Source organism: Lemur catta, chromosome 15, assembly GCF_020740605.2.
Source record: "Lemur catta isolate mLemCat1 chromosome 15, mLemCat1.pri, whole genome shotgun sequence".
Classification (NCBI taxonomy): Eukaryota; Metazoa; Chordata; class Mammalia; order Primates; family Lemuridae; genus Lemur; species Lemur catta.
The window spans coordinates 14,075,739-14,217,701 of record NC_059142.1 but is presented as its reverse complement, the minus strand read 5'-3'; the positions used below and the strand labels follow the sequence as shown (position 1 = coordinate 14,217,701).

General features: G+C 44.0%; 6 protein-coding genes across 12 annotated transcripts; 4 read left to right on the top strand and 2 right to left on the bottom strand.

Annotated features, from left to right (window-relative positions):
• The first annotated feature begins 11,265 nt into the window (after positions 1-11,265).
• Positions 11,266-38,857, top strand: SLC13A5 (solute carrier family 13 member 5). 2 transcript variants are annotated; one of them, XM_045526023.1, is made up of 13 exons: positions 11,266-11,337; positions 11,894-12,053; positions 18,176-18,304; positions 18,563-18,699; positions 21,206-21,393; positions 22,155-22,323; positions 23,877-23,999; positions 28,298-28,510; positions 29,465-29,565; positions 30,471-30,589; positions 32,813-32,974; positions 36,069-36,206; positions 37,231-38,857. In XM_045526023.1, the coding sequence occupies exons 2-13, from the start codon at positions 11,952-11,954 to the stop codon at positions 37,360-37,362; spliced, it is 1,713 nt and encodes a 570-aa protein (XP_045381979.1). In that variant the 5' UTR covers positions 11,266-11,337; positions 11,894-11,951; the 3' UTR covers positions 37,363-38,857. The 2 variants fall into 2 exon arrangements, with proteins under 2 accessions (XP_045381979.1, XP_045381980.1); XM_045526024.1 differs by lacking the exons at positions 11,266-11,337; positions 11,894-12,053 and adding an exon at positions 14,176-16,519.
• Positions 38,858-61,782: 22,925 nt separating this feature from the next.
• Positions 61,783-62,321, bottom strand: C15H17orf100 (chromosome 15 C17orf100 homolog). Its single transcript, XM_045526022.1, has one exon. It carries the CDS (start codon positions 62,158-62,160, stop codon positions 61,783-61,785), a length of 378 nt encoding a protein of 125 aa, XP_045381978.1. The 5' UTR covers positions 62,161-62,321.
• Positions 62,322-62,518: 197 nt separating this feature from the next.
• On the top strand, positions 62,519-69,729 carry MED31 (mediator complex subunit 31). The gene is made up of 4 exons (XM_045526020.1): positions 62,519-62,629; positions 63,724-63,801; positions 64,087-64,183; positions 69,372-69,729. Exons 1-4 carry the CDS (start codon positions 62,602-62,604, stop codon positions 69,562-69,564), a joined length of 396 nt encoding a protein of 131 aa, XP_045381976.1. The 5' UTR covers positions 62,519-62,601; the 3' UTR covers positions 69,565-69,729.
• Positions 69,730-70,799: 1,070 nt separating this feature from the next.
• Positions 70,800-72,961, bottom strand: TXNDC17 (thioredoxin domain containing 17). The gene is made up of 4 exons (XM_045526021.1): positions 72,737-72,961; positions 72,133-72,214; positions 71,647-71,722; positions 70,800-71,022 (listed from the first exon to the last, which is right to left on the bottom strand). Exons 1-4 carry the CDS (start codon positions 72,879-72,881, stop codon positions 70,954-70,956), a joined length of 372 nt encoding a protein of 123 aa, XP_045381977.1. The 5' UTR covers positions 72,882-72,961; the 3' UTR covers positions 70,800-70,953.
• A 70-nt stretch (positions 72,962-73,031) lies between these two features.
• KIAA0753 (KIAA0753 ortholog) lies at positions 73,032-135,035 on the top strand. 6 transcript variants are annotated; one of them, XM_045526013.1, is made up of 19 exons: positions 73,032-73,321; positions 78,606-78,765; positions 87,285-87,912; positions 90,460-90,566; positions 91,647-91,709; positions 92,129-92,344; positions 94,656-94,866; positions 105,369-105,601; positions 106,705-106,871; positions 108,387-108,503; positions 109,557-109,646; positions 109,884-109,973; positions 115,231-115,306; positions 116,273-116,356; positions 119,032-119,217; positions 120,317-120,398; positions 124,055-124,175; positions 124,692-124,916; positions 133,489-135,035. In XM_045526013.1, exons 2-19 carry the CDS (start codon positions 78,670-78,672, stop codon positions 133,604-133,606), a joined length of 2,910 nt encoding a protein of 969 aa, XP_045381969.1. In that variant the 5' UTR covers positions 73,032-73,321; positions 78,606-78,669; the 3' UTR covers positions 133,607-135,035. The 6 variants fall into 6 exon arrangements, with proteins under 6 accessions (XP_045381969.1, XP_045381972.1, XP_045381970.1 ...); XM_045526016.1 differs by lacking the exon at positions 73,032-73,321 and adding an exon at positions 77,769-77,908; XM_045526014.1 differs by lacking the exon at positions 73,032-73,321 and adding an exon at positions 77,925-78,387.
• Positions 73,549-77,631, top strand: LOC123620611 (collagen alpha-2(I) chain). The gene has a single exon (XM_045526012.1). It carries the CDS (start codon positions 73,650-73,652, stop codon positions 77,052-77,054), a length of 3,405 nt encoding a protein of 1,134 aa, XP_045381968.1. The 5' UTR covers positions 73,549-73,649; the 3' UTR covers positions 77,055-77,631.
• Positions 135,036-141,963: the final 6,928 nt, after the last annotated feature.

The window sequence follows — 141,963 nt, the reverse complement described above, 5'->3', positions numbered from 1 at the left end:
AAAATAAACTGTTATAATCTGCCGGTGATGTAATTATGGCTTAGATAATCCCAAAAATCCATAAAGAAATATCAATGAGATTTTTTACAGAAGTTTTTAATGGTACAGAGGTATGCTATGAAAGAATAAATACCCCAAAATTGCAAAGAAATATATGGAAAGGAATAGTGATGGGGAATTTGTCTTACCATGTGTAAGAATGAACAATAAAGGCAACACTGTAATCAAATCAGAATAGTATTGGTTTAGAAATACAAAAATAGGTTACAGGGACCAACTAGAGAGTGTAGAAATAAATCCCCCCAAAGAAGGATTTAACATATGATAAAGCCTAATTGGAAAATGGGCAAGTGATCTGAATACACGTTCCTCCAGAGAAGGTATAGAAATAGCCAATTAGCACACGAAGAGATGCTCCACATCATTAGCTCTCAGGCAAACGTGAACCCAAACCACAGTGAGATACTACTTCACACTCCCTAGGATGGTTGGAATCAAAACGACAGATAAGTGTGGGTGAGAATGTGGAGAACCTTTGTGTACAGCTGGTGGGGATACAAAATGGAGCCGCTACTTTGGAAGACAATCTGGCAGTTCCTCCAAAGGTTAAACATAGATGTACCATATGATCCAGCAATTTCACACGTAGGTATATACCCAAGAAAAATGAAGACGTATGTCCACACTAAAACTAGTGCTGTGAACATTCACAGAAGTGTTATTCATAATAGCCAAAAAGGCCAGGCGTGGTAGCTCTTGCCTGTACCTAGCACTCTGGAAGTCTGAGGCGGGAGGATTGCTCAAGGTCAGGAGTTCGAGACCAGCCTGAGCAAGAGTGAGACCCCATCTCTACTAAAAATAGAAAGAAATTAGCTGGACAACTTAAAATTCTATAGAAAAAGTTAGCTGGGCATGGTGGCACATGCCTGTAGTCCCAGATACTTGGGAGGCTGAGGCAGGAGGATTGCTTGAGCCCAGGAATTTGAGGTTGCTGTGAGCTAGGCTGACGCCATGGCACTCTAGCCTGGGCAACAGAGCAAGACTCTGTCTCAAAAAAAAAAAAATAATAATAATAATAGCCAAAAAGTGCAAACAACCCTAATGTCCATTAGTTGATGAATGGATACATAAAACATGGGTTCTCTACATAATGGAATATCTGACAACAAAAAGAATGTAAGTACTGATAGATTCTACAACACAGGTGAACTTTGAAAACAGTCATGAAATACCACATATTGTATGGTGCCATTGATATGAAATGTCCAGAATAGGCAAATCCACAGAGACAGAAGGTAGGTTAGTGGTTGCCTAGGGTTTGTGGGGTGGAGGAGATCAGGCAGTGACTGCTAACAGGTACAGGCTTTCTTTTGCGAGGTGATAAAAATGATAAAAATGTGCTAAAATTGATTGTGGTGGTGGATACACAATTCTGTGAATATACTAAAAACCACTGATTGTACACTTTAAATGAGTGAATTGTATGAGATGTGAATTATATCTCAAAAAGGCTGATATATAGAAATATATAACATTTATGTATAAATATAAACTCAATGAAGCTAATATATATACTCAATAAAGCTTATACATAATTATTATACATAATCTATAATTGTATGATAAAATAATAATCATATATAAACATTCATATATTTTAAACATTTATATTATAATTTTATATTTGCATATTTTATATTTTATATATTATTTTATAATTTTTATTTTATGTAGAATATAATTATATAAGCGATATGTAAATAAAACGGAGGTGGTTAGGCTTGGAAAATTGAGATTTAACCTCTATCCTGCCCTCTTCCTGGTGTGGTTCCCCTTGCAGCAGGGGTTTCAGATGTGAGTCTCATGTGGACTGGACAATCAGATGCGTTGCAAGAGATTTGTAAGAAAGGCGCGGGCTCATTGCCTCACATCTGTAATCCCAGCACTTTGGGAGGCCGAGGTGGGAGGATCACTTGAGCCCAGGAGTGTGAGCTTGCAGTGAGCTATGATGACACCTCTGCACTCCAGCTGGGGCAAGAAAGCGAGACCTTGTCTCAAAAAGATAAGAAAGGTGATTCTGCCTAACCCTACATGGCGTTCCTCCAGAGCATTTGTATTCCTATTTCTTACTTATTTTTATTTTTATTTTTTATTTTTTACTTCCCATTGCCTCTTCCCTCCCCACTCCCTCCTTACATATAAAAATGTGCATGCCTCTCGCATTATAAAAGCAAATAAACAGAAAATCTCCTTTGACCTTCTAGCTTTTTCAAGTATACCTCAGTTTTTATTTGTCTCTTCACAATCAAACTTCTGAAAGGGGCAATCTAACCTGCTGCTGTTTCTACACATCGCCTCCCATTCTCCCGGCACCCTGCAGCAGTCTGGCTCCTTCCTCCACCACGCCCCTGAACTCCACTCCCTCTGAGTAACCCTATTGCTGAGTCCTCACGCACTTGACAGTCAGAACTGCAGACCCCTCCCTCCATGCTCAAGCCCTTCCAGTCCTTGGTTTCCACTCATTTCTTCTGCCTTTGTTTTCTTCCTTCTTCCATCCATGCACCTTTCTCTCCTTGCCATCAGCATCCTTTCTTCCTTCCACCTGCTAAAGGTTGCTGTTTCCCAGGGCTCTGCCAGAGAGCCCCTTCTCTTGTCAGGGTCTATCTTCTCTCAGGGAGTCACTTTCAGGTGACTTCTGACTCTCCATTTCCAGCAGGGCCACTCTCCTGAACTCTAGGTTAAATTAACTATTGCCTTCTGGACAGCAGGTGGACTCCAATGCAACTAGTCAATAACGAAATGTCACCAGCTGGCTCCCCCATTCCTCCTACCCCCGGCCCCCTTCTATATCCCTGTCTTAGTAAATGACACACCAGCCACTCAAGCCAGAAACTTGGAAGTCACACTGGCTTGTCCTTCTTCCTCCCACCTTCATTTATTCAACAAGCGTTTGTTGAGCATCTACTAAGTATGAGACACAATTCCAGCTGATGGGTGTGGTTTGGCACTGAACAAAACGATCTCTGCTTTAATAGAGCTTATATTCTAGTAGGGGAGAGAAGACTCTAACAAAAATGCAGTTCTGCTTTATCAGGTGGTGGTAAGAGTCATAAAAATAAAGCATGGAAAATGGTTGTGAATTATGCTTGGGGATGCCATTTGTGTTGGGTGGGCAGAAAAGTTTTTGTCATAAGGTGGAATTATTCCGAGATCTGAAAGAAGTGAGGGAGCTGACCATGTGGATATCTGTGGGAAAAGTATCGAGGCATGAAGGAACAGTGTTTGCAAAGGCCCTGTGGTGGAAGCAGGCACAGTGTGCTCCAGGAGGAGCGAGGAGGAGCAGCTGGAGTAGGGTGGGTAAGGCGGAGCATGGTAGCAGCAGAGGACAGAGGCAATGGGAGGCCAAATCATGTGATTCTGTGACCCCCAACTTTATGGTGAATGAGGTGGAAAGTCAGTGAAGGGTCTTGAGCAGAGAAGTGACACGATCCAACTTATATGTTTAAAGGTTATCTCTGGGGACTGTGTGGAGGATACACTGAAGACAGAGGTAAGTGGACCCAGGGAAACCAGTTAGAAATCCAAGGACGGGCTGGATCTGGTTGGTTCCCATGGAGGTGATGAGAATAATTGGATTATGGATCTATTTAGCAGTTAGAGCCCAGAGGATTGCTGATGCGTTGGATGTATGAGTGTGAAAGAAAGTCAAGAGTAACTCCAAGTATTTTGGCCTGAGCAACTGGAAAAATGAACTTGCTATGTGCTAAGCTGGGAAAGACTGCAGAAGAGTTGTTTGTGTTGGGAAGGGAATTCTGGAGTTATTCCGGAGTGTGAGGTGTCTGTCCATTAGAAATTCAAGTAGAGCTATCAAGTAGGCTATTGGAGATGCAAATCTGGAGTTCAGGAGAGAGGCTGGGACTGGCCTGGAGACATAACTCTGGGAGCTGTCTGTATGTGATGGTATTTAAAGCCATGAGACTGGATAAAATTGGGGAGGCACTGAGTGAGCCCTGGGACACTGCCGTGTTTGGAGTTTGGGAAGAACTAGCAAAGGAAACTAAGAAGCCACCAGGAAGGTGGGAGGAAAACCAGGGAGCGTGGTGTCTGGGAGGCACGTGGAGAAAGTGTTGTGAGAAAGAGGATGCTCGGTAGTGCCAGACGCTGCCAAGGGCAGGGGAGATGAGGGTTGAGAGTTGGCCATTCAATCAGTGATTTGGTGACCTTAACAGATAGTCTGGATGGTGTCACAAAATCCTAATTGGATGGGTTCCAAGGAGAATGAGAGGAAAGAGTATAGACAACTCTTCCCAGGAATTTTGGTACTAAGGCCATGAGAAAAACAGGGCTTTCTTTGACTGGCATGGGATGGGAGTGTAAGGGAGAGAGGGTTTTGTTAAGATAGATGTTAACTGTGTATTTAGGCACTGTGGAGAATCTTCTAGTAAAGAGGGGAAATTAATCCTCTTTACTAACTAAAAGAAAAGAGAGTTTTTCTTTTAAATAGATCACACCAATCCCATCCTTCCGTTCCCAATACAGATGTCTTATTTGGGATTCTGGCTACTTTCTTTATTAAAAAAATTATCTAAAAAATCTAAAAAAATTATCTATCTGAAAAATGTATCTAAATTCAGAAGGTGATAACTTCATATGACATCTCTAACAATGATATGCAAAATGGGCCATAAAATGTATACATTTTACTAATAGAAAGACATCACCCCCTCCCCACAAATATTTTCATTTTTTTCTCTTGATGAGGAAAAAGGGACTTAAGAATTACATGCCATTCAGCAAGGTGGGAACTGCATAATTCAGAGCAAAGGGGAAAACGTGAAACCTCACTTGGCTCAATGGAATCCGTGGTTTCAGATTTGCTGGTCAAGGTTACTAATAGTATTTAGTGACACAAAACTTTGGACCCAGCATCAATTTGGAAAAGAGATCAAAGTTTAACATTTCAATTGTGATGTCATTTATATACACAGTGATAAAAAGAAACTTTGCCTAACTTCAAAAAACACGGTATACCCTTTTCATCCCTGGGCTGCGCTGTCTCTTACTTAACCAACCGTTCCCCACCGGAAAAAAAATTAGATGGCTTTGGAGGGCGCTAAATTTGCAGTAAGTGGGACATTCGCTCTTCTTATTTTGTCTGAGATATTTTTCCTTCATCTTATACCTTGATTAATGCTTTATACCTGGTTAATGGTTTTCTAGGGTTAAATGTTTATGGGACCCTTTAAAAATGTCAGAAACATTTATTGTGCAATATTTAAAATATGTTTTAAAGGGATAAAGTATAATGTGTAAAGATCTCTGTATCACACCCAATTAAAAATAATAAAACATTTCAAATGCAGTTGAAGCACCCCTCTCTAATCCCATGCCTCTCTCCACTAGGCTAAAATTAAATTTGGTGTTTATTTATTCCCATATTCTTTACACTTTCACAACTTCTGTTTGTAACCCTAAGCAAAATAGAGTACTCTATTGCATGTTTTAAATTTCAAAAATATTATCATGCTGTATTATTTTGTAACTTGCTTATTCACCAAATATTAAAAGCTTTTGCCAAATATTTATAAGCTTCATCCATATTTATGTGCATACCTCTAACTCCTTCATTTTTACTGCTAGAAAAAATTTAGCATAAAAATACTCCACTGTATTTATTCATTCTCCTGTTATTGGATGTTTCAATTTTTTTGCTCTTGCCAATACTATTATTACTGTAAACTTTCTTTCATATGCCTCCTTGTAATAAGTGCAAGAAAAGATTTTTTTTTCTAGGACAGTTATTTTTGGACTTCCTTGATCATATTCCCCCTAAGATTATTTTGGAAAAATTATGTCCCCCTTTCTACATTTTAAAATTGGAACCTAAAATTTTTATTATAAGTTTCAATATTAATTTGAAACATATGAAATTGCCATAGTCAAAGGTTGAAAATAGTTGAATATTGACAATTTTATGTGATTCAAACTAATAGTTGCAAAGAGTGTCAAGTCTGATTATTGTAAATAATATAAGTTAAATTAAAAAATGACACTTTGCTTTTCAAAATGTATCAAATGGAATCTAAATACCATAGTAATTTGACACTTGTAATTATCCACTTTAAGAATATACAGACTCTTCCCTAACCAAAATTTTATGTAGTTATTTTTTCTCATTTATCTTGTATTTATTTCCATTCTACTTAGCTTATAAAACCTCTCTGAACGTATTTTTTTAATTTAAAGTCTTCTATTTTTTCCCAATCATATTTTCTGCAATAAAACTATATGTATAAATTGAAATATTAATGTTTTAAAGTTTCTTAGGACAGTAAGGCTCTAAATGTCAACATTTTCTCCTGCTTTAATTTATCATAACAATTATTATTAGTATGCATTTGACCAAGGCAACATAAATGTAACATAGATTTTTATAAATAATTATTGCACATAAAAAGTAAAATATGATTGGAAAGGCAACTCAGTAAGATTAACAGAGCTTTTGTGCTTTCATTTAGTCATGGATGAATGTTATTTATTACTAGGAGGAAGCAGGATCAGCATTGATTCTATCCCAATTTTCTGCTACAGATGTAAAATCTGAGAAACTTTATGTAAATGAATTGATGGGAATAGAAGATTTTTTTAAAGCATCTCTCAATTCTACGAATGTTTTCCAAGTTATATACCAAAAATCACATGATGCTCTATCATAGAATATTGTTCTTAATGTTGTATCACTTGCCAGCTTAATTAAGTTCTCATTCAATTTTGTTAACAGCAAAGAATTGGTAATCACCTGAGTCAGACAAGTATTTGTTGCTCAGTCTTTAGAATCATTTTGTTGCTTAACTTTTGGGAAGTACACTGTCAGTCTGTTTAGGCTGCTATAAAAAAATACCATAAGCTGGGTATTTTGTAAACAAAAGAGATTTTTTTTCTCACAGTTCTAGAGGCTGGGAAGTCCAAGATCAAGGCAGGTTCAGTGTCTGGTCAGGACCTACATTCTAGTTCATAAATGGCACCATCTAGCTATGTCCTCACATGGCAGAAGAGGCAAACTAGCTCTTTGGGGTCTCTTTTATAAGGGCACAAATCCCATTCATAGGGGTCCCACCCTCATGACCTAATCATGTCTTAAAGACCTCACCTTCTAATATCATCACCTTGGGAATTGGGATCTTAATGTATACATTCTGGGGGAAACACAAACGTTCAGACCATTGTACATACCAAAAAAGACCTTATTAAGATTTTCAAATGGTAATAAAATATCTCTTTCACTGAGAGGTGTCTGAAAGATTTGGGGAAATTAAAATATTGTTAATTTCAATATGTCTTGGCCAATAGACTAGAAAATGATTTTCTGTTTTTTACTTTAAATATACTTTTTTCAAAACCTTGGAGCTACAAATTGAGCTCCTCTATAAAACCTAATGGGCAAAGTTAGTCTTTTTCTTTCAAATTAATCATCCAAATCAGACTTACTTTCTGTAAAAAAAAAAAAAAAAAGACTCTGATTTCATTTTCCAATTTGAATAGATATGTTCATTTTCATCCCTGCGACAACCATTTCTGAGCTCATAACTCATGGAACTGAACTCACGTAGCTCGTACAAGTTGATATCATTTGCAAACATATCACTTTGAAAAGATGCAAGTGTCTTGCCCTGGACTTAATATTTTATCGTGGGTGGTGGATTGTATTATTTGTTCACAATTATTAATTCCCCCACCTTTGCCATCCCTCCCGGTAGACAGAGTACATTTCCCCACCCCACTGACTTTGGACTTGGCTGTGGGACTTGCTTTGGCTAGTAGAAGGTGAGCGAGGTGAAGCATGCTGTACCTGAGCAGAAGCTTTTAGAGGTACTGCAAGTTCCCAGCAGTGCTCTTGGCTCCTGCTCTCTGCCATGAGAACAGCATGTCCCCAAGAGCATCTGCTTTCTCAGTTTGGGTGAAGCAGACCTACAGTCAAGAATAAGAAGAATATGGAGCTGCCCACTGTCTGCCCACCATCTATCCACAGCCTGGAACAGAGCTGCCAAGCCGTAGACTCCCAACTGACTTCCAGCACTCACATAAATATTTGCTGTTGGAAGTCTAATCTAGGGAACGCTGACCAATACTCTCTTAATGGCAACATTCAGCACCTGCATTTTTAGCAACCAAAGCTTGTTTACAAATAATATGCCTTTCCCAAGTTAAAGTGTGGAAATGACTGATAAGACTGTCCTTGTGACCAGTCATTGGAGTAACCCTATCCATTGATATACTTATGCACCATGGCCAAATGCAAATAAACTCAAATGAAAATATCCAAAGTCCAAGAAAATCTAGACGCCAGATGCATTCCTCTTTACATGTCACAATCTCATCAGTAACACCATTTTCTTAGCTACAAATATCAGCCATAAAATATGAGCTGGGAAGAATTGTATTCATCAGTCTAAAGTATACTTTTTATTTACTACAATTTAAAAATGCTTTTTATTTTAAACTGTTTGACTCACAAGGAATTACAAAAAATAGTGCAGAGAGTTTCCATATACCATTCTCCAGATTCCTCCAATAACTGCAGATTGAAACTGGGGTCAAATTGATGAAACACACCATATTTTAGAACTTCCATACCAAAAAGTAGACTCCTACTACCTCAGTTTTTAAGATTAAAATTTGTTAAATGATTCAGGTGGGGCTAAAATTTGCATCACATAATTATGTACTATTAAAACTAAATATTCCAGGCCAGGCACAGTGGCTCATGTCTGTAACCCCTGCACTCTAGGGGGTTGAGGTGGGAGGATCACTTGAAGCCAGGAGTTCGAGACCAGCCTGGGCAACATAGTGAGACCCTGTTTCCAAAAAAAATAAAAAAATTAGCTGGGCATGGTGAAGTGCACCTGTAGTCCTATGTACTCTGGAGGCTGAGGCAGGAGAATCCCTTGAGCCCAAGAGTTCCAGGCTGCAGTGAGCTATGTTTCTGTCACTGCACTTCAGCCTGGGCGACAGAAGGAGACCCTGTTTCAAAAAAACAAGAACACAAACACACACAAAACTGATTAATTTATTAGAAATCATGATCAAACTTCTCCTATAGGTATTTAGTATACTTAGTGAAAGAAAAATGTCTATATTGCTAAAAGCTAATTGATTCAGCGAGTGAGAGCAGGCATTGGACAGTGCATGCAATCTCTCTTCTAAGTGTAGGTCTATGTCTAGGCTTTATTCCGCTGTTCTGTTTTTCTGTCCTAATGCCAATAGTTAATGATTACATCAAGTATTATAACTTTGTCATTCTTGAAGTCTGATAGTAATTCCCCCCACCTTTTTAAAGAAGTTTCTTAACTAGTCTTGGCTTGCTTGTTATTCTGCCTGGATTTTAGGTTTGTCAAATAAAATTCCTGTTGGGATTTTAACTGGAATTGAATTTATGGATTAAGAGAAATAGATATTTTTATAATGTCTCCTCTCCCTATCCATGAACTTGGTATAATTTCTCCATATGTTTAGCTTTTTGCTGTTTTTGTGGCACTTTAGTCCCCAGTACTCCTGAACTATCTTGGGATTTTTCTTAACACTCTTTAATACTTTCTTTTTCATTCAGGGATAATTTTGACTGGCTTCCACTGCTGTCTGGAAAATTATTACTTAGCCTTTATAGTCTTGGCTCAAATGCTACCTCCTCTGTGAAGCCTTACCCAATTACTGTAGTCAGACTTGGTGGATGCTTCTCCTAAGCCCTCTGCTACCCAGAGTAATTTGTATGTAATCGCAAGAGCAAATATTTACTGATAGCTGGCTATATATCAAAGCACTGTGTTAAGCACTCTCTGAGCATATGAACTCATATAATCTTCAAAACAGCTGTTGGATATCAAAGTTGGTACTATTTCTCTATTTATGAGAGAATAAGTTCAGAGAGGGCAACTTGCCTGAGGCACACAGCCAGGATGAGACAGGGCAGGCTAGAAACCCAGGCAGTCTAGCGCCAGTGTCCATGCTGTCCTGGGCCCGCTCTGCAGCAGTGTAGTATTAACTGAAATCATTTACTTGCTCTCATCCGTGCATCCCACAGAAAAACTTTTGAGAGCACGTCCTGGATCAGGCACATGCTGGCTGGACATACGGTGACCAACAAAACAGATATGAAATACAAATCACGCATAATAATTAAAGTATTGTACAGTGTATGCAAAATAGCTAAAAGAGAGTATTTCAAATGTTCTCACCACAAAGAAATGATAAATGTGAATAAAGGTGTTGAATATGCTCTTTAGCCTAATTTGATCACACTGCAATGTATACATAAATCAAAAAAATCACATTGTACCCATGTGATTATTGTGCGTATCAAAAAATCACATATAGACAATTATTGTCAATTAAAAAATGAAATAACATTTTATACCAACCTGAAGGCATTTAAGAAAAGGAGTAACATTTTAAACTAAATAACATCAATAAATATATAGGTACCGATTGTGCTAAGCGCTCTGGGGGAAAGAGGGAGGGGTGAACCCAGGATAACGTAAATGAGAATTACAGAAGGGGGAGGACATACGGGAGGCGACTGCAGGGGGAGTTTAGGAGAATGTGTGTCCTTGGGTGCAAGTCATAGGAAGAGTCATGAACTTGATTCAGGGCGTGCTGAGTCTTAGGGCCTGAGACATCCATTCTGCGAAAGGTTGGGAATATGGAAATCTGAGGCTCTGGCATCACAGCGGTTGAAGACAGAGAGTGGCAATCGCTAAGAGGCAGGCTGTGGTTAAACCACAAGCATGGATAAGGCTCCCCAAAGGAAGCTGCAGAATGAGAAGACGACAGGCAGAGAGAAGGGTCGAAAGAAGAACGTAATAGAGGTGGTGGTGTCTTTGCACCCTCGTGTCTCCAAAACAGGGCTTAGCGGAGCACACTTGCTCCTTACGTGTTTGTGGGCTGGCTAGGTGAATGCACGGTGGAGGGCCGAATAAATGATCAACTCTCTCAGCGAGGCTTTGGTTTCTGTCTGTCTCTCTCTCTAGACCCCCGTCTCCCTCTGCAAAATGGCACTAGCGACCTGGGTGGGATGGGCAGCGGCCGCGGGGCTCGGGCGGCCCCTGCACGCAGCCCACGCTCCGGCAGGCGGGGCGTCCGCGGGCTGCGCGGTGTCCGCTGGAGGGCGAAAGCTGTCCGGGCTGCGGCTCGCGGTGGCCTTGCCTCCCCAGCTGGGTGGGAGAGGGCGCGCTGGGGAAGGGGGTCCTGTGCCTAGAGCAGGGCGAACGCGGCCAGGCAGCCAGGAGGGACTGGGGGAAGCAGGACCCTGCGGTGCAGAGGGCGCTGGGGGACCCCTCCGGGGTAGGTGTGTTGGGCGGGAGTAATGCAGTGAAAGGCGGGGGGGGGGGGGGAGAGAGAGAGAGAGAGGGAGAGGGAGAGGGAGACAGAGAGAGAGAGAGAGAGAGAGAGAGAGAGAGAGAGAGAGAGAGAGAGAGAGAGAGAGACTCGGGAGATAGATCTGGTAGACCCAGGGGCCGGTGGAGACTTTCATCCGCCACCCCTAAAGCCCAGGAAAGAGCAGGTGCGGACGTGGGAGGGGACCGCACGCCAAAGCGGGCAGAATGAATGACCGAAAACAGCGCGCTCGGCAGCCCGGGGTGCGCCTCTGTCCAACGCAGCGCAGGAACAGCTTGGAGAGTCGCGCGGTGCCAGGACGCAGGCTGCGCCCAGAGGGCCGGTCCGAAGCCCTGGGTCCGAAGACGCCTCCCGCCGCCACCGGGTGGCAGAGTTGGGGGCAGGCGCGCCCCACCGACCCCGAGGGGTGGCCCCGCCCCGGGGCTGCTGGGAGGCCCCACCGTTGGGGGCGGAGTTGTCGCCGCCCCCCCTCCAATCCCGGTGACTGCGGCCCCTTCTTAAGCCCGCAGAGCCTCCAGCTGCCCCTCACTGGACTCTCCTGCTAGTTTCCCTCCCCCACGATGGCCTCGGCGCTGAGTTATGTCTCCAAGTTCAAGTCCTTCGTGATCTTGTTCGTCACCCCGCTCCTGCTGCTGCCTCTCATCATTCTGATGCCCGCCAAGGTCAGTTGCATCTCCAGGCAGCCCCGCGGACCGCGGGCGCCGGTTGCCTTCCAACAGGCACGAACTTGGGTGCACTGAGCTGGAACGCACGGATTCCCTGGCGGGCACAGCTCCCGGGGGCGCGCGCACTCGGGAGCTCAATGTGCCAGATGGGAGGTGCCCTGCAAAGAATCCGAGGGGCATGGCGACCCCGAGGCGCACCAACCTTGGGGTTCAGAGATCCCGGGGCACAACAGCCGTCCGGCCAAGCACGGAAACCTAGTAGTGAGCACACAGACCCCAGCCATAGGCTCAGCCCTGGCTCAGAATTTCCCGAGTGAATAACCATGTTTCGCCCCCAAATGCCACCCGCCGGGATGCTTGCCTTTCCCTCCCTCCGTCCCCCCGTTCCCTTTACCAGTTGAGACCAAGCTGTAGGTGGCTTTTGACATCAGTCAGGGACCTATGTGGAAAGATCATGACCCAAGCGGATCCTGCGTGCTCTCTTTGCCACTCTCTAGCCCTTCTTTGGGCATCAGTTTCCCTAATTATGATCCATATTTCTTTCCAGCTCTGAAACACGGAAGCCCCATCTGAGCCAAAATTCTGCTCCAGGCTGAAAGGCAGGTTGGGGTTGGGCAGCTTTGCCTGCTGCCTGCGGTGGCCATGGCAGGAGGCGGGACACATTCCCAGAGCTCACGCCTTGGGTGGCACAGCTTGGGGTTGCAGCAAAGCTTCGTCCCATGCCCTGGCCTCCTAATGCTCCTGGGAGGGAGAGAGAGAATGAATGGCCTTGGCCGCAGGCTGGGGGCAGGGCCAGGCACCCTGGCCCAGGCTCCACTGGGCTGTGCACAGCCAGTTTGGCAGAGGCCCGAGCTCTTTGAAGCCTTTTGTGGCTGCTGGCTGCTCCTTCCTCATTCCCTCTTTCGGCCCTTTCACTCTCAGCCCAGACAGGAAACCTCAGGGTCTCGCCTCTCCTCCCCAGGCAGGTTTGGGAAACAGAGGAGCTCTTCAGGGGATGCTCTGGGGGCAGTCCTGGGGGAAGGAGGGTGCACTGGGGTGACAGGAAGACAACCTGCAAGAGAACTGGACTTCCACCATGCATTCATCCTTGTGACTTTAGCCCAGTCCCTGCACTCTCTGGGCCTTGGTGTTCTCATCTGTACAATGGGGCAAGGTTGTTTGGTTCTGACACTTTAAGACTTTGGGTATGAAAAGGGAGTGTATTGGTTCCTAGGATGGGGGAGGGGAGACTGGGAGGAGCCCGTGGGGTGGGCTGAGCACAGGCCCTGGATGGGACAAGGACAGCAGATCCAAGTGTGGTGGCTCTTCAGTTGCCACAACTGTAAGCAGCCGTATTTCCTCTGTAGAAAGAGATCTGGGGCTTCATTGCCCGTGGGAGGGAGGCAGGCAGGAGAGCTGTGATTTTAGTTCTGCTGGCAGCGAGTGATGTTCCCTGGAATAATTATAGTAGCTTGGCTGACCTTCCTGCTTCAGGAGAGACCCTCCTCCCACCCTGACACACACGCTGGGACCCCAACTCAGGGTGTGTGTGTGTGTGTGTGTGTGAGAGAGAGAGAGAGAGAGAGAGAGAGAGAGAGAGAGAGAGAGAGAGAGAGTGAGCTGCCCTGGGAGTGAGGATCCAGAGGGAAGAGGTGACCCCAGGGAGAGCCTTTGGTGACTGGGAGCCCAGACCCCATGTTCTTGTTTTTTCCCTTTGTGCCTCTGTTTTGGTCATCGCTGAGGAGCTCCCTGCCCCCACCCTTCACGGCCACCCCACTGTGCAAGAAAAACCAGAGGTACACAGCAGGGGCAGAGTGGCTGGGAGGCCAGTAGGACTTTGGCAGCCTGAGTGGCACTGTCCCCCCAGGTGGTGACATCCAGGGCACTCGGCCCTCTGCCCGTGCCCCAGCCCCTCTCCTCACCTCTGTCTTCTTTTTTCCCCCTCTCCACCTTGGTTCCTTCCTGGCCTCATCTCTGCTCCACTTTCTCTACCCTTTCTCTGGGTCCTTTTTTTAAAAAAAATCATTACAATGAATGATAAATTTATTGTATTCCTTATTTTATTTAAAGTATTAAAAAATCTTTTTTAAACAAATTTGTAAATTTTTTTTCTTTTGGCACCTTCAGGAGTTTTGGAACAAATTTGTAAAATTTAAAGCAAAAATGATAATGCCCTCAACTCTATTAACATTAATATTTTGATAGACATCTTTTCAGAAACCGATCAATTAATCTCTTGTCTCACTCTGTAAATGCTCTCTCTCTCTCTCTCTCTCACCCCCCCCCACAGAGTATGTTTTGTCTACAGTTTTTCATTAAGCAACATGTTGGAGACACCCTTCCTTGTTAATAATTATATAAATAATGAGCCATGGTTTTATTTGGTTGTGAATTTATTTGCATGTGTGTTCCGTTGTGCACATATATTTATTGAGCCCATTATGCCCTGTGCTGGGCACTGATGATTGAAATCCCATTGTTTGCATGGATCTCAGCTTTCGTCACTTCTCCAGCTGCTTTCTCAGCTATAGGGAAGTGCTCTGAAGTATGCACCAGAAACCGGGCCCCTGCCTGCAGGTAGAGCCCGTCTCATTCCTCCCAGTTACCAGCCCCTCCCCAGACTTTTCTACTTTCCTTCTTCCTGCTCTGCCCTCTCCACTGACACCAGGAGAGATTTCCATCTAGGGAGGGCCACGTGCGTTGATGGGTGTTATTCAGGGACGAGCACCTCCTGGGCTTCCTAATGGTGGTACGGAGGTGAGGGGCAGTTAGCCTTGTGCTGTCGCCTCTTTTCTAGTGGTTGTGTTTGGCCCCTCCAGGAACACGCAGTGAAAACTGGTTAGCGTGCCACCTACTGCTTCTAAGTTTAGAGGATAAAAAGTTACGGAGGACTTTGTGTGCCATAGGTTAAGAACGGGCACTCTCGAACCCTCCATTCACAGAGGAGGACATGAAACCAGAGGGAGAGGGGCCAGGATTGGGAGTAGGAGGAGTAATTTATTAATGACATTGTTTGCAGTTGCTATCACATGATGACAATAAGAAGCAAACTGATTTTTAGCTAGTATTATTGTTTTAAAATTCTCTACCATACGCCTCTTATTGCCGGCCATTAGAGGGGATCCCCTCCCAGTGCCTGTCCCGTGGTACACCCTTGACACCAAAGCTTAGAGAAGTTAGTGACCGCTGAGGGGTGGGATGACGGCAGACAGTGGACCCTGATCAAGCCTGCCTGGTGTCTAAGCCCGGGCTTCCCACCACACTGCTGTTCTGCCTTTAGTTCAGTGGCTCTTAACCAGCATGGATCCTTTCTCCCCCCACCCCCACCACACAGCAGGGGACCTTTGGAAAATCTGGAGACTTTTTTGTTGTTGTCACATCTGGAGAGAGTCCTACTGGCATCTCATGGGTGGAGCCAGGGATGCTGCTAAACCACCTAGAGGCACAGCATGGCCCCCCAACAAAGAGTCATTTAACAGACAGTGTCGATGTGCTTAGCTTGAGAAAACTGCTTGAGACAGCAGGGAGGTGCCCCGGGTTGCTCACGGGATGCTGAAGAAAGATTTATTTCTTGTGGCCCATAACACAACCCAGACAAGGAATTTCTAAGTCTTTCTGCAACGTTTTGTGTATACGGTACGTTCTCTTTTGGGCGATGATGAACAGTTGAGAGCGTAGAGGTACGTATTTCTTCAGCAGCCTTGTCAAAGCTCCACTCAGATGAATACTGTTGATTCCTTTAATAAGCATTTGCCGAAATCTCCTAAGTGTTAGGCCTGTTCTGAAAGCTGAGGACGGAGTGAATCTACAAATACAGCAGCTCCTTGAATAACTCGTTTCATTCGATATTGTTTCATTATAATGTTGATGAGAACAATCAATTCTCAGCCAACGTCTGTGTGGAGTTTGCCTGTTTTCCCACGTGTGCGTCCCATGATGGGGTGGCAGTGTGGCCAGGGCAGGTTCCCACCTGGTGCCCTAAACTTCCAAGATAGGCTCTGGCCACTTGAGACCCTGAACTGGAATAAGTAGGTAAATAATTATCTTGCTTGTTTTTATTCATCTTTCTTCAATGTATGTATCACTCACATTCATTTTCATGTGTAATATTGGAAGTGTTTTAGTCTTGTTTGGAAGTTTGGTGACGTGTTTGTGACCAGAAATATGCCGTAGGAACTTAACTCTTGTTTATGTCAATTAGCCTGTGGCTAAATTGGTTTTGTGATACATCATTTCATGCATAAGTTACAGTTTCCAAGGACCTGTCTATAGTGTTGAGTGAGAACTTACTGTACTATTTGTGCCCTCGTGGTGGTGGTGGGGAGACAGGAAACAGTGACAATCCCATGTGCTAATAATTGCTGGGGGGAACCGCTGGGGTTCTCAGAGGAAGGACACAAACCAGAGCATGGAGGGGCCAGGGGAGGCATCCAAGAAGGAACTCTGAGCTGAACTTTGAGTGCTCACCCCAGGCCCAGGAGCAGGTAAGAGAAGGAGGCTGTGAGAGGCTCAGCATCTGCCTGGGTTACTGCAAGTGCTTTGGGGTGGCTGGCACTTGGGCATCAATGGGTGAGGAGGTGTGGCTGGAGGTGTCCATGGGCCTGATCCATCACAGAGGGTCTTGTGAGTCCTGCTACGGCATTTGGGTTTTGTACCGAAGGCAATGGGAAGCTTTTAAACAAGGGGGTGATGTGATTGGATTTGCCAAAGAGAGGAGGACGGTGTGAGTTGTAATAGGAAGATCGAATGAGAGAGAGTTGCCGAGATCCAGGCAGGAGATGTGGCCTGAACAGGGGTGGTGGCCATGGGGATGTAGGAGGGACGGGGGAAGAGGATGGAAGCCATAGGTCTTCTTGGAGACCGATTTAATTGGAGGGGACTGGAATGAGGGAGAGGGCAGAGTCTGAGTCATCAATAAGGATTATAAGAACAACATTGATGAAACATAAAACCACCTAGGGTGGTGGGTATTTTAATCCACATATTGAGAGGTGACAGGGCTGAGGGCCAAAGAGGTTAAATCACTTACCCAAAGTCCCATGGGGAGTAAGGGGCTCAGACAGGGAGTGAAGGACCCAGTCCCGTCTCACCCCAAAGCCAAGATCCCTCTGGCTAAGTGGCTAAAGGCTGGGAATCAACTATTCACACAAATTTAAATACAAATAGTACAGCTTGGGACCTTAGTAATTAGAGAAATGCCAGTGAAAACACTAGGCACTATCTTCTCAATTGTAATTTAAAAAACCAACCAACCAGCCTTGAAAACACTAATGCTGCCAGGTGTTCTGGATGAGCTGGTGGACACGTTCATTCCTGGAAGCAGAAAAAGTTGCAGCAGCCCTTTGAGAAAGGAATTAGGAAGAGGTAGCAGGCGTTCCAGGAAGGGCTTCAGGGAGCCTCTCCTAAGGATCCATTTAAAAATAGTCGAGCCCAATAAAGTAGGGTGGGCAAAGCACCCTCGTGAGGATAGAGAAGAAACCACGTTTATTCTTCCGCAGGAAGGCAAAGGAAAAGTGAAATGATCCCTCAAACTTACGAAATATTTGCAGTTTTAAAAATTATCAATATGAAGTTTACGTAGTCCTGTGAAAAAGTGACAATCCTAGAATGCAGAGAGAAAGAAGTAGGGTTGAAAGGGAACCTGGAGAAAATTGCACCTAATACACAGAATGGAGAAGAATCGCACGTACTTTGTACAATGATTTTAATTCTTAGAGTATGTCATTAAAAATTGTATTTTCTTCTTTTCTTCCTTCTCTTCCTCCGCTTTCTTCTTCCTCCTCCTCCCCCTCCTCCTCTTCCTTTTCCTTCCTTTACCTTTTCTTCCTATTCTTTTGAAAGGCGACTAGTCCAAGGTTTGGAAAGATGAAGGAACTTGCCTGGAACCACACAGGAGGGAGGTGTGTGTGTGTGTGTGTGTGTGTGTGTCTTTGGTGACAGATCCTTCACCCTCCTCACTGTCCCAACCCTGGAGCGCTGTACTGACCGGGGTGAGGGAACAGGATGAATCTGAGGGGCTTCCCTCTGATGACACCGCTGTCCTCCAACAACCCCTGCCACCTGCCAGCAGCTGTTCAGAGCGTCCTGGCGGTGGGGAGAGTGGGGCAGCCACATGCCGAGGCCTCAGGCCATCTCTTCAGTTTGTCAGGTGTGCCTACGTCATCATCCTCATGGCCATTTACTGGTGCACAGAAGTCATCCCTCTGGCTGTCACCTCCCTCATGCCTGTCTTGCTTTTCCCACTCTTCCAGATCCTGGACTCCAAAGAGGTGAGCAGCCCCAGGGGATCCTGGGGCCTTCCCGGTTCTTCCCATTCCAATTGCCTCATTCTCCAAGCCCCTCTGAGCTGCCCAGGCCTGGGGCAACCAGATGAGCCCCATTTGTGGAGTCTCCCTGGCATGGAGACAGAGCCACCCCAAGCCCCCCGACTCCCAAGCTGTCCCTGAAGTCAGCATCTGGCCTGCTTGCTTGTCTCTGGGGACTTGGGTGGCCCTGTGCCCTGACAGAGTTTCCATGCCACCCTCCAGGTGTGCGTCCAGTACATGAAGGACACCAACATGCTGTTCCTGGGTGGCCTCATGGTGGCTGTGGCTGTGGAGCACTGGAACCTGCACAAGAGGATCGCCCTGCGGACGCTCCTCTGGGTGGGGGCCAAGCCTGCACAGTAATGACATCTCTCTCTTTCTCGCCATGTGGCTCTGCGGGGGCCCAGGGCTGGGGAGGGAAGGGTGGCACAGACCAGGCTGGCCCCTGGGTGGGGCATATTACATGGTACAGTCTTAGCTGGGGAGACCAGATGCGTGAGGGTGATGGCAGCATGTGAGGAACAGCAGTAGTTAAGGGCTCTCTGAACCCAGAGGGGACAGATCAGCAAGAGTCCTTGCAGGTTTGGAAAGCTTCCTGGGGGAGGCAGCTGCAGGACTCCTCAGGGAGCAAGTTGGATGGAGGCTGGATGAAGCCATGCCTGAAGGGGATTTGTGGGAAAAGAAGGCCAGAGGTAGCACGACTCTCCAGCTCAGAGGAAGCAAGGAAGTTCGCTCTCTAATACTGGGACTCTACGCCCCCTGCAAAGCAGCTTCTCACTCATCTTCCCACACATCACTCAGTACTCAGCTTCTCACCCCTTCTCCAAGATCTCCCCACCGGTCGGCACACTGGCCATTTCCGGCCAACCCATGCAGTTGATGTAATCATAATCACGGTCATAATGGGGACATTGAGTGTCTACGACCCCAGTCATGATCCTGGGGGCTTATTTATCACCTCATTTAATCCAAACCAAACTCCGAGAGCTGGGTGTCATTCTTACCACCCATATTCTGTAGGCAAATTTGAGGCAGGGGGGTGAAGTGATTTGCTGATGGTCACGTGGGGATTGGACATCCAGCTTCTCTGATAAGGCCTGTGTCCCCTCTAAACAGGAACTCGGGGTACATCTTTCATTTGAGACAATGTGCTCCCTAAAGGAGTGTCCCCAGCCCAGCCCTTGGCAGGCAGCAGCAGGTCATTTCACAGTAAATTCCTCCCAAGTTGTCTGGGGTCAGGGACTGTGGCCACCCTCCCAGTGACTATACCTGGGGCTCCCTGGGTGCCTCTGGCTCCCCTGTGCAGAGGACGCTGTGGCTCTGTGATCTCTGTTACCCTTCATGGCATTGATCCCCTCTAGTGACTGGCTTATAAGGTCAAATCAAAAGCCATTCCATTTTCTGGAACACGAACTCCTGCCTCAAGGAATCCTCCCACCTCAGCCTCCCAAAGTGCTAGGATTACAGGAGGAAGCCACCATGCTGGCCACACCATTGTATTTTCCAGAAATGTGAGATCTCAGGAACGTGGACCTCGAAGCCCTCAGAATTCCTGTTCCCAGCCCCTCTGAGCGGCCAACTTTTCTCCAACAGCCGGTGGGAGGCCCCCACAGTGGGCATCATTCTGGCATGTGCTGAAGAGCTTTGTTCATCAATCCAAGGACTGAGCACGTGCTTCTCTGCCCCTTCCCGTCGCCTGGCTCCTCCTGTGAGCTTGGCTTCCAGCTGTCCGTGGCACTGCCTATCCTGGGGCAACCTGTATGTGAGGTGCCTTAAAGCATCATGTAGAAGCCATGGCCATTCTAAGACAACCCACATCCACGCAAACTCTCAGCCTCCTCCTAACCTGGGTTCTGGCCTTTGTTTCTGTGGGTCCATGAGGTCAACTTGTATGGACACCAGCCTGAGCCCTGGTGCAGTGCAGCCACCGGGTCCCTTCTTCAGGGAGGCAAATTAGCATCCCCGAGGAGGAGCCTGACTGCGAAAGGCCACACCCACCCTGAGCCCCCATGCTCCTTCTGTCCCTGGCCTTGTACAGCTGGGGTGTGTGGAGCCAAGGACAAGAGTCAGGCCTAAGGAGAGGGCAGATACGGAAACAGGTGCCTTGAGTCCAGCACAGTGATGAGTGTAGGAGGCAGGATGGAGAAGGGTGTGGCTGGCCCCACCTGGCCCCAGAGCAGGGACGTGTCTGAGCAGGCTGTGAAGGACCAGGAGGAGTTTTCCAGCCACATGGCAGAGGAGGGAGCAGGGCTTAGAAGCAAAGGGAGTGTGTTTTCTGAATACTCTTTGTTGGATGGGTGCACCGCCAAGTGGAGGGTGCGAAGTGTGTGAGTGGGGAGAAATGGCGGTGGGGGGAGATACTGTTGGTGAGCCAGGGAGAAGGTTACATGTTCCCAAGCTCCCTCCCCAGCTGGCCGTACCCCTGCAGGCTGACTGGGCTTAGCCCCTCTGAACTTTTCAGGGGCATCTTCCAGCTGGAAGTGGAAGCTGAAGTATCTGCACGTAGGGTCACTCCAGCACACCCCAGGTCATGCATACAAGGGTAAACTGTATATTGAGTTGGCACCATCTGGATGCCCTTGCTTCCCCTGCCAGACGGGGAGCTCCTTAGAACCATGACTGGGTCCAAGGCTTCTTGGTGGCCCCAGCAGCCAGCAGAGTAGACTTCAGCAATGTGTGTGGGAGAGAGGTAGGAGGGAAAGAGGAAGGAGAGAAAGAAGGGAAGGAGGGAGGGCTGGAAGGCACCCAAACTCTAATCCCCTGTTAGAATACCCAGTCTCGAATTGGCCTCTGCGTCTCCCTGCTGCTCCCCGGGGGTGCAGGGCTGCGGGGGACTCTCTGGCTTCCCTCCCTGCCCGTCTGCAGGCTGATGCTGGGCTTCATGGGCGTCACGGCCTTCCTGTCCATGTGGATCAGCAACACGGCCACCACAGCCATGATGGTGCCCATCGTGGAGGCCATGCTGCAGCAGATGGAAGCCACCAGCACAGCCACCGAGGCCGGCCTGGGGGCACTGGAGCTGGTGGAAAAGGGCAAGGCCAGCGAGTTGCCAGGTGAGTCCCCGGCCCGGGAGCTGCCGGGGCCACGACGGCAGACTTCCCCTCTGTTGCCACCTCCCCCTCCCTCCCTGCTTCCTGGAGCCCTCCTTTAAACATGCATAGGGGAAAAAATTAGATAATACTGTTTTTGTAAGTTTTAGGAATGGGATAAAAGTTAGATCCTTTAGTAGAGCTCAGAACGAAGTCCCACCCTTGGTTCTCGCTAGACTCACAAATCAATGTGTTCCTTGATTATTCATGTGGGCTTCTTTTGAGCACCTGCTGGTGAGGTCCTGGGGCTGTAGAGAGGAACCAGGCACTCCCCTACTGCGGCCTCTCACGGAGCCCAGTGGGGCAGCAGAAATAGGCCCCTCACACAAACCATCTGACTTGGGGGTGCCATAGGCCCGACTGAAGGAACTTGGAAAAGGAAAAGACCTTGCCAGGAGGGGAGGGCATTTGAGTTGGATGTGGACGCCCCCCAGATGGAGGGAGCAGCCTGAGCAACAGGAGGGAGGCAGGAGAGGGGCGTTTGTCTTCAGTTGCATTGACAAAGCCTTGAGGAGCCCTGGGGAAGCCATGGGAAGTGACTGGGAAGGCAGAGGGGGCAGACTTTGGGCTGGAGGAGGAGGAGAGAAGGTGCATGAGAAGGGATCCGGCGGCCGGGCTGGGATGTCCCAGTCCTCAGGTTAGCAGCAGGTTAGGGGCTGGGGCTGGGCTGGGCGGGCAGCCCCCCATGACTGGCTCAGCTAATAACAGCACTGTGCTCACTGCAGGGAACCAGGTGATTTTTGAAGGTCCCGTCTTGGGGCGGCAGGAAGACCGCGACAGGAAGAACATATGCAAGGCCATGACCCTGTGTGTGTGCTATGCCGCCAGCATAGGGGGTACAGCCACCCTGACCGGGACGGGACCCAACGTGGTGCTCCTGGGCCAGATGAGCGAGTGAGTCACTGGCCACACCTTCTGGGGACAACAAAGTCGGCCCCAGGGCTAGAGGGACCTACCCCACCCCCACCCTCCCTCCTCAGCTGGGCCCTGGAGCTGGGGACAGCCAGGCCTGGTCTGGAGCCTGGCAGGGGTGGGAAGAGATGTCCCCGTCCAGCCTCTGTGTCCCTGCACCCCTGCACCCACTCAGAAGCTCTCAGAGGGGGTGGGAAGCTGACACCAGGGGAGCTAACATCAGCTTCCTGCCCTGGTGTGAGTCCCACCTTTCAGCCCTGGGCTCAGGGATTTAGCTCAGAGAAGGAATGTGGGTTGAACTCTGAGCTAAAATCATGGGGGATGACAGTGCAGTCCCAGATGCCGGGTCCTTGGTAAAACTTATAGAAAATAGACACCTCTAAGAGACGCCCTCCCTTTGGCTCACTGACTTTGATTGTTAATGGTGATGGTCCCATGATATCGGGGTCTGCAGATGCGTCGCTCATTGCCTTGCCGTTTTGTTCACGACAGCCCCACTAATTGCCCTTGGGGTGACGGCTCCCCTTGCGAGGCCCAGGCGAACCACGGGGGAGGTTTGGAACTTTCCAGCCTTGGCCACAAAGGGACAGAGGCCATGAAGAGCCCATTTCTGTGCCTGGGTAGAGCTGGGATTCCAGAAGCGGGAGAAGCCTGGGCCATGCCTCTGGGGTACTACGGTCTGCTGAGGGCGGCAGAGGCCTGGAGAGCTCCTGGCGGGTCTGGTACATAAATGCATTAATTGAGGTGTATACAAATTGCAGTGGCAGGAATAAAAAAAAAGGCGGTACCCATGCTGTGCTGACAAGAGCCCCGGACAGGGGTGGGGAGTGCAGCTGGCACAGGAGCTGGGAGGAGAAAGGACAGGCCTGGGGCCCGGCCGGGCAGACACTTGAGGTTCACAACCAGACTGTTTTGATCCTGGAAGTGTTTTCTATAATGATATCCTTACGGTTCTCCCTTATCTTTCTTTGGGAAGAGCAGCCTGTCTGGGCTGAGTGGGGAAACCTCTGTGTCTGCTTTGACACCATGGAGCTGAAGGGGGCAGCCCCTGGGGCTGGCAGAGGCCCAGGGATGGGCGGCGAGCCAGAGGCGGAAGTGACCTTTCTCCAGCCCCCAGCCTGGGAAGCTTTGGAGATTTGCTTTGCTAAGGGGGCCCTTCCCTTGCAGAAACCCACAGGGTGAGGGTTCTGAGGCACCGTGGACCTCCTGAAGGTGTCGGCCACATTACCTGCATGTGTGTGTACCAAAGTGCATTTTCCTGGGGGGATGGGCCGTGCCGTCCATGAGATTCTTAGCAGAAAGGTTGGCTGGTCATTCCTCAGCCTTGTCTTGTGCTGCGGCCATGTTCTGTCCCCCTCCTTGATTGGGGGGGTAATGCCTGGCAGGGGACATGGGTGGCTGGACCTGGGAGGACATGGCCGCCACACGGCCCACCTCTCAGGGCCCAGCTGCTGCTCCGCCCCCACACGCAGGGCCGCCCGCCCTGCACAGCTCCGTGTGTGAGCTGCGGTGTGGACCGGAGTCTCTTCTTCCAGGTTGTTTCCTCACAGTAAAGACCTCGTGAACTTCGCCTCTTGGTTCGGGTTTGCCTTCCCCAACATGCTGATCATGCTGCTGCTCGCCTGGCTGTGGCTCCAGTGCGTTTATATGAGATTCAAGTAAGTCGGAGCTGCTCCCGGAACAGAGTCTAATTATGCCATGCGCCTGCAGAAGAACCCTCAGACTCAGTAGGCGAGTCTACACGGTTCTTTGTGTGTGGCCCGACCATTTCTCCAGCCCTGCTTCCCGCTAGTCTGCCCGCCTGCTCCGACCACCCCAGGTGCCTGCTGTGCCTCTGCCATGCTGTTCCCTCCTGCAGGAACGCCATGTCCTACCTTCCCGCCTTCCCACCTCCTCAGCCTTCAAGGCCAGTTCAAGTGCGGCCTCCCCAACTTTCCCCCACCCCGTTCCCCTGGACACGTCACAGCCCTGTCCCGTGGCACCTGCATTCATGTTCCAGTGACACTCCTTGACCGTGAGCGCCTCCAGGGCCTCTCTGACCCCGGCACTTGGCATAGCTCCCAGCCCAGGGAGGGAGAGCCAGGTGGGTTAAAGCAGTTAAAGAGAACCTTGTCCCCGTGTGCCAAATCCACACTGCTGGACAAACTTCCTCTTGTCCACACGGGTCCATTAGGCCAGGTCACAGCAAACCAGATGACGTTCAAATCAATCTAAACCCAGACCATTACCAAACGCCCGTGCTGTTCCCAGCAGCGTGCGGGTCCTGGAAAGTTTACCTTCCTGTTCCCAGCACAGTGACGAGGACATCAAGAGTCACCCTGAACAGCAGCCAGACTTTGGTCAGAAACCATGACGTGGGGCTGACAAAGACCTTCAAAAAGTTGTTCTTTTAAAAGACACAGATTTCTCTGTGGTGCAAAGGTGACACGTCACACTGAGACAGAACGTGCTTAGCTCTGAGCTAAGCGGGTATGTGCTGCCTCCACTCACAGGGAGCCCGAGCCAAGTAAAAACAGGGGAGTCTGTGACCAGAGGGAAGAGACTGCAGAGCTGAGATGCAAAAGTGCCCACGGAAACCTGTGATTTAATGGGGAAAATGGAGCATTTTTCTAAGTTTTCTTCTGAAGGAGGAATTGTTTTGAAAACTGCTGTTAAAAAATTGCTATACACATTGAAAATGGCCATAATAATGATAATAATAGTAGTAGGCATCCCCTACACTCCACCCCCGCCCATGTGCAGGCCCCTTGTGGAGGGGAAGCTGCTCCCCTGGCTGTCTGCACAGCATGGCTTTGAGAGCAGCCCTCTCTGCCCTGCTGCTTGAATCTGTGCCAGGGCCAAAGTCCTGCTTGTTCGCTCCCGTCCATCCAGAAGGCCAATCAGGAGCTGGCCCTGAGCCTGCTGTAGGTGGGCATCTGTGTCTCCCCACGGGGCAATGGAAATGACAGTGACCAACATTTGTTGAGTGCCTGTTATGTGTCAGACACTATTTTCAGCACTCTACGTATATGAACTTCATTCGTCTTCACAACAACCTGTGAGGTAGGTACTAGTAGTATTATTTCCAATTTACAGATAAAGTCATTGAGGCACAGAGAGGTTAAATGGCCTACACAGGGTTGGGTAACTTGGACGTAGTGGGGCTGAGATTTGCACCCAGGCAGTTTGGCTTCCACTACCTTACATCCCCTCTTGAGGAGGCCAAGGGTTGCTGCCTGGGCAGCCTCCCAATTAGGCATGACCAGGTGTCAGGAGCACCAGCGGGGGCCTGGGGGCCACCCTAGAACCTTAAGGCCTCCTGAGCAAGAGGAGGGAGCTGGCTCAGCACCGAGACCACACGGGCACCATCAGCCTCCCGTCTGGCTGGAGATGGATGCCAGGCCCCTGCGAACTCGCAGCCGAGAACCTGTAGCTGCGGTTGGCCCAGCCTGGCACGGCCTCCACCAGCTCTCCTTGACCAGCAGGGGACCTGGACAGTGTCTGCTGCGTTGGGACTCCGGAGCCTGCTCGTGGTGGGGGTGCATGGCTATGGTACAGTCCCACCCCTTCCCGATAGGGTGGCTCACAGGAGCCTCGTTTGGGTTCCAGATCTGGAAGGCAGAGGACAGCTTTTATGTTCCGTTTGAAAGTTGGGAACAATGCTCTGTCCCAGGCCACATCCAGCCACATACCAGGACCTGGAGACTCTGCCCGCATCCATGGCCTCTTGGAGCGCCTCACCTGAGCCCGGGGAGCTACCTGTCTCAGCTGCAGAAGGCACCTCTACTATCACGTCTTACTGAATTGAGTTCCTCATCTAGATGATTGTGGAGAACAATGCCAAGGTGTTGGCCTCAAGCCTAATCTACAAAAACTGTATCTTACTGAGTTTATGGGCAGACTCCTGCACTTTATCTAGCCAAGGGGGCCACAGACCCCCCCACCAAGGACTACCAATAACTAAGCAGGACATTATTACCGGCTTATACCTGACTGTCCCAACCAGGCTAACCCCCTGCAATAGGGATAAGGGGTCTTCTGGACCCCTGCCATGGCAGAGGAACTTGGGAACTCAAGGATCCTGCCCCTCTTTGGCTCTACAGTATCTTCAGTCCAAGTGCACTGGGGTGTATCATAGTGAAGGTCGTTCTGCTACAGAAGGACACTGTGGTCCCCACCCCAACCCCAGGGCTCTCACAGGCCAACTGGATCCATATGCCCCCATCTCATGCCAGCCTGGAAGTCACCAGATGAAATTAACCTGGAGATGGGAGGGAAACTGCTTAGTGGCCAGAGGGTCTTGAAGGCTTGGTGGCACCACTGTCAGGGACCAGTCTCAGATGACTGCAAATTCCATGCAGCTCCACTACAGTCTGCAGCCACGGTGGTGTCTGGACGTGTCACCAGCACCAAATGCCGGTTTTGGCTCCTTATAACCCCTGCTGGGCAGCTGGGAATCCCACCGTCTCCTCTTATCCTGGAAACCTGAAGCCCCTGGCCCAGCCCCGGTGTCTCTAGGACGACAGTGGCAGCAGATTGGTGCTTGCTAGAGCACAGACTTTACCAATCCAAGGCCATGAAAGCAAAAAGGCCTCCTCCCACAGCAGCAGGGTGGTCCCCACAATCGATGAGCTAGAGCTATGGTCTCCAACCCCTGGCCCGTGGACCAATACTGGTCTGTGGCCCGTTAGAAACTGGGCTGCACAGCAGGAGGTGAGTGTGAGTGAGCGAAGCTTCGTCTGTATTTACAGCAGCTCCCCACCGCTCGCCATCCTCAGTCTGTGGACAAATAGTCTTCCATGAAACCTGGTGCCAAAAAGGTTGGGGACCACTGCTCTAGAGGGTGACCCTTGGGACATACAGCCTTGCCCTTGTCCAGCAGGGAGATCCTGGTGGATGTGCAGACCTGAGATCCCATCACTGTACCTCCTTTCCCACCCCTGAACACCCCAAGAGGCTGTGTCCTGGCATCCTTGTGTCCCTGTGCTCCAGGCCATGCCACCATCACTGGCATGGCTCTCACACTCTTAAAAGCAGTTCAGGTCCAGCATTGGCTCCAGGAATAAGCGCTTATTCCATCAACCCCTGCCTTCCTTTGGCCCCAGGACGTACTCTCATAAGGGAGGCTCTTCAGGGCAATGCTCATGGCCTGGCCCACCCTTCAGACTAACAGTGGCTGGAACAGGAAGGCACAAATGGAATCCTCAGAGAATATCTTGGGGCCCATATCCCGCACACCAGCGACCCGGTTACCCCTCCCCACAGCCAAGCTACCCTCTACACTCTCCTCCTTCCTAATCCCCTCATGCCAGCACCACCCTACAGGAGGCCCTGCAGGCAGCCTGGGCAATGGGCATTGTCTCTAGGGGGCCCATCCAAGAGCAGAGACTGAGCTGGTTTCCCTCCTGGCTCAGTCACGCCTGCTGCTAACCCCAGGGTCTCCTGGATCCCTAATCCTATACCTCCAGCTCCCGGGAACACAAGGATTCATCCTGCTTCTGACTGGCCCAGTCTGCTGGGACCTGTCCTTGCTCCCTGTGTTCTCCTGAGCCTCCTCCGTGTTGGGGGCTGGCATCCCGGCACCATCCAAGGCAGCTCCAGATCGAGGGGGGAGGAGGAAGACTTGGGGAGCATGAGACGGAGCCCTGGTCCCACTCCAGTGGGCTCCAGACCTTCTTATGGCCTTCCCCCAGGTGACCCTGGAGCAGCTGGTCTCCAGGTGACTGGGCACCTGCCAAGACTGTCCAGCCTCTCAACAGAGACTATGTCCCTCCCACTATGTCCTGGGAGGCAGGGTAGGCAGATGAAGGAAGAGGAAGAGGAAAGAGGAAGGGACTTGCTGCAGGCCCTGCAGCAGGTGAGAGGCAGCACCATGTGTCTTTCTGGCACATTCTGCCATGCAACATTCAGGCTCTGTCCGACCAGCACCTGAGCCAACCAACCTGCCCTGCTGTTCTCTCGCCTTTGCATTCTCTAGTTTTAAAAAATCCTGGGGCTGCAAGTCGGAGCAGGGCAATGAGAAGGCTGCCTACGAGGTGCTCCAAGAGGAGTACAGGAAGCTGGGGCCCTTCTCCTTCGCGGAGATCAACGTCCTGATCTGCTTCCTCCTGCTGGTCATCCTGTGGTTCTCCCGAGACCCTGGCTTCATGCCCGGCTGGCTGTCTGTCGCCTGGGTGGAGGGCGAGACAAAGTAAGTCTTTTGTTCTGGAGAATTCTCTGGCTTAGTGCACTGTGCCTAAATGCTGCTGTTCTCGGCTACGGGCAGCTAGAGGAATATCTGGGGCTGGGCACCATGCTTGGCCGAAGCCCTTCTCCTTGGCTCTGGAGTTGGGTTTCAGAGAGCACTATGTTGGCTTCATGACGCATTTTTGTTTTTCTGACAAGTCTTCATGGTAAGACTGCAGGTGTGTTTTCGTGGCACCCTCTACTCTCCCAACAGGTTGAGCAGAAATTATCTGGCCAGGCAGGATGGCCAGAGCTGTGATAAAGATTTGCCAGGAGCAGGGCTCCTAGAGCTCTGGTCCCCCACTCTCCACTCTGCCATCTTTCCTTTCTTATCTTTCTTCAAATCCAGTCAAGTCCCTCCCAAGATACACATCTGGGGGTCCAGAAGTTTCTTAGACAGAAATTTGGCAAAAAGGGGTATATGTAGTTTCCCTCCTGGCTAGAATGTTGTCAGAATGGAAGTAAGGTTGAGAAACAGGTATTTTCTAGAAACAGCAGAAGATGTGGGTGGGGAGATGCTGCCTGTGATGGGCGATTCCATTTTGAGCGTCAGCTTGGGTCAGCACCAAAGTCCTTGTGGTCACCCTAGTGAACCCAGAATCCTAGAGAATCTGCCGGAGAGGCGGTCATGAAGTTCACCTGTGGAGCAGTGCATGCCGGGAGGATAGGCTGCTCAGGGTCACCCAAAGTTGCTGGCCAAGAGTATGGGCATCTTGGTTTCCAGGTGGGACTCTGTCTATCACACCACTCTTGACCTTGGCTTTGGGGGCTCCAGTTTTCATACCCAGTTGAGTTTGTTTCTTCATGTAGGAGGATGAAGTTCAGACACGAAACTGCTAGAGATAGCACAGGTTTGTTGAACGACTGTCTCTGCAGCATTGGAGCTAGACTAAAGTCCTGTGTGTTCTTCCCCACCCAGGTACGTCTCTGATGCCACTGTGGCCATCTTTGTGGCCACTTTGCTATTCATTGTGCCTTCCCAGAAGCCCAAGTTCAACTTCTGCAGCCAGACTGAGGAAGGTAAGTCTTCTTCTAGTCATCAGGTTTGGGGTCTGGAAGCAAAGGATCTTCGTGGGATTCTCCAGGCCCAGGAGGGAGAAAATTCCCACCTGTGAAAGAGAACTGGCCACGTTACAACATCCTGGAAGACAATGGTTTTCAAGCCAATGGTGGTATTATTTAGCACAAAATCTCTTCTCTTTTGCTTTTTAAACTTTGAAATCTTATTTATATTACAACAGGAGCAGAAAATATTTCAAATTCCCCATAATGCCATCAGTTTTTTTAATTTTCTCTCTCTCCCTGTCTTTGTTAATATGCATATATATTATATGGTTATAATCAAAACACACACAGTTTGGATCCTATTTCTTCGTTGTTTTGGTTTGTTTTTGCTTCAGATTATACTATAAACATGTCCTACTATTGCTACGGTCTTCAAATATCTTTTCTCCAATAATGGCATTATATTGCACTGAGGAGTTATAACCAGGTTCCTGATATGGAACATTTTGGCTGTTTTGCATTTTTCATGATGATCAATTAATGTTTTCTTGTACACAGCTTTTCTTTTGAGGGTATTTCTTCTCAGGGTAAATTTCTAGGAGTGATATTGCTGGGGTAAATGAATATAAATGTCTTAAAGACTCCTAAAATGAATGGCCAAATAGCTTTTCAAAAAGGTTGTGCCAATTTATAATGCTATCAGCAGTGTGTGTAATAGTTTTACCATATCCTCACCAGCAATGTATATGAAAATTATTGTCAATTTTAGCTAATTTACGGATATGAGATGGTACCTCAATGTCCTTATTGGCTTTGTGCCTTCTTGGTTCTATCTCTATTGTTTTCTAATGCTGTTCTGGTGTGTGTGTGTGTGTGTGTGTGTGTGTGTGTGTGTGTGTGTGTTTATTTTTTCTTCTCAGAAAGGAAAACTCCATTTTATCCCCCTGCACTGCTGAATTGGAAGGTGACCCAGGAGAAAGTGCCCTGGGGCATTGTGCTGCTACTAGGGGGTGGATTTGCTGTGGCTAAAGGATGTGAGGTAACCTCTCCAGCCATAGGCTGCCTGGGGCCCCCTTCTTCCACCAAGAGGGTGGCCAAAGAGCTCCCATCCTGCACCCCTGGCCTTGTGTGTTTCTATGTCTGTCTCCTCCATATAACTGCATATTTCTTGAGGACAGCGACTCTGTCTTGTCATCTGGGAACACTGCACCACAGACAGGTCCTGGAAGAGAGAAAGTACTCTGAGTGAATAAGTGACCCTGGTTAGCCAAGAGAGGCAGAGTACACTGCTAGGCCCCCTTTGGGCTTTGGTGATAATGATCTCTGCTTTGATTTATTCTAGGAAAATCTTTCTCTCAATGTATTGTCAATATTTTTGCTACTACCTTTGGTCTTCTACTTCCTGAACTCTTTGTTGACATGGTAGCTATTTCGAAATCTTTCTCTAGCTAAATATGTAGCAGCATAGGAGGAGAGGAACATTTTGGAAAATAGCCAAAAATATGACATTCCCTACCTCCGTCCTTCCCTCCTGGGGAAGAAATGAGCCAGAAGGAGGGATGAGCCAGCTTGGTGCTGCTGTCCTCCAACTATCCATCCTCCCACCCACCCAGGAAGGTAATAGACAGACTTATTGCTGTTTCCTCAATACCTAGGACAGAGCCTGGTGCATAGTGGGTGCAAAAAAAAAATTTTTTTTTTTGAGACAAAGTCTCACTCTGTTACCCAGGCTAGAGCGCAGTGGCGTCAGCCTAGCTCACAGCAACCTCAAACTCCTGGGCTCAAGTGATCTTCCTGCCTCAGCTTCTTGGGTAGCTAAGACTATAGGCATGAGCCACCATGCCCAGCTAATTTTTCTATTTGTTTTAGAGTTTTTCTATTTTTTCATAGAGTTCGAGACCAGCTATTGCTCAGGCTGGTCTTCAACTCCTGGTCTCAAGCGATCCTCCTGTCTTGGCCTCCCAGAATGCTAGGATTACAGGCATAAGCCACTGTGCCCAGCACAAAATACTTTTTGAATGAGCAAATCCATCCATCTTGTCACCTTTCCATCCATCCATCCATCCATCCATCCATCCATCCATTCTTCTCTCCGTCCATCCATCTGTCCATCCATCCACCCATCCATCCAACATTCCTATTACGTCCCTAGTGTTAGGCCAGGCACAGAGATACAGAGGAGATTGGGACATGGTCCCTGTTCTTGAGGACTTCACAGACTAGGGAGGGGCCCATATCTGGAAAGACATTTCAGGAAATGACCCAGAAGCAAGGGAAAAGGCAGGAGGCATCTAGCTTAGGAGCAGGAGAAGATGAGGCTGGTGAGGCTAGCAGAAGCCACTTCTCCAAGGGCCATGAATTCATGATGGGGGTGTGGACTTCATTGTGAAGGCAGTGGAGAGCCACTGAAGTGCTGAGGCTGGGGAGTGACATGGCAGGTCTGCACATGAGAAAAATTGCTCTGCTGTTTGGACAGGCAGGGGTTGGAGGAGAACCAGTTCAGGCTCTGTGGTCTGCACCTAACTCAGTCTCAGAACCATGGACTCCAGGGACCACTCTCTCCTTGACATTCCCTCCTCCTTTGGCCCCCAAGACACAACTTTCTCCTGCTTTCTTTCTAACTTTGACTGTTCCTACTCAGCTTCTGTTGCCAACTTTTCCTTGGTTCTCCCTTAAATAGGAGTGTTCTTCAAGACTCTGTCCTTGGCCTCTTCTCCATTACTCTTCATTCTCTCCCTGGGCAATCTCCTCTCAGCTCAAAGCCCCAAATCTAAATCCCCAATTTCTGGCCCAAATCTTCTGAGCTTCAAACCCCATGAGGCCTGAGAGGAGAAGAATGTGAGATGTTTTGGGTGACTTGGTGGCCGATGGGGTATAAGAAATGAGGGGGACAGACTCCACAGGATGACTCCAGCCTTTTGGTTTGCCCAAAGTGGGGAGCCTAGAGGGAGAAAAAGATTCTGGGCTAGAGAGGATGAATTCGAGTTGAGGCACGTTGAGTCTGTTGTGCTCATGGGACATCTGGGTGGAAATATCTAGAAGGCACATGGGTGTTTAAATCCAGATAGCAAAACAGCTGGGCTGGAAAAACAGATGAGGAGACAGCAGAGCGAGGATGGAGATTAAGGTCATGGGGATGGATGAGGTCACCTACGGAGCCAGTGCAGAGAGAGAGAGAGTGGAGGAGGGGCCAAGCACCTCCAGCCCTGGAGGAGCCCTGAGCCAGGAGCCCTGAGGTGACTGCCCTCCTGGTGCTTCCCAGGCCTCGGGGCTGTCTGAGTGGATGGGGAAGCAGATGGAGCCCTTGCATGCCGTGTCCCCGGCAGCCATCACCATCATCTTGTCCTTGCTCGTTGCTGTGTTCACTGAGTGCACAAGCAACGTGGCCACCACCACCCTGTTCCTGCCCATCTTTGCCTCCATGGTAAGTAACCCTGATGGCAGGGTGGGGGTGGGGGCTTGGGCCTCATTTCATAGGAAACTGTCAACACATGACCATGTTCTGGGTCCCCAGAGAGGCAGTGAAATCGGGGCCAGAGCCCTACCAGGCTTTGTGACCTGGGTCTGGCCCTGCCGTGAATCTGTGTCACTGGCCACCCCACTCCGGGGGCCCTTGCTGCCTTGCCAGTTCCTCTTTGTGTCCCCCACACTGACCAAAGCACCAGATGTGGACCAGGTGCTCCAAACTTATTTCATAAATCTGACTGGATTATTTTTTAAGCCCAAGGGACAGGACTTGCGCCAAGGAAGAGTGGCCAATGCCGCAGTCTTTTGGTTCACAGCACAGGGGTGCAGGACTGCAGAGCAGGGGGAGCACCAGGACCGGGACCCACCAGGGAGAGGCCTTGGGGGAGGTGGGGCTTGGGAATGGGTGGGCGAGGAGAGTGCTCTCTGGCAACACGGAGCAGCCCGGGGAAAGGCAATGGAGTGCATGGCTGAGGACTCTGGGATCCTTGCTGGATGAGCCCGAGGCAAGGGATCAGTGGTGGCTGAGGCCCAAGAGGTGGCTGGTGGCAGAGGGGCTGCTGAGTGCCATGCTAACGTGTCCTGTTCTATGGGCAAGCATGTTTCTGAGTTGGGACTGAGAAGAAAGCAGAGCTTATAGGAAAATCGGTGGGGATGTTTCTTGCATTTCCTTGTGTCATTCATCGCAAAGCAGTGCCAGCCTCGGGGTGCTGTGGCATGAGCCTTGGGCTTGCAGTGAGAAGACCTGAGTTCAAGCTGTGAGATCCCAGAACATGTCACTGAAGTTCCTTCCTCCTAGAGTTGCGCTGAGGGTCAAGTAAAATGGGAGCTATGAAAAGCCTCCGTAGACTGCAAAATGAGCATAGGCGAGGCCGTAGTTATTCTGGAGTCGGGAGACAGACTTACAAAGGGCCTGAACTCGGACTGAAGTTGGTAAATTTCCATTCGGCTGCCTGGGTGTCCACGTGTATAAAAAGCAAACCTAAGTGGTTTTTCCCTTCCATTCTATGCAAAGATGAAAGTGTTAAAAATAGCAGGGTGGCCTGTCTCCTCCTCCCCTAAGCAGGCCGCCCAGACAGATGCTGAGGAAGAGGAGCACCCTCTGATGCTGGGCATGGTGGCAGTGCCTCCCCTTCCCCAGCAGAGGCCCTGGCTTTGCCATCTCCAGCCCTAACACGGAGCACAAGGGTCCCAACCAGACAAATGCAGGCCTTACCCTGTGGGGGTGGCCAGGTCCATTGAAAACAAGTTTTTCTAGAACCAGAAGCCCCAAGGTCCTCATACTCCAGCCTCAGCACCCACCTATGAGAAAGGGAGAGGTTGTGGTCACCAGCTGAGTTGCAGAGGAACGTGGGGTGCACAAATCATAGGGTACCCAAAGCCAGGAGCAGCCTGGGCCCCTCCTGGGACCTCTCAGTTACTCCCAGAGGGAATGGAACTTGGTGCAGCCTTTTCAGGGGGCTGTTTACCAATAGGAACCGGAAACTTAAACCTGCTCATACTGTTTGACTCAGCAATTTCATGTCTGGGAATATATCTTAGAAAATAATCAGAGATGCCTAGAGCATATATTATGGTGATATAAGACAGAATCATTTAGTATAAAAATATATCCATAATAATAGGGGGTTGGTGAAATAAATGATCATATATCCAGACAATGTAATACTATCAGACATTAAAAATCACAGTTTTAAAAAGTAATAAAGTAGGAAGATGCTCATGGTATAATTTTTTTAAGTTGAAAATATAGTACATGTATATGCCTTAAATGTCTCTAATGATGCAAAGAAGTGTACAGACCCCAATCCTCTAGCCTCCCCAGAGATGATTTCTGTTATTAATTTCTTAGATGTCTTTCTGGATATGTCACACACACACATACACAGACACATACATGTATTCTTTTTAAAGAAATGGTATCATTCTATGGTCCTGTTATATATCTTAATTTAAAAAAATGTCCGGGAGCTCACGCCTGTAATCCTAACACTCTGGGAGGCTGAGGTGGGCGGATCATTTGAGCTCAGAGGTTGAGACCAACCTGAGCAAGAGCGAGACCCCATCTCTACTAAAAAAAAAAAAAAAAAAAACAAAGAAACTAGCTGGACAACTAAAAATATATATGTAAAAAATTAGCCGGGCATGGTGGCGCATGCCTGTAGGCCCAGCTACTCAGGAGGCTAAGGCAGGAGGATTGCTTGAGCTCAGGAGTTTGAGGTTGCTGTGAGCTAGGCTGACGCCATGGCACTCTAGCATGGGCAACAGAGTGAGACTCTGTCTCAAAAAAAAAAAAAAACAAATAAAAAAATATTTAACCATAGGTCTTCGAGATCTTTCCATATTAGCACATAAAACCTACCCAGTTCTTCACAGCTGCATGCTATCCCGTTGTCTGTGTATACCGCACTGTACTTAACCATCCTGCTATCAATGACCATTGAGTCTGCTTCCTGTGTTTTGCTGTTACATTGTTGCAATGAACATGTTTTCATATGTGTCTGCCGTTATGTGCATGTAGATCTGCATGATAAATGATTAATTTTGATAGATTTTGCAAATAATATCATCCATTCATTCATTCAATAAATATTTAATGAGTGCCAACTCTCTGCTAGGTGCCATTAGGTCTGGCTGAATTTTAAAATGTAGAATAAAAAAGGTGGACACCAAATTCCATATGCAAAATGATCTCAGATGTATATAAAACCACATACGTCAGTAGATGCACAGGTAAGTGAGAGGATGTGCCTCCTGCCCTCTCGGCTATCAAACTGAGTGCAGTCTAAGTGCTCAGCACAGTCTCTGGCACATAGCGGGTGCTCAAGAAATGCATGTTGAATGAATTGAAGGGGTTCAGAAAGGCCTCCTAGGGGAAGTGGCCTCTGAGCTCAGCCTTCAGTGTTCAGTAGAGCAATCAGGCAGAGAGATGTGGCAAGACAAAGGCACAGAGGTTCACACCCACACGGTGCACTCAGAATGCTTTTCAGAACTGTGCCCTGGGAGCTTTTGTGTTCTGTGCCGTGATGCTGCAGTGCTGTGTTTTTCCCCAGTCCCGATCCATTGGCCTCAACCCGCTGTACGTCATGCTGCCCTGTACCCTGAGTGCATCCTTTGCCTTCATGTTGCCCGTGGCCACCCCACCGAATGCCATCGTGTTCACCTACGGACACCTCAAGGTTGCTGACATGGTAACACAGCTGTTTTCATTTACTCCTCTCAGACTCTAATGCTGTTGTCTGTCATAAGGGATGATGCCCCGTTTGTGAACGTAGTTGCACAATGATGTCGTAGGATTTGGAATGCCACGGAACATGCAGACCTATACATGTTATTTACATTTACAATGCAGCTTTTCTCCTCTTTTGAAATGACCTCAAACTTCATAGACTGTGCTGTTCTCCCACCTGGAGAAGGCTGTGCAGGCACAAGGGGAGCCCTGGCTAAGCCCTGAGAAGGGGTGGGGGCGGGGGGCTCACACGGCCGAGGACGGACTTGACAAACTAGCAAGAACCCACGAGAGCAGTCAGGCGGGGAAGGCTGAGACGCGGCGGAAAAGCTACTGACAGTCACAGAGATTTGTAGAGGCGTCAGAAGAGGTAGAAGCAAGGAGGGGTGGAGAGACCACTGCTTGGGAGTAGATAATGGCTTGGAAACAAATGCAGCCGAAGGAAGGACTCTTCGTGCCTGGCTTGGCTTTGTTACCTCTGGTGGGAGAAGGAGGGCAGATTTCCAGCTCTGGGATGGGGAAGGGGCAAGTGTGTGAGCCCCAGAGGCAGAAATGAAGGTCACTCACTACCTTGGACCAGTCAGGTGCTGGTTATCTCCGAGCCTCCGCTGGGCATCTTCGGGACTCCATGGAGCACTTTCTCAAAGAGGGTGGATGCCAGAAGCCATGGATCGCTCTGCCACTACTTCCCTGAGTGCCTCACGTCACCTCTGTGAGGTCATTTTTCCAAATGCTAAGATGGGCACAGGGAACCCATCTATCCTGCCTCCCTCCCGGGTGCTTTGCGCACTGATGGTGCCTGGTGGACAGGAAGCTGCTTTGTCTGGGGTGGGAGGAGCTCAGAGTGTGGCCTGGGACATTGAGGCCCAGCAAACTGGCCCTTTGTCCTCCTCTCTGAGAAGACGAGTTCCCGGCATCCCCTGCACCCTTGTCCTGACAGCCCAGCAGAGCTGAGGGTGCTGACGCGGACCCTATTTTTCTTCCAGGTGAAAACAGGATTCGTGATGAACATAATTGGAGTTTTCTGTGTGTTTCTGGCCGTCAACACCTGGGGACGGATCCTATTTGACTTGGATCATTTCCCTGACTGGGCTAACGTGACACACACTGAGACTTAGGAAGAGCCACAAGACCACGCACACAGCCCCGCCCCCCTGAGGACTACCGAACCTTCCGGCACACCTTGCACAGAGTTTTGGGGAATCACACCCCAAAGTGACTCGATGAGGCCCACACCCCACCAAGACCCAGCCAGTGGGCCACCTCTTTTCTTCCTGCAGGCCCGGACACAGAGATGGAGATGGGCGGCCGGAGGGCAGGCTCAGAACTGAAGGGAGCCCTGCAAGAGACTGCTGGTCCCCATCTTTTCCGGGGCACTGCCATCTTCTCTGGGACGGCGGGCAGCAGCGGGGCTGGGACACAGCTCCTGTACTCACTCAGCCTCGAGCAGCCGCCATGCTGGCCTCACACTGGGCTCTGGTTTTCATTTGCTTAGTCCTGGGTAGTTTAAATGGGAATCAGAGCCCCAGGTTGGAAGCTGAGAAAACAAGCTACCACTGCCTGTGCCTCTTTGGGCTCCCCTTGGGCCGCTTAAGATCATCTCTGTCACTCTGAAGGGGACACCCCAGCCAGGGGCAGGATGCTGGCCTTGGGCAGCTCCCACCGCTGCAGTGAGAGTGGGAATCGGAGCCTCCTGGGGACTCTCAGAACTCCTTGTGCGACCACCACGAAAGGATGAGGGGTTTGAGTTGCTAACTTCAAGATGACACGTGGCTTCCCTCCCACAGCGCACCGCTGGCAAGCCTGCTCCCCTCCTCGCCTGCTCCATTCTGACTGACAGTTCGGACCCCTGTCCCAGCTCTCCAGTGAGCTTCCTTCAACTCCTAGCTTCCCCGTGCCTGGGCCAGCATCTGCTGAGATGCCCTGGCTGGGGCCCTCCGGCCTCCCCCTTCTCTCAGGGCAGGTTGGTGTGGCTCTTCCCTGCCTCCCTACACGGCTGGGGTCACACTCCAAGTATGGGCGGTGATGGCACTTTGGGGGCCACAGTGGGGTTTCTAGGTCCTCCTTTACCTCTCGGCCCAGGGTGGACAGCTGCTGAGGTCTGATAGCTGAGTCACTTCAGAGTTTGTTTGTCACATCAGAGCTTGAGCTTCTCTGGGGGAACCCCCCCTTTGTGACTGGCCTTTATAGCCAGGCCTGGTGGTGACAGAGCATCGCTGAGAATGAGCAGTGCCCGGTGCTCCCTGAGCAGACAGGCCCTGTCTGTGAGTGATCCGCCTGAAGTTACTGCGGCAGAGACCCCAGAGTGGGGCAATGACTCTGGAGTGGCCGTGGGAACCCTCAGAACTCTCTGTGGGAGAGACGTGAGAAACAACCACCCTCTTGCCCCCAACCCCATTTGCCTTCCTTCTGGTGCTGCTCTGGAAGAGAGGCAGTAGCAGACGGATGAGGCCCTTGGGTGGCATTTTTCAGGGCAGGAGGAAGTATGGGAACCTAAGGAAACCCCATCGAGGACCAAGTGTCCATCTGGTTCCTTGGGTGGAATAATTCCTGACCACACTGTGGAGATCATGCCCCCATTAAATGCTCCGTCTCCCATGGAAAGTTCCACTGTGCTGTCTCACCTCTGGTTTTCTCCCGTGTGTGTTGGGGTGCAGGGGAGGTAAATGAATGAACAATTGCTTACTACCCACCGCCTCGGTGCCAGGCCTTCCTGGACCTGGTGAACCCGCTAGTTATCTCATTCAGTCTTCGCAGCAACCCTGTAAGATAGGCAGGTGTTACTGTCCTTGTTTGTCTTTCAAGAAAACTGAGGCTCAGAGAGGCCAAGTGAAGTGTCCTAACTCATACAAGTGAGTGGCAGTTACGGCTCCAACCCAGATATTCTGACTTCTGCCCACTGTGCCTTCGTCTAGACATTAAGGGCCTAGGGAAAGGTGAACGGCCAAGAGCAAGTCCACAGTGAGGTCCCGCCTGTTTAGGGAAGGTCACCAAACATGAGTCCCTTTCTGTTGCCTCCTGAGATGGGCTCAGTGCAGGGTTGAGTCAGATGGGTGGTCCTTGCCCTAAGAAGTGAAGAGCTTGGTTGGGGAGGGCAGTAAGGGAAAGGAAAAACTGACAGCTTCCTTCTTGCACCTCCCTCCACCACTGCCCTCCACGCTGCTGCTGTTGACTGCTCTGCCCCACCAGACTGAGGGCTTTCACTGCCTGCTGGGTCTACTGCCAGCACCATGGCTGATCCAGAGCAGGCCACAGTAAGTGTGGTTGATAAATTAATGGTTGATCGGTGTGGTCCATTGGGTGCATGCTTGGTGGTAGTGAGCAAGGTCAGTGAAGGTCATCCCAGGCGGGCACTAAAGGATGAGTAGGATGGCCAGGGGTGATGGGGGGGGGCTTTGGTGGGGTGGGTGGAGGACTCTACCCTCTGGTTGAGGGCTGACCAAAAACTGGGTGGAGAGCTTCAGGACAGCAGGACTCCCAGCTGCGGAGGCTGACCGTAGGCTGCTTCTAAACAACTTCTCTTAGAGTCGGCTGGGGTTGCACCAACATTTATGGGCTGTGCCAATTAGGAATGCTTTTGACTGCAAATAAGAGAAAACTCAGCAAACAGTGGCTTAAACCATGAGGCCATCTGATGTTTATTTAACAGAATGTCTGGAGGCAGGTGGTCGCTGGCATTGGTTCAGCGGCTCATTTTGGCCACCAAGGACTTGGGCTCCGTAGTCCACTCGGTCATCTTCAGGGTATCACACCTTTACCCCCATGCGTCACGCTTAGGCTCATACACAGTCACATTCCTTCAAGGCAGGAAGAAAGGGGTTTGTGGGTAGGGCCATGATGGTGCCTAACTGCATCTCTCGCTTTGGTTAGGAAAATAAAAGCTTCCTCAGAGGCCCCATACAGACTTCCCTTTACGTCTTACTGGCCAGAACTGAGTCGCATGCTCACCCTTAGACCCATCACCGGCAAAGGGGAACTGGAATACCATGAGACCAATTAACGTTCATCTCTTAGGGTTGGGAAACTGGCCTAGGTTTCCTGAAATCAGGAGATTTCCACCCAGTACAAAATATGGGCTCTGGGGTGAGAAATGGCAGGAGAGCTGTTGAGTGGATGGTACGTGTCTGGCATGATCACTCCAGGAGTGCAATTTTAATTCTTTTTCCAGGGATTTATGACTCCACAAGGATTCTTTGCATTCCAGAGGTCAAGCCCCCAGACTCCTTATCCTCTGGTTCCTGAATTAGGAGCTCCTGAGGGCAGGCCACAGGTCTCCTTCTCCCCGGCAGAGAGCTTCCTCGGAGAAGAACCTGGGCCTCCCCATCTGGCAGAGCCAGTGAATGGGGCATCTACCTGGGACAGGGGAGGTCTTCTCTCCTCCTCACCATCTCTTGCCTACTAATAAAAATAATGGGTAGTGAGATTTTTCCTCTGGACTGCAAGCAGGATATCAACTCACCAGCACAGAGTCCAATCCTTGACATGAGTAAGGATGTTCTTGGGTAAGACCCTTGATGGTGTATTCTTGTTTGTGGAAATAGAGACCAAATGCTGGGTTGCCAGGTTGGAAACTATACCTGGCAGTCTTGTTCTTAGCTCACAATCCCGTTGTCAGTTTCTCTCTCCCCTAGTCCTGCAGCCTCTTAAAAGCCTTGTGTTCTAACCCACCAGGGAAGGTTTTTGTTTGTTTGTTTTTTAAATCTCTTCACATTAAAAAAAAAAGTTTCAAGATAAATCTTCCATGTCATAGGGTGGGCTTTTATGTCATACAACTAGATGTTTTTGTTCTTTCAGGTGGAAATCTTTGTAATCAGATGTTCAGTTTATTTTACATGGTGTCCTGCACCAGGACGTAGCTATACTCCCTCCCTTGCCCCACGAACATCTTCCAGGTGCTTCTCTGACCTGCTTGTCCAAATGCCCACCTCCACCTGCAGGGCCACAGGCCTCCCACAGCTGCCAGTTGTGTCCCTGCTTCCAGGTATCAAGGGCAGAGAAATATTAAAATTCAATCTCAGAACACCTTGTCATCCAATCAAGAAATTTTAACTAGTTTTTAATAGTAAAAAATTAATATGAACACAGTAAAAGAAATTCCAACAGCACAAAAAAATACCGAAACATGTCCCTCCCGCCTCAGACTTTTGAGTCTACAGACCCCTCCCAGAAAGCATCCATTGTCAATAGTTTTTACATATCCTTCCAGAAATATTATATAGACACCATATTATGTTGCCTCTCGCCCGCCCCCCCCCCCACTGCCACACACACCTTGCTTAATAATTTATTTGGAGATCATTCTATTTCAGGATGTATTAAGTTTAGCCAGGTTTTTTTTTTCCCACCCAATAATTAATTTTGTTTTTAAGTTGAGCTAAAATTAAATTTAGCTAATTGCACAGATCTTAAGTGTATAATTCAATGATCTTGACAAATGTATACGCCATGTAATCAACACCCCAATTCCATCACCCCCCCCCCCACCAAAAACTTCTCTCCACTCCTTCCAGTAATCCAAACTTCCTGTAGGCAACTGCATTGATTTCTGTCACCATGGACTGGTTTTGTCTGTTGAACTTCACATAAATGGAATTGTATAGTACTTACTCTTGTGCCTGATTTTAACAAACTATTTTTGAAATTCTTCCCTGTTGTTGTGTACATCTGCTCATTCCTTTTATTGTTGTTACTAAGCAGTATTCATTGCATGAATATACCACAATGCCTATTCTCCTGTTGGTGGACATTTGGGCTGTTCCAATTTGGGGCTCTAATGAATAAAGCTGTTATAAACATCTCTGTACAAGTCTTGTTTGTGGGCATGTGTTTTTGTTTCTCTTGGGTGTATGCCTGAGGGTGAGCCTCAGTCTTTTTTAAAGCTGCATAGTATTCCATTGTAAGTCTGTACCGCAGAACAAACAAGTTCCCTAGTGATGGGCGTTTGGGTGTTTCCAGTGTATTTGCTAATGCTGTAATAAACATGTCTGTACCTGCATCTCTGTGTGTCTATGGGAGAAGAATACTTTCCTAGAATGTCACGCTCCGTCAACGGACATGTATTTAAATCTGGGACAGAGTCTGCCAAATTGCTTTCGGAGAGGCCGTGCCAATACACATTTTCAAGAACCATGCATGACTTGCTCTCACAGACCCTAAGCAACTCTGTGTATGATCACACTTCTTAATCTTTGCTGACCTGATAGTCAAAAAATGCTATCTCATGACTTTCAATTGCATTTCTTTAAATTGTAATATGGAACAGTTTTTCTCCTGTTTATAATCCACTTGTATATCTTTTTCTGTGAACTCCCTGTCTTTTGTACATTTTTACAAGATTTTTTTAAAAAGGCTTTTTCTTATTCATTTGTAAGAGCTCTTTATATATTAAGAAATTAGTCACTTGTCATATGAATTTTTATAATATATATTAAGACCTGCTGAGGCTAGCTACTTTTAGTCTTCTTTTTCATTTTTTCCCTGTAGCTATTCTAACATATTTTTCCATAAGAATTTCTGAATTAGCTTTTTCAGTTCCAAAAAAATCTGGTTGGCATTTACCTCCCCAGCTATCTTTCCTATTACTCTTCCCCTTGCTCACTCCAGGGGTTCCTGACCCCAGCACTGCTGACATTCGGATGGAACAATTCTTTGTTGTAAGGGGCTGCTCTGTGCACTGTAGGGATGGAGGAGCAACCTGGCTTCTACTTACCAGATGGCAATAGCAACCTCTACCCCCTCTTGTCATGGCAATGAAGAATGCCTGCAGACATGGCCAGATGTCCCCTGGAGGGCAAAGTGCCCAAGGCTGAGAATTGCTGACTTCTTCTGATCCGGTGCACTGGCCTCCCTGCTGTGCAGAGCATGCAAGGTCCCCCCCTGCTCCCTTGCTGCCTTCACCTTTGCTCAGATGTTACTTCCAGCCTATTCAAAATAGGCTCCCCCATCTGCCCCCCACTCTCCATACTCTCCTGGGCCTTTCTCTATTGCACTTTTCATCATCTGACACACTAGGTAATTTACTTCTTTATTTTGTCTGTCTCTCTCCCCTGTCTGTAATAAGCCCCACGAGGGCAGGGATTTTTGTTTGTTTTGTTCATTCCTATATCTCCCTCCCCCCCTACCCCGTGCCTTGAACACACCTGGCACACCATAGGTGCACAATAAATGCTGGATGAATGAATGCATCAGAATGGATTTATAGATTAAGCCAGGTGAGAAATAATATCTTTACAATATTGAATCGTCCCACAGAAGAACATAGTGATTCTTCTTATATTAAAGTTTTCTTTCATATCCTCCTGTAAAATTTTAAAGTTTTTTATAAATAAGAAATTTTACTTTTTTTTTTTTTTTGTAGTTCCAAGTGCCCAGCCTGCTTTTTATTTTTCCTGTTAGTGGACTTGGGAAACTAAACAGCCCATGGCATGGGGGTGGGGATGGGATGCCAGGCCAGGCCCCAGTGACTTCCCAGCGTGACTGAGGCCTGCGGTGGTGTCTTGAGGTCCCTCCCCATTTCTCTTCCCTGGTGTCCCACCCCGAGTTCTTCACGCGCAGCCTCTTGGGAGAACCTCTACCTTAGCTGACAGTGCTGCCTGAGGGTCCGTCTCTGTCCGTCTCTGTCCTTCTCCCCAAGGGGGCTCCAGCCAAGGGACGCAGAAGAGACATTGCTCAGGATGATCCCGAGGGTCAGCCTCTGGGAAGGGCTCCTCAGTACCTCTGGGTTCTTGCCCCTAAGGAGAGGGATGATGCTGGGGAAGAGATGACCTGGCCGTTCCTGGCCAGCTCCCTAGCCTAACGGAGGGGCCGTGCCAGGTGACCCCTCACACCCGTGTTTTCCCCAGACGGACCAGTGGAGTAGGATGTGGGAGGAGAGCCCTTTCCTTGGTAGTCTCTGAGAGGACAGAGGAGAAAGGGCTCTCCTTCCCTTCCTTTGTTTCCCAACTCTTCCAGATGGGCCACTCCTGTCCAAGCCTGAAGCCCCGGAGTGGTCAGGGGCCTGGAGGCAGGGCCAGGCTCCGGGCTCTCCCCTGTGGCTGTGGTTCCTGCTGTAAGGTGGCACAATAGCCCTCCCAAGGTTTGAGAGCCCCCTCATGTCAGCCATGGCTGCGGCTCCGGGGCTCCTTTTCTGCAGTGCCTGTGAGGATGCCCGCAAGGACCACGAGTCCCAGGCCCACCCCAGGGCAGCCCTGACTGTGCCCAAGGCACCCTCTGGGTGGCTCTAAAGCTGTGACCTGGTGCCAGCCAGGGCAGGATTAAGACCTTTAGAAGCACTAACCACCAAAAAGATCACGGGGCCCCCTTCCCCTTAGATAAGTCAACATAAAGCAGGATGATGCTTGTGAAGCGAGGCCAGCATCACTGGCTGCTGGGGTGTAAAGTGCTACTGAGTGTCCCGCCTGCTCCGCCCCCAGCCAGGGCCCCGTACTCTCTCTGGGACCCCCTCCATGGGGCCCCAGCATCCCTGCTCAGAGCCCAGAGCCCTGAGGCCCGGTGGGCAGGGCAGGTCTGAGGCTCTGTGGCCTGGCCCTGCAGCCTGCAGGGAGCTGGGAGCAGGCTGCTGCCCGCTGCTGGGCTGCGGCAGTGTCCCGTGGTTCACCACTTCACATTTATAGCACAGCGCTTCTCAGTTTACTGTCCCTGCGGTGGGAGGCCTGGCTCTTTGGAAACCGCAGCTGTGGTTTGTTGGGTGCCTGCCTGGGTGCTGAGCTGGGAGGGAGGCTCAGAAGTTTCCCAGGATGGTGAGGCCCAGCCCCCACTTTTGGGCTTGCCTTGGTCTCTTCCTAGAATTTGACTGAGGCTGGAGGAAGCTGCCAGCGTATTGAGGGTCCCCTGGCACCCCTTGCCCCTGTGTGGTGTTCCTATGAGAGTAGGAGCCTTGCCAGAGAGTGGGGCACTCCTCAGGCCACAGTGGGGATGGATGGAGGAGGTGAGGGTGAGTTGTGAGACAAGAGAAGGTCAGGACCCAGGTGACAAAGGCCTCTGGGCCCTTGTGGTGCCACGGCCAGGGCTGTTTTCAGAGCCACCAGCTCTTCCCCTGCTGCCAGGACCCAAGGTGGGCCCATCTGGCTGCTCACAGACCCAGGGCTGTGTTACCTGGAGCTTGAGCTTTGACGTTTGCACAAGAAGCGTCGAGACAATTTCTAAACCACTGAAGCTGCTGCTCTCAAATCCGAATCTCTTCCCCTGCTGGGTTTCACAAACAGCCCCACTGGGGGAGGGGCTGGCCCAGTGCCTTCCCTGCCTCCCAGTGTGGCTTAGTTGGTCATCTCAGCAGGTGACACTCCCTTTGGCCTTTGAGGAGTCTGAGGCCGGGAGGGGTTTGGGAAGGATGGTGAGGTGTCTAAATGCTGGCAGGGAAGAACCAGGGCCAGGATGGTGACCACGATGCAAAACCCCAGCTCTCCTCCCTGCACCATGGGTCCCCGTGCAACATCGGAGCTAGGGAGCAGGGCCCTGCTGGCATGGCAGAGACCTGGGGGAAGCAGGGCTTCTGTGCACCAGCCATGAATCTGCCCTGCCTGGGTCAGGTAAGGGACAAAGCCAGTCACAGGCTGACTCCCTGCCTGCCCCTCTCCCCACCCTCCCATAGGGCCCTGGCTCTGGCCTGCTCCTCACTAACTCCAGGGTCAGGGAGGGAGGGAGGCAGTCTGGGGCCAGGCAGGAGACAGGCCCCTGGGGCGTCTGGAGCCCACACCCTGCAATCGAGGGAAACCCCAGAGAGCAAACAGGGGAGGCAGGCGAAGTGGGGCAGGTAGGGCCATGATTACCGGGTGGGATATAGAAGGCACTGGTGGGAGGGCAGGGCCCACCTTGGGGAGGGGAGGTGGGAGGGCTGCTACCTAAAAACAGAGCTGATTTTCATATAAATAGAACACCTATTCGGTGTGTTTCTTTTTTTAAAGTTAGGATTTATTTCAGCATTCCCTTCCTCGGCAAACATCCCTGGCATGCCAGCCTGTGGTGGTTCAGCCCAGTGACAGGGGCAGCTAGCTGGTTGGTTCAGGTCATGGAACCCTTAATCCGGGTCTGAAGTGTGTGTGTGTGTGTGTGCGTGTGTTTGCAACTGCAAAGAGCAATTCAGGTCTATGTTTACTGACCCATGCAAGATGCCTAGTCTGTGCTGAGAGATGGGGTCACAGAGAGGAATCAGGCTTTGTATCTGCCCTCGAGAATATAACCGAGTGCACAGGATTAAATCGGCCTGTGTGAATCAGGAAAGGCTTCATTGGGCCTATTTATTTATTCTAAGCACAGTTTTGAAGACAGTTTTTCAGACTTTCCTTTTTTCTTGCAACAGTTACTGAGCACCTACTAAGTATTATGTCTAAGACTAGTAACAAAGAGACAGGACACAGGGCTGGCCCTTGAGAAGTCAAGCAGGAGACAGTCACGCGAATGGTGACAGTACAATGTCTTAAGGGTTCAATTAGAAGCGTGTGTCAGGTGCATCAGGGGCTGGAGGAAGGAACCATCTATGTGGGGACCTGAGAGCAAGGACCGTGCAGGGAGCTGGCTTGTCCCCTGGCTTGGCTGGGGTAAGCAGGGCGTGAGCACCAGGAGAAGAGTCCTTCCAGGAGACAGGTACTGGGATTGGGCCTCCTGAGGCCCAAGAGCTCAGCAAGTTGCCCAAAGGTGTGGGACGACCAAGGAGCGGCGGAGGGGCAGCCAGCAGCAGCACTGGTGGCTTCAGGCCAGTGGCCTACGGATGAGCTGTGTGGTCTGGGGGTGTTTGGACAACTCAGTTCCAGCTCTCACCCTTTGCATATGAGCTGGGTGGCCCTGAGCCACACAAGTCACCACTCTGAGCTCCATTTTCTCACATCGCAATTGAGAACTGCGATAACACATATCACGGCTCCTTGGAAGGCTGACTGAGGAGCAAATGAGGCAGTGCGTGCTGTCTGTCGATGAATGGGAGCTGTTCTCCTCCCCCACAGGCCACGGGAGGCAGCTCTGGGCCAGGGAGGGCCGTGCGGAGAAAGGGCGGCTGGGCCTCCTGACTCCCACGGTGTTCCGGGCCCACGAGCAGACAGCCAGTCCCACCCCTGCTCCGTCTGGTATGTCGTCACGGGGCTGAGGGTGGCGTTCTCTGCTGGACCCAGGACTAGGAATGGGGCAGCCCGCTGGGAGGGAAACCTTAATCGGCCCAGGCCTGGTCAGTCGCAGGGGCTGTCTGTGTGAGCCTGGCTCCTCCATGCTCCTTCAATTCCGCTTTCTTTCTCTTCTTTTCATGAACATAGGTCCCTTTGGGCAATACCAGCTTGTCTGTGACAACTGTGCCAAATAGAGCTTGGCCCATCTGACACTGGGACCCGGTCAGGGCACAGGGGGCGAGCAGCATTCAGGAATCTTCCAGACGCACAGGCTCTGAGACAGGTCTGCCCAGGGCCTGCTCCCAGGGTGGTGCTCACCTCAGCTTCCATGCCCCGGCTCAGACCCGGGGCCGGGGCTCACGTGGGGCGAAGCGGTAGCACCCAAACTGCTCGCAGCCACCAGCGGTCTTCTCCGAAGCCCGGTGCTGACTCAGCCTGCGTGTAGACTGCCCCGGGAGGGGCTGCAACAAGACGGGCCTTGAGAAAGGCCTGTTACCTGCCAGTGCTCGGCATCCAAAATAGAACCTCGAAGAGCAGCAAAGCCTTTAATTCAATGTGTCCCAACAGCGGGTCGGTGTGGGGATAACTATGATCTGACTGGTCTCGAGATATAATTACGGAGTCAGAATAAAAAATTACAGGCATTGTGTGGGCTTGTTTTAAATATAACGTAATCCATACCGTCCTCTCTCTTATTTGCTAGATTTGAGGTGGAGTCTTTGGCCGTTGGCACAGGTTTTGCCTGACGTGTAGCAGATAAAAATGGCCCTTGCCCAGTGACGAGGGCATGGTGGGAGGCCTCCCCAGACCCCTGATGTTCCCTACTGCTCACTTCCCACAACCACAACCACACGCAAGTACGTGTTCATGCAAGTCATCTTAGTTGGTCACAGTACCTAAATGTCACGGCTCTTCAGCTGGCCCCCCTGTCTCCAGTCTCCTGTAAGCCAGTCCACCAGAAACATCTTTGTAAAATCTGCCCTTGATGCTTAAGAACCATTAAGAGCACCTCTCTGTCTATAGGGTAAATCCAAACTCAAGTTCCTTCATGACTTGGCTTCAAACTACCTTTTAGCATTGTATCTGGGAACAGCAGCTACAGAGTGGAGGAGAAGTGCAAGGGCCCTGGGGTCCAACTGCACAGGATCACACTCAGGCTCCACCTCCTGTGAGCTGAGATGAGTCTGGGCAGGTTACGTAATCTGTGTGTTTCAGTTCCTCCACTTGTAGAGAGAATGACAGCACCTTCCACTATTGACGTGGGGTTGCTGTGAAGACAGAATGAGATAACACATTCCTAGAGTGAACCCAGGTATGTCCGTTTTCCTCTCGAAGCCTCAGTACCTATCATTAAAAGGATACAATAGATTTACTGACATTCAAATTAGTAAAGGTTTCTTTAAAAGATATTTTTTGGTGTAGCTGATAGAATGTGGTGAAGTGGGCATGTGTTAGTTCAAACTTTCTCAAAAGCAAAATGAAAATACATATGCAAAGTCTTAAAACATGCCTATATCCTATGAGTAGGAATCTAAGCTAAGGGAAAAACCAAATTGTGGACAAAGATTTATGTGTACAGATGTTTACTTTAGTGTCTTTATACTCTTGAAAAACTGAAAACATAAATGCTCATCATTAAAGTACCGGTAATTAAGATGTAGACACTCAAAAGAACGTAATGCAATTATTAAAAGTGTTTTTAAAGAATATTTCATTATGTTGAAAATGCTTATGATCTAAAGTAAATAAAGCAGACACAAAATCATATATAATGTATGCTCTCATGAAAATAAAAATACATACAAGCATAGAAAAAAGTTGAAATGGAAATGTAACAGCAATTATCTTTGATGAACTAATAAGAGAATTGTTATTTTCTTTTTTATAGTTTTCTGTGTTTTCCAAATATCCTAGAAATGGGCATGCATTACTTGTAGAATAATAATTTTTTAAAAGCTGAATGTTAAAATGGTAAATAAAATGAGAGGGTAGAACCTGAAGTCCAAGTTCCTTCCTGACTTTTATCCATCTATGATTCTAGCTCTGGGACCACCCGCAGGGTTGGAGCGGAGACTGTGGATATCTAAACTCTCAAGACCCACCTGGCTTAATGACAAGCAGCGACAGGGCAGGTCCAGTTCATGGAGTCAGCAGTTCGCCAACCACGGGGGTTCACCAAGTGCACCTGCACAGACTTCCCTTGAGGTCATCTGCCTTTCTAAAGTCTTTCTGGAATCTTCCCGTGTGCTGAAGTATCTTCAGCACCATTGGAAGTGGGGTGGTGTGAAAGCCCTGCTCTGGCCCTGCTATGCCAAGGGGCATTGGTGCCCCCTGTCCACCTGGGGTCAAGTAGGCTTTCTGCCTGAGAAGTGAGCTCTTTCTGCCACTTTAGGTAAGAGGCTTATTGGAGCAGGCAGGCAGGCTGAGCCGCTGTCACCTCTGTGGGCCCCAGTACTGGCCACACATCTGGACTTTGAGGACATCACTCGCTGGCTCTTTCAGACCACACATACAGGACATGCCACTCTCTCTGTCCAGCAGTCCTAAGGGTGGGGTATCTGGAACACTTCACTGGAGGGAGGCACTGAGCGACAGCCTGGTCACTCAAAGCTATTTCTGGGATATCAGAATTACTGGATCTGACCTAGCAGGTCAGCCCAGGTGAGACCACCTGATGCTATGAAAGGGGCCTTGATGAGGCCCTGCGGGAACGAAAGGGACCATCTGAGTTCAGGGAGGTAGCTCCCCCCTTGGAGGCTAGACCCTAGAGCCTTGCGGCCAGAACCCTACACCCAGAGTCTAGCCTGCAGCTTGTCAGGGCTTGGCTAAAACCTCCATGAAGCAGCTACATGCCTGGCCAGTTAGAAACCAGAGAAAGAAGATTCAGAAGCTAAAAGGCTGAGCCACATGGGCTTAGAGAGACAGGAAGAGAGACAAGCTCGGCAGTCGGGGAGAGGCAGGCAGAGGTATGGAGACGAAGACTGGGAAACAGACAGCGCCTGGGAGGCCGCTGCAGGAGGGCTGTGTACATCAGCACCTACAAACAGGCTCATTCTCACAATAATAAGGGAAATGCAAATTAGAGTAACCCTGATGTGCCATTCATTTTACACCTACTAAATTAGCAAACATTAACAAAATTACAATGTCTCATGCTGTTGAGGCAGTGGTAAAACCAGCTTAAATACACTGCCAGTGGCAGTGTAAATGAGCACGACCTTTTAAGGAAGAAATTGGGTAATACAGCTCCAGAGCTTGGAAAATGTTCATGCCATTTTATTTGGTAATTCCACTCCTGGGATTGTGTTGCAAGGAAGGAACTTGACAGAACAATAAGAGGTTTGTACCTAAAGATGATGAGTGCAGTGCTATCTGTTATGTCAACCTGCAGTAGGACAGCCACTACGAATATTTTTAAAAATAAGGAATATGAAGACTACAGAGTGTAACATTTACGGATCCTTATAAAATGGGAAAATAAGCAGAAAATAAAACCATCTGTAGATTAAAATTAATAATTACGTAAACAGCTGCCTGGAAGCTCAGGGAGGCCCCGCCATTGCTGGCGAATGGTAAACAGTCCTTGATTCCTGCCTGGTCATACAGACGCTCCTGTCTTCCCACCGAGGGGCCTGCCCTGCCGCTGCCTGTCTGGAACCGCCCCAGTCGTGAAGCCTAATCCACAGACCTCAGACTGGTGGGGAGACAGTCTCAGCAGAGCCTGCCCACCTGCCCAGCTGACGCGGGTGGCCCGGGTCTGGTCTGTGTGATGATCGCTGAGTCACACCTACTGAGGTGTGACTCCAACGTCATACCTCGACAAGCTAAACCAGAAAAAGAAAAGAAATGGAGTTGGGTCTTCATTTAAGAAAAGGGATAATGTGATTTTGCAAGTTCTGAAGCGTCTTGCTATTTGCAAGCACAGCAATCTGTTTAAGCCAGCTGAGTCCGGGCTCCCAGCTGGAGCATCACCGGGTGAAGGCAATTTAGAACAGATTAAAGGCAAAGGAAGGTGGGGTCCTGGGGTCACCTCCCCGGCCATCCCAACAGTAGTCATGATCTAATTCTCAGCGGGAACCATCCAGTTCTTTTCTTTTCTTTTCTTTTTTAATTTCAGCATATTATGGGGGTACAAATGTTTATGTTACATATATTGCCTTTGCCCTACCCGAGTCAGAGCTTCAAGCGTGTCCATCCCCCAGACAGTGGGCACTGCACCCATTACGTGTGAATATACCCATCCCCTCCTCCCCCCTCCCACCTGCCTGACATCCGATGAATGTTACCACTATATGTGCACATAGTGTTGATCAGTTAATTCCAATTTGATGCTGAGTACATGTGGTGCTTGTTTTTCCATTTTTGCGATACTTCACTTAATAGAATGGGCTCCAGCTCTAGGCAGGATAATACAAGAGGTGCTAGATCACCATTGTTTTTTGTGGCTGAGTAGAACTCCATGGTATACAAATACCACATTTTATTAATCCATTCATGTATTGATGGGTGCTTGGAAGCATCCAGTTCTGCATCTTCTCCCAGCCCCGACTGCCCATCACAGAAGCCGGCACGGAGTGGGAACTCAATAAATTGAGGGCAAATGGAAAAGTGAAGGGGACTAGACCATGTAGTATATGAACGAGCATGTGTCACCAGACAATTCCGTCTTTGTTCAAAGCCTGCCTAGCTTTCCAAATGTGCCCCTAATTGCTACAGCCCGGGTGCCTGCCCTGCTAACTTCCAGAAGATGCCCTGCCTTACAGACCTGGGCTGAGAACATTCAGTGACCATGCCCACGTCCAGACAGGCCTAGCCTTGTGCCTTTGTTCCAGATAGCCGCTGCACACAAAGACGCTTTATGACAGTCCTGCCCTTGATGTGCTTTCAATCTCATGGGAGAGACAGGAGTAAACAGAGAGTAATGCAAGGAGCAACCACACAGGAGCTGTAAAAAGAAGTAGCAGCTGTGGGGAGTGAGGACACTGAGGTATTGTGCTCAGAGTGGGGTGGACTGGGCCAGGCTCCTTGGGGTAGGTGGAAATGGAGCAGAACCTTGAGGACAGGCAAGAGTTTATCTGACAGAAAGAACATCAGAGGTCCGGGGGCAATGTGAGTCCAGCTTAGCCTCCCTCAGCTTCTTGTCCGTGAACCTGCCGATAGCCTTGGCTCAGGGCAGACAGTCCTGCCCAGATTGAAGCAGAGAGTGCAGTGGCAGTCTCAGTCTGCCTCCAAACTGCTGATAGCCTGAAATTCATCTTGATCATTCATTCATTCATTCATTCACTAGTTCCACAGACACTCATTGTGCACCAGCTCTGTGCCAGGTACTATTCTAGGTTTGGAGATAGAGTGGTAAACAAGTCAACATTCTTGCACATCAGTGGGGAACATAGACAATAAACAATTAAGCAATGAGCAAGTAATATAAATTCACTTTATAAGTGCTCTGTAGAAATATGAATAGGAGATAAATGTGATGGAGGTGGGGAAACTGGAGGGATTATTTAATCAGGGAAAACCTCAGTTGGGGAAGCTATGTTTGATTTGACACCTAATTACGTGAAGAGGCAAACCATTAAAAAATCTGGGGAAGGGCATTTTTGGCAGAGTACATAGCAAGTGCAAAGGCTCTGAGGCAGGAATAAATTTGGCATGTTTGAGGATTAGCATAAAAGTCAGAAAGGTGGGAAAGGAGTGAGGGAGGAAGGTGGTAGTAGGCGAGATCAAAGAGGAATCAGGGAGCCAGGCTTAGTCATGGCACTGACTCCCGGGGTCCAGGAAGTTACAGCATCTCCTGCGTCATGGCTAGGCTCCTGCCTTGAGTTCAAGGTCTCAGTTGGGACTGGATCCAGGCCCGGCACACAAATGTTCTTCTTGGTTGGGCTCTGGTTACATGTCACACCCTCATTCACAAGTGCCTGCTACGTCAGACAAGGACAATGGGCAAGACACACCTGGTATGCTGCCCTCACAGGACACTGGACCCTGTGGGGTTTTGGGTGCCTGTGCTCTTTTCTTCCTGTTCTTCCAGAAAGTGCTGTTGGAGTTCTGGCATGACCTGAAACCAGGTCCCATTAAGTGCGCTCCCCAGGAACGAGCACTAGAAACATGCGGCTAGAGCACAGAGTACCTAGAGGGATCTGGTGGCAGATGACGCGAGGGAAGTGAAGGCCGGGCTAGGTATAGTGTAGGAGGCAGGGAAGCACCCAAAGTGCTTGAGGAAGGGAGAAAAGAGTGAAATGTGTTTTTAAAATGTAGGTTTAGAAGTATTTTGGAGATGGATCAGAAGAGAGGAAAAGAGATCAGGCAGGGAGATGATGAGACATTGAACTAGGGCAAAGGCTCTGGGCTGGTTTCAAGAGAGAGCAGATGGATCCACTGGACTGATTTGTATGGGGGTGGGTGTAATTGTGACAGAGAAGTCAAAGGTGACCGGGTAGATGGTGATACCGAGGGAAGCCAGGCAGAGGTGTGTGGGAATATGACCCCAGTTACAGTGGGGAGTCCAGCACAAGAGGCAGATTGGCCTTTTGGACCCTCTGAATGGAAGATGAATCTAACTCATCCAGGACAAGACGTCCAGGCCGTGAAGGTTTGTGCTCAGGAGAGAGGTCTGGGCAGGAGTGACACCCACAGCCAGGCAGCGGTTGATGCTGTGAGTGCTGGAGCAGAGTGTGCAAAATGAGAAAATAAGGCTGAGGAAAGAATTCTGGGGACCACCGACATTTGCAGGGCCTGGGGTCGGGGAAGGGACATAGTGAGGAAGACTGGGTCAGAAAGCTCACAGTAATGGAAAACAATGGAAGAGAGCGTTTTGAGGAGGAGGGAATTGTTGTCAGCGTCAAATGGTACAGAAAGGTCAGAGAGGACGGGCATCAGGAAGAGGCCATTGGATCTGACACTGGGAATAGCAGGAAGAGACTTTAGGAAGGACGGATTGGTGAGCTTAGACTACAGGGCAGGAGAAAACTACCAGGATGGGGACACTTAAGCAGCAAGTGCAAGCAGCTCAGTGAAAACATCTGGGAGAGAATAAAATAAGAGGACCTGCAGCTTAGGGTGGAGTGGGGTGGGCAAGAGGCAGAAGCAAGGGAGTCCAGTTTGGGCCGAGGGGAGAGGAAACACTTTTGTGGACCTAGGAGAGGGAGCGGGAGGAGAGGGAGATGTGACCCATGAATCGCCCACTGCTTCCTTCTTCTCCCCACTCCTCAAACCTCAGGCTACCTGGGACCTTCCGGGCCTCTCGTCCAGCACCAACCTAGATTCCTCTGTGGTCGCCCTTCCTGAGTGGCTGCCCAGCCTTTGTCTGCTCTTGCCGCAGGAGACTGAGCGTTCACCACTGCAGGACTGCCTCAATAGTGAGCAAGGTTCTCCTTGGGGACAAGACAGAGACGGGGCCTAGTGTTGGGGTTGCAGTGGGGCTGGCTGAGGGGTATTGCTTTCTTTGTTTGTCTGGAGATTTAAGAGTTTATAATAAATATATTTTAAAAATTCTTTTTTTTTTTTTTTATGAGCCCGAATGCCTCTCCTTGTAGCTTTTCACCTTTTGATTCTAGTTCTGCTCTCAAGGCTGCTCTGACAAAGCCGTTCAGATGGCAGAATGAAGCAGTGTCTACCTGCACATACTGTCTTAGGCTTGAGCAACCCCTGCTCTTCTGACGGCCTCTAGGGATCCTCCTAACCACACTGCACCCTCACTATCCTTAGAAGTAGATATAATAGGTAGAGGACTAGGCATTTATTCCTCTTATACCAACAGAGGCTAGTGGGGCCAGTATGCATGGGTTTGGATCCTGGCTCTGCTTCTTCCTAGCCAAGAGTGCTGGATAAGTCACTTTACCTTCTCACTCCCCAGTGTCCCGGCCTACCTCATCTAGATGTGAGGAAGGAGTGAGTTAGTATATAGAGAGTGCTTCCGACAGTGCCTGCAGGAGAGTGAGTGCTCAGTGTGCATTCACTGCTCTTAGATATCAAATCTTCTCTTGGAAGGGAAGGTTGAAACATCCCTTTGGAACTGGGGGAGGATAGGAGAGTCCTCCCTCAATCGACATGGGCACGTCATACGAAGACAGTTGGATTTTCTAAGATGAACATGTGTAAGGCCCAATCCTGAATAACAGGACCTTGGTTAGAGAAAGACTAGACATCTGAAACATTCCCAGGAGGTTTAGGAAAATCCAGACAAGAATCCAGCCTGCAAATGGAGACTAGAAAGTGGCTGCAGTGATACCATGTGGAGGGAGAGGCAAATGACTGCGTCTCTCACACGTTTCAGGCCATGCTTTCTGTTCTTCCGAGCTCAGCCTTTCCTGCCGTGTGGGGATTGTGTGACCTCTGCTGTCCACTGTCTGCTATGGCACAAATTTACAGATGGTCACAGACTCAGAACAGGCACTAGTGGGGAGAGACCTTAGAGATGTACTTTTCTCCAACTTTTTGGACTGTGACTCTCAGTAAGAAATCTATCTTATAATGTGATTCCATACACAAGAGTTTTCACAAAACAATTTTGACCTTTACTATGTGTGGGCACTCTGATATTTTCTGTATTTTTATATTTTATTTAATTAATAAGAATAATGCTGGTTGTAATCGACTGAGTTGATGTCACACGCCCAGGTTTTCAGGAATTTGAAAACATTAATTTAGTGCATTAAATTAGTACCCTAGTTTCTCAAACTTCCGTCAGTGTGTACCATACCTCTTTTGAACCTTTAGTCACATCCAAGGAAAATTGTTTACGGAATGAGATTATCACTTCTTTAAATCAAGTCACTTAAAGCATCTTTAAACGTTTTTAGATGCTTACTAAAGCCTCAGTAAAATATTGGCCAAATGGAAGTTTGAGGGTTAGTCATATTTTTTTTCCCAATGAACACCTAAATATTTAATTATAAAAATTTAAAAAATGTTTCTTTAGCACCTAAAATCACTTTGCACACCAGCACTGATCTGCATGTCTCATTTTGGGAAATACAGATTCAGAGATTTGTCCAAATACCTCATTTTACAGAGGCCCAGCCAGGTGAATTCATTTATCCGAGGCTACCCAGTAATCACAGTGGCCCTAATTTCTTAGTCAATGGGAAGCAATGTGTTATCTTAGCCCAATGCTGGCTGTCTACCAGACTTATGACTTTTGGAGAGAAGGCCCCACCCTATAATCTCACCAGAGCCCGGATATCAGTGTATAGACACCATGAAGAGCCATTTTAAGGCCTTTGTAAATCCTAAACATTCCTACTTTTGGAAGTACTGATCTATATCATAGGATGCGTATTAAAATTTATCCACATTTGGATCATTAAATTTCATTTTCTTTTTGTATTTTGAAGCCAATGAATTTTTTAGGCCTCAACCATTTTTGGAGGCCCTTGGAAAGTTCACAGGCCCTAGGACTATATAGCCTGTTGTGAATAATGGGTGAAGTGGTCTTGGATCTGGTAAGGGAATCTCATCAATCAATACACACTAAGTAACAATTTAATTACTTACCCCGTCTCTCCTGGTCTTTTAAAACGGGAATGTGGACAGACCACTGACACTAAATACGAGAGTTTCCACTGGTGAAATCTTTGCTATTCTGGTAGACCGGTGGGGGCAGTGCCATTGCAGGTGGGCCGAATGCTGTGTGACTGGCAGGATGTTTTCCCTCTGAGTTTCAGTTTCCTCATAGTAAAACAAAGGGATCAGACTAACTTGATGATTTTCAAATATTTTATTTTAGCCTTGGGTCCCTTTTGCAAATGAAATATTATGAGGCAACAAGCAGACCTGGGATGGATAGACTTTTTTGAGTCTTAACAGCTGTGCAGGTAAGTTTGTGAAGACATCCAGGAGAGCCTCCCCTAGGTGCATGCAAAGATAGAGAGGTTTCCTACAGTCAGGAAGGGGTAGGTTTAGGGGCCTACCTGAGGCCTTGATTAGATTTTAGTTCTAAAGAATAGCAGCATAGTGTTTTCCAAACCTCTTTGACAGTGATGCACAGTAAAAAATAAAGTTTATTTCAAGACATAGTATACATATCACAAGTTTTCACAAAATACACCTTTATACTATTAACTAAAAGACTGTCCCATACATAGGCTGGGTCAGGGATGTTGCCAGGAATATAAGCCACAAACCTCTTCTTGGAAATCAATTATATTTGATATATAGGATTTTAATGATAAAAGGGTAAGAGAGATAAAAGGATAAAATCCTGATAAAAGGATTTTAACGAGATTAAGCCCTCTTCTAAGAAGCCAGTTACCTATGTACTCAGCTAATGTTGACCTTGGGAGGGATCCAATGGCCTTTAACTGTCTTTCAATAAATCTATTAATCCTTAACCAAAACTTTTTTTCTTGTATGTAGTCTAACAATGATTATCTAGGTGTTCCCTTTTTCTGTAAAATGTCCTTACCAATGGGTACTTGCTGAATAGTCCTAGTAGAAGCCCAGTCTCTTGCAATGTTGTAATAAAAACTTTGACACTAGGTCATAACTAAATTGTCCAAACCTACCTCTTTTCTCCCTTCCCCATTCCTTCCTTCGTTCCTTTCTTTCTTCCTTCCTTTTAAATAGTGTGGTACACTCTGATATTTTTTGTTCTATTCTATTTAATTTTTAAAATGTTGATTGTGACCCACTACATTTATTTCATCAGTCTTTAACAGTTTCAACTGGAAGCTTAAAATTATTGAGATAGCAATCCTCGTGGGTCAGTTTATTGAGACAGAAACACGCTGCTGCCATTATGAAATGAAATCAGAGAAGGAAACCAGGTAAGATAAAGGGACAGGATGAAAGGTGAGAAACTGTCTTTTGAAACTTAAAAAAAAAATTAAAAATTAAAACAGGGAGGTTATGCTACAAACTTTGAGAATATACTTGCAATGCAAATAAATAACTTGTAGTCAAAATATGAAAGGACTCATAAAAATAAGAAAAAAGAAAAATTAGCAAAGGGTATAAAGAGGCAATTCACAGAAAAGGAAACCTACAAGGGCAATAAGCACATGGAAAGATGCTCTTCCTCTGTGGTCCCCAAGCCCCAGGCTGTAGACTGGTACTGGCCTGTGGCCTGTTAGGACCTGGGCTGCACAGCAGGGGTGAGCAGCAAGTGAGCAAAGCTTCATCTCTATTTACAGCCGCTCCCCATCCCTTGCATCACCTCCTGAGCTCCGCCTCCTGTCAGATCAGTCACTGTCTCCCATCACCCCTAGATGGGACCATCCAGTTGCAGGAAAACAAGCTCAGGGCTTCCACCAATTCTGCATTATGGTGAGTTGTATAATTATTTCATTATATATTACAATGTAATAATAATAGAAATAAAGTGCACAATAAATATAATGTGCTTGAATCATCCTGAAACCATCCCCTACTCCCGGTCTGTAGAAAAATTGTCTTCCATGAAACCGGCCCCTGGTGCAAAAAAGGTTGAGGACCGCAGCTCTACCTCATTAGCAGACAGGAAAAGACAGGGCTCAGAATTACTGAATCTTCAGAAACTTGGAGCAGGGGCCACGAAGAGCTGAAATTCAGACTTCTGAGAAGGGTGCTGGCTGGCTGGTACTGGTGTTCCAAAGTGGGGTGCAATAAAAATTTGTTCTTCAAACATTGGAATGTTACAAAGTAGATTCAGCTGGCACTAAGGGATGGCACTGCTGCTGCCAGGGTGAAATGTTGCTGGTATGAGCTCAACATGGAGCCAGGTGAAAGTAGAAATACGGTTTTTGGAGACTTAGCCTTAGCCACAAAACTGAGTATAGAAGTGGGGGTTGGAGCCAAGGGACAAAACCTAACTGCTACAGTCACTCTTGTTGGCTAATCAACATTTATATTTGAACTTCCATCCCACAAAAAGGGTTTTTTCTATCTAACACAATACAACTATTCTTCATAGAAATAAAGATGCTACTACCCTCTCCTCAAAAAAGAAATGCAAAAAGTTCCAGCAGTCATTGTATCCATCTCTGGGAAACAGTGATACTATCCCTCTCTGGGGTATAATAATTACTCTGTAAATGTAGTCACAGTCCCACAGCAGATATTCTGTTGCCTAAAGACCAAATTATAAAGTTAATCTTCAACAAAATTTATATAAAATAATAATGAGGGAGGCTTCTAGCCAGAGTGAAGTCACAGAAACTGGATTTACCCTCTTGCCTGAAATAACTGAAGAAACAGTATGGGTAACACACACACATAACATGCAGCAGGTGCACTAACAATTATGACAAGCAGGCTTTCACAAACAGCATCACTTTAAAGCTGTGGAATCGGATGTGTAAAACAGTGTGTATGACAAACATCTTGTCAGTCTTTTCCTTCATGTCTCTTGCCTTTTTCGGATACTTTCTTGCTCTGTGTGTCTCTCTTTGGAATTAAGCTTTGAAACATGGATGAATGAAATTGGGAGGAAAAAACCTAGGTAAAACCCCACTTAGGAAACAAGGATAACAAAAAGAAAGAAGCTACTAGGGTCCTGTATCATTTCTAGATAATCAGTCATCAAGAAACCAGGTATTTGGCTTTTTCAGAGTAATGTTCAAACCAATCCATCAGATACCATTAAGAAGAGGGATAGAAGCAGTTAATGAATGGAGAAAAGTCTGGAAATATACAAACCAAGTTGCTGAGAGTCATTTCCACAGGATGGGAATGGAAAAAATTAATAATAAATTATTAAATTTTTCCTTACATATTTTTGAATTATTTAATTTGTTACATTAAGCACATACCACTTTTGTAATAAAAACATTTATAAGGAACATTGTTAAAGAGAAGCAACTACTTTGTTCATTTAGAAAACACTGATTGAGAGTGTTTGTATATAATGCATGCAGTCTGTCATGTTAAAAAGATTTAGTAGGATTGACAAACACTGAAATTCCAAGGACTAATTATTAGTTTAGAGCAGAAGTTTTATGAGGCAGAGGGATTAGGGTAGCTTCTGGGGTTGTATAGCATTTCTTCGGCCTGAGCCCCCATTCTAGAGGACAGGCCATGCACTCCCCTGTAATTAAATGAACATAGGTAATGACTTAGCACAGTGCCTAAAAACAGCAAGTACTCTAACTCACAATGAGGTACAACAAATCAGGGTCATTGATAGCTTGTTAGGTGGGACCCTTTTGTCCTTTCAGGGTAAATATCACATAAATTACTGAAAGCAGGGATGGAGCCCTCCTCAAAGAGCAACATATCCCTTTCCTCTGAGAGATCCTGCCTGCTATTCACCAGAGGTCACTACCCCTACCCCTCTTCCAATAGCACTTCTTAGGCCTCACCACAATTCTGCTAAGCAGAAGTGGGGTGCTTCCCTAATAGGCCATGCTCTAGCTTTCCAAGCTGCTAGATCTTTAGTGTTTCTCAGCCTTGGTGGTATAGACATTTTGGGCCCTGTGATTCTTTCTTGTTGGCAGAGGATTGGGTGCTGACCTGTGCATTGTGGGATGTTTAGTGGTATCTTTGGCTTCTATCCACTACATGCCAGTAGCACCTTCTATGACAACCCCCTTCCCTGCCAAACAAAAATGTCTCTAGACATTGCCAGATATCCTCTGGAGCTGTGGTTCCCCAACTCCCGCGGAGCCACAGAGTTCACTTCACCCCCCACTCCCCCGCCCTGTCGCCATGGAAAAACTTACAGGCACTGCACAGCAGGAGGTGAGCAGCAAGTGAGCAAAGCTTTATCTGTATTTATAGCTGCTCCCCATCGCTGGCATCACTGCCTGAGCTCCGCCTCCCCCCTTCCCCACCTCCACAGAGTAGCTACTCAATAAATATTACTCTCCTTCACCTTCCTCAAACCTCAGGTCAGGTTTCAATGACTTATCTCTCACTTTCCCTTCTAAGATTATTTTTGATTGTTGATGGGTTTACCTACATTTTTAACTACATCTGACCTATGTTAAAAGGTGTGTGGATGGGGGTCCAAGATACAAAGACTTAGCACAATGAAAATAATTTTGAAACACAAACGCCAATCAATAAATTTATGAAAGTCTGTTCCTTGCCCCTGAAGTTTTTAGCAGGTATATAATCAGTCATTCCACGGGTCATGATTTCAGTTTGGTCCCTGTTCCTAAGTTTCAAGGAATTAAAGTCTTTTGGGGGATATGTACCCAAAACTCACCTGGTTCAGAGGCTCAAATAGCCTCTTGTTCGTCAACCCAATTTACACAGCATCATGGGCCTGAAAATCTTTTGTGCTGGCTTCAAGTTAAAATAGTTCACTGGGTCAAAAGCAGGATGGTCCAAGGTGCAGCAAGGTCAATAAACGTTGGCTGAGTCCAGAAACCGCAGCTTGGCTATTTCCTACATTGATTTCTGGGCTGTTTCCATGAAATCTAATAAGATGATTAGTAGTACACTTGGCAGCTGGCTGGCTGGAAACTGGAGGCAATTCCGTCCTGGCTCAGGGCTATGGCCCTTTCGACACCTTTGGGAAACATTTCATCGGGCTGTTTTTACGTTTTGGCGGGCTGCCGGCTTGTCCCGCCGGGTAGGGCTCTCCACGTGGTGCAGAGACGTCTCCACCTGCAGGGACGAGGCCCTGACGCGACGGGAGGACGTTTCTGTGCGCTGCGAGGAGGTTTCCACGTGCTGGGAGGACACCTCCAGGACTTGAGGAAGGCGTTTCCCGGAGGGCGAGAGCGAGGGCCCCACGCTGCAGCGCTGGGAGGTCTCCACGTGCCGCGAAGACGTTCGCACCTGCCGAGAGGATGTCTCCACGCGGTGGGACGACGTCTCCACGCGGACCGTCGATGTCTCTTTGTAGCGGGCGGTCTCCACCCGGGGTGAAGAGCGCTTGTCCCCTAGGGGTGAGGCCATTCTGCAGGGGTCAGGGGGCCAATGAGGCCTCGGGAAATCCCACAACCCAAAGGTCAGCCTCAGTCACGCCTCTGGGTTACGTCACAGGGTAAGAAATGACGTCACAGGCGAAAGCGCCACGACACGATGACGTAGGAGCACCATGGTCCTTTGGAGGCTGAAATGACTCTTCATAACATTGGGCCCCCGCCCCTGCTCTGAGGCGCTCCTGCAGCTCCGGCACCGCCCTCTGGCAGTTTGGGAGCCAGAGCGGGCGGAGCTGGGCCCGCCTTGGCGCGCCAGGGATGGGCGGAGCCATCCGCCTCCGAGCGCGGCTGTGCCCGCCCCCCGTATCCCACACTGCCCCGGGACCGGAAGGGGAGCTGTGACTTCCGCAACCTTCCTCGCCGCTCGGAGCAGTCTCGCTGTGGAGGTGGTGGAGAACTAGTGTCTTTGCCTGTTATGGCGGCTGCCGTCTCTATGGAGACAGGTGAGTAGCGTTCTGAGCCTCAAGTCTTGGCAGGTAGAACTGTCCTCGGCCCAGTCCCCTTCTTCTCCTTCCCCGGGGCCTCCTTTCACTTACCTCTCGGCAAGCTTAGTGTTTGGGCAGGAAGGCGAGAGGGCTCTTGTAAGCGTCTGGAAAGACGAAGGTAGTTTTTGCTTTTTTCATAATTTGGTTTGTCCCTACATTTTATCTCACTTGCTATAAAACACCAAAACATCAACTGCACTGGCTTCTCGGTGTGGGCGCGGCTAGGGGAGAGGGCTTGGATATTAAACCGTCTCCTTTTTGATTGGTATTTTGCTTCTCACATGAGCTTGCTTAAGTTTGAAATATCGTCGACAAACTTGTGTATCATTCTGCCATTGATGTTTCTCACATACGCACGCATTGCATTATCTTACAAGCTCTCCGTAGTCTTTTTCAGCTTGCATCCTGAACTTTTTCCCGACCGATTTAGCACTTTCCTTTTACGTAATTTAATTACTGTTTGTTTGCTTTCTGTTTTTTTGCGATCCTCTTGCCTCAGCCTCCCTAGTAGCTGGGACTACAGGCGTGCGATGCCACGCCCGGCTAATTTTTTTATTTTTTATTTTATTTTTTAGGTAAAGACGTCTCGCTCTTGCTCAGACTGGTATCTAATTCTTGAGCCCAAGCAATCTTCCTGCCTTGGCTTCCCAGAGTGGTAGGATTACAGGCATGAGCCACCGCGCCCAGCCAGTAACTTAATCAGTTTTAGCAATTGTTGTAACGCATTATTAAAATAGGGGAAGCCACAGTTATTACAACCTATCTCAGTAATCACTGTTAACTTTCCTACATAGTGGCCCGTAAGTGGTAGGTATCTTGCTACTACGTTTGTATTGCTGGGTTTTTTTTGTTTTTTATGACTTGTCTTTAGAGAAACTTTTAACTTATTCTTTTTAATCAGGGCTCTGCTTTTCTTAGATTTCTGAGGAAGTTATATCTCCTCCCACGGCCAGTTTAGGAAGACCATCACATGCCCTTCTTTACCCTGAAGTGTATCTCAGCATTAGTCAGGTTGCTTTACCGCCGTTGATTTTTGCTGTCTTCTCTCCTAGATGATGCCGGAAATCGACTTCGGTTTCAGTTGGAGTTGGAATTTGTGCAGTGTTTAGCCAACCCAAATTACCTTAATTGTAAGTTGTTAAGCACCTCATTAAATTGAGGAGCTATTAATGATTCATGACAGAAGAGATGCAATTCATAATAGATCTACTTTTATACATTCTCAATATTGAATGGAATTACACTTATGCTGGTATATAGATATAATTGAGCCTTGGGACTTGTGTTTTGAATTTAGTGTGTGGTGGTGGGGATGTTACATAAATAGATTCTTTATATTAGGGGTCACAAATCATAGTTTAAAGGTTGGTTTGACCTACAGATCTTTTTTTTTTTTTTTTTTTTATGCCTTTCAGTTCTTGCCCAAAGAGGTTACTTCAAAGACAAAGCTTTCGTTAATTATCTTAAGTACTTGCTTTACTGGAAAGAACCAGAATATGCCAAGTATCTAAAGTAAGTTTAACTTTTATAATCCTAAATGTGTATATACTTTATTATAATACAAAACACTGATGTTAAACAGTCTTCTTTGTTTCACATTGGAAAAAATATATTCTGAATCTGACCACTTCTTTTAGTTGTCACCGCCTTAATACAAGACACCTCATCTCTGACTTGGATTACTGCAATAATCTATTGACTGGTTATCTCTACTTCCATTTTCACCTTCTTCCTCACCCCTGAAACCTCCCCCCGCCACCCCGCAACAAAAAAGTGAAACAGCTTTCTACACAAAAGCCTAACTTGATCTCTCATGTAAATCGGAACACTCTACTTTCTTACTTAGAACCTTTCATTGGCTTTCCATTCCATGCAGATTAAAATCTAATCTCTTTTCTTGAACTAAAGCCCTGTGTGATCTGGTCCTGTCTTCTCTGACCTTGTCTTTTACCACTCCCTCCATCTCACTGGGTTTCTGATCCCAAGGAACTCACAATCTATAAATGTATCAACATAGCCATGGGCAGAAAATTAAAGAACCTTACAGAAAAGGGTACTTGTAAGGAAGGTGTTTCTGGGATTTTTCTGGAGGAAGTAACCTTACCTGATTCTTAGAGCTGCTCTCTTTTCTTTAGGGCCTCCTATGTGCCAAGAACTGTGTTAAATGCTTCACATCCAGTAACTCATTAAGATAGATATATGTATTTTATATACATATATTTTTAATTTATAAAATATATATTTGCCATTTGAGTTGTTTAACAGGTACTTTTATGCTAAAGTTTACAAAATTGTAAGAAGCATATAATCACAAACTTATTCTCTTTTAATGGTAAAAAAAAAAAGAAAAAAAAAGTTGAACTCACTTCTCTGCTTTGTCTTAACCAGGTAGAAAGAAAGCAATAGTGAAACTTTCTTTAAACAAACGTTTGAGAGGAAAATGTTTCATACTTGTTCTTTATCCAAGTCACTTTTCTGATCTGTGTCCAATAATAAGATTCATGAAGCGTACAACCTCATGTTGGCTGCAGGACCCTTTGCACCCTTACTGGCTTTTTATAAACAACTCTTTTTTTATTTAATAATTCAAAGAAAAGATTTTTTAATTAGTTTGCAACATATGTTATATGTCCCTTAGTCACCATCAAGTTCATTCTCACCCACAATGTTGTTGAGAGATGGTCATCTGGTCTACGGCCACACCACCCTGAACGCGCCCAATCTCGGATCCCGGAAGCTAAGTAGGGTGGGGCCTGGTTAGTACTTGGATGGGAGAGATGGTCATCTATACTCTGGCTGGAGGTTTCCAGTGTGCACATGTTAACTCTGTCAGGGACAGCTGATTCCATCCTTACTCAGATGTTAGAAAGTTTTTCTTTACACTGTGATACAATAAATCTCCTTGTAGCTTCAATCTGTTTGTTCTGGATTAATCCAGAACCAGCTTATGTCCTCTTGAGGACAACAGCCCTTCAGATTATTTAAATTTAAGAGAAGTTGCAAATTAATCCCTATTGGGCATTTTATTCGGTCTGTACAAAGTTTTATTTTAATACTTGCCAACAATGAAAGATTGGAAAGTGTTATATAACAATCCAGATTTCCAGCTACTCTTTAAAATCTGGAAGAGCTGGTAACCCCAGGTCGTCATTCTCTCAGGTCAACAACTGGCTGGAGCTGAGAGCAGCTGTTTCTACTAGACACTTTGCATCACGTGGCTTGCTTCTTTGATAAGCCAGTATGTGCAACTATAATGTCTCTCTTACATCTGTTTTTCTCAACTATCTTTAGCCATTGATTAAGTGCCATGGCTTCCAGACTTCTCATGAATTCAAGTGTCCTCCTTTGGATATTTGGCAGTTGTACCTTATGCAATTCAGCCAAGAGCTAAATACAGGCCTTCATATTTGGTCAGGGTACAGTGGGCCAAATGGCATTTCTTTTCTTCATATGATGAACATTACATGTCTATTAGTTCAACTTAAGTTTACATTACTTTTTAGGGGGGCGGGGGCCTAGGAGATCACATTGTTAACTTGCTAGGAGCTTTATTTCAACTAAAATCTTTTACTTCTTATTTTCATCAATGCTGTGTTAATTGAGTTCTCCATTCATATCTTGTTTATTTTTAAAAATCTAAATGCAGAACTTTCCTATTGTAGCTCCTCTATTTCATTTTGTTGACTTGTAGCCTATCAGAATATAATTCCTTATTGTCATCTAGTGTATTCTGAGCATTGTCTTCTACAAGTTTGATATAATAAATGATCACTGCATGTCTAAATTCCACTTATTTACTAAATGCTACTTGAAATGATTCTCTTGGTTGTCACATTATTTTACAGTTGAAGAAACTGAACCTTAGAGAGGTTAAGTACCTTGTTCAGGGCCACCCAGCTGGTACTCACACCCAGATCTTTTTAACTACTAATGCTGTCATGAAAAGAAATTAGCCAGGACAGGTGTGAATAGAGCATTTTAAGCTAAGCTGCCAACACTTACAGGCAACAGTGCATTTTTGGAGTGTAGATAGTAAACTGTTATTATTTTGGAAGGACAGTATGGTATTGGGCCCTGCTGTTCATTGTGGTCTTCAGATCAGCAGCATTGGTATCATTTGGGTACCTGTTAAAAATGCGGAGCTCAGGCCCCACCCCAGACCTACAGAATCAAAGTCTGTATTTTAAGAAGTGATTCATTTGCATATTAAAGTTTAAGAAGCAATGCTCTAGTAGTTATACTATTTTCCAAACTTTAGTCATTTGCATATTACTTGTACCATTTGGGCTCTATCTGTATACTACCTATATGATTTGATATGTTTTAATTGTCTCATTTAAATTTTATGTCTTTTTAATTTAAAATAATTTCATTTACAGGATAGCTGGAAAAATAGTAAAGAGAATTCCTGTATATTCTAAATGTATTCTAAATGTTAACATCTTATAGGCAGGGTGTGGTGGCTCACGCCTATAATTCTAGCCACTCTGGGAGGCCGAGGCGGGAGGATTGCTCGAGGTCAGGAGTTCGAGACCAGCCTGAGCAAGAGTGAGACCCCTGTCTCTACTAAAAAATAGAAAGAAATTATCTGGACAACTAAAAATATATAGAAAAAATTAGCCGGGCATGGTGGCGCATGCCTGTAGTACCAGCTACTCAGGAGGCTGAGGCAGAAGGATTGCTTGAGCCCAGGAGTTTGAGGTTGCTGTGAGCTAGGCTGACGCCACGGCACTCTAGCCCGGGCAACAGAACGAGACCCTGCCCACCTCCCCCCAAAAAAGAACATATAAACACAGTACAATGATCAAAATCAGAACATTAACATTAATCTGTTGTCTAACCTACAGACCTCATTCAAATTTTGCCAGTTGTCCCACTGGTGTCATGTATTTAGTACAGTGTCCAGTCTAACTCGTATGTTGCATCTTGTTGTCATGTTGTCTTAGTCTCTTTTAACCTGAATTTCTTGGTCTTTTTTTTTTTTTTCATGACTGGGGCAGAAGTGATATATCCTCAGTATATCATATCAGGAGTCACATAAAGTCTATTTGTCCCGCTACTGGTGACATTAATTTTGATGACTTGGTTGAGGTGTGGTGCCCTCTAGGTTTCTCCATATCAAATTATTTTTTTATGTGTATTTAATAAGTATCCTATGCGGAAATACTTTTGAGACTATGTAAATATCTTGTTACATTTATTTTTGCTGCCCACTAATTTTAGCATCTTTTTTTTTTTGAGATGGAGTCTTACTCTGTCGCCCCGGCTAGAGTGCAGTGGCATCATCATAGCTCACTGCAGCCTCAAACTCCTGGGCTCAGGCGACCCTCTTGCCTCATCCTCCCTAGTAGTGGGGACTACCGGTTCCCACCACCACACCCGGCTGGGTCTTGCTCTTGCTCAGGGTGCTCTCAAACTCCTGACCTCGAGTGATCCTCCCGCCTTGGCCTCCCAGAGTGCTAGGGTTACAGGCTGAGCCACTGTGCCCAGCCTTAATTTTAGCATCTGTTGAAGATATTTCCCTAATACTTGCCAGTTTTTACTGTGGTGATTTTCTAATTCCATCATTCTACACTTATTGGAATTCTTTTCTAAGGAAGAATATTCTCTTGTTTCTGATTTATTATTTCTTTAAAGAAATATACATCAGTGTAGACTTTTGGATTCTTAATTTTATCCTATGGATTATCATTATGTATTTTCTTGCTCTAATAATTATTCCAGATTTGGCCGTTGGGAGCCCCTTCAGTTGGCTCCTGAATACTTTTGACATATCTCCATCAATTTTTAGTACTTTTCTTTCTGGCACTAAGTAACATTCCAGGCTCATCTTGTACATTCCGTGTCCTAGCCTTGGAATCTGCCATTTTTCCAAGGAACTCTGGAAAATGCTATCTGAAAATCACAATCTGGGCACTGAGTGTGCTCACTGGTATGATGGTGTTATTGCTTCTAGGTCCTCTCAGTACACACAGCTAGGAATTATATGTATGTGTATACGTGCACACACCTATGTCTCTATTATATATACATTAAAAGCCATTAGTACATGCAGTACATACAGTTTTCAGTTTTAGCTCAGTAACACAGGGTTCATTATAGCCTTCCCCTTTTCTTTATCTGTAACTTCCTGATAGCCAGAAATGTGGCTCTCTTAATCCATAATATACTTATTTGCTCAATCTTAGAATATACATAAATTTCATAATTGCTGTATTCTTATGGAAAACTAGAGTACTATATATGTGCATAGTTCTTTTTGAAATTGACTCACTTTTAAATGAATGTTGTCTTTTTTTCCACTATTGATGGAAAACCCTATAGTTTTCAAACCCTATCAGTTAAATTCATAATTACTAAAATAAGTGTTTGTGTTCTTCACGTTGTAAACCACTAGAATAGCATGGCTTATTTCCAAATTTTCACTGTTTACCAGTTACTGTGTTGTATATGGTGTTGGGCAAGTTATTTCATCTTTCTGAACTTAAATTTTCTCATTTTGAAAATTTTGCTTAATACTGACTTTTGATGATGAGCCTCTCTGCAAAAATAGGGGGGAAAACAACCTGTTACCAAAGTGTACTAAGTTAATGTTACAGAAACATAGGCTGTAAGATCATTTTTAAGAGAATAACTGAATTAGAACTTGGCATGATTGACTTAAATTATATTGATCATTAACTTATAAACTTAAACCCAGGTACCCTCAGTGTTTACACATGTTAGAACTGCTCCAATATGAACACTTCCGAAAGGAGCTGGTGAACGCTCAGTGTGCAAAATTTATTGATGAACAGCAAATTCTACACTGGCAACACTATTCCCGGAAGCGGATGCGCCTTCAACAAGCCTTGGCAGAGCAGCAACAGCAAAATAACACATCAGGAAAATGAAAAGCTGGATACAGACTCTTAAGACTTGTATATAATGTATTTCTTTTGTATAGCGAAGACAAAAGACTTCTACCTACCTCTATTGTGGTAGCACCTAAAACCTTTAGTGTGTTTTTTATCCAACTAACTTTTTATTGTTAATAGACTATTTCTGTTAAACCAGAATTGTTCTACTTTGATTTCCCTGTGGGTTTGTAAGTTTTTATTAGCATTTAACAATCAACTGAACAAGAATGGAAAAGTTTGGTGCTTTAGACCAATTAAAGGAGGCAGTGGGGCGTGAGGTAGGGGAGGGCCGCCAAATATATTGAAGTCTAAGCCTAGCTTTGTTTCTGACAGAGTGGTGCCTTGGGTAAGTCCATTTCCTGGAACTTCACTGTCTCTCAGATCAGCTGTTCACCCTTCTTATCCAGGGAATGAGAGGAACGGGATCAGTGACCTCTTTAAATCACAGAGCAGGAACTGCGTAAAGTTTCTTAAATTCTACAGGAAAGGACCTACCTGTATTACCACTTGCTTTGCAAGATGGCTTTAAGAAAGAATCACTGTTATGTATGACTTAGTGAAGGTAAGATTAGTGGTTAACTACTAATTGGACCCTTGACCTTAGACTAGAACAAAGGTGAGGAGCCTCAAATACTTGTGCTCATTTGGGAAAGCTAACACTTACTTCAGAGGTACCAAAACCAGGTGCTATGTGTTAAGTGCTTCCTTGCATTCTTATTTTATTCTCAGAATAATCCTTGTTTACAAAAGAGGAAACTGAGGTTTTAGACAGGTTAAGTAACTTACCTATGGTTACACAGCTAGTTAGTGGTAGAACTGGTGTGACTGACTTACAGGCTGGAGTTCTTCCCACTACTAAGTTATATAGTCTCTCTAGCCCCTCTCTGCTACATGCATCATCCCAAATGAAGCACACTGAGACAGCTGTAAAACAACTGTCTGAATTCAGTAGAGGTTGGATTAGATGTACCGTGCTTTCCTTCAGTGTTTAGGTTAAATTCTACATTCCAAAGCCAAAGGAGTTTCAGGAATATCAATTGCTTTGCAAATTCATAGAACTTAAGGTGAAAGATCCTAATCCCTTTAAAGACTTGGAAGTTGTCTACTACACTCTTAGGGGCTTTTAGATATTTGTCACCTCCAATAATAAATTGCTTCGAGCTATTACTGCCACTCCTGAAGACTCATTTTACTCATGTCTTAAAAATATCCACATATTAAAAACAAACTAAAGGCTCAGGCACATTTTAATACCATTGCTTAAACATATACCAGATTTTTAACACCATTTATTTATAGCTAACATGAATTCAAAGGAAGTGTGCAGTTTTTTTTTAATATTAGAACAAATCAGGTAATGAAGACAATTGCCATCATTAAGTCTTAATCTTCAGAGAACAACATCTCCACGAGGTTGGCTTGAAGACACTCAGATTCTACCAGTTTTTGAGGCTGTAAGAGAAGAAGAGCCAAATCTTAACTCCTAGGAAATGTTATTAGGAGTAGAGTGAGTTCTTCCTTGAGTGACACAAGTTAGGCCATTCAGAAACCAACTCGTTATAACAAGTTTTATGAAAGAGTTAAGATATTTGCCTTAAGATGAATCACTAAAATACTTGGCTCAAGAAACTTAAACCTAAAATACCAGAAAGCCCTACAGACTAAAACAGGAGACAGCAAGCCCAATGCCATCCCCTTCCCCTCAACCCTTTAATTTAGAATCCCAGGAGCATGACTGAACTAGGAGTTTCCTTTCTTTTCAACCAGAATTATGGATTAAATAGAAAAACAACTGTTGATGCAAGTGTTTAAGAAATTATGAGTCAATCAACTTTCTGGCTATAGAATTTTTTTAAGAAGAGTAGCTTAAAAACATGAAAAAGACCCAATAGATATTTGCATTGTTTATTAAATAGTTTATTGGGACTGGCCATAGAGATGGACTCCAAACAGGATTCTGAACACCAATGTGACTGAGATGAAATGTCAAGATCTTTTCAAATTTGAAGCCAGAACAAGGTAAAAGAGTTTTGACAGTGAATTATAGCCCCATTATATTTAAAGAAAGATACTCACTGTTCCATATTTAAGTAGTGTAGGCACTGCAGTTATTTTCAGGGTTTTTCTGAAGTCATTGTTTGGATCTTTCCAGCTATTCCAAAAAGAAAGTGATTATGAAAAAAAAGTTACTTGGTTTATTACAGTTAGCTTAATATTTGATATATTCCTACATTTACTCTTAATAATCCTTGTTGTAAACACTTAAAAAACGTTGAGGACTATGACTTCATCTATTAATTTGTGCAAAATTTTCATTTACAATGTAACTAAGATAGAAAATAAATGTAAAGCCAGCTAAGTTCTGAACTTAAACCAGGACAAATTCATTGAATTACCCTTTATGTAAGTGGACATTTTAAATTTGTATTTAGTAGCTTCTAATTCGACTTATCAGACTTTACGTTAGAACACAGAACTTGAGTGAGTCCCTGAGACCCTTCCCACCCAAGTCCTAAAGAGTCTAGTGCATGTCTCTGAAATACAGTGTACGTTGCCACTTACTAAGGTTTTTCTCCTACTTGGCAGTAGATGAACACACATCCTTCATTAACATGCTTCAGCCCCTCTCGTACGACTGGTTCAGCTTTAAAAAAAAGTTAATATAAAATAATTACCAACTCTACAGTCAGGCACTAATAAACAGCGATCCTCTCCTCTTTCTCCAGCCTTTAAGAACTCAGACTTTAACCTGTAGTTGACTGAGGAGATCAACCTAAATCAGGTGTTCTCTTCGGGTGTTAAAGCTACTTTAAAGGACCAAGACGAGTCCTGACTGCCCCCACTCCAGAGCTCCCAGAACAATGAAAAGCATACCTATTTGCTGACGTACTTAAAGACCAACTCACGTGTCCTGTGAGACACTAATCATAGTGGGGAAGTGAGAAATTTTAAAGAACTAGATTCCAAGATCATCCGGGTTTGGTGGTAAAAAGAAGAGCGCTCTTGGCAGGGCAAGGCTTAATAAGAGGCATGGGGACAGCTGAGATTGCCCCGAGGATCTCTGAGACCAAGATTCCCTCTGTCTCTTCTCAACCCAGCTTTCTGGCCGTAGCCTTATCCTTCCCACCACTTCCGCTGGGCAGCAGCACCCCAGTCCTGGCCTCACCCTGCACGCAGTCGGGACACCAGCTTTTCCCTTCGTCGTCCTTAGAACCGGTAAAGTAGGCGAAAATGGTCTTGCCATTGTGCTGCTCGACAGCCCGGCTGAATTCCTCAAAGCCGGACACGCACACCTCCTCGTAGCTGGCCATCCGGACCGCGCCGCAGACTGCGAGCCAAGTCGGGTCTGGCCGCGGGCGGCCCACGTGGGGCGGGGCGAAGCAGTTTCCGGGTGGGATGGGGCAGGGCGGTACCTGCAGAAGCCAGCGCCGCTTTGACGTATACGGGAGCCTCTGAAGGCCAAACTCATCCGCACCGTCTTACTGCTCTCGTTTCTCAGCTCTTCTGGGGCTAGCTCCATTCCTGAACCCAGGCCTCTTCTCTCATCTGGTCCTGACCCCGACCGCATGGACACTGGCCGCAAAACTTGCCGCCCGGCAACACCTGGACCCTTATGTAGCTGAGGAGCCTCAACGGCTCCCAAGCCGCCTTGCGCCTGTTGCCATGGCGACTGGGCGAGCGGCCGGAAGCGAGGCCTAGTTTGGGGGGGCCCCCCTGCCGGTCCCGGTAGCCGCGCCTCTCCCGAGACCAGGTGGGCTCGGGCCGGGGCTGGGGGCGGGGGAGATTGTTGGAAGCTGCGTTAGGAGGCGTGGACCTGGGGAAGAGGAGACCTTGACTGGGCAGACTCTGCCGCTCTGTCCGCCTAATTACCTTTTCTCCTGTCTAGGCTTTAGAGGGGCCTGGACTAGGGGGCGGGCGTCCGGGACTGGGCGGGGGTGGAGTGGGGGGCTGGGAGGGAGAAAGGCTGCGAGGGCTGGCGCTGTGTGTGAGTGCGTGTGTAGAGCAGCTTAGGGAGCCAGGGGCTAAGACCCAAAGTGCCCCGGAGCTGCGTTGGGGAAGACGGGAATTGTCCTGGAGCTATGAGCCGGGCGACAGGGCGTGGGGCCTTGCCCAGGCTGCGCGGGGGCGAGCTGGCTGCTAAGTTGCCGGGTCGCTGCGTGGGGCCCAGCAGGTCGGGGCGGAGAGTTCGGCGGCCGTGGGGGAAGAGGTGGAGCGCGGGGACGTTTCGAGTCCGTGGAGCTAGGCGCCGGGCGAGGTCCTCGGTTTGGGAGACGCGCTGTGTGAGTGCAGGAAGGCTGCAGGACTGTCGGCGGCCATGGGGGAGGAGACAAGCAGCGGAGACAGCAGACGCCTCTGGGGAGAATGAGGCTTCTGAAACACCTGGAATTGCAGGCTTGCTTGAGGCTGCAAGGGACCCTGGGGCTGTGTGGGTGAACGGGGCCGTCGGGGAGCCCGAGGTGGTGGGACCTGCTGGGTCTGTGTGGGTGACCGGGTCTGGGGAGGAGGAGACGGAAGATAGGAGTCCCCGGGGCTGTGAGAGAAAAGGTCGTCCTGGATCTCTGGGGCATGAGAGCATTCTTCAACTGTGGTTGAAGGTGCAGGCTATGAGGGCAGCTTCGGGATGTGGGGAAGGAAGCAGAGTCGAGCTCCATCCTGCAGGAGAGGGACCAGTTGAAAGGGGTGTCCCTGGCCGAGCTTCCTGGGTAGAGACAAGCTGTGGTGGTGTTACAGGACCTTGGGTGAAAGGGCAGGCCAGGGTGTTCCCCCAGGCCTCAGGACTGTCCACAGCTATGGGGCTAGGGGCGGGTTATGACAGAGCCTCAGGCTTCTGTGTACAGGGACCGGCTGGGAGAGTGCCTCCTCTTGTGGATGTGCCTGGGGCTGCTGAGACAAGTTCTGGGATTGCCTCACACCTACTGGGGAGGGGACAAGCTGTGGGAGTGCCTGGGGATGTGGAGGCGATAGGCTGTGGAGTTGCTCCAGGCCCTTGGGGAAAAGGGCAGACTGTGGGGCTGCCTAGTGCCACGGGGTGGCCTGGGGCTGTGGGAGTGCCCCGAGCTGTGGAGGGAGAGATGGGCTGTGGAGGTGCCCCAGGTCTTTTGGGGAGAGGGCAGTCAGTGCAGACTCTGGCACAAGAGGCAGTCTGTGGGGATACCCCGAGCCTATGGGGCAGGGGACAGGCTTCGGGGGTGCCTGATGCTGTGGGGGTCCCTAGAGCTGTGGTGGAGGAACCCACCTCTGTGGGCACCCCAGGCATATGGCAGAACAGGCAGGCTGTGGAGGAGACAGGCTCTAGGGGTATCCCTGGCCTGTGGGGCATAGGACAGCCTGTAGGGGTGCCCTGTTCTACTGCAGAGGAAGCTAGATGTGGGGGTGACCCTGGATTCAGGGAAAAGGGACAGGCTGTGTGGGTAGAGACAGGTTCTGGAGGTGAGCCAGGGTCATGGAGAGCTGCAGAGACTGCAGAGTTGTCTGGTCCTAGTGAGCAGGAGGCAGGTTTTGGGGGCACCCCAGGCCTGTTGGGTATAGAACAGGCCCTGGGAGTACCCCAGGCTTTGGGGAAGCAGGAGACAGGCTGTGCAAGTGTCCCAGGATTGTGGAGAACAGGACAGCCAGTGGCGATGCCCCAGGCTGTGGTGGTACCCGGAGCCATGGGCGAAGAGACAAGCCGTGGTGGTGTCCCGGGCTTGTGGGATAGGTGGCGGGCTCTGGGAGGGCCTCCAGCTGCGGCAGTGCCAGGGCTTGCAGGGGAGGAGACACGCAGTGGGAATGTCCTGAGCCTGTGGGAGAGGACGCAGGCTATGAGGGAGCGAGGGGCTCCGGTGCCTCCAGCTTTAGGGGTGCCTGGGCCCGGGGCGCAGGAGACTGGCTGTAGAGGTGTCTCCTGTCTGTGTGGGAGGAGGCAGGCTATGGGGCTGTCTGAGACAGTGGGGATACCCAAGGCAGCAGATGTGCCCAAGCACAGGTGTGCCCCAGCAGGGGTACCCACAGGTGTGTGCGTGCCTGGGTCTGGAAAGATGCCTGCCACTGTGTGGGTGTCTGGTCCTGTGTGTCAGGAAAGCAGCTCTAGCGCCATTTTGAATTTGTGGGAAAGGGCTTGTGCTGCCGGCATACCCATGGTTTCAGGGAGGACTCTGGCTCCAGAGGAGCTATGGCCTGTGGGGGAAGATGGTGGTTCTGGGGCTTTCCCAGGACCATGGGGAGGGAGGCAGGCTACTGGGGTTCCCGTGGCTCCGGAGGTCCCTGGGCTTGTGAGGGAGGAGACTGGCTCTGGGGGTGTCCCAGGGCCTTGGGGAAGGAGACAGAGTGTCAGAGCTCCTGTGGCCACTGAGGTGCCCACTGCTCCTAGGGCACCTGGTCCTCTGGTGGTAGAGACTGGCTCTGAGGGCTTCTCAGGCTCGTCAGGAAGGAGGCAGACTGCTGGTGGGGCACCCATGGCTCCCAGGCTGTCTCGGCTTATGCAGGAGGAAACTGGTTCTGGAAGCGTCTCAGGGTTGTGGCGGGAGAGAGAGATAGTCAGGAGACCCACAGATGCCACAGGTCCTGCAAGGATGGGGGTGCCCACCTGTGCCGGGATGCCTCAACCCACAGTGGAGAAGACTGACTCTGGGGGCATCTCAGGCTTGTCGGGAAGCAGACAGACCCATGGGGTCTCCATGGCTGTGGGGCTGCCTGGGTCTTTGGGGGAGGAGACACTCTCTGGAGGTCTCTTGGGCCTATCAGGAAGAAGAGAGACTGCTGGGTTGCCTGTGGCTGCTAAAGTTTCCATGGCCATGGGAATGCCCATGGCTTCTGGGCTCCCTAGGCCAATGGTAGGGAATACTAGCTCTGAGGACAATGGCTCAGGCATGTGGGGGAGACCAGCCACTGACGTGCCCACCGCTGCCAGGGCTCCCAGACCTGTGGAGGGGGACGTGGGCTCTGAAGGAGTCTCAGGCCTGTGGAGGAGGAGACATAGTGGAGTGGTCCCTGAGGCCGCGAGGGTGCCTCTGCCTTTGGGGGTTCTTGCAGCTGTAGGAGCTCCCATGGCGGGGCGTGTGCCTGCTGCAGTGTGGGTGACTGGGTCCGCAGGTGCAGAAGCGGATGTGGGTGTCTCAGGCCTGCCAGTGGTGAGAAGACAGTCCGCAGAGGGAGTGGGGGCTTCAGAGGAAGAGGCGGGAGGTAGGAGTATCCTGGGACTGGCAGGGAGGAGCCAGCCTGTAGGGGTGTCTCACACCTGTGCGCATGGGGCTGGGTTATGGAGCTGTCCAAGGTCTGTGGGGGAAGAAACAGCCTGTGAGAATGTTCCAGGAGTGTCAGGGATAAGAACAGCTGTGGGGGTGCCCCCAGTTCCAAGGGAGGAAATAGGGCTTGGCCATTTCAGAGATCACCCACATCAGAGTGAGGGGAGACAGGCTGGAGGAATGTCTGCAGTCAGAGTGAGGGAGAACAGTTGGGCAGAGAATTCGGTGGGGGAGGACAGATTGAGGGGGATGTTCCAGTAGTATGTATAGGGAGCAAGTTGGGGGGAGGTGTCCTGGGGCTCTGTGGGAGGGAACAGGTTGGGGGGAGGTTTGTCCTGGGTTGTGGATGAAGGCACAGGCTGTAGGGGTGAAGATGTCTCAGGATATGTAGGGTGACAAATTGGGAGGTTTCCTAGAGCAATGGGGAAGGGACAGATTGCAAGGAGAGGAGTGCCCCAGGACTTTGTATAGGGGTGGGTGTTTCTGGACTTTGTGTGTGCATGTGTATGTGTAGCATCACTTGAGGTTTCCTGGAACTGTGGGGATCGCCTAATACTGTCCTAGTGGAGAATGGACTGTTAGGCCTTTGGCACATGGAAGCCACCAGGGGGAAAGTACTGGCCATGTAAAAGTTGCAGATGCCCTGGCCCCAATTCTGCACACTCCATTCTGTGGCTCCAGTCCCCAACCTGTGATGATGTCAAGCCAGTTGGGATTGGCCTCGCTAGTGTTCCTTGTCCCATCTGCTTCTTTGATCATGTGTCTACAGCCTTAGAAATAAGAACTCTTGGACAGCTATCTTTATATTCCTACAGATGTATCTGTCTTTAAGCAAATCCAGACTACAAACATTTGATTTATTCAAAAGCTTAAATTAGTGTTTTTTTAAACTTTGAATGTCCCAATTGATTTACTGTGGGATTCTTTGAGAAACAAATTCCCCAGTGCATTTAAAACTAGTCAGTTCACAGAATATGAGCTTACCTAACAAATGTTGAGTTAAATTGTCTACTATGCTCAAAGCACTGTTGTGGGAAATAGAAGAGTAAGACAAGGCCCTTACCCTCAAGAAACCTTGTCTAGCCGGGAAGATGAGACATATACCTGTGAAACAGGTAAATAACAATATGAGACAGCACTGTGATAAGCACATGAGTGACAGGGATAATAAAATGTTTATAAAGGAGCAGCAACAATAAGGGAATAGCCCTATACAGTCTACTGAATGGTTTCATATCCATTGTGTGTGTGTTTGTGTGTGTGTAGGGTAGAAGGAAGATGGGGGAAATTGAAGATTGAGAAAGGTCATTCAGCTAGTTAATGGCAAATCCTGGTTTGAGTTTAGGAGTTCTGATCCTGCAGGTTTACTTAGAGTCATTCAGAGTTTTGTCCATTTGGGCTACTCGATAGAGTGAAACACACTGCTTTTTGACTAGTGTTAGGATCCATCAATGTAGACTGTTCATTCGTAAAATCACCCTGCTGGAAAGAGCTAGTTTATCGTAGCAGAGTTGCTTGTGGAATAATGTCTTACTGGATACCCTTGAGATTTGATATTTGGAATGAAAAGGGCCAAGAGATTATCATTAAAATAGTAAGTGTTCCTGTATTTCTTTGAAAATGAGAATTTCAAAATAGTAGTTGCTTTTATAAATTGAAGAAACTATCATATACCTGTCTTTAAGCAATTACTCTCAGTATGAGGTTGCTATGGGCTATTTCTAGAATATTGTTATACAAGCATGGTATTATGCTTTATTCTGTTCCCTTGTTTGAACACTGTTGGTCTGAAATAGCTTTATTTTATTTTAGGACTGGTTTTAGGGAGGACTGTTGCTCATGACAAGGCTGTCACTATTGTTCTACACTATTTAACATGATGGGGCAAGGCCGACCAGCTTCAACCTGTGTTCATCTAGCATCTAGTGCCCAACTAGATGGGAGGAGTGACCCCATGAAACTTCAGACCCAGGTAGTTTTGTTTCTTAAGATTTTTATTATGAAACATTTCAAACAAAAAAGTTGAAAGAAAAGGACAATGAACGCTTTTGAAATCACCTTCTAGATTCAGCAATTGTTAACAATTTGTCCTGTTTTTGTATCTACCGAACCATCTGTCTCTGTAAAAGTTTTGCAGAACCATTCCCAAGTAGGTTGCAGACATCATGAGACTTGTAAATATTTGAGAATACTTGTAGTAAAAATAAACTCACCTACTTAATCGTAATACCATTATCATACCTAAGAAAATGTAAAAAAAATAATTCCCTAATATTATCTAATAACCGGTCTTTATGCAACTTTACTCAGTGTCTCAAAAATGTCTTTTTCTCCAACATTATATTATGAAAATCCTCAAACATGTAGCAAAGTTGAATTTTACAGTGAACATTTAGATTCCATTAATGTTTTACTATATTATTTCATTGTCTGTCATTTGTTCCTCCCTCTAGAGATCTGTCCATCAATCTATCTTATTTTTGATACATTTCAAACTCAGTTGCAGATGTGAATACCCTAACTTCCACATGCATGTTGTACACTGGAATTCACTCTTTCTTTACCAATTCTTTCAATATAAATTTTATGTCAGAAATGGTGAATACATTGGAATGTGTATATCTTGTCACATTTGCTGAGTTTTGACAAATACATGCATATATATGTAACCCATACTCTGTCAAGACACAGATCATTTCTATTCTAGAAAGTTCTCTTAATGCCCTTTCCCAGTCAAGCCCCATCCCTACCTTCCAGGCCTACCACTGTTCTCATTTTTTTCTACCATAAATTAGTTTTTCTTATTTTAGAACTTTATATAAATGGGGTCGTATAACGTTTACTCCTTGGTGTAAGGCTCCTTTCACTAGGTGTAAAGTTTTTGAGATTCATCCATGTTTTTGTATGTATCAGTGGTTTGTTTGTTTTTAATCCATTTTACTAATTCCGTTGTATGAATATACCACAGTTTATCCATTCTCCAATTGATGGGCACCTGGCCTGTTTCCAATTTGGAGTTAGTGTAAATAAAGCTGCCATGAATGTTCTTGTGCGGATCTTTTTATTGCAAGAATAGTACACAGAATTCCTGGATACTCTTCTCTCACATTCCCCAAGTGTTAACATTTTACTGCATATTCCCCCCCCCTCTACATATATCATTTTCTAAACTGTTTAAGAGTAAATTGTAGATATGATGCCCTTTTGCCCCTAAGTTCTTGTGTATTTTTGTGTATTTCCTAAAAACAAGGAATTCTCTTATATAATCTTAGTACAATTATTGAAATCAGGAGATTAACATTAAATTAATACTGTCATGTACTCTGCAGACCTTACTGAAATTGTTAGTTGTCCCAGTAATGTCCTTTATAGCAAAATAAACTCCAAGATCATAAGTTGTATTCAATTATCAAGTCTCTTTAGTTTCCTTTAATCTGAATGATTTCTGAGTCTGTTTTTGTATTTCGTGGCATTGACATTTTTGAAGAATATAGGCCTGATGTCTTTTCATAATTACATTCAAGTTTTGTCAGGAAAACCACTGAAATGATGCTGAATACTTCTCAGTGCATCCTATCAGGAGGTACATGCTGTCAGTTTGGTCCCATCGCTGGCAATGTTGACTTTAATCATTGGATTAAAGTGGTACTGCCAGGTTTTTCCATTGTAAAGTTATTCTTTACTTTGTGTAATTAAAAAGATATCTGTCTTTGAGACTATGTGAATATCTTTTTACTCCTCAGACTTTCCTGTACTAGTTTTCACATTCATTGATGATTCTTACCCAAATCAAATTTTTATTATAATGGTTGGTAAATGGTGATTGCTAATTTTACCCTTCCTTCTACATTTATTAGTTGGCTTATTACTGTAAGGAAGAGCTGTCCCTTCTCTTCCTATTTATTGATTTCAGCACAGACTCCTAGATTTTTATTTTTGTCAGTAGGTTGTAATCCTTTACTATTTAATGTGCAGATATTTATTTTGATGTTCATATGGTCTCTGATTTGGCCACAAGAGCCACTCAATCTTTGACCCATCAATCTTTGATCATTTTATGGTATAAAAAGATATTCAGGGTCAACTTGCTTTTTGTCCTGTCCCAGCCCTAGAATTAGCCATTTATCCCTTTGCCCTTTTAGTGGAGAATGGAATTTAAAAATCAATATCTGAGACTAGAGATGCTCATTGATACTGGAGTGTCGTTGTTTCTAGGCCCTCTCAGAGGACAGAAATGGGAAATAGATATATATACTTGTGTGCATATACACACATGTACAGACATTCATATGCGCATCTACACTCACATACATCTATATCTCTTTCTCTCCCTTCTTTCCTTCCTTCTTCACTTTCTTTCTGTCTGTCTGCCTACATGTCTATGTTAAAACCCATGAGTTCACACAGGTATCTCCAATGCCAATCCAACACTCCATATTTCTAACTCCTTTATTCAACAGTGTGAAACCTGGCTCCAGTTACAGACGATATATTTACTTAGTTGCTCCGTCCTAGAATGTACAAAAAGTAGTTTCAGAATTGCTATTTAACAGAATCCTCTGTTTAAAAAAAAAAAAGCCTACAAATTATAGTTCAATATTTGTTTAGAGTACACTTGTCTTTAGCCTGAGGGCAGATAATCCAAATGTTGTGTTTGAGAGTTAGGTGGGTTAATTTTTTTTCACCTTCACTTTTTGGTGTGGTATGTTATTTATTTGAAATTCAGTTTGGTCCATTGATTTCTGTTAGTATTCATTTTTAGAGTTTTCCTCCATCCTTATGGATTTTATTTATTTTCTTCCTTCCTCCCTCCCTCCCTCATTCATTCACTCATTCATTCATTTCTTCTTCCTTTTTTTCTTCCTTCCTGTCTCTTGTGTGTAAGTGAAACATTAGCATGGTTCCATATATTCTAGTATATTTGGTATATTCAGAGGAGTGTTAAATGGTACCCCATTCCCTCTATCCTTTCTACCTGATTCCCACCTATACCTTGTAGATAACTCATTAGTGTTTGATTTTTCTTTCCTGTTTCTTTTTGCACAAATCATCCAATGCATATATATTTTCTCATGTCTCCTTTTTTTCTTATGTGAAGGGTAGTATACTACAGATAAACTTTTTGCACTCTGCACTTTTTGCTGAACAATATATCCAGAGAAATCTCTCCACATTGGTTCATAGAGCTGCTTTTTTACATCTTCATGGTACTCCATTATGTGGGTATACTGTAGTTTATTCAACCACTCTCCTACATGGGGATTTAGGTTGATGGCATTAATTTATGGTTACAAACAGTACAGCAATGAGTAACCCTGTGCATATGTATTGTTGGAGATGTATCTGCAGGGTAAATTCCTAGAATTGAGACTAAGTCAAAAGGCAAATGGACATGTAGTTTTGTTAGGAATTGCCAAATTTCCCTCCATAAAGTTTGTATCAATTTACATTCCCACCAGCACTCTATGAGGGTGCCTATTTTCCCACAGCCTCACCAATAGCATGTATTATTATACTTTTTAATTTTTGCTAATCTGTTGGGTGATAGATGGTATTTCAGTGTATTTTAAATTTGTATTGCTATGAGAATAAATATCTTTTTATGTATAAGGGCCACATTTATGTATTTTTTGTAAATTGGTCATGTGTTTTCCCATTTTCTGTTGAGTTTTGATTTTTTCCACCTCACTTTTTAAGATTTCTTTATGTATAGGAGCCTTTTGCATTTGCAAATATTTTTCTTCCAGTTTTTCTGTTCTACTTTTGACTTTGCTTATGGTGCTTTTTGCCAGACAGAAGTTTTTTAAAAACTTTTTTATTTTAACATAGTCAAACCTTTTGCTCTTTTATTGTATATGGATTTTGAATCCATTAGAAAGCCTTTCCCTAAACCTAGCTTAAAGTGGAAGTCACCCATGTACTTTTTTTTGGTACATACAACACATCTCTGAGGTATTTTAGGTTATTTTTACTTTGGGGGAAAGGATTTTTTTCCAAATAAGGCTATAAGTTTCAAGTACTGTTCATCAATCTGTGTACCTTTCAGATGGAACACATTTTTTTCTCTTTAGTGAGATTTTTAACTACTTTTTTTAATCCAAAATACTTTGCTGAAGTTTTATCATGATAGATTATCTTAAACTGACTCTTGATACACATGATTATATAAACGTATTCATTGTGAGAGTAGGGAAACCGTCTCTTAAATGAAGGCATCAGAGGACTGGTTTCATTGGATTTGTAGGCATGAATTCTCCTAAGGCTATTTACCTGTTTTTGACAGGTTCATTCTGGAAGGTCCAGGAGCGTACATATTTAAAGCCATAAAATTGTTTGTTTCCTTTGGCCTAGTAATCCCAGAACAGATCATTTATCCTAAGAAAATAATTTATAAAGAGAAAAACCTAAATGCATAGATACTAATTGAAGTAATATTTCTATTAGTGGGAAAACTGGAGCAACCTAAATGTTTAATGTTATAGTTAGGTTAAGCACAAAAAGGCCATTCATTGGATTTTGGAAAATTCAGCCATGAAAAATAAACACTATAGGAATATCGAAGCATTCTTAAGTGCAAAACAAAGCAAAACTTGAGGAAAGTTTAAAAGGAAAAAATAAATGAGTTTCCTCATTTATTATGAGGAAAACTGACAAAAACTGGGGCCTGCAGAAGAAGGCATAAGTGGACTGTTTAGAGCGAGATGCACTTAGGCACAGAAGGAAAGATGGGTCCTGCTGCCAGATGTAAAATCCTGGGAAGACCTGAAGAAGTATTACCAAATGGCTTAGGTCTGGTGTGTTTGTGTGCTACAGCATTTTTAGGAAAGCTCTAATGGATTGTGTTGATCACTTGCAGAACCCTAACATTTAAAAAAAATATTTTTAATTATTGTAAATAAGTTATACTTATTTATGCGGTGCATGTGATATTTTGATACAAGCACATAATGTACAATGATCAAATCAAGACAGTTGGGATACTCATCACCTCAAGCATTTGTCATTTCTTTGTGTTAGTGATACAGGGGGTGTCCCAGTGGAGGGAAGAAAGCCCCCTGAACTTGCCAAGTGGGTTCTTGGCTTCCTGAGGGAATGAATTTGAGAATGAGCCAACTAGCTATAGGAAAGTTTTATTGAGATGGAGACAGACAACAGATCCCATTCCACGGTTGGAGTAGGGGTCCTTTCCCCAGCAGAATGGGGACCCCTTATGGTGTAATGGTAATTTTTTAGATGTTCAAAAACCCCATAGTTACTAGCATTGTCTTGAGGTCAGGCTATAAAGGTTAATCATAAACTCCTGTCGTAGAAAGGTAAGCACAGTTTGTAAGACATCCAGCTTAGTAAATCATCCATCCTCAAGTGGTCTCAGGCAATAACTTATTGGTGACTTCCTTATTAAGAGTGATTAGGGTCTGATATCAGTCAAAATGGCTGCCCTCTCAAGCTTTCTTGACCTTCCTTTTCTGCCTTATCCCTACATTATTAGGAACATTCTAATTCTACTCTTAGTTATTTTGGAATATACAATAAATTATTGCTAACTATAGTTGCCCTATTGTGCTACCAAACACTAGATCTTATTCTTTCTATCTAACTGTATTTTTGTATCCATTAACCATCCTCTCTTTATCTCCCACCTCTTCCATACCCCCTTACTCATATTCCCAGCCTCTGGAAACCATCGATGCTCTGTCTCCATGAGTACAATTTTTTTTGGTTCCCACGTGTGAGTGAGAACATGTGATATTTGTGTTTCTGTGCCTATCTTATTTCACTTAACGTAATGTCTTCCAGTTCCATCCATGTTGTTGCAAATGACAGGATTTCATTCTTTTTTATGGCTGAATAATACTCCGTGGTGTATATGTACCAGATTTTCTTTATCCATTCATCTGTTGATGGACACTTAGGTTGATTCCATATCTTGGATATTGTGAAAATGCTGCAATAAACATGGGAGAGCAAATAATATGTTTGATATACTAAGTTCCTTTCTTTTGGATATATACCAAACAGTGGGACTGCTGGATCATATGGTAGTTCTATTTTTAGTTTTTTGAAGAATTTTCCTACCGTTTTCCATTGTGGTTGCACTAATTTACATTCCCATCAATAGTGTATGAGGGTTCCCCTTTCTCCACATCCTTGCCAGCATCCATTATTGCCTGTCTTTTGATATCTCATTGTAGTTTTGATTTACATTTTTCTGATTATTAGTGATGTTGACCATTTTTTCATATATCTATTAGCCATTTGTATGTCTTTTGAGAAATGTCTATTCAGATCTTTTGCCCATTTTTAAAACATATTATTTGTTTTTTTTCTATTGAGTTGTTTGAGCTCCTTATATATTCTGGTAATTAATTCATTGTCAAATAGGTAGTTTGCAAATATTTTTTTCCATTCTGTGGGTTTTTCTCTTCACTTTGTTGATTGTTTCCATTCTGTGCGGAAGCTTTTTAGTTTGATATGATCCCATTTGCCCTTTTTTGCTTTGGTTGCCTGTGCTTTTGAGATTTTATTCAAGACATCTTTGCTGAGACTAATGTCTGGCATGTTTCCCCAATGTCTTAGTAATTTCTTAGTTTCAGGTCTTAGATTTAAGTCTTTAATTAATTTTTATTTGATTTTTGTATATGGTGAGAAATAGGGGTCTAGTTTCATTCTGTTGCAAATGGATATCCAGTTTTCCCAGCATCAGTTTTTGAAGAGACTGAAAAGGAGTTGACTGTAAATGTGTGGATTTGTTTCTGGGTTGTCTATTCTATTCCATTGTTCTATGTGTCTGTTTTTATGCCAGTACTGTGCCGTTTTGGTTACTATAGCTTTGTAATATCATTTGAAGTCAGGTAATGTGATGCCTCCAGCTTTGTTCTTTTCACTCAGAATTGCCTTGGCCATTCTGGGTCTTTTGTGGTTCCGTATAAACTTTAGGATTTTTTCTATTTCTGTGAAGAATGTTATTGGTATTTTGATGGGGATTGCATTGAATCTATGGATTGCTTTGGGTAGTATGGACGTTTTAACAATATTAATTCCTCCAATCTGTGAGCATGGAATATCTTTCCATTTTTTTGTTTCCTCTTCGATTTCTTTCATCAATGTTTAATAATTTTCATTGTAGACATCTTTCACTTCTTTGTAGGTATTTCATTTGTAGCTATTGTAAATGGGATTACTTTCTTGGTTTCTTTTTCAGATTGTTCACTGTTGGCATATAGAAATGCTATTGATTTTTGTATGTTGATTTAGTGTCCTACAACTTAACTGAATTTACCAGTTCTAATAGTATTTTTGGTGGAGTCTTTAGGTTTCTCTAAATATAAGATTATATCATCTGCAAACAAGAATAATTTGACTTCTTCATTTAGAATTTGAATGCCCTTTATTTCTTTCTCTTATCTAATTCTCTGGCTAGGACTTCTAGTACTATGTTGAATAAAAGAAGTGAGAACGTGGGCATCCTTGTCATGTTCAAAGCTTTCAGTTTTTCCTTGTTCAGTATGATGCTAGCTGTGGGTTTCTTGTATATGGCTTTTATTATGTTTGAGGTATGTTCCTTTTACACCCAGTTGTTGAGAGTTTTTTCATGAAGGGAGATTGAATTTTATTGAATGCTTTTTGGCATCTGTTGGGATGATCATATGGTTTTTATCCTTCATTCTGTTGATATGATGTATCACATTTCTTGATTTGCATATGTTGAACTATCCTTGCATCCCTGGGATGAATTCCACTTGATCATGAGAAATAATCTCTTTAATGTGTTGTTGAGTTCAGTTTGCTAATACTTTGTTGAGGACTTTTACCTCTGTGTTCATCAGCAATACTGGCCTGTGGTTTTCTTTTTTTGCTGTGTCTTTGTCTGGTTTTGGTATCAGGGTGATACTGGCCTCATAGTTTGGAAGTGTTCCCCTCTCTTTGATTTTTTGGAATAGTTTGAGTAGGATCGGTATTAGTTCTTCTTTAAATGTTTGGTAGAGTTCAGCAGTTAAGCCAATCGGGGTCCTGGGCTTTTCTTTGAGACTTTTTATTATTGCTTCTATCTCATTACTTGCTATTAGATTTCTTCATGGTTCAATCTAGGTAGGTTGCATGTGTCTGGGAATTTATCCATTTCTTCTAGGTTTTCCAATTTATTGGCATATAGTTGCTCATAATAGTCCTAATGATCCTTGGAGCCTGATATTTTGAAACGGGACAGAAGTTCATAACTGGGACTTACTGATTGCTGCTTGAAGTTTTCTGGGTTGGCTTTTAGAGTATGATCCTAAGATGATATTAGTAAACATAAGATTGTAGCATAGAACCAGGGGTATGTAATGAACTCAGTGGTGTAGAAAAGCACTGATTGTATCAGCCCAACAGAATGCCTCTTAGCTCTAATAATCTGGTGGGTGAAATTTTAGAAACTCAATTAATGACATACACCAATTATGTAATATGTTATTTTTCTAATGTCTGCTTACTTTTATTTACTTTCTAAAGAACCAGCTGCAGTTTAATAGGAATGTTCCTACACATTCAAGCAACTTGGCAATCCGATATTCTTGCCCACATGCAATTAGAATTGAAAAACTGAAGCACTCGTACAATGAATCATACCATTGTAAAGATGCAGATTTTAGAGTTGATCCTGACCTAAGCAGTTCTGTTTCATTTTCCGTCATATCAGAAGAGAGACTTAGCTATGCTGTCCACCTAGCCAAAAGAGATGTGAAACGAAGACAATTTGAAGAACGTATAAAGGAACATCATCTCAGAATTCAACCCCAAAGCTCTCAGAAATGTGGACATACTAAGTATAAAATATCTGACCACAGGGTGGAAAGGAAGGAATCAAAGAGTCAAGAAGTGTGTCAGTGCAGCCACCAGCCATCCAAAGTAGAAATTTCCAGCTCGGGTGCCAAGGTATACCTGTACACATCTCATCCAGGACAGTCAAGTCTTAATGTGCCAAATTCACCACCCACCCGTGATCCAGGACTCTGTCAGCCACATCCCAGGATAAATGACCACAAAAACTTAAGTGAACAGACAAGTCTACTAGAAGTCCAGCGTCTCCAGAAAGAATTGAGCAGTTGTATCCACAAAATTGAAGCGGTAACTAAAAAAGGTGAGAAAAATTAGATTCTTCATTTTGACCTGATGCCATGAGTGTGGAATAGTTCAAATGCATTCCTTCAGGACTCTCCCACCCTATCACTAATTCCATTCCTTCCTTCCTTTGTGTTTGTTCACTAGTGTATGAGCACTCATAGTAAGCAGTTGGAGTTTGACCAATGTCTTCTTTCTCTAACGAGTCTGCTCTGCCTTAGCCCTTTCCAGCAGAGGCACATGAGAGAGCTCCTTCACTGTAGGCTCACTTTGTATGTGCACTGACTGAGAGCCCAGCCTAGGAGTTGGGGCACCTGCTGTCTGAACCTTAGGTCTTCTGGTGTCTGAGTGCAAATTATCCCATAATGTTTTCCTTCATTCGCAGAAGTCCTTCTGGCAAAATTATTGTTAATTTGCTCCAAAAAAGATCATAGTGTATGTATATTACAGATAAAACCAGTTCTCACTTAGGCAATGTTTATATGAGTATACACTAGTGACAAGGGAAGTTGTGGGTATATGTGTGAAATATCTGATCATAGGGTAGAAAGGAAGGTGTATGATCATCATATACTGTTTTCTATAATTCTTTGGTCTTCTCAGGGCCCTTGCATTTTCCTGGGAAATAGAAGATTGATTCTATTTGGAGAATTTGAGTTGCTATTGTTAACAAGTAGGGAATCAAGCCCAGCTTTCAAACTGCAAGGAATAAGGAGTTAAGCATGAAAAGGAACTGTTGTGCTAGGATAGTATATAGTCTAGAATTTTTTTTGCATTTTAAATTTAATATATGCATATGTACATTTGTGCATGTTACATAAAGAATTTAAGGTAACTTTAAAAAAACATCTGTGATTGAACAAGGTAAAATAAAAATATGCACATGAGTATATTGTGGCATAGGAAAAAATAAGGAAAGGATAAAGATTTACTAGGGATAAGTTACATATTTGTTTCTGAGCTTCCTAGGAACCAGCTAATGAGGAAACTGTGGTCGGTTGCAGAATTTATAAAATCTAAAACAGAAAAAACAATTGTGTAGGGAAAATAATTATTCCACATACTAAAGCCAGAAAGAAATTTCTTCTGTGGGTCTTCTTGAAGAGTATGTTGTGTACTGTCATGAACAATTCAAAAACATTCTGATACCAAAACAACAGAAGTGCTGTGGTTTGTTTCTCATAACATTCCTTAGCCTCAGTCTGTGGCACGACCCCTGCACATTTGTGGGTAGAAGCCACGCTACCAGGGGGATGAAGCCAGGAGGCCCACTGCTCTGGTGATCAGGCCTAACACGGGGACTTTTAGAACAGAGCTTTCAAACTCTCTGTGGGGAAAGCCTGGGTTGGTTTATTTTATTTGTTTAAATTTTCAACATAAATCAATACTTTGTAAACTATAATACAAATGTGACAAAAGTGCCAAATTGTTTTAAAAGCATGTAAATGTATACTTTCACTTTCTGCACTTACCTTGTGGTAGACTAGTAATAGTTTGCAATGGCATCTAGCTGCAGACCATGTTTTCCGTAGCCCTACAGTGCCCATTTGTGCTTCCCAAGTGCTGCTCTGTAGAACAGCTGCATCAGAATCATCTGTAAGGTGAGCAGTTAACCCCCCCACCTCCTCCTCCCGTCTAGGCCAGTTCCCATATATATTCACCCAAGCTTTGAATCTGGATTTTCTCCCCGCTGTGCAACCCAAAGGAGATGGAAGTAATTTGGCCTGTAGGCTCCTATAAGACTGCATCTAGATGTGCGACTCCTGACTACAAATTTTTGCCTGCTTCAAAACAGCCTTATACCTTTTCATTGTTTGATATTTTAATGAGTGCATATTAAACATTTGAACTTATAAAATACACTTATACTAACAAAATGCTGCTTTTCTCTGACATGTATGTTGGAATTTTGTAGGAGAATTTGTATAAACGTCTTTGAAAACCACAGGCCTGAAGGTGTGGCTAGATTGCATCTCCCTCAGGCAGTCTTCCAGAAGTAATTTCTTTGAACCAATCTTTTGAAAATGTGGAGCACCAGTGTGTACAGAATGTGCTTACTGACAAATATATGAAGACTTTCAACATTCAAATAGTTTTAATACTTGCTATCTTAATATGCTAGAGGAAAGACTTCTCTTTTGGATTCAAGATAAGAAAGTGTCAAAATAATCTTGCTAAACAGAAAAATAGGTGATAAAGAGTTTTTGAAAAAAATAGAAAGCACAACAGATTTTGGCTCAATATAAAGAATTTTAATAAAATAGTAAGCGATGCCTCACAGTGAAATAGCTGTCCAGGGGGATTTGGTTCAGGGAATTCCGGCCTGAAGGGAAGCATGTTCAAGTTAATGTCTTCATGTCCTTTCCATCTCTGTGTCAGTACACAGGCACACTCATTGCTGGTTTCTTGGCTGATGAAAAATGAAATTTTCTGTTATGAGAGCCTCACTTTTTTTCTCAATAAAACTAGAGATCTTCGACTTTATTGTTTCTTTAAATAATTGATGTTTTTATAAGTTTTTGTATGTATGGCTTATAAGTCACCTTTGGGGGGGAAATATTTTCAGACAGACTAGAAGAGGCTTTGGATCCAGATGAAGAACGCCGAGTCCGTGTCAGGAGACAGGAGCAAGCTGTTCGTTCTGCTCGAATGCTCTACGTCCTCCAGCAGCAGGTGTGGAAGGCCCAGGGAGAAGTGGGGCAGTCAGCTTTGTGTATTGCTTTCTTAGAGAATTTCTGACTGATTTACTGATTTGTGAGGCTAATTTCCTGAACACATAGACAAATAATTCCTTTCTTTTTGTAATCTACTTTTGTGTGTGTGTATTATATGTATATGGCCGAACTCCTTAAACAGTGGTTCTTGACTTTTTGAGGTCGTAGACTCTTGAGCCCAGACATGCTTGTACAGCACATATTTTTGCTAGGAAGTCAGGTGGATCAGTTACCCTGAAACCCTTGTTCCCAGCTGTGAACCCTAGTCTTAGAGGAAAGGGACTTTGTTAGTTTCCCATCTGTCTCGTGTTAATAATGTACTGGAACCTTAGTAGATAATAAATAATTTGAATCTTTATTAAACCGTAAAGAATGAAAACTATGTTAAATGTCTTTCAGGACATGTTTAGTGCCTGATAAACAGGCATTTACATTCTTCACATTGCAATAGATTTTTAAAAAAATGTTTTTACCTAATGACTTATTTACTAATAAGCTTTTAAGTAATTTCTGGTCACTGACATCCCATGTTGGCTTTAGTAGTTTTTCATTTAAAAGAATATGCCTGAGTTAGATTTTGCTCTGTATTCTTTTGGGGTTCTGTTTCAGTTCTTACTCTACACTGCTGCCACAGAAATTGTTCTAAAACATGACTCTTACCATGTTAGAACTCTGCTTAAAAGATTTCAATGGCTCTCTGTAACTTAGAAGAGGAAAGCTAAATTCTTTAGCATGGCACCTAAGACTTCATGATCCGGTCCTCCTACCTTTCCAGAGTCACCTCCTCCTTCGCTCCTTCATGTTAAATTCCTATTACATTGGGGACCAAGGGATGGAAGGTGAACAGTGTGCTCTATTCACCATCTTGAACTGGAAACCAGTAACTATTTTTTGGGTTCATGAGTGAAGAGCCTTTTCTCATTTGCAAGTGATTTGAATTAATAATGGTTATGTTTGGACAAGACAAGATGTATCCCTTTCTACAAAAAAGATCAGTGGAAAGGTACGAAGTTTTCCTTTTTTTCCCTTTACAAAACAGGTAAAAGAAATCCAGGAAGAATTGGATAAATTGAGTCCACATAAAATTAAACACACTAAGAAGGTATGATGCAATTAAGTTATGATTAACACTGATTTGTAAATTTATAAATTACACTTCCCAGTATTTTGTTAGTATTGCATGTGGGTTCTCTGCACTAATATATTTTCAGTGCTTGTAGAAACCTGTTAATGACAGAGTGAGCACTTCAATATTCTGAATATGGGGTTCCCTTCCAAGGAACAGGTTTTCAAGAATATATTTTTGTTGTTGCCGCTGGTATTAGAAACTGTGAATAGGAAGGAAAAAACTTTGTCATTAGAAAACTTTAAACTTTATAATTCCCTTTACCATGAAAAAGTTTTCATAATAGGAATCACTTTATATAGAAAGGAGATAGACTATAAATATTCTTAAAGGTTGGGTTAGTATTAGGAAGTTCTGAATTTTGAAATAACTTTTCACATCTTGTTTATTGCCAGTCATGGGCAATGTCTAGGCTGGCAGCCGCCCATCGAGGAGCCATTCGGGCCTTACAGATGTTTGTCACTCAGTTTACTGACCGAGGGGAACACCCAGTTCCTACATGGTGTAGGGAGCTGGGCAGCCTTATCCGCCAGCTTTCACTTTGTTCTGCCAAGCTGGATGCCGATCCTTCTGTTCCTGATGTGGTTATAGATATTCTGCAACAAATTGAGGTATGAAATTGACTCCGATTTTTGCTCAAAGTGTATTGGAAGTAATGTTTACTGTTGCCTAGTTTCATGAGGATTTATGCAGAACACAAGACAAAGCTCCTACCTAGTAAATTAAAGCTTTGCAGGGGCAGAAGAAACACTTCATTTTTATTTTATCCTTTTTACAGTCTAGTCTATATTGTATTTCACTTCTTTGAAATTTGGTGACTTGAGTATAAAACATATAACAACTTTAAACCAGGTCCATTAATTAAACAGAATATTCCATTCCCTGACCATGCCATTTAAGGAAGAATTTATTAGCAAAGAAAAGGAAAAGAGTAAAGCACTCTTAAATTAGTGCTTAGATTGGAATAGTAGTGTTTAATCTAGATGGATTTTAGAAAAGAAGAAACACTTAAAGATACAGTATCTGGAAGCAAAGCCTTAAATCTTGTGATGTAACTAGAGACTTCTAGAACTCACAACTGGCATATACTAGTCAGGAATGAATAGTGTTCTTAGTTCTCATTGGTGACAAAGACAATAATAGCAGTATGCTCTTAATTTTATAGTTCTCTGAAGTTTGCACAGTGCTACTGCATAATTTTGCCATTTGATTCTTACTATAGCAGTGTGATTTATAGTTGGTTTTATTACAACTATTTGATAGATTAAGATTTATTTTTTTAAAGAAGCGAAAGTCAGAGAGATGATTCAAAATTACTACTTTTGAGAGCTGGAAATCAATTTCCTATCTTCTGACTCCCATGCCAATACTTATTTCTACTACACCATATGTTATCCACAAATAAAAAGATCATCTTTATGTCAGCATGGCATAGTAAGCTGTTAGCTGTAAAAGAACGACGATGTAGTGGAGAGAATTCTGGACTAAATGACGTGGCAGTTCTACCACTATTAACTAGCTCTTGGTGGTCTCCTAACTCCCCTTCTGTCTTTACAATTCCATTACCCAGCAGATATGTTTGTGATTTGCATTGGTTACCTTTGTCTATATAGAACTCATTATCAGGAATGTTATTGTCAGATACAGACCTCAGGACTTTAAGCAGTATGTCAAGTCATGTGATGCTTTTTAAACTTACTCATAAAAAAACATTTATTGGCCAAAATGATTTCCTTTAGAGGACATAGCTTCGTAATTCTAGAAAGGATCTTGAAAGGCTGCTGTCTAGTTTGTCTCCCACATTTTAAGCATGAGCAAGAGTACATTTACCATATTTCTTAAACAGAATGTTTATTTCCCCTACTTTTGAAAATATTCAATAGTGCAAGACATTTTTCTTTCTTATTGCTGTACTATATCATTTCACAGCTTATTATCTTATTACCTTATTACCATTTGAACTAACCCTCCCTGGCTACGTTCAGTTGTCCTTAATTTGTACTGACCAGATGGAGACGGGGCCCTCACTGCCCAGTAATGAGTGGTTGGGTGCTCAATAGAGGATATGCCTTTTTTAGGAAGGAGGGACACAGATCTTCTACCATAATTGTGGTAGACAAGTAACCAAAGCCACCCGACCTGCTCAATTTCCTTTAGTTTATGAAAATGTATGTTAAATGTAGTATGTTTGCACACTTGAAAGACTATTTGAGTTTATGAGTTTTTGTTGAGAAATAAAATGCTTTTAAAGCATATAGGATAATACTCTGAAGATTATAGTTAATTTCTGAAATGATTATCCTTAATTTTAGGATTTGGATGCCTTTAAAAGTAGTCAAATTCATTATCTCTTTGCTATTGATTTTAGTGAGCTAAACATGTAAAGGAACTCACAGAAATTATTTTCACTAATTAAGTATTCTATATAATAAAATTTTAAAATTAACGTTTTGTTAACCATTAGAGATAGCCATTTAATAACACATTTCTCTGGAGTCCTTATTTTCTGTTTTGTGATTAAAAGCCCTACTTATGTAAGATAAACTAAGAGAGGCCGGGCGCGGTGGCTCACGCCTGTAATCCTAGCTCTGGGAGGCCGAGGCGGGTGGATCGCTCGAGGTCAGGAGTTCGAGACCAGCCTGAGCAAGAGTGAGACCCCGTCTCTACTAAAAATAGAAAGAAATTATCTGGCCAACTAAAAATATATATACAAAAAAATTAGCCGGGCATGGTGGCTCATGCCTGTAGTCCCAGCTACTAGGGAGGCTGAGGCAGTAGGATCACTTAAGCCCAGGAGTCTGAGGTTGCTGTGAGCTAGGCTGATGCCACGGCACTCACTCTAGCCCGGGCAACAAAGTGACACTCTGTCTCAAAAAAAAAAAAAAAAAAAGATAAACTAAGAGAATAATTGTTTCATGGCAGGCTTTGGAATCTCTTCTGGAAAAGAAACTGTCACCCAAAAAGGTGAAGAAATGTTTCAGTGAAATTCAGAATAGATTTCCCATTGGTAGCCAGAGGACCTTAGAGAGATGGCCAAGTACATCACCAAAGAGCAAGAGGAGAGCCTTTGTAGCAAAGGAGACATTTCCATGGGAAATGAGTCGACCTTCAGTGGCAAAGAAACTTCTTGCTGGTATGTGTCTTAAAGTGTTTATTGTGAGATATTTTATTCATTGAAATTATCTGGGCTGTAACAGTTAATGCACTAAGGGGAAAATCAGGGTTTAGAACCTAGTCCACAATAGATGAACTTTAACTGGGATCAGAAAATAGCAACCAAGATGCTTCCTTAGGCTGGAGGCTGGACTATTCTTCTGTGGAGGAGGTCTAGGGAAAGTAAAATTCACTTGTCCTACATGGTAGCATTTGGGCTACCCAAAGTAAATTCCTTATAGACTGGAAGTTAGAACCCTACCTTTTAAAAATTTATTACATTTTAATGATAGATAAATATACACACACACATGCATTTGATTTAAATGTATTTTTTCACATAGGTAATAAATTCTTGTTATTCTAAGGTATGGAATTGTTAGATGATATGGTGTGCACATAAAAACAGATACTGCCAGTGCCCCTTAAAAGTAGGTGTACATTAATGTTTTGATTAACAGTGACATCAATATATATTTCCCCATTCCTCGCCAAGTACTTTATATAATAAAATTTAAAAATTTTTCCAATCTTGGTAGAAAATGATATCTTATTGTTTTTTATTGCATTTTGCTGATTCCTAGTGAGGGTTATCATATCTTCACATATTCCTTAGCCATGTTTATTTCCTCTTCTGTAATTGGCCTGCTCATTTTCTTTCTCCATCTGTCTGCTGGGTTCTAAGTCTTTTGCTTATGGGTGTATAGGAGTTCTTTATATATTTTGTATATATTTTATATATACCTAAAAAGGATCTTAATCTTTTTTTGGTTTACATGTATTGTAAATGTTTCCCCCTGCTTAGTCTTTTATCTTTGAAATTTATTTATGATGTCTTCTCTGATACAGAAAATTTTAGTTTTGTAGGCAAATCATCAATCTTTCTTCATATTTTAATATTTGATAAGGCAGTTCTCCTCTCTTTGTTCTTTTTCAAAATTTTGCTGATGGTCGTTGCTCATCTTCCTGAGGAATTTAGAATGAGCTAGTCAAGTTCCATGAAAAATGCTGTTGGGATTTTGATTGCATTCAGTTTATAATAATTCAAGGAGAAATGATATCTTTATGATATGGAATCTTCCTGTCCATTTATTCATGCCCCTTCTGCATCCCATAGGTTGAATTTTATCATTTTCTGCATGTAGGTTTTATAAGTTCCTTATTAGGCTTATTTCTAGATTTTATATTATAAAAACTATAAGATTTTTATAGCTATTGTGAGTGGGAAATTCTTTTTTATTATGAAATTGGTTATTGCTACTTAAAGGAAAGCTATTGGATTTGTATGTTGCTTTTATATCTGGCACTGTGCTGAACCTCTTTTTGTTATGATACTGTATTTTGTTTATTCTGAGGTCTGCATTTGAACATTTCTGAAATGGGGGTATATTTGTAATTGATGATAACTTACAATTGTAGCATTTTAAAATTATAAACATTTTAAACAACATTTAAAAATTCCTATTGATGTATAAAGTAATGATGTTATGTTAGTTAATTCTTTTGTATTTTTCTAGATAGATGAGATCACCCATCAATAAGTATGGCCAAATCCAGTAAACTAGTTTTCCTTTTAATAAAAATAGAACATACAGGTAAAAAAGTAGAAAAGTATAAATTTACAGCTCAATTAATTACCAGAAGACAAAGGCATTTACGTAACTACTGTCCAAGTAAAGAAATATTAATAGAATATTACTAGCACCTAAGAAATTCCCCTTGTACCCACCCCTTCCAATCTATATCCCTCCCTCTTCCCCAGATGATTATTATTCTGTTTTTTAATGCCATTCTTTGGTTTTGCCTGGTTTGAAACTTTGTAAAAATGAAATTATCCAATAGATATTCTTTTGGGACAGGTTTTTTTTACTTAACACTTTGTGAGATTTATCTATTCTGTTTGTATAGCTGTGATTTATGTTCATTACTATATTGTATTCCACTATATGAGTATATCACAATTTATTGTTTGAATCATTGAGTTATTTTCAGTCTTGGGTGATTATAAAGAAAATCACTATGATTGTTCTTATACATGTCTCTTGGTACATATGTGCATACATTTCTGTTGGGTTATTCCCAAGATTATAATTATTAGGTCATAGGTTATGTGTTTGTTCAACTATAGTAGATAAAGTTTTGTTTTCAAAGCACATTTATCATTTTATATTCCCATGAGCAGTACGTGAGAATAGTTGCTACACATCTTTGTCAGCACTTGTTATTAGTTTTTAAAATTTTAGCCACTTGGTTGGTGTGTAAGTTTATCATTGTGGTTTTAATTTACATTTTCTAAATGATGTGAGTGCTTGTTTATATTTTTATAGGCCATTTTGATGTCTTTTGTGAAGTGCCAGTTCAGATCTCTTGCTGTTCCTCCCTCCCTATTTCCTGTGTCTCTTTCACTCTTTCTCTTTCCTCCTTCCTTCCTTCCTCTTTCTCTCATTTCTTTATTGATTTATATATTTTTTAACAGAAATATTCTGTATGTGGAAACTTTTTCAGTTATATGTGTTATAAATATCTTAGAAATAAGATGTGTCTTGCTTGTCTCAGTGGTTGTCTTTTGGTGAACAGAATTCTTAATTTCACAGTAGTTCAATTAGTCTTTTCCTGTATTGTTTTCATTTTGTTTTATTTTTGTTTTTGTATCCTAAGAAGCTTTTCCCTATGCCAAGGTTAAGAAAATTTTTTTAATGTTATTTCCTAGAAAATTTCATTTTCTTCCAGATGAGTATCCAGTTGACCTAGCACTATTTGTTGAAAAGATTATTCTTTCCCCAAAGTGACAAGCAGTGCCAATTTCGTTATAAATCAAGTGTCCACATATGTATGGGTCAGTTTCTGGACACTGTATTATGCCAGTGCTATGCTCTTTAATTATCCTAAGTCTTAATATCCAGTTAAACAGCTTTTCCCTCCAGAATGTCTTGGCTAATCTTGACCTTCGCTATTTACATAGAAATTTTGAAATCAGAATTCATCAGTTTCCACTAAACCTCCACCTACTTCCACTTCCTCCAAAAAAACAAAAAACAACCAGAGAATTGATATCTTTACAATATTAAATTCCACAATCCACCAGCAGGGTATATCTCTCCATTTATTTAGGTTAGCTTTAAATACTCTCAGTAATTTTTATATATATGTGTGCGTGTGTGTGTGTGTGTGTGTGTGTGTGTGTAATATATACACACACACATTTATTTATGCGTGTGTAGTGTTGTTCATCCCTTATTAGATTTACTCCTTGGTTTTGGTATTTTTAATGCTCTTGTAAATTTTTTTTAAAAATTTAATTGCCAATGTTTATTGGAGATCTATAAATATATAATTGATATTGATTTTTATGTTCTGACCTTATATCCAGCAATCTTGCTAAAACTCATTTATTTCTGATAAGATTATTTTTGTTTTGCTATGTATACAATATTATCTGTACATAACTACTGCTTTATTTCCCTCTTTACAATCTTAATCTTTTTATTTCTTTTTCCTCAATAGTTTTCTGGTTTTGTTTACTTGATCTGTAGATGACTGGTATAAAGATATGTTAAAGTCTCTTGTGGTACTTGAGACTTTCTTAATTTCTCATTACATTTCTGTTAATTTTTTCTTTGTATGTTTTGAAATTGTGTTAGTAGAAGCATAATAGTTCCTGACTATTAAATCTTTTTGGGTGGATTTTAAATTTTGGTTTTCTGTTTTTGTTTTTGTTTTTTTAGAGGCAAGGTCTCACTCTGTTGCCCAGGCTGGAGTACAGTGGCACAAGCATAGCTCAGTATAACCTTGAACTCCTGGACTCAAGTGATCCTCCCACATCAACCTCCCAAGTGGCTAGGATTATAGGTGCATGACACCATACCCAACTAATTTTTAAATTTTTTTGTAGAGACAGAATTTGACTATGTTGCTCAGGCTGGTCCCAAACTCCTGGCCTCAATTGATTCTCCTGCATCGGCCTCCCAAAGCACTGAGCTTAAAGGCATGAGCTACCATGTCTGGCCTGTATGTTGTTATTATTAAATATCTCTCTTTATCTCGTTTAAGGTCATTCACTTGGCTTATGTTTTGTCTGATATTAATATTGCTTCATCTACTTAACTTATTTGGTGTTTTCCTGGAATAACATTTTTCATCCCTTTATAGTCAGTCTTTCTTTGCTTTTTTATTTTAAGAGTGTCTCTTCTAAGCAGTTTATTATTGGTGTTTTTAACCCTGTTTTGGAGCTCTATATTTAACCTACTTACATTTACTGAGATTAATGACATATTTGAACTTTTTTCTACCTTATTTTATATTTTTCATTTGCCAAAGTTTTTTTTTCTTTGTTGTAATTTACGATATTAACCAAGATTTTCCTGTTTTATTTTTTCCTCTGTTGATTTGAAAGTTATCTATCAGTCTAGAATTTGGTTGATTTCTATCTCAATCTGCCACTGTTCTGTGGAACCTTAATAGCTTAGTGCTCCACCTCTAACACGAGTGTAACTGCGAGAGACAGGGAGAACCAAACTGTCTTTCCTACTCTCACTCACTCAACACTCTCAGTACTTCACTTCTGACACCAGATGTATGGTTTTTTTTTCACTGCATAAGCACTTCTCCAGTAGCTACTAACTGGGGGTCCTATAATTCAATTCAATTCTGACACTGTCTACCTGGGATTAGAATCAGATCCCACAGGTTGAGACTCAATCCTATACGACTGCCCCCACTTCAGACACCAATTACAAGTCCCTGGTTGTGACCCGTGCTTCTGACTGAGCAGCTGTAAATCAGGGTTCCCATTGCTAAGATGGCTGATAGAACTCAGGGGAATGTTCACCCCTTTTTAATAAAGAATATTACAAAGGATACAGGTGAACAAACAGATGGAAGAGATGTGAGATGCATAGGGCAAGGTATGTGGGAAGGGATTTGGAGCTTCCATGCCTTCTCCAGGTGCTCCACCTTCCAAGAACCTCAATGTGTTCAGCAACCCAGGAGCCCTCCAAAACCTGTATTTCAGGGATTTTTATGGAGGCTTCATCATGTAGGCACGATCAATTATTAACTCAGTCTCTAGCCCCTTGGCCCCTCCAAGGGTAGAGCTGAAAGTCCCAAGCTTCTAATTATGGCTTGGTTTTTCTGATGACCAGCCCCCATCTAGGAGCCCACCAAGAGTCACCTCATTAGAACAAAAGATGCTTCTGTCACCCAGGAAATTCTAGGGGATTGGGAGCCCTATGTCAGGAATTGGAGTTAAAGACCAAATATTAGAACATACAATGCTCCTAGCACCCCTGTGGCTCAGGAAATTATAAGGGTTTTAGAAGCTCTATGCCAGAAACTGGGGGAGAGACCAAATATATGTTTTTTATTATATTATAATATCACAATAACAAAAGCTAATTTACTCAGTTACCATTAGATAGTTGTTCACTATAATGGGATGTTATTTCTCTTTCGTTGGTAGGCACGTAGAATTAACATAGTGTCTGCCTTTGAATCAGAAGTCTGCCTTTGCCAGCCTTTCCCTTGAGAACAGGTGTCATGTCTGTTTGTCTTTATATCCTCTGTGACTACCTGGCATCTGGCACACAGTTAGGCACTTAAGTATTTGTTAAAAGACTCTGTGAAGAAGTGTATTTGAATAAGAAGAGACTTGTGAGCGGCAAATCACAGTCACTTGAGTTCTAGGTTCTGGGATGCTCCCTTCTGATACGTTGCAGGGAATACAGAGACCATTCATTCCAGGCCTGCACACAGAGATGTGATTCCTAAAAGAGTGAGAAGATTAGGAGTGCCCACCAACCTACTGGTGAAAAGTGAGGAGGACTGGCTTCAGAGAGAAGTTGGGAAACCTGCTAATCTAAAACTCATTATAGGAACAAATGTAGGAAAGCCAGGAGACAAATGTGGAAAGCCAAGAAGACTAGATTCTAGTCCCAGCTTTGCCAGTTTGTGATCCTAAGTTGACTTAATCTCTCCGAAACTTAATTTTTTCATCTATAAAATGGGGAGGTTAGTCCTTGTCTTATGTGACTGACTTAGTTGTTACAAATAGTAAATTAGGTAATTACTAAATGCTACAAAAATGTAAGGTGGTATTGTTAGTTCATAACAATAGCCTCAAGTTATTAAGAAAAGGCTAGTCATATGAGGCATATTCTAACTAAGAAAAATCTTTGGTGGCCATTTCACAGTGAGTTTTGGGTCATAAAAAAGTAAGGTTTAGTTCTCAGGAAAATACGTTTATGTGGAATAGCTCCTTAGTCCCTCACAGGGCAAAATGAATGGTTCTAGCCTGGGACTGAAAGTCAGAAGGCTTGGCTCTGCCACTACTCTCCGTGTGACCTTGAGGAAGACACTTAAGGACGTGGCAGCCTTCTTATTTATTTTTGTTGTTTTTTCTATATGATCTGGATTTCAGAAGGTTACATTTTTCTGTTTGTTTTAGATATCATATCACTCTGCCTAATTCTTGCACTCTGATTTCTTAAGCTCTTCTCTTCCCCATCCACCCCTAAAAAATTGTCATGGGGAGCCACTGGGTGGAAAACTCTCTCTGTGCCCTCTTCGTTTGGGATATATGCTTGAGCCTGATTTGATCAGCTGCCTTGTGATTTACATAATTGTTGGCTGGTGCAATGGTTTAGCGGCTTCCGAAATGTTCTTTCGATGGTTGATTGCATTAGTATAACTTGTCAGCTGTAAGGATGGTGGCGCCCTTCCCACCACCAGCAGTGTCCTCAAACTCACTCCTGAAACTTATATTGCATTTACATGCTGATTTATGCAAATCCTAAGTGAAAAGGTATCAGGACCTAGAGTCAGAGTTGCTTTGATATATCTAAACTTGGGAGTTAATAAATAAATTACAGACTGAGGATTCAGTTTTACTATTCTTCTCTTCCAATTTATATTTCCTTACTCTGTAACTTCTATAGCTTTGAAAAGTACCCAGTTAAAGTAGACAATGCAGGGTAATCTGACCCTTGACTTAACTGCTGTTGAAGTAGTATAAATTAAATATACAGAAAGGAATGAAAAGAATAAACATTGTGTATCTGCTACTTAGATTTAACAAATATTAACATTCTTGCTTTATTTGCAAGAAATTTTTTTTAGAAATAAAGTACAGCACAGGTTAAGTATCCCTCATCTGAAACTTTGGAATCTGAAAGGCTTCAATAAGCATTTCCCTAGAACGTAATTTCTGCACTCTAAAAGTTTCAGATTTTGAAGCATTTCAGATTTGGGGTGCTCATCCTGTTCCCCTTATCTGTGCGGAATACATTCCAAGATCCCCAGTGGATGCCTGAAATCAAGGATAGTGCTGAACCTAATGCCATCATTTATAATACGTTTTGTTCATGTCTTCCACCCACAAATTGAATGCCTTTTCCATCTTAAATAAGCATTTATCACATACTATGGCTGTAAGTTTTGCAGTGTGAGGTGTGACAGCAAAACTCGCGTAAATCTCTTTTTCCCTCTTCACAATTTCACAAACAGAAGATTCTTTCTTACCGTAGATCTTAGCAACCTCAGCATTTGATTTTTTTTCTTTCCTTTTCACTTAAAGAAGGCACTTTCCAGCTTCTTTGGCAGATCTAAAGTGCCAGATCACTACCCTTACACTTTGGAGCCATTATTAAGTCAAATAAGGGTTACTTGAACACAAGCACTAAGATACCACGACAGTTGATCTGATCACTGAGATGACTACTAAGTGACTAAGGGGCGGGGAGCATGTACAGCTGGATACACAATTTAAAACTTAGGAATTGTTTATTTTTGGAATTTTCCATTTAACATTTTCAGACCCATGGCTGATGACGGGTAACTGAAACTGCGGAAAGGGAAGCCATGGATAAGGGGGAGCTCCTGACAGGTGCAGTTGAAGTCTTTCTCCTCATTCCATTCCCCTCCCTTCCTCAGTATAGGTAACAATTGTTATTATTACTTAATAGACCTGTTCTACTTTGATATTTGTACTGCTTATGTGTTTATCCATAAACTGTATAAAGTGTTGTTTTATGTATTAATAAATGATATCTTCCAGTATTCATCATTTTGTAGTTTGCTTCCCCCCATTATGTTTGTAAGATTTGTTCGTATTGATACTTGAATTCACTTTATTAATTTACCTGTTATGTAAGTTTCCCTTGTATGAATATACCTTAGTTTATTCTTCAGTTCTTCTTATTCATGGGTATTTGGGTGTTCCTTGTTTTTTGCTTTTATAAACAGAGTTGAAGTGAAGTGAATGTCCACGTACCCATGTGAGAGTTCCTCTAGGCTGCGTATATACCTAGGAGTGAAATTGCTGGGTTGCAGTGTGTGCGAATCTTCAAGTTTACTAGAGCAATCAAGTTGTTCTCCAAAGTAGTTGGGCCAATTTACTCCTGCACTAGTAGTTTGTGAGAGTACTTGTTTTTCCGCATCTTTTGGTGGGTATGAAATGGTATCTCATTGTTTGAATATTTCTGATGACTATTGAAGTTGATCGTCTTTTCATATTTTTATTGGTAATTCAGATTATCTGTCTCAATTTCCAGTTTATATCCTTTGCCTGTTTGTTTGATTGATTATTTTTCTTATAGTGTTGTAGAAGTTCTTTATATAGTCTAGATATTAGTCCTATGTTAATTATGAGCATTACAGATAATCTGCTTTCAAACTTTGGCTTATCTGCTGACTTTGTGGTGTCTTTTTGTCAAATGGAAGTTTTCGTTTAGTGTAATTAAATTCAAATATGGGCTGGGCGTGGTGGCTCACGCCTGTAATCCTAGCACTCTGGGAGGCTGAGGCGGGAGGATCGTTTGAGCTCAGGAGTTCGAGACCAGCCGGAGCAAGAGTCAGACCCCGTCTCTACTAAAAATAGAAAGAAATTATATGGGCATCTAAAAATATATATAGAAAAAAATTAGCCGGGCATAGTGGCACATGCCTGTAGTCCCAGCTACTCGGAGGCTGAGGCAGGAGGATCGCTTGAGCCCAGGAGTTGGAGGTTGCTGTGAGCTAGGCTGACGCCACGGCACTCTAGCCAGGGCAACAGAATGAGACTCTGTCTCAAAAAAAAAAAAAAAATTCAAATATGTCAGTATTATATTTGACCTTAAGGAAGTCTTTTCTGCCCTGATGTCATACTGATAGTCTCCTGTATTTTCTTCTTAAAGCTTTAGAGTTTTCTTTCTACATTTAGGTCTTCATTCTTTTAGAATTTAGGTGTTCAGTGTGAGGCAAAGATTTAGTTTTCTTTTTCTATCTGTGGATACCAGTAGTCTGAGCACTGTGTTTTGAACAGTCCGGTTCACACTCACTGATTTGTCATGCCAGCTTTGTTACATCACCCTGTTCAGTGATTTCTGCCTGTCCCACCATCACTCCCACTCTGCCTTGATCTTACAGTTTTATCACTAAGACTTTATCTCCAGTAGAGTAAGACTCCTGCCTCCTCCCCACTTCCCACTGTTGTTCTTAAAAATTACTTGGGCTATTCTTGGGGTTTTACTCTTCATATGAATTTTAGGATCAACCTGTTTTAGATCCATACACAAAAAAAAATCTGTTGAGATTTTTTAAATTGAATATGCATTTTAAATTGTAGATTACTTTGGGGAGGATTGATATCTTTATAAGCTGTTCATTCATGAAACAATTTTTACAGATTTTCTTTCATGTTCTTTACCTTTTAACTTTTTCTGTGAAAATCTTATACATCTTTTATTAGATTTCTTACCAAGTACCTTATAGGTTTTTTTTGCCAATGTTAATGAGATTTTTTTCTCTTATATTTTTAATTAGTTATTTTTATATGTGGGGTCAATACTGATTTTTGTGAGTTTATCTTCTTATATCCAGAAACCTTGCTGACCCCTCTTCTTAGTTATAATAGTTTGTCTGTAGATTCTCTTGGGCTTTCTCTACAGACCCTTATCTCATCTTCAAATAAAGATAGTTTTATTTCCTTTCCTATTGCAGGTTGAATGTCATGTATGGAATTCAGACTTTATTCTGTATCAAATTAGGAGCCGTTGAAGGCTTTGCATAGAGAAGCAACATTTAAATATTTACATTTTAGAAAAACAATTTTGGTAGCCAGATGACGATATGAATATAAAAGCAAGGAATCAGTTAGGAGACGGTATTATTATGGTCACAAGATACTGCAAACATGACCTTGGATAGTAGCAGAAGGGAAGGAAGGGCAGAGATAAGTTTAAGACATATTTCAGAATTAGGATCAAAGGGACCAGGTAAATGAGTAAATATGGGAGCTAAGATTCAGGAGTCAACCATGACACCGTGGTTTCAGCTTATATAACTGTAGTGGTATTCGTAAGAGGAGGAGCAAGTTTAGCAACAAAACACCTGGTTTCTCAACAGGAGTAGGATAGATATGTGGAGCTTATCTGTATATAGATAATCATTCTCAGTGATTTGATTTGAGCAGCATTTCCCTCAGTTTGTCCTTCTGAAATCTCCATGTAGATAAGTGTGAGCCTGATGCAGAGCTTCCAGTGACCCAGAGGTTGGAGAGTGAGCTTGATTTATTAGATGCGGATATCCTTCCAGAAGAAGCCCCACTTATTCTAGACCAAAGTGCAAGCTTCAAAGATGAGGCAATAGCCCCGGCAAAAACAAAAGCAGTGAAAAAGAAGCCTGTGACTGAGAATGTGCCATTTAGGAAGAAAGACACTCTGGCGCCAGCGAGACTACAGCAAGTATGAAATCATTTCTTTCTTTGGGCCAATTTATATTAATCTGACATTGTCCAAGATCACACAAGCTAGTGTGCAGTGGAGCCAGGATTTGAGTTCTCAGGCAGTTGAATGCTAGAACCCTTGTGTCTAACTGTCTAAGCTGACTGAACATAGCTCTCGGTTGTTTTTATATTTTAACAAAAAATAAAAAGTTTTAATATTGTTACTAGAACAGAGCATTCTCTCATGTCCTGGTTCAGTAAGATCCTAACTAATTTGATACCAAGATCCTAATTGGGCAGGCTATTTTAAAATTAAATTTTTTTATGCTTCTGACTTGGAAATGTAAGATTTGAGGGGGTTAAGATTTGGTTTCTGCTAAAGGTAAATATTGATCAATAATGATCACTGAGTATTAACAGACATTCTGGGGTAAGTGCTTTCTCAGATGGCTTTCAGAGGCAGCTGGGTAGTTAGAACTTGCTTGAAACTACGTTCATTTTAAGCTTCTGTTTGAAACTTAACTTAAGGCCCTACGAGTGTAAAACTGGCCAGAAGACCACCTCCCGGTCTGAATGCCCTTATTGTAGTTACTGCCATTTGCTAGTGCTGTCCAAAGGCTTTTGTAGCAAATCTATACCTTGTCAGGTGGACTCAGAAAAAGGAGATTCAGCAGTTATCACCAGTTACTGACTTTATTCCTTCCCAAACAAACTCTTACGGGGGTCATTGGGAAGTCAGGATTGAACCTGTGAGAATTCAGCTTGGTGCTAAGAATTTAGCTTGGTAGCAAATTTACCTCTAAAGAATATGGTCTAAAAAATTTTTGGTTTAATTAGGAAAAAATTATAAATAAATAAAAGCATATTTTATATATAGTTTATATAAGTGGCAAAGCCAGGGATTTCAATTCTACATCCTTCACCCCCACCCCTTGCCAAGGTTGCTTCAGCATAATATATACCTTCCCCCAAATTTCTCCCGTAGTGCTTTCTACTTAGGTTTTACTGGATGGGTGCATGTGTAGCATGGAGACACTTGGAGCTTCAGTGGGTCAAAGATTGAAACCAGAGTTTCTTTGGTATTCATTTGGCTTTATAATTTGTACTTTATATCTCTTACAGGGATTCCACAAAGCTGAAAGAAGTAAACCAACCCAACCTCACAGTAAAAGCAGGTTGCAACAGACAACAGTCTCGTCCAGGTTAAAAATGAACCGACAGCCTGTGAAAGACCACAGGGCTCCGTGGATACCTCCAAACCCCACGTCACCACCGGCATCTCCTAAATGGTATGTAAAAATTCAAGGGACTATTTGGGTATGTGATTTTATTTTTCCTCCACAGATGAAAGGTGACTGTAGCTTAGAGCAAATGAAGTAGCAGCCTTAATCCTCCCTGTTAAGAAGAAATGCTCTTTTGGGTGAGTAAATCCATGAGAAGTTTTTGTCTAGAAGCCTTTTGCTTCCTTTTGCTCCCTGACTATGTGGTTAGCATAACCTCCTGTGGGCCAGCCCAGCCTAGTGGACATGTGTCGTCATATGGAGGATGGTGGACTTCCCTTTCCTTGTCTCTTCCCACAACAGATTCTAGTTATTTGAGGGCAGGACTGTTTGTCATTCTTACACTTGAATGTCCAGTGCCTGGCACATAGTAGGCATTCAGTAAATCTTTGCTGAAGGAATAAATATTTTTAAATAATTCTAATTCCAAGTCAAGATAATTATAAAGTATAAAACCATATGGATTTTGTCAACAGTCTTAACTGCCGGGGACAGTTAGGATAATGCCGACATTACTGTCTTGTCACTTTCATTCACAGCACATGGAAAATGAGTTGTCATTCCACAGGGCTAGAAAGAAGGGGAGCAGGGTTGAGTTAGGTGCAAATAGTCTTTTGGGGAAATGGTTCAAAGGTAAGGGGAGCCTGTTTGCCATGGGACAGTAGTTCTTGAAAAAACAGTTGAAAGAACAAGGAGGAGATGGAACAGAAAAAAGAGGGAAGCATAAAGCAGTAACATGAAGGGAGGACAAGGGAGAGGCTCTGCCTGTGGAGCTGTGAGAAGTCAGGGCGAGCAGCCTGGTAGAAGAGATGCCCCTAAGATTCTGAATGACTCTGAAGGAGTGGTTGTGTCCATCCATCAGCCCTCATTTTAAAGTTGCAGAAATAATGTTTAGAGGATTTAATGTCTTGCTCATGTAACAGAGCTGGGGCCAAAATTAAGTCTTCTGATTTCATAATGTGCTTTTTTGTTTTTATTATTCTGTTCTGTTTTCTGTATTTTTGTATATAAGTATTAATACAGAGTTGTGCATTGAGTTAGTAAGCTCATAAAAACATCCATTGGTTGAAGTTTGTATTGCAAACCAAATATATGGTGGACTGTCTTTCAGAGTGAATGAGTGGTAGGTGGAGGAAGGGGCAGATAAGGCTTCTAGGCTTACAGTGTTGTCTTAGGCCTTATTAAGGTACAGAATTACCTTGTAATATGATGCAATTAGTGATCCTTATCTATATATTATATAACAGGATTTTGTTGAAGTTCACCTAGTATTCTGTAATTGACCATTGCTTTTCATTTAAAATAGTGATTGCTTTATTGAAGCAAAGGAAAATTTCTTCCTTTTGACCCCGAGTCTGAGTGCTGGAGGATCTCACTCTTCTTCACACTCAGCTTGCAATTTAGCCCTATGCCGCAGATCACCATTAACTTAATGCTCTCATCTGCTCTGGGCTGGCACCTATTTGGATGAGTTATTGGACATGGAGTGAGTGATCACTAAGGTGTACTTTTCCATTTTTGCAGTGCTGCATTGCTAAAGGTGAAATCGAGCCCTAGAGATGCCACAAAAGAGTCTCTCCAGCAAGAAGTTACTCAAGAGGAAGGTCAGTTGAGAGGTGCTGTTGAGCATGAAGCAGCCAGGTTTGTGCTGGTATTTTTCAAATCTTTGAAAATTAAAGGGCTACTTTTACATAGACTCTGAAGCAAACCCTTTCTTCCCTTTTTTATGTATAAAGTTAGTTATTTAAAATGTAGATTATTAAACTTTTTTGTCAAACTGTTCAACATACCATGAGCCCCTCTTTTATTCCTTCTTGTTTCATTCATTCAAAAATTATATGCATGTCAATTGTATACCAGTTGCTAGTTTTGTAGTGGCACAGTTGTAAGCTCTATGGAGACTTTTTTAAAGGAGGAATAAGATATCTCAGCCTCTGCTTATTTGACAGTCAGTAGAGAAGGTATGTAATTAACTATAATTTAAGATAGAACGTGGTATATAACCTAAGAACTGAGAAAGTAGAAGCAGTAGTAGAAGTTACTTCTTGCCACAGAGGTCCAGGTTTCATGGAGGGAGATGGAAGTTAAGCTAGGACTTACAGAACAGGCAGGATTTAAGTAGGCGGGGATGAGGCATAGGAAGAGAACAGTGAAAACAGGTTGCTCTGCATTTGTTTGGCTAAAATTATTCTTGCATTTGTGGGAAAGCAAAAATGAAAGTGGGCCATTAAATAATTGGGTAATATTCACATGTCCAAAAGAATCAAAGCCCTTTCACATACTATAAATTTGTACACAGTTAACTTTTCCTTTTTGTTTTTATTTGACCTCATTATGCCTAGATGGCTTTGCTGGGGGTCCATTTTTTTCCTCTAAACTTGAAAATACAGCAAGATCTTTGTTTCAGTCTAACAAGAAATCCTAGGTACAGTGATAGGTAGTTTTGTTGACCCGTTGCAGGGGGTTTCTTGTTGCTTTACACACTAACTCAGAGTGCTTTTGTACATACATATCTTTGTACATGCAACGTGACCTGGAGAGCTTTATGGGTACAGAGAGGTTACATTATCCACTGAGGCCCTCAGTGGAGCCAGGATTGGCGCTGTTGGGGGATCCTAACTTCTGTCTGTTGCTGTGGCAATGGCACCATGCAGTGTGAAGGCAGAATTGGTTTGACCCTTGTCTGTCTGCTAGGCTCGCTTGGCTTGATGCTGAAACTTCCAAAAGATTAAAGGAACTAGAAGAATTAAAAGCCGCAGAAATGGATAAAATGCAAAAAAGGAGGTAAATATTTGTTCCTGAGGTAGAAAAAGGTAAGCAGGTCTATTCTACATCATCTAACTATTTTAACAACGAATTGATATTGAGTGGGTCTAGCCATACTTCTTACGTTTATCGGCTGTTTCCTTAGAGGACTGTGAAGTCACCTAAGAAGCCTACGGTGTAGCCAAGATTGGAGCCCAGGGGAGTCCTGACTCTGCTTTGAGGAGAGTTGGAGTGACTCTTTGTACTGTTCTCTAGGCTTGACTGGCTTGATGCTGAAACTTCTAGAAGAACAGAGGAACTAAATGAACCCAAAACTGAAGAAATGGATAGACTTCAAAAATTGAGGTATGCGTTTGCTTCTGAAGAATAGTGGATGCTTGCCTGTTCTATTTGATCTAGATAGTTTTAACTACTGACCTGGACTGTTTAAGCTTAACTTCCTTACATGGATGAGTGAGTGAGTGAATGAATGAATGAATACCTGCATGCCTGCTTGTATATTATACCATATTTTTGTTAGGAAATGTTTCTTTGTGGAGTTTGAAGGAGAACTAAAAAAACATCTAAAATTCTGGGGAGGTTCTGTTTGAAAGATCAGAGTCTTAATATTTGTTTATTTTGCTATCCTCAAAGTTATTTTTCTCTAGCCAGATGCCCTTCATTCAGAGGGCAGCAGGTTAGTATGATGTGCATGTTCAGCTCATATGAGTGAATGTATAGATACTTTTGTTTCCCATGTTAACTTGAGTGTAGCCTGAGGTTTCAAATAAAGTTGCCTTTTACATTCACTGCCTAAGAGCCTTAGCACCTAACTGTAGTCACAAAGAAAACTGTTAAATGATTTAGTTGAGCTGCTACAATTGGCTCATTTTTTCAGCTCTGATAATAATTCATCCTGCAGTCAGATTAACAGAATAATCATTGAAACCTCTCTGCATTCTGTCACCATTCATCATAGGGTGTTCAATCTCAGGTTAGAAGGGCTGTGGTTCTGTCATTAGAGGGCCAAGGTTTTTTGTCCACTGTTGAGATTGCAAGTCATATAATCACAGAATCTTAGGATCTAAAGAATCTTTTTTCCTTAACTGATGTTTTCAGCCCCTCTGCACTGTCTCCAAAAAGTGACTGTGCAGCACATTCATACACACACTCTGCGATGGGATGGTCACTACCATCTGAGGGGGTCCCATTCTTGGTCATCTGTAGCTATTAGAAGGTGCTACCTTAGATTGTGCTGAAATTTGATTCCTTATGCCTCCTGCCCACTTATCTTTTGGGCCTTATGGCGAAAGCTTAATCCTCTGCACCCTATTTACCCTTTGTGTGTTTTTTATTAAAAACTGAACATATCATACATGTAGAAGAACATACTAAATGCTTATGTACAATCCAGAATATTACCAAATGAGCACGCATGTACCACCACCACAAGCCAAGAAATAGATCATTGCTGCTACTGTAGAAATTTCCAGAGTGACTGTCCATAGTTGCATCCCCTTCCCCCACCAAGGCAACCACTGTCCTGATTCTTGTGTTCATCTTTTCATTACTCTTTTTCATAAATCTGTCATCTGTGTAGTCTCCCTAACAATATATTGTTTAATTTTGAAAACTGAGAAACAGGAATAAACCTGGCTGAACAAGGAAAGGGCAATGTAGCTCCCAGGGGAAAATAAGTTGAACAGAGTCTGGATGGTAGTCTGACTTGTGCTCCCCTGAGAGCCCCATCTCAGGAAGTCAGTGAGCAAATGTGGAGCTTACCGCATCTGGGGGGCTGTACGTGAACCACGTGCACTGGACTTCAGGGAGAAGCCTGGTCAGGGGAATGGGTTATCCTGTACTGCTCTGCTTCTCAGCTCTTTCTGGGGGTGAGTGTGGGTGAGTGAGTGACCTCATCAGAAAGCAGGTGGTAGAGAACAGAAACTTCATCAGCAAAGGGCAAGACAAGCCAGGAATCTAGGCCAGCCTTGCTTGTATGGTTGGATCTCCTGTTTCCCATATGTTTTTATAATCTTCCTCAGTTTACTTGCTTGTTTTGATGAAGCACATCCTAATTTAGCTTCTTAGAAAGGATGAATGGGAAATCTTTTTATATCTTTCAAGTCTAAAAATGGCTTTATTTACTGATAAACCTTACTACCCTCATATTTGCTGTTAGCCTTACTGGTTATAGAATTCTTAATTAAAGATAATTTTTATTGGAAATTTTTAAATTAAACTTTTTATTGGGAGCTAATCGTAGAGGCATGTGAAGTTATAATACGGAGATATCTTGGGTTGCCTTTACTCAGTTCCCACCAGTGGTTACATCTTTGGAAACTATAGTATAGAATTGTAACCAGATTATTGACATTGATATAGTCAAGATGCAAAATGTTTCTGTCACCACAGGATCCCTTCTGTTGCCCTTTTACAGCCATACCTACTTCTCTCCTGCCTCCATCCTCTGCTTGGCTAAGTAACCGGTGGCAACCACTCATCTGTTCTCCCTACCTATAGTTTTGTTATTTCAAGAGTGTTATATAAGTAGAGGTATATAGTATATAATCTTTTGGGATTGACTTTTTTCCCCTTACATAATTCTCTGGAGATTTATCTGGGTCATTACATGTATCAGTAGTTCTCTCCTTGTTGCTGAGTAGTAGTCCATGGTGTAGATATGCCATAGTTTGTTTAACCATTCGCCTGTTGAAGAACATCTGGGTTGTTTCCAGTTTTTGGCTATTATGCATAAAGTTTCTGTAAACATTTATGTGTAGGTATTTATGTGAACATAAGTTTTCATTTTTTTCTGGGATAAATGCCCAGAGTGCAATTGCTCTGTTGTATGATAGTTGCGTGTTTTGTTTCTTTTACCAAACTGCCATACCATTTTCCAGAGTGGCTCTCTGTCCCCAGCAACAATGTTTGAGGGATTCAGCTGTTCTGCGTTTTTGCCAGCATTTAGTAGCATCACTACCTTTTCTTTTAGACATTCTGATAAATGTGCGATGATATCTCATTGTGATTTTAGTTTGTATTTCCTTAATAGCTAATGCTGCTGAACATCTTTCACGGGCTTGTTTGCTCTCCACTCACTCTTTGCTGGCCCGAGGCCATAGGTGGTTCTGTGGTGTTGGGTGGCAGTAGCGCAGTTATTTTCTGAAAGTTTTCCATCTTCCTGGGCTTCCACGTTCTTGGTCCTTTGGCTCGAGAGAGCTTTTGTTGGTTTTTTGTTTGTTTGTTTTGTTTTGTTTTGTTTTGTTTGTCTGCACCTCTTGGTGTTTCTGGGTTGCTGGCTTCTCTAATACCTAGTCTGAAATATACGAGGCAAAAAGAAAACTCAGGGAATTCAGCACCATGTCATTCTTTGGGCCCCAGTGTCCCTAGCTGGCCTGCCTTCTCTACATCTTTCCTAGTCCTCTTATGTTTGTTTATATTTAATGTCCAACGTTCTTAGTTATACGTAACAGGAAGAATAGGGGAAAGTACATTTATTCTACCACTCCAGAGGCAGAAATATGATCAGAGTTTTTAAAGCATTGTTTCATTGTCTTGTTTCCAATAAGAAATCTGAATTCTGCTTTTTATCCTTCTTTAGAAGCTTACATATAGACTCTTCTTTCTCCTCAGTGTTCTGAAATTTCATAGTGATAGGACTTAGTATGGGTGTATTTTCCTTCGCCAGTAGACTTCTTCAACATGGCAATTTATGTACTTCAGTTCTGAGAAATGTTCTTGCTTTATTTTGTACTTGTTTTTCTTCCCTCTGTTTTCTCTGTCCTCTCTTTCTGAAATTCTTGTTCTTTGGTGTTGGACTTCCCAGATTGGTTGTCTGATTTTCTTATCTTTTTTTTTTTTCTATTTTCTTTCTCTCTCTCTCCTTCTCTTCTTCTCTTTCTTCCCTGCAGCCCCATCTTGCCCCAGTAGATTTTTTCAAACTTATTGTCTAACCTGCCTGTCGAGTTTATCATTTCTTCTGTAGTATTTTTAAACTTTAAGAGCTCTATTATATCTCCAGATTTCTCTTACTTAATAGTCTCCTATCTTTCTTTTATGGATACAATGCACTTCTCTTTCTCTCTGTGTATATTAACAATAGTTTCCCCCCGCCTCTTTCTTTTCCCCCTTTGCCCTACATAATCTCTTTCTTTTGCTTTCTCAGATATCTAGTACTCCTTGGCTAGATACCTGAGGTTTTAAAATTTGTGTTTAGAATTTGTAGGGGACTGGCTCCTGATGGAAAACTCTGACTATGTGCGTTGGACTTAGTATTTTAGTTTTAGGGTTTTCTTTTTCTTTTTATTATGTTACAATTTACATGTAGCAAAATGCAAACAACTTAAAGGTGTAGTTCAGTGAGTTTTGACAAATGTATATACCTGGGTAACCAAAACGCTAATCAAGATAAAGAATATGTCCATCAACTTAGAAAGTTCCCACGTGTCTTTTCTGGTCATTCCTTACCCCACACTACCCCTGTCCCTCACAGAGGCAGCTACTTTCTGATTTCTTTCACCATAAGTCATCTTCCCTGTTTTTGGACTTCATATAAATGGAATCATCAAGATCTGCTCCTTCGTGTCTGCCTTCTTTTGCTCAACACAATCTTTGAGATTCATCCACGTTGCACATACATGAGTATAGTTTATCCACTTTATTGCAGATTAGTATTCCATGTGTGACTATTACTCAATGTATGTTTATTCATTCTCCTATGAATTAACATTTGGATTGTTTCTCATTTTTAGTTAGTATGAATAAAGCTGCTATAAATATTTCAGCTTCAGCTGTTTTCAGCATGGTACCGACAGCCTCAGCTGTGATTGGCTGCCCCTAGTCAAGAGACCCTTCAGAGAATGAGCAACCAGACTTCTCTTAGAATTGGAGATAGGCAGCTGTCCAGTTGTGTGATGTAGGGAAAGGGACTAGGGGGTCTAACTTCTCAAACATCGCTTGACTCCTGTCTTCATTTTTTAAGCTACTGCCTCCTAGCTTAGCCCAGGCCTAGTTATAGCTGCTACTACCAGTCGTGTGCTTGGCTAAGTCAGCAGTGCAAATTGTGTGGGTTCTCAGGTTTTCCCATTACTGGCCTAGAAATCAGCTTTCTCAGGTCAGCTAAGGTAGTAATAGTTATCACTTTTGTCCTTTGTTTTCCAGGACCATTTTTTATTTCTCCTTGTCTTTGTGGGTTTATGTCTAATTCTACTATTGTTTCAGTGGGGTTTGGGGGAGGGAACAAAATTAGTTTGTTTTGTTTAGTCTAATAAACTCTTTAGTTATTTAAAGGCAACCGTTATCTTTTTAAAGTATACTCAGAGCCTAACACACTTCTTCAGATCTTTCCTAAACCCCTGTGCACAAAGTGAGGTCCAGGACCAGCGGTGTTGCATCACCTGTGAGCTTGTTGGAAATGCAGAGTCTCAGGCCTTACTCGGATCACCTGAATCAGAATCTGCATTTCAACAAGATCCCCAGGCGATTTGTATGGCTATTCACATTTAGAGAAGCTCTGTCGTTTTTATAATCATTGTATTTCCCTGCAGTTGGAATGATAAATAAATATGCAAAATAGAATATTTTTTTGCTTTTGATTTTAATTTTCAGTTTCATTTCTAAATAGTGTTTCTGCCACCCAGTTAGACAAGGTTGAGGAGTCTGTTCTGGAGCGTTTGAAGCCTCTCTTGGCGAAGGCCCAGGTAATCTAATTCATCTCGTTTGCTTGCCTTTTGGAAGTTCTGGGGTAAAAAGAGTTACTACAGAGGTCACACTGACTCACCCCAGACCACCGCACATTATTGATGTGTCCTCCGTTGTGGGGAAGGGGTAAAGACAAGGGGAAGAGAGAGGAGTCCCACTTTTGAAAAAGGTGAGGTTACAGTTTGGTGAACAAATTTAGATTGTAGTCTTCATTATCAAATAGATCTATTTGTGATGTCAGTGTTCAACTAACTGCTTCCATTTTAATGTGCTCTTTTATCTCAGTGGTTTGGAACAATTGGCTCTATTTTTCCCAAGGAGGGAGATGTTAGGACAGCTTCTTTGCACAAACCAGTACTTTCTTGAAGATGAAATTACATATGGCATCACCATGGGGTTGTGCCATCCTCTTGTAAGCACTAAGCCAAATTCTGTAGCCAGACCCTGTAGAGCCACTGTGTAAATAGAAGCAGTCTTGCTTGTATGAATAGATGAGGCCACAGAAGAATATTGTAATTTAAAATGGAATAAATGACATTCTGGGTCCCTGAACAAGCCACTGAACTTCTATATTTCTAGTTTGAGAACTGTTAAATTATTATTAGAGTCCATGGAAATCTCAGGAGTATAGAACTAAAGAGGGCTCTCAGAGATCGAATAGTCCAATTTCCTCATGGTATCATCGAGGAAACTGTAGAACAGAGAAGTTGAATGACTTGTATGAAAAGCACACAGCTACTCTGACAATGTTTACAAAGTCGAGGGAAGAAAGAGTGGAAAGCCAAAACCAACACATGGCATTTATTTTCATGAAGACAAAGTGCTTTGAATTGCTACAAAAAGCCTAATGTAGCTAAAGCTGATGAATAGTTCCATACAGAAGTTATTCTGGTAACAAAATTCATTTGTACTAATGTGAGCTATAAATTTCTATAATCCATGAATGTATTTGTCTGTTTTAATAGAGAGTCAATTCTTCTACAGAAGCAAATAATCATTTGAAGGACGGTCCATCAGTAAACATAGCGACAGCCCAGCCTGCAGGGGAGGTATGTGTTGTGTGCTGTTGATATTCTGGCATTATTACATGATAATGTCTTCAGTTGTAACGAAAATGGTATGCAGATTGCTTTGCAAACACTAGATTATCCTACTCAAGAAGGGTGACAATTATTTTTCACATTTGGCACGTTAATTCTTATGTGTATATTTAGCATTATGACTTAGATCAGCCTTGCAAACAATGCACAGAAATCTCTAGAGCCACAGTTTTCATCAGTGGCTCTTTATCTCTCCTCCTGATGACAGAGTATGCATGCCCTGTGTGGCCCCGAATGTTGATGGCCTGTGGCAGAAGAATAGCCGCCCTCATTTCCTTTCATTCATCCTAGTTGCACTCATTACTGGCCTAATTTCCTTTATACTTAAGCCCTAATATTTATCGTTAGGCAAGCTTGTTCTGAGTGCCTAATATGTGACCAGTATCTGGCCTAGCAGAGAGAAAAGGCAGCCGAGGAAAAAAATGAGAATATTTGAGAAAAATAAAACCATTTTATTGTTGTCTACCCTGTACTCTTCCTCTGGAGGGCTTGTTTTTAATATTTGTGGAATGTTCCTACCTTGCCTAGGTTTAGGACTGCAGAGTAGAAGGTGCAAGTTACATTTATTTAATCTTTGTGGATGTTGGAAAGACATTTATTGCATTAGTTGCCCAGAGCACATAAAGGGCAGAGCAAATATAGAGGTTTCAGAGTTAGAAGGAAGCTGGAATGAAGTTCCACCAGTCCAATGACCTTAGGAACAGAAAGAAAATAGGGTTTGAGACTATATCCCTATTCTAATTATTAAGCAATATTTTAGCTGCAGTAGATTTTCATAATCTCTATAATTATAATTTAATCACACCAATATTTTGTGATAAAATCTCCTGTGAGGTGAGGCTTCTAAGACTGGAAGTTAAAAGCCTGTATTTAGCCATTACAAATGTTCAGGTGTGCTATGGCTTGGAGTTTTGTGCAGCATAGCAACTAAACAATATTTTTTTCCTCACAGAATAATGGAGCTAACATCTAACTTAGGGAGACAACTCCATACATTTAATATGAAAGGAAAATTAAGTGATTACAAATGCTGATAATAAAATAGACATGTTTGAATATTGCTAGGAATGATGAGCCTTATATATAAGAATTATTTTGTAAGCATTAAATGGTTTGGGAGGGGCAGGCAGAATAAAAAGTTTTCAATTTAATGAAAGAGAAAAGTAACTCTATCTAATATTTAGAATTCTGGGCTATTGTTAAACACCAACATCATTGCAAAGAGTTTGCCAGGAAGCAACCAAGAGTCAATGTTTATAAAGAAATGGATAATAACAAACAAAAGCAAACAAACAAACTCATAGAAGTTGGCATGATGACATAGAAAATTTTTTTAACTATGTTAACTTATAAAAGATCTGTGGGACCTTGAGCGCAAATTCTCAGAATTCTCACCTTTAAAATGGAGAAGACATTTGCAAGTGAAGTATAACTCTCCATAGATTTACTTATAGACAAGAGGATCTCTGACGTCAGGAAAAAGCTCTTGGGAGGGTACCGTCATAACACATTTGCCTATTACTGCAGCTGTTGTCATTAACTAAACCTGCACATGAAATATATTTTTCCAAAATGTATGAGCTTTTTTTAGAATTAAAAATTATATATGCACATGGCCAAAAATTCAAATAATTCATAAAAAGTATAATATGAAAAGTTATACCTCACCACAAACAAATACCATTTGCTGTTCTGTATCCTGCTTCTTTCTTTATAATTTGGTGCTCTTTCCATACCAGCACATCGAGACCTTCTTTTTCTTTTTTAATGACACATAGTATTTTTGGTGTTCCACTCTTTATAGATGGCAAGTGTACACATGCAAATACAGACACATATCTTAATTAACTAGATGGGTATTATTGGTTGTATATTTTTTGTAATTTTATTGTATTGGTTATTCAACGTAATTTTTATTTATTTAACTTTGATTGAGGTTGGACATTTTTTTCATAGCTTTATTGGCCATTAATGTATTTTTTTCTGTGAACTGTTAAAATATTTCTTAAATTGCCATAGTGGTAACCATCTGTTGAGTGTCTTATTTCACACCAGGCACTGTGCTGGTAAATGTCCCAACGTGTAAGCTCTTGTGAAATCCTTACAACCCTGAAATGTAAGATTATTACTTCCATAGTACAGGTGAGAGGATTCAGGCCCAGAGAGGTTAAGTAAACTTGCCCAAAGTTGCAGGCTTGAGTGGGTAGAACCAGGATTTAATTCCAGAAATGTCTCATTGTATAGCCTAATAATGATCATTTCCCCAGCAGACATTCTTTGCAAAAGCCTCTTTCAGAGCAGATTATAGACATGTATCAGAATCAAGAGAAATACAGTGTAAAAATGCTTTGCAGACTGTAAAGTGCTTTGTGAATGTGAAGGGTACAAGCTCAAGAAAAGCTGGTAAACAGGTTGTAGGTTCAGAGTCTCAAATAAAGGCAAAGAATCCTGAATATTTACTGAGTTAGGAGAGATTTGTTTTAGCATAGAAACTCTGCTGGTTGGATCAGTATGCTGTTGGTTTATTATGATCAAGTAATAATCTTTAAATTTTTCTGTTTTCTTTGTATCACCTTTCCACACCTCCCCGCCCTCCTGCCCCCGCCACACACCTTGTTTTGTAGGCTACAGCCGTTGATTCCAAATCCAACAACATTCATCAGCTGGATGAATTTTTGGAGGATACTGCTCAGGAGCTCTGGACTATGACTCATGCTAAGATCTTGGGGTCTGAAACGTTAGCCACCTTGGGTGACAGCAAGGACAATCCCAACCTGGAAATCATGATGCTCCGAATGGAGGAAATGGAGGTAAGGTCTGGGGCTACTGGTCTGGCTTGCCACTAGGGGCTGGCCTCTGCTGAGTGAGGCTCCTCATGCATCAGAGTCACACGGTCCTGGTTTTAAATCCCGGCTCTACTGCCAGCATAGTGTATGACCTTGATATAGTCACTTACCCTCTCTAATAAGTAGGCAGTTTTTAAAGATAAAATGAGGCATAAAGTATTCAGCAAACTACCCGACATGTAATCCAGTAAGTGATCATTATTATTCTCCCCCTGATATCATTGATATGTGATTCCAAAAACACTGAGACCGGGGCCTTGTCCCACAAATGAGACCATATGCTTTTTCATCCATCCTCTTATAAGTGTTGTTCAGTTGCCTCTTCTATCCTGTTGGAGTGTGATCCTGTCAAATTACAAATAAATTTATCTTCTTTAATTTCTATGATACTACTTCACCCAGCCTAACCCCTAGACTGTTCAGTGCAAGAAATTGAGGCACAATAAGGACGTAAGTGATATCGTCAAGGTTACAAAAAAAATTCCTGGTAGAGCTAGGATGAGAATCCAGGTCTCCTGACTCCTGATTCAGCATTTTCTTTTTAATTGCACCATGATTAAGTCTCATTTCTGCCTTGCTGCTAAATAAAAACATTATAGGGGAAGACAATTTTTTGTTGGGTTTTGAAAATGTAAAGATATGTAGTTTATCTCAGTCTTGTAACCAATTTCCCCTTCTTGGGGATAGCTATGTAGACCTGAGATGTCCAAAACAGTAGCTACTAGCCACATGTGCCCATTGAAATGTAGACTAATTAAAGTTAAACACACTATAAGTGGTCAATAGTTCGTGGCTACTGTATTGGACAGGGCACATATAGAACATTTCCATCAGTGCAGCAAGTTCTAGTGGACGGTGCTGGTCTAGACTGCAGTTATGTAAATTGCTTCATTTTATTTTAGGCTTTGCATCATGAACTAATTACTTCCTGGCCTGGCAGATGCCCATTTCTGGCAGTGTGTCCGTATCAATTGTGTCTACTGAACTTTTACATCCTTACTAGTTCTGGTTTGTTATGGAACTCATTTTTTCTCATAAATTAAACTTTTTTCTTTTTTAAAAGAAATACCAGGAGACAGTTCGCCAAAGATATAACAAAATTGAATATGCTGATCCTCAATTTTGGATGCAGGAAGGAAAAAATGGTAGGTGTTTCCCCCCAATTTTTTCCCACCATTTTATTCTGAAAAATTTCAAACATATAGAAAAGTTGAAAAAATTGTGCAGTAAACAGTCATATACCTACCTTTTGGCTTATACAGTTAAAATTTTGCTCTATTTGCTTGGTTATATATCTGTTTATCCCTGTATCCATCCATAAATTCATCTTATCTTTTCATTTCAATGTAAGTTGCAAATGTCAGTATATTTTACCCCTAAATATTCAACATGCATATCATCAACTAGAGTTTAATATTTATTTATAGTTCTTTTTTTCCTTTTGAGATAAAATTTACCTATAATAAAATACACAGATCCTGTGTCATTTGGTGGGTTTTGACAAATGGATTCCTATTTGTTACCCAAACCTCCATCAGAATACAGAACTATCACCTCAGAAAGTTCCTCATGCCCCTTCCCAGTCAGTTCCCTACCACCCAGGCAACATCTCTGCCAAAATAGTTTGGATTATTATAGAATTTTATACAAATGAATCATACAGTAAATATTGTTTTGTCTAGACTTCTTCCATTCAGCATAGTGTTTTATAGATTTATCTATGTTGTTTATTTCCTGTTGCTGCTGTTAATAAATTTAAGTTTATAACAGGTTTAAGCCACAAATTTAGTGGCTGAAAGCACAAATTTATTCTCTTACTGTTCTTGAGGTCAGAGGTCCAAAGTGAACCTTAAAGGGCTGAAATCAAGGTGTTGGCAGGGTTAGCTCACTCTGGAGGCTCCAGGGGGAAATCTGTTCCTTGTTTCTTCCTGCTTCTAAGTTTTGGGCTATTAGGAATGAATCTGCGATGAATATATTCATGTACAGTTTTTGTGTGGACACAAGTTTTTATTTCTCCTGGACAAATACCTAAGAGTAGACTTACCAGGTCATAAGATAGGTGTGTGTTTAACTTTATAAAAAATTGCCAAACCTTTACCAAAGCGGCTTTCCCATTTTACACTCTCATCAACACTTCCATCTGCACTGAGCTTGTTGCTCAACACCCTTGCCAGCATCGGCGGCGTTGTCAGTCTTGTCGATTGTAACCATTCTGGTGAGCTTGTAGCAGCATCTCATTGAGGTTTTAATTTAATTTCCTTGAGGAATAATGAAATTTAGAACCTTTTCAACTGGTGATTAGCTATTTGTATACCTTCTTTTGTGAAGTGTCGAAAATCTTTTGTCCATTTTTTTTTAATTGAGTTGTCTTTTTATTTTTGAGTTGTAGGAAATCTTTATGTATTTTGGGTGTAAAATTCTTTGTTAGATATATAGTTTTGTTTTTTAAAATAACTTTAAAGAGATATAATTCACCCTTTTAAAGTGTATGATTCAGTAGTTTTTAGTATATTCACATAGTTGTGCGACCGTCACTACTGTCTAATTCCAGAACATTTTCATCCCTAAAAAGAAACCCTGTATCCACTAACAGTCACTCCCCATTCTTCCTTCCCTTATCTCTGGGAGCCATTAATCTACTGATAGATGTTTTGCAAATATTTTTCCCCATCTGTGACCCACCTATTTATTTTCTCAAAGGTGTTTTATTACGAACAGGCATTTTTAATTTTGATAAAGTCACATCAGTTTTTTCTAGTATGGTTTTTGCTTTCTATGACCTAAGAAACCTTTATTTACCCTCAAGTTGATTCTGTTGGAATCTTTTCTCTGGAAACTTGATGGTTTTAGTTTTTATATTTAGGTCTATGATCCATCTTGAGTAAAAGTTTGCCTATGATTTGAGGTAGAGATTGAGGTTCATTTTGTTTTTTCCTAATGGATATCCATTTGTTCTAGCACCACTTGTGGAAAAGACTTTGCTTTTCTCCTCCACTTTTCAAAATTTATACATGTGTATTTTGGCTACAATTGTTAGGCTGCTATCACAATTTTGCCTGGGAAGTGTTATTCAAATTCTCTTTGACCCATGCTTATCACTTACTGCCTTACTCAACGAAAGGAGGAGAATAAAGTATGGTTAAACGTTACCTTTAAAGGAATTTAAACACTATAAGTACTACACTTACTAAGATGTAAAGGAAATTGGGGGTACAGAAGGTTTACAATAGCAGCATATGTCACATGTAATTACTTTAAAATATGAGTTTGGAGTTTTGTGTTAGAAAAAGTATTCTCCTTGTCAAATTTTGACAGAAAGATGAGCAATCTAAACAAAACACTGATTTTTTCCTCTTATGTGTTCTGTGTTTTCAAGCACTCTGGTTTTTGCCCATGTTGTTCTCTTTTCCTTCCAACCCTTCTCTGGCCTTCATTTTTATCCTCATATAACAACGGAATCATTTTCCAAGGCCGACCTCATATGATCCTACTCTGCTTGTGCAGTGCTTTCCCTGTATCCCTGTCCTGGAACTTTCTTCCCATCCTCCCCTCTTTGTCCATGAACACCCATGGCACTTTCTGGCCTGTTCTGCCATGTATTATAATGGTTTGTGAAGGTGTCGTATCTCTCCCAAGTAAGCCACAGATTCTTTGAGGCTGGGAGTTTGTCGTAGTCAGTGTTCTCCCCCCTGCATCTGGCACAGGGCTGGCGCAGCGAGGGCCCTTCTCGTCATTGTTTAGCCAGTCGGTGGGCATTTTAGCATCTTTCTGTGTGGAAGCAGAGGAAAGGCAGATGTTCAAGGGCAGTTTGTTTCATGGATGGCTTGGCCTTTGGCCACAAAGTCAGGTTGCATCACGAAGAAGACAGTCTTACGAGGACTTAGTGTTCTCTTTTATCAAGGATGGTTTAAATCATTAGTCACTATCTGTGACTCTGCAGATAGTCTAGGTATGCATTTCAAAAGGAGCTCTTTAGAACACTAAGAACTGAAATGAGTTTTGGGACACTTCCAGAATCATAAAATCGTAGTAAGAATCCTGTTTCCACTTGTACTCCCTGTTCGTTTAATTGTATCACAAAACCAAATTTAAAGTGATCTTTGGGTTGTGCAGCGTTACAAAAACTGACTTATGCAGTATTTCTGTCTGCCAGTGAGAAATCATAAGCATATAAATATGAGTTAGAGAAAATTGCTTAACATATAGATGCTCCCTACTTAAGGACAAATTTTCTTCCTATACTTGAAATACATTTAAAACTATAAATAATGTAAAACTCAGAAGAGCTGTCAAGCCTGCAAGTTATAGTTAATAAATTAATGTTTTGACTATCATCATGCAGATTTTTCCAGCAATGCCCAGAGACAAATTAAATCAGCTAATTAAATGTTCAGGTGTGAGTGGTTTTTTTTCTTCTTCAGTAATCGAAGCATTTAAAGGTTAAAAAACAAGCCCAACTGCTTAAGACTCCTTGAGTGGGTGGCTGGGTCCTAATGGAACCCGTGTAGCCTGGGGCTTTGCATAGACCTCTTCAAGAAGCCTTCTCAGAGCAAGCTGAGGCTTTGGAGTAAGTTCGTTATTTCTTAAAACTGATTCCTCATTGGTTTATGTCTTTGTTAACTTTTAAATTTACCTTTGCATTTAAAACAGGAGCATTTTCCTCATTGCACTGCTAGCTAAGCCCATTCTGCTTAGGAGATTTACATGTGACTTCCTCACAGGTTGTTGGCCACTATGACAGCTCTAATACGGACACTGACTTTTCTTTATACACAGTCATTTTATGCCTCTCCGTTTCTAGACCAAGAGATCCCAGCAGTAAGCCAAATGCCTTTGCCTCCTCATCCAATCAAGATCACAAAGACAGCAGCTCAAAAGGATCCAGCCGTGAACATCGTGTTAGAAAGGCCCTGTAACGGCAAGTAAGCGGCAATGACACTGGTTTCATTCTAGTTGGTGGCCTTTGATGTTGTTAAATTTTGAGTTCCTTCAATTTCCGTAAGACAGGGAGAAATTCTTCTTTTGAGCAAGATCTTGCCAAACTCTAAGATAGATCAGTAAAACAGCATGTTTGTAAGATTGATTGTGTTGCATCTTAAGGAACCTTACAGTATCCAATAACACCTTTCAGTATTCAGTAACATTTAGCTGTTTTATATTGTTGAAAGCACCACATTGGTATATGTGGGTTACACTGATATTTACTGCAGGGTTTGCTTTAAGAACTCTTTTGTCTAAGAGTAGGTATTCCCATTGCATCAAGGGTTAGTCTAGTATAAAGGGGAAACAGCAAATGGTGATAGGATGTTGCATTTTGTTCAGTGCGAGAAAGGGAAATGCAGGTGAGCATTTGGTTATAAAACCATGAGGGTAAATTAACAGCTTACCCTTGCTTGCTGATGATCTTGAATGCTTTCATCATTTTTATTTGTTCTCAGTTCCTTGGATGAAAGTGTGGGAACGGAGGAGACATCAGAGAAAAGAGAAGCTCCCCTTCCCTCCCTTGCAGAAGATTCTCAACGGAAAGAAGGCCAAGCTCTCCTCTTTGTCCCACCGGGTATGCGGCACAGCATTGGTGACTACTGTAGCCGTTTTGAGCAGTATCTCCGGATGGTATCCCACGAGGCCATAGGCTCCTTCAACCCGTGGCTGATAGCTGAAAGGTTAGTGAAATGTTATGGTCCTCTGTTTAGGAGCCAGGTATCAATTTTAGACTTAAGGAAAAGCTGGAGAAAGGGCTAGCCAAGGTCTCGTTCCGTGCTTTGGCCCTGAAGTTCGGATGATTTTTCTTGGGCTTCTGGACAAACTTTCCCTGCTAACTGCCTTTTTTCAGATATGGGAGACCATAAAACACCTGAAAAAGTGCCCTGTAGCCTCCCCTTCCTAGGCAGGGTGTCTTAGCAGCTTTGGCTGCCATAACAAAATACCGTAGACTAGGTGACTTAAACAGCAGAATTTATTTCTCACAGTTCTGGAGGCTGGGAAGTCTAAAATCAAGGTGTGGGTGGATTCAGTGTCTGGTGAGGGCCCTTTTCCTGGCATGTAGATGGTTAACTTCTTGCTGTGTCCTCATGTGGCAGAGAGAGAGCAAGCTTTGGCCTCTCCTCCTCCTCTTATAAGGGCTCTACCTTCAGGATTTTATCTAAACCCAATTATTTCCTAAAAGCCCTTATCTCCAAATACTGTCACACTAGGGGTTAGGGCTTCAATATGTAAATTTTGGGGGGGACACAAACATTCAGCTCCTAACAACAGAGGTACAATATTCAGTAGTCAAGTCAGGGCTGATTTCCTGTTGCTATTAATGAGGGTGATGTCCCATCAGAGAACACAAAATATTGCTCGGCAGGAAACAGTCTTGACCATGAAATCTTCATGGTTGGGACAAACTTGCCTTTACAAACAGCAGGTGCCTAACTTTGCAACATTTTCTTTAACCCTTCTCCCTTTTTGGGTTACCTCCCCTGAGAAAGGTAGTAATAGTTTTGTGGAGTCATAAAACAGGATCCCACATCTACTAAATATGTGAAGAATGGGTAGCCTCCTTTTATGTACAAAATACTTAATTAAAAGATAAGTGTAAATCCATTCTTTTTAAATAGGGCCCAAATTTAAATTTCTCATGGGTCTGACCTTAGTATAAACATGCAGGATATTTTTTGTCATTAAGTAGTATACTACATTTCTTTCTTAAACAAGTTTTAAACATATTCTAGGAGTTAATAATTACCTCTTTTTTTATTTGCTCATCTTTTATGTAATATATTTATTAACTTTCCCCACATACTAGCCAACAACCTGTCAATATAATTTTCCTTATGATCCAAAATATCAGTTAATCTCTGTTTCTTAACCGCCACCCTTACTTTTTTCTCCTGAGACCCTTTTTCCTTCTACCCCAGTCTGGGCTGGTGACTCTCCAGGTCTGTATATGGCTCTTATCCTGGGATCTCCCTTCATCGTCACCCTGAGCATTAGGTTACCTGCCCCCGTATTAGATTCCTTATTTTCTAGTGCCCCATCTTCCTCTTCCTTGGTTTACTCTCTTATTTTGATGGAGCATACCCTGGTTTGTGTATTGGAGGAAATTTCTTAAGGCTTACAAGTTTCAATGTGTTTACCTTCAAACTTGATTGATAACTTGGCTGAGTTTAAAATTACTGGTTTATGTTTTCCAAAAAATATATACCTTCTTTCTTTTGTGAGGGTGGAGAAGGGATTGTCACTTAGCTGCCAGGAGTAGGAGCACAGATCAGTCAGTCTAACTATTCTGCAAATTTTCAACCAGTTTCTTCATTTTCTATTCCATACCTCACACCACCTTCATGAGTCTCTGTACTGTTACTACCTGAGCCTTTCTGATGTTTTGTAGGACAAATCAGCTTGCTTTTCCTAGGCAAGAGTCTCTCTACAGACTGTTAGGTTTCACCTTTCTCTATGTTTCCTCTATACTGCTATAAATCGATTATGATTCTTCTGTGTGCTTTTTATCTTCTGAAAAATTTGGACATTTCTCATCTACTTTTGTCTTTTTTTTTCTCCTTATAGATTTATGAATTTGTTGATATATTTTCTTTTATTTAAGTGGGATTTGGGATGGCATCAGGGATAAGCACGTATGTTTGAGTCCTCAGGTTTAACCGGAAGTCCTGAGACTTCTCTTTAATATTTGGTACCACTTCAAAGTGTCTGAGACGTTTTGTTTTGGTTGAGGTACACATTTGTCTTCACCTGTGCTCTGAAGGATTTTCTGGGGAAGAGAAGAAGTAAACTTGACTTGCTTCTATGTGTTAACCCAGAATTTTGTAGCATACCTACTCAGTTTCCCATAATCTGTCTGGAACAGTTAGGCTAACAGGCACACTGGGAAATGGAACAGCAAACCAAGGAGGATAGACTCTTCTTTGTGTGTTCTTACCACCTGATAAAATGAGATGTTTTGTTCATAGTGTTATATAGAGGTAGGGAAAAGCTCTCTCAGCCTATAAGTCATAATAGGCTAAAATGTAGAGGGCAAAGCCATTAAAATATGCCTGGATTTTTATAGGTGTTTTCCTCTGCTATCTTTTGACCCCAAGTAACCGTGCAGCTGAATATTCTAGCTCTATTTTTTTTAATCTCACCTATTTTTATTTCTTATTTGAATGTTCCAAAGATGAGAGTGGTATTGATCAGATTTTGAAATAGTATCCAAAGACAATTGACTTCGTCTGCTAGCCTCTTAGGTGAGGCAGAAGCTGAGTGTTTTCTTTCTTTTACTCTCTCTGTTCCTCCTTACACCTGAAGAAAAGCGCTATTCCAGTGACAGAGTGAGCAGATGATATAAACTGGATGCAAATAAAAGAGTGATTGTGAAAGGGAAACTTAAGGTGATGATGGTTTTAATGAAAACAAACTCTTAAAGATTCCTGGTTTGAAAAAAAATCAGGAGATTTCTGGTTAAAAAGGACAGATTGAACATATGTATTTATGTCTACTTCCTGCATTCCTTTCCTATTGTATATCACTAAAAGGATAAGTAAAAGGCATGATACCATAAATGACAGCATACAGGAAATATGAATAAAAATTTGTAGGCCATAAAGCAGCTAGACAAATGGCAAATGATTTAGCAGGCCAGAGAAAAGCCAAGTGCCTAACGAGGGTGAAGTCAAGAACTAAGTTTATCTGCGCAGAAGAACCTTAGTAGGACTCGGGAATTGGCAGCCGCAGATGCTTGTGAAGGCATGGATGCAGGTGGGCCAGAAAATAGGCTTTTTGAAATTCTCCTTCTTGAAAGTGAGCAGGCAGCTGAGATGACCAGAGGTTTGATGGAAACTGTGAAAGATATGTAGGCTATAACAGATGAGAAGAACTCTGAGGAAGCAGAGACAATGCAGAGAGCAGAGTAGAACATTAAAAACAAACAAACTAGAATTAATATTCTCCAAGAACAAAGTAAAGCTGCTGTATCATGAAAAAAAGAACAGGATACTATAAAAAAAGGAACTTTGGCTGGGTGCGGTGGCTCACGCCTGTAATCCTAGCGCTTTGGGAGGCTGAGGAGGGAGGATTGCTTGAGGCCAGGAGTTCAAGGCCAGCCTGAGCAAGAGCGAGACCCCATCTCTACAAAAATTAGGAAAATAAGCAGGCCTAGTGACACACACCTATAGTTCCAGCTACTCGGGAGGCTGGGGCAGGAGGATCACTTTAGCCCAGAAGTTTGAGGTTGCAGTGAGCTATGATGACATCACTGCATTCTGTGCACTCTAGCCTGGGCAACACAGTAAGACCCTGTCTCAAAAAAAAAAAGTTCTTGGAAATTAAAAACATGATAGCTGAAATAAGTTCACTAGAAGGATTCAAAGAAAAAAGTCACATCTCTCAGGCAGTAGAATAAAAGACAAAGAGTTAGATAGTAGAGAAGAAAAAGATTTTTAAAAATTAGAGGGTTGTTCTGGATTTAACATCTGAATAATAGGAGTTCCAGAATGTGGGAAAAGAAGAAAAGGAGGAATGGGGAATTATCAAAGAAATACTATAAAATTTCCCAGAAGGCTATTAGTCTTTAGATTGAAAGAGGATTCATCAGTTTTCCACTGTGAGTGAGTGAATGAATGAATAGAACAGAACACACGATGGCACATAATTATCCAAAGGAAATTTGAGCATCCCAGTGTAAGGAGAAGATGACGAACCATTCCAGAGAGGGAAAACCAGACACATTCAAATAATCAGAAGGGAGAATGGCATATTGTTTTCTGTAGCAACACTGGAAGCTAGAAGATATTAGTGCATACTTCCAATATTTAACCTAGAATTTTGTGCTCAGCTGAATTATCAAAGATAGAATAAAAACATCTTAAGCATTCAAAATGTCCAAAAATTTAGTTCCCACGCACTGTTTCTCAGTAAGCTAGTGTGATGTATGCCACCAATGCAAGGGAGGGAGTACCTTTAGAAAGAGGAAGACTTGAGATTTAGGAAACTTAGACTCTACTATGGGACTTCTAGAAAAACAGCAAAAGCAATTTCCAGGAAAAGAATCTTTCAGTGAGCATCGAAAGCAGCTAGTCTAGATTAGAGTAGGGACAGAGGACTCCAGAGAGCATGATTCCCAAGAGGAAAGGCAGAATGGAGGTTAAAAAGAAACAAATAGATACATTACCTGAAGTGTTAGAATGTATTGGGAACACCTTTGTGTTTCTCTCACAGTTTGGGGTTAAATTATTGATAGGAATATATTAATAGAAAGTGAAGCAAATATAAAAACGAGGTAATCTGTTTCTAGTAATGACGCACTTGGTAATTTGGACCACCTCTCCCACTGAGGACGACTATTAATAGAAAAGCTGTATTAAAAATAAAACATATATGCTTGAAGGCATCAAAACGTTAACTGGGTAGTGAAGAAGAACTGGGCCGGGATCCTGGAGAAGACAGAGACCCGGGAAGCTTAGCCCGCCATTTGGCACTGGAGAGTCAGCGTGGAGGGGGATGAGCAGCACTTTTGATGGATTTTTCAGATCAGGGGACAAAGGTTGCATTCCAAGGATTGCCAAAGTAGGGGGGATTGTCCTGGTGCACTTTCCTTGCTTTTGATTGGGACCCTGGAAGACTGCACCCTGGAAGTACAGATGATCTGGATATAAACAGGCCTTCTCAGGGACTCAACTCAGCTCCAAATTATCTCAGTTCCTGTGGGTGGATTGAGGTGATTCTAGGTTGTTAGTGCCCCCCCCAGGCACCATGCATAAGCAGACATAAATTTTCTCTGGAGGAAAATAATATCATCTTATTTCTATAATTTTCAAATACAATGTCTGGCATATGGTGAAAAATAACCAGGCTATAGAGAGACAAGAACAAGAAGAGACCTACGGCATCTCTAAATATTAGATCTATCAGACACAGACATTAAAATAACTGTGCCTAGTGTGTTCATAGAAATAAAAGATGGAAATGTGGGTTTTTGCCGAGAACTGGGAAGTAAATGAAATCCGAATGTATATTCTGGAATGAAAAATATGATTTCTGAAATAAGGAATTCATTGGATGGACTCAATAGTGAATTAAACACAACAGAAGAAAAAATTGGAGACTTGGAACATAGGACAGAAGAAAATATCCAGAGTGATACATGGAGACACAAAAAAAAGATGAAAAAAAGAAGAGAGGGTAAGGGACATAGAGGATAAAGTGAGAAGGTCTAATATATGTGTGGTTGGAGTCTCAGAAGGAGAGGAGAGATGATGAGTCAGAAACAACATCCAAAGAGATAGACTATCAGTTCCCCAAAGTAACAAAAGACATCAAACCGTAGATTCAAGAAGCTCCAAAAAACCCAAGCAAATAAAGGGAAACCCATACTTAGCCATATCGTAGTATTGTTGAAAATAAAAGACAGAGAAAACCTTAAAATCAGCTGGAGGAATAAAAAGAAGAGAAAAAAAGAAACAAAAACAGTAGATGCTGGAAGACCTGGCATATCTTTAAAAGTTCCAAAAGAAAAGAACGACCAATTGGGAATTCTAAGCCCAGTGAAATATCTATCAAGAAGGAAGGTGAGAAGAGAGGTTCCAAAAAAACAAAGCTGAGAAAATTTATTACCAGTAGACCTTCACTGGAGGAAAATATTTCCAGAAATAGGAAATATTAAAAGGGTATTCTTTAGGCAAAAAGAAAACAGTGACAGATGGAAGGTCAGGAATATAGGAAGGCATAAATTTTTTAAAAAAGGTAAATATGTAGATGAATGAATACTGGCTGCGTGAAACAATGTGATAAACAATATGTAACAATAATGTCTTATGGGCATATATGTGTGTGTATTTACACACTTTTAAAATACACAATAACAATAGTGTATAAGATCTAAGTCAGGAGGGGATGAATGGAGTTAGTATTCTTGCATTGTCTTGAGAAAAATTAAGACTATCAATTAATGTTGGATGTTAAGTCATGGATGCTTGTTGTAATCTGGGGTGACCACTAAAAGAATAAAAGTGTGTATAATATCTAAGTTAACAGAGAGGAGAGAATGTAATAAAATATTACAAAATCTAAAAGAATAGAGAACAAAGAGACAAATAGAAAATATCTAGTGTATATCAGAATAACATTAAATGAAAAAGGACCTCACATGCCAATTAAGGCAAAAGAGTGCCAGATTAGCAAAAACAACAACAAAAATACAACTGGAGTGGGAATGGGCTAGAAGGGATGGGGAGGGGGAATGACACTTATCTGCATTTACCTTTTTTGTGTAATTCTGACTTTTGGAACCATATTAATATTTCCTATTCGTCCCCTCCTAATCAACCATGGTGCAGGAAACCCTAAATTGGAATGCAAACAGATACATGAACCTAACTGTATTTTAAATAAATAATATAATTATACTAAAGGGAATGGAGACCGACAAGAACCAGCCTAAGTAACTTTTGAATGCAGTATTTTGACTCTATACCCTCTGGCTAAAGACAAAAAAGAATACTTAGAAGACATCACTGAGTTCTAGTTAGTAGGTTTCTTTTATACAGTGGTGTGGGTTACAATTCTGAAACTGCTTTCTCTGCGGTTTAGCATTGATCAAATAAGTACATTGTAAATATTGGGAGCAAGGTTTCCAGGGGAAGGCTAGGATGAATCTCTGTTGAATTGGAATGGAAGTATCTCTTATGAATGTTTGGTTTTTGATGGAGAAACAGATATGGGGGGAGGTGTGCATGTACACATGTGTTTCTTAGGTGATCTGCTGAGAGGACCTAGAAGCAGAGGCACCAGTAGCAGTAAGCACACCTGGTACTCAGGTCTTGGTTTCTAAATCCTATTCTCCACGAAAAGGTATCAGAGCTCACTGGAGAAGTGGCCAATTCTAAGACTGGATCTGGGGCTGGGAAAGTATAAGATGAGCCTGAAGCATCATGTTGTGCCTGAAAGGAAGTGCTCAAAGAATGCTAGGAACACATCCAGAGGATGCACGCGTCAGCTTGAAGGGGCTCCTGTTGGCCAAGTCTGGGATGTTTTCAGGCATCAAAATGAGTAACAATTGTCACAGATTATAAACTGTTGAATAAAATGAAAATCTATAAGGCCAAACTGATGAATGAATGAATGAATGAATGAATACATAAATAAGGAAGAAGGGAAAGCTCTTCATTATAGCAGAATGCCAGCTATCAAATGGAGAGGGAATGATGGAATTAGAAAATCAGTGTTTGACAGCCCTGTAATAATTGATTCAGGCAAGTTTGATGAGAAACAGGATATTTACATAGTTGCAAAATATCTCACTCTAATATACCTATTAATTACAAAGGGAAAATAGCAGCTTTACAAGGGAGAAACCTGGCAGACATCGCCATAACCAAGTGATCAAAATTAACAATTATTAGCAATGGGACAGATAGATATCATCATGCACTGAAGGGACATAATATTCCTTCTGTGGCATTTGTTCCAAAAGTGTATAGCCTAAATCTGATTATAAGGAAACATCAGATAAACCCAAATTAAGGGACATTCTACAAAACAGCCTTTGCCCTTAAAAAATGTTAAGGTCATGAGAGACAAAGACTGAAGAACTATTTCAGATTAAAGTAGACTAAAGAGATATAACAACTAGATGTAACATGTAATCCTGGGTTGAATCCTGGACTAGAGAAAGTTTTCTTTTAAAGGTCATTACATGGACAGTTGGGAAAATTTGAATAAGGTCTGTAGATAAGATTATAGTTTTATATTGATGTTAATTTTATGATTTTTATAATTGTGCCATGGTTATTTAAAAGGGATATCAAGTCTGCAACATACTCTCAAACAGTTTAGGAAAAAAAGATGTGTGTTTAGAGAGTGGAGGAACACAAATGTGGAGTATCCTATCCCCGCCCCCATAGGGGAGGCACACACCCTTTCCTCTGTCTTAGGCAGCTGTCAGAGGTGGTGCTGGGTTGCAGCTAGTTACTTTCCCGTCACCTCTGGTTTCGAACGCGTGGAGGATGCGGTCCACCATTCTGTGTATGTTACAGGCCCCTCCTTCTAGCAGGACTTCGAGATCTAAGCAGCACCATCTTTATGTCTGGGAGAGCAAGGCCTCTCTCCTTATTTTTCTTCTTCAGAAGTGCCTTGGCTATTCTTGGCCTTTTCAGTTTACATTTACATTTTAGAATTGTCTTGTTCAGTTCCCCGGCTGACTGGAAGAATGGCTCCCATATTTGGCTGTACATACCTGTGGCTGTGTTGTCTGTCTTCCAGCTTTTCAGAAGAGCTGGTAGATGAAGCGCTGGAGGCCGTTGCTGCTGAACTTCAGGATATGTGTGAAGATTATGCAGAAGCTGTGTTCACCTCAGAATTCTTAGAGGCTGCTACATGAAGGCTCTGCAAGGTGGGGCCCTCATGTCACACTGGAGAAGGGACGGCACCATCTGGGTTTAGCCCACAGGAAATCTTTATCCTCAGCTGTCCGTCTGGCCAGAAGGTGCTGCCCACTGAAAGGAAGGAAATGCCGATGAGGTCGTCCTTGCTTTGCATTTTCTCTTTGTCATAGCAGTGGTTCTGGAAGTTTATGATGGAATGTTGTTACATTTATCAGTGCCCAAGAAATGTGAATTGATTAACACAATATAATATTTTCAGAATGTATAATTTCTCCATTGAAAATACTATGTTCCTTCCTCTGGCTTAGTTTGGTGATCACAATGTTCTGAAAGGTAATAGATAAGTGTATTTCACACAGGGGATCAGATTCCTGTTGAACCCACGGCTGGAGTTGATGCCAACACAAGTGCAGTCACTAGCTGGTCCCATCACCAGGCTCATGTTTTGCATCTTTAGCGATTGCTGTCAGGACCCCTATCCCTGCTAGGCTGTAGACTTAGGTGGAGCACAGTTTGCTTATGCTGCCAAACCTCTGCTCTGCTGCAGCTTATTAAAAAGAGGAGCTCCCCAGTTGTCAATGCACAATAATAAACACATTTTAATGTTCAAGTCCTGGGTGATTTTTCACATTTTTAGTTCTTAAATGTCTTTTATTACTGTGCCTTGACACATTCTGGTATAAAAAACTTTCTCTGAATTCAGAGGAAGTTGGGGACATCAGGAGAGGACCAGGCCTTCTCCTGTGCCTCGTCAAAGGTGCCGAGCTCACTTTCTCTGATGAGATCAGAAACGTCTACATTTCCACACCACGCAGGACCCCCATGTGGGAGGAGAGAACAGAAGCATGGTGTGTAGGCCTCTGTGTCTCCCCAGAGAAAGGAAGAAACTTTAGAAACACAGTAGCTGGGTCCTCAAATGCCTTACAAGTCTTGTTTTACCAAGAGAAAAGACTCTGTGTTTTCAGAAACTCTGAATTCAGAAAAAGAAAAGGAATGTGCATAAGAATAAGGCCACTGCTTGGAAAAGTTTTCCTCAATTTTTTGCCTGAGGCTTGGTCAAAGAAATGTGGGAGAAGAATGCCACGAGACACCCCCCAGGGAATAATGTGAATCTTTTTAGAACATACACAGTGTTGTCATCTGGGATTTTTCTCTAAAGTAGAAGTATTTCAGGTGATAATTTAAGCTGCTTGATCACACTTATTTGTGCAAAATTGATTTTCATTTAATGTTAATGTTTTCCTGCTTAATTGTATATAACTTCAGAACTTAAAGAGCTTCAAGGGAAATTACAGGTCTTTAACCTGGGGAATTAAATATGTGCACTTGAATTGATAGGAGCACCTGTCGTTGCTAGTATCAAGTAATTTTTGTGGCAGTTTTTACTGTACTGATTTTTTTTAATAAACTCAATATTTTAAAGTATGTACGTGTCTATTTGAAATAATTCACATCTCCTTTTTTTTCCACAGGCAAAGTGGAATGTGATTTACAGGAACTACTGAGAATACATTTATATTTGATGTGAGTGTAGTGGATTATTTACTACCACTCCCCCCGCCAAAAAATAAATGATAATAAAAGCTAACATTTATTGAGCACATATCAGAGCATTGCTCTAAGTGCTTTCCACATATTAACTTGTTTAATCCTTTCATCATCTGTGTGCAATGGATACCATTATTATTATTCCCATTTTGCAGATGAATAAAATGAGGCACAGGAGGAGATAATTTAATCAAGCAAGCCTATATTCCATGATGCCATGGTCATGGCTCCACTTGTTCCCATAAAGATAATGATAGCGATTTTGAGAGCTCATTGGAGTGCGTTTGCCGGCCTCTCCTTGTCCCCACTCAGCATGGCCTGGGCACTGTCCTCTGGAGCGGTCCCTTTCCTAAGCACTTCCTCCTGCAGCCTGTCCACTGGAGGCTGTCCAGAAATGCTAAAATGCTTCGAGCTGTCCACGGCTCAGCCCTGGTTACGTCGGCTTTTCACCTGTTTCCATACCTGCCCCTAGTCTGGTTAGCTCCTGAGGGCAGGGACTCTGCCTGGCATGTGGTTGGTGCTCAGTAGATTCTTCTGAATTAATGAAAGAAGAAAGGCACACATTTTGAGAGGGTCGATTTTCTACGGGGGATCTATCACATCCCAGCATAGCCCGCAGAAATCTGTTGACCTTTTGTGACCCTGAAACAATGCCGTTTGAGGTGTGAGAGAAATACAGATCCCATCTTGGAGGTGCTGCTGCCACTGGAATTCCAGCTCAGAGGGCAAGAACTTGCCTCCCTCCTGCTAGAGTGGGGGGTGCCTCCCGCCTGCCCTCAGCCTCGGTCAGAGTGCTGCTGGGAGGGGCTGGGGTGGGCCCGGGGACTGGCGAAGAGGCCAGAGAGATGCGAATGAGGGCCCACCCCTGCCTCTTGTGTCCTTTATGGGCTGAGCTCTGCAGTCCCTTCTCCCTGGGCCTGTTGGTGCCGGGGGCAGGGGAGCGTTGGGAGTTGGAGGAGAGCTGGTGGAGAGGAGCCTTCTCTCCCGCGCCCTCCCTGCTGGGCTGAGCGTGTGTGTGGGTGGGGGGGAAGGGGCATGAACCGCTGGCCTGTGCAGAGGGTCCCAGAGGCAGGAGTAGCGGCCTGTGCGACGCCCCAGAGCCAGCAGCGAGGGAGAGGCTGGAGTGGGAGAGTTCCCTGTGGCACAGTGTAGGTTTCTGTGGTTCTTCTGTGTTTCTGAGAGGAGCACTCTTTATTTTAGCAACTTAAGCCAGTGATGAGAATTCCCTGCAAAACATGTAAATCAGGGGTGTCCACGTCACCATGGGCTTGGTATCACCACAAAGTGCCCTTCGGGAGGGCCAGCCTCCTGAGGGAGCTCCCGGTGCTCTGGGCTTGAGCAGCAGAAAGGCAGCGGCCTGTCCGCGTGTCTCCGTGAATATTGGCCTCCTCCCAGTCGGCTCTGCGGGCTCAAGGGCAGAGATCTCTGATCTGTTCCAACCCCGGCATGTTTATTAGTTGGCTGAGCCCAATAATGTGGGCCCGGGTTGGGAGAGACATCCTGTGTGCTTCCTATCAGTCCTCAGTACGGGGCCCAGGAAATCCCAGATTGGGACCCTGGATTGGCTGTCAGGCCCAGGTGAACTCAGTCAGCCGGTCCATCCGTACTGTCCTGCTGACCTGGAAGGCACAGCTCGGACAGCCAGACTCGGCTGGCTTCCACGGACAGGCCTCCCCCAACTCCAGCTCTAGAACTAGATGTCCCTCTTGCCAGGCCGCCTAGGCCCCTGCTCTGCCCTCCCAGTCTTCTCCTCAAGCCTGCACCTGCCATCCCGGGTAACCCCCTCTCTCCGCCACCCTCCCGAGGGTCCCCTTAGCTGCTCTTTTGCTCATCTGCCCGGTGTCCCTCATTGGCTTCTTGAACCAGACCTGCTGCCTTTTTCCATTTTTCCTGGCTGACTTCCCCTCCATCAGGGGGACTTCCTCCTGTGGCCTGGGGTTGGATCCACGCATTCCCACCCGAGACTGCCCCTCCCAGCTCCCCAGCAGGTGTGTCCAGATGGGCTCCACCATGTCCTGCTGCCGTGGAGTAAGCAGGACACCACCTTCCACACCTCACTGAGCCTGGGCTCTCCACGGGTCTGCTGTAGAGGCTGCCCCCTTCCCGTTTCTCTCTGAGCAGCCAGAAAGAGCTGGTATCTCCTTGCTCCCATTGTTTCTTCCTAATCACTACTGCACCCTCATAACAGGTTACTCCCAAGCCATCCGCACATGCCACCCTTCCCTCCTTGGTGGTGTCATTCATGCCCCATGACACTCTGGGTCTTACAGCTTTCACCCCTCCCTCCACCCATTCCAGTATCTCAAAATTCTTTGTGGAGAACCTTTCAAAGTCTTTCTTGGTGGTTTCTGGAACATTTTTACACGAAAGATCACCCTTATACCATCTTGAGACCCCACTATGGACATCACTGAGACACTGCCCACCTCTGTGTCCTCATCTCTGAAACCTGCTCTGGTCACCCTTAGCCCTTTGCTTTCATCACAACCCTCCGCCCCGTGGGTTTGTGCTCTCCCGCTCGGGATCTGTTCTCTCCTGTTGCTCCGCACCCTCCTCCACCCCCCCTTCCTCTGGGCCTCCCTCCCTGGACCTAGTCATGCGTTTCCCTTCTGCGTTGCTTGGCTCCGGAGAATCTCACCCACCCACACGTTGTTCCTCTATCTTCTGTCGGTCTTGGTGAGGTCAGCCGAAGACGTCCCACTCATGGGCTGCAGATCCCTGTAGATGGTCACCACGCCTGAGCTGAGAAAGCCCACTGCATGTTCCTGCCACCCGCCAGAGTGGGGCCTTCCCCACTCCGAGTCTATCTCTAGCCTGGCAACTCGCGGGGAGGTGGGAGAATTCCAGGGAGACTCCTGGCTCTGCAATGCTGTGATCTAGAGGGGCAGGAGCACTTGGATCCTGGACATGTGGGCTGTGCCATCTGCCACCAGCCCTGCAGCTCCCTGAGCCCAAGCTGAATTTGACCTGGGCAGCTCCGAGCACACACCGATTCCTCGGGAGCACAAGGGAAGCAGGGAGTCCGGGGAGCTGTGGAGAGCAAATTGGCCACCGGAGCTCATGCAGCCACCGTCCTCCCTGGCCCTAAAGGCCTGAGAGAGGGTCCTGTCTCCAGGCCAGGCTCAGTGAGAGGGGGCTCTGCTTAAGCACAATTGTGCAACACGCTGCTTTGGGAGAGTTACTAGAGGCCAAGAGAAGTTACATAAATCCTTTGGATTTAACATCTTACATCTACCTAGCACTTTACAACATACACAATGCCTTTAAATACATTCTTTTTGTAGATCACTATAACCACCCCTGCCTTGTGTGCCAGCAGTAACACGGCCAGTTAAGAATTTGAGCTGTGAGTTAAAATCCTGTGTGACTTCCATGCCTCAGTTTCCTAATCTGTGAAATGGGGATAAAAATAGTACCCAACCAAGGGCTTCTGTGGGGATTAAGGGAAACATCCATGAAGGCACCTAGCATAGCACTTGGCAGATAGTAAGTGCTCAATAAATGTTACCTATTAGGTGTGCTTGTGAGGACCTCGTAATGGGGAGCCTTTCGGCTTGTCCTCGCAGGCGTAGTTCCAGAGCACTCCCCTCGCCGCCTTCCACCCGTCGCGGCTCTTCCCGCTTACGTCTGTGTCTGCCTTGCCCTTCCAACTGGACACAGGGCAACACCATTCCCAGCCTTGCCTTTGGCTGCCGCGAGCAGCCCACCTGCCGGGCCAGCTTGGGCTGCCTCAGGGCTCCAGGGCTTGCTCCAGGGCTTCCAGTGCCACCAGGACTTTCTAAACTGGGCCACATCCTTATAGGGTAGACCAAGTATTAGCCCCAATTCACAGATGAAAAATTGAGGTTTACAGAAGTTAAGGGGCTTGCTTAGTGGTGTACACAGTGACAGAGCCAGAACTCAATGCAAATCTTTTGACTTCGAGTCTAGTGTCCTTTTCTTTCTGTCACACAGTGTTGTCTTTCTCCCGAGTAGTGATTCCTAGATGGCCTAGGAAATCTTAGCAGATGTCAAATGTAAGTGCAATCTCCATGTTTCAAAAGTCAGCGAACGTTTACTGTCGTCCTGCTCTTTGCCGGGCACTGTGCTTAGTTCTGAGCATACGAAGACAACCAAGGTGTACTCCTCACCTTCCTAGCATGGCCTGGCAGTGATCAGGGCAGAGCTGAGCCGCGCCTCAGTTTCCATGCACGCACCACAATCTGCTTCCCTCGTGCCACACAGTCCTGCTGGTGCTGGGCCCTGCCCAGGACCCTGCCCACAGAGCAACGGTGGTGATGCCCCTGGGTGGGTGCTCAGTACCACTTTTATTTACATACCTCACTTGATCTCATGCTAGCACTGAAGTAGAGGTCATTAACCCATTTTACAGATGAAACTGAAACCAAACAAAGTGGAGAATTTTTTTTTTTTTTTTTTTGAGACAGAGTCTTGCTCTGTCTCCCAGGCTAGAGTGCACTGGTGGCATCATAGCTCACAGCAACCCCACAATCCTGGGCTCAAGCCATCCTCCTGCCTCAGCCTCCCAAGTAGCTGGGACTACAGGCACATGCCACCACATCTGGCTAATTTTTCTATATTTTGTAGAGACAGGGTCTCAAACTCCTGGCCTCAGGGGATCCTCCCACCTTAGCCTCTCAAAGTGCTAGGGTTATAGGTGTGAGCCCATTATGCCCAGCCAAAGCCTGAAAGCTTGAAAGGGCAGGACACAGGTGTGAATGCAGCGTGTTAGCACAGGTACTGGAGGGGTTTAGCCAAAGCTGAGACTTCCACACGGTCATCTCAGGCCCCCCGCCAGTGACAAGGGGAGCATCATGTGCCCGAGGAGGTGGGATGCGTTTGAGGCAGCGAGAGTGGCTTCAGTAGCTCATCACTTCTCCTGGCAAAGGCTTTCGTGTCGCTTCAGGAAGATGCCCTTGAATAGGAGTAAGCGGCTTCCCCCATCCCGCCCTCCTTCCCTTCCCCTGGAAGCATGACTGCCCCCAGATTGCCCCTGCTCAAGCTTTCTAGTCTTTATTCTGTTTCTAAATGGGGGAGTCTACTGGGAGCCCCAGGTCCTTGCCAAGCGCTCCATCTGTATTTAATCAATCCCTCCTCTGAAATCCAATCCGTCTAAATTCCAGCCTCACAATAAGTGTGCAGAGAGGTCTGCAGGCAGGGACTTTTGTAGTGAATGAGGAACAGAATCGCTGCCCCCACGATTGCATTGAGAACAACGTGGGTCCGAGGGAGGTGCAAGGTGGAGGGGGCAAATATTGAAGGCTGAGTGAGCCCCACCCCGCCGGCCTGAGTACACGCCCTCCCAGCAAGCCTGGCCTCCTTGCCTTTGCTGGCTCTTGTAATGGATTTTATATTTGCTCAGTGTGACGGAGGAGTCTTGGCAATCCTCAAAGACCTGCAGAAGCTCCTCCCAGCCCTCCAATGAGAAGCCAGCAGCCTCCGTCACCCTCGTAGGTGGTTCTCCGGCCAACATTTACTTTAGTGTCAAAAAGAAATCCCAGGCATGTTTGAAGCAGATGTGGGGCTGGCCAGGCAGCTGGGTCTGTGTGAGGACAGCCCAGGCAGGGCCCGGAGGCCTGGGCTCTTTCTGTCCCCACTCTCCTGGGCTCAAGCGATCCTCCTGCTTCAGCCTCCCAAGTAGCTAGGTCCACAGGCGCATGCCACCACGTCCAGCTAATTTTTCTGTATTTTGTAGAGACAGGGTCTCGAATTCCTGGCCTCAAGGCATCCTCCCACCTTGGCCTCCCAAAGTGCTAGGATTACAAGCATGATCCTGTCTTTTCCTCTGGGGGTGGTGTGCAGCCTGGCAGACAGAACCCCCCATTCTGAGCTGGTGCCTGAGACCGGCGTGCAGAGTTCTGCTGCAGCCCTTGTGACCCGGCATGTGTGACAGAGGCCACCAGGGTGTGAGTGGATAGGGAGGCTGGCCTGGCCCAGGCTTTTAATTAACTCAGATAATCATTCACGGCTTTAGGTATGAACAAGCCCCAGATGCCCCACGCTGACTGGGGGGACCTGTTTCCCAAACAAGGGAATTGACTAAAACCGGAGTTCTTGCTGTTTTGAATCAGGACCCATTTAAAAACCCAGACAAAGCTATGGATGCTTTCCTCAGTAAGCACACACACACACACACACACACACACACACACACACAAACATATACACCACACATGTGTACATACATGCACACACAAACATGCCCACATGTGTACATACACACATGCACACACAAACATGCCCATATGTACACATATAACACACATGCATGCACACAGACACATACATACACACTCCTTGATAGACACACACGCACATACATGGCACACACATGCACACATACACCTGCAGTTTCACGTCCAGTTTCAGGTTTTCACAACCCCTAGGTCCAAACAGGCCTGTCCCGAGTTAATGAACCCTGAACTGAATGATTCTGAGTCCTGGCCCCTCCCCTTTAATACTCTCTGACGTGTGTATGTATATAGAGTGTCCCTGTCACAAAGCTTCTTCCAATCTCTTCCTCTGAGGTAAACAAAGGAGGATTTCCTACCCCCTTTTCTGCAAATGAGAACAAAAACGCAGAGTGGGGGACAGGTCTCCCAGGAAACTGGGACCAGACCTAAGGGCTTGCATTGGGCGGTGTCACTGCATCTGACTTTTCCCTTTTTATGCACAAAAACCAAACCAAAACAAAAACCCTCCTTCCCCCGCCCCCTCCCTGCATTTCCAATAACTCTCTCACTGTGCGTGGGGAGGGGAGCAGAAATCCACTTCCCCAGCTGAGATTTACTGTGTCTTAGGCCAA

What these genes read in the sequence shown, in the direction of transcription:
- SLC13A5 (XM_045526023.1), top strand. Translation starts at nt 11,952, where the DNA reads ATGGCCTCGGCGCTGAGTTATGTCTCCAAGTTCAAGTCCTTCGTGATC. An exon ending in GTGGGGGCCAAGCCTGCACA is followed by an intron (nt 18,700 to 21,205) that starts GTAATGACATCT and finishes GCCCGTCTGCAG; the next exon opens with GCTGATGCTGGGCTTCATGG. An exon ending in CTCCTGGGCCAGATGAGCGA is followed by an intron (nt 22,324 to 23,876) that starts GTGAGTCACTGG and finishes CTCTTCTTCCAG; the next exon opens with GTTGTTTCCTCACAGTAAAG.
- C15H17orf100 (XM_045526022.1), bottom strand. Translation starts at nt 62,160, where the DNA reads ATGGCCTCACCCCTAGGGGACAAGCGCTCTTCACCCCGGGTGGAGACC.
- MED31 (XM_045526020.1), top strand. Translation starts at nt 62,602, where the DNA reads ATGGCGGCTGCCGTCTCTATGGAGACAG. An exon ending in CAACCCAAATTACCTTAATT is followed by an intron (nt 63,802 to 64,086) that starts GTAAGTTGTTAA and finishes TATGCCTTTCAG; the next exon opens with TTCTTGCCCAAAGAGGTTAC. An exon ending in GAATATGCCAAGTATCTAAA is followed by an intron (nt 64,184 to 69,371) that starts GTAAGTTTAACT and finishes ACTTAAACCCAG; the next exon opens with GTACCCTCAGTGTTTACACA.
- TXNDC17 (XM_045526021.1), bottom strand. Translation starts at nt 72,881, where the DNA reads ATGGCCAGCTACGAGGAGGTGTGCGTGTCCGGCTTTGAGGAATTCAGC. An exon ending in GTGTCCCGACTGCGTGCAGG is followed by an intron (nt 72,215 to 72,736) that starts GTGAGGCCAGGA and finishes TTTTTTTTAAAG; the next exon opens with CTGAACCAGTCGTACGAGAG. An exon ending in CACTACTTAAATATGGAACA is followed by an intron (nt 71,023 to 71,646) that starts GTGAGTATCTTT and finishes CTTCTCTTACAG; the next exon opens with CCTCAAAAACTGGTAGAATC.
- LOC123620611 (XM_045526012.1), top strand. Translation starts at nt 73,650, where the DNA reads ATGAGCCGGGCGACAGGGCGTGGGGCCTTGCCCAGGCTGCGCGGGGGC.
- KIAA0753 (XM_045526013.1), top strand. Translation starts at nt 78,670, where the DNA reads ATGATGGGGCAAGGCCGACCAGCTTCAACCTGTGTTCATCTAGCATCT. An exon ending in AAATTAAACACACTAAGAAG is followed by an intron (nt 91,710 to 92,128) that starts GTATGATGCAAT and finishes GTTTATTGCCAG; the next exon opens with TCATGGGCAATGTCTAGGCT. An exon ending in CCGTGGCTGATAGCTGAAAG is followed by an intron (nt 124,917 to 133,488) that starts GTTAGTGAAATG and finishes TCTGTCTTCCAG; the next exon opens with CTTTTCAGAAGAGCTGGTAG.